Source organism: Dendronephthya gigantea, unplaced genomic scaffold (genome assembly GCF_004324835.1).
Source record: "Dendronephthya gigantea isolate DGI-Jeju-01 unplaced genomic scaffold, DenGig_1.0 000018F, whole genome shotgun sequence".
NCBI classification, from domain to species: domain Eukaryota; kingdom Metazoa; phylum Cnidaria; class Anthozoa; order Malacalcyonacea; family Nephtheidae; genus Dendronephthya; species Dendronephthya gigantea.
In genome coordinates this window covers 782,295-910,837 of record NW_021163028.1, presented here as the reverse complement: position 1 = coordinate 910,837, position 128,543 = coordinate 782,295, and the positions used below count along the sequence as shown (strand labels likewise).

The 128,543-nt window shown below is 35.6% G+C and overlaps 7 protein-coding genes and 1 long non-coding RNA gene across 14 annotated transcripts; 2 read left to right on the top strand and 6 right to left on the bottom strand.

Moving 5' to 3' along the window:
* Positions 1-3,960: 3,960 nt before the first annotated feature.
* LOC114520913 (dual specificity protein phosphatase 16-like) lies at positions 3,961-6,048 on the bottom strand. Its single transcript, XM_028541264.1, has one exon. It carries the CDS (start codon positions 5,825-5,827, stop codon positions 4,412-4,414), a length of 1,416 nt encoding a protein of 471 aa, XP_028397065.1. The 5' UTR covers positions 5,828-6,048; the 3' UTR covers positions 3,961-4,411.
* A 621-nt stretch (positions 6,049-6,669) lies between these two features.
* LOC114520914 (germ cell-less protein-like 1) lies at positions 6,670-18,103 on the top strand. Its single transcript, XM_028541265.1, has 9 exons — positions 6,670-6,910; positions 10,748-10,833; positions 11,883-11,920; positions 12,163-12,259; positions 12,986-13,083; positions 13,780-13,958; positions 14,547-14,851; positions 15,535-15,683; positions 17,042-18,103. The coding sequence occupies exons 1-9, from the start codon at positions 6,822-6,824 to the stop codon at positions 17,387-17,389; spliced, it is 1,389 nt and encodes a 462-aa protein (XP_028397066.1). The 5' UTR covers positions 6,670-6,821; the 3' UTR covers positions 17,390-18,103.
* Positions 18,104-42,842: 24,739 nt separating this feature from the next.
* LOC114520796 (octopamine receptor 1-like) lies at positions 42,843-46,108 on the top strand. The gene is made up of 3 exons (XM_028541129.1): positions 42,843-43,140; positions 44,660-44,906; positions 45,200-46,108. The coding sequence occupies exons 1-3, from the start codon at positions 43,023-43,025 to the stop codon at positions 45,891-45,893; spliced, it is 1,059 nt and encodes a 352-aa protein (XP_028396930.1). The 5' UTR covers positions 42,843-43,022; the 3' UTR covers positions 45,894-46,108.
* Positions 46,109-50,770: 4,662 nt separating this feature from the next.
* Positions 50,771-64,617, bottom strand: LOC114520847 (adhesion G-protein coupled receptor D1-like). The gene is made up of 19 exons (XM_028541191.1): positions 64,536-64,617; positions 60,078-60,555; positions 59,247-59,602; positions 58,816-58,880; positions 58,687-58,749; positions 58,069-58,183; positions 57,412-57,537; positions 56,668-56,828; positions 56,503-56,552; positions 55,933-56,062; positions 55,212-55,318; positions 54,864-54,966; positions 54,304-54,460; positions 53,420-53,486; positions 53,270-53,336; positions 52,965-53,044; positions 52,672-52,798; positions 52,368-52,409; positions 50,771-52,266 (listed from the first exon to the last, which is right to left on the bottom strand). Exons 1-19 carry the CDS (start codon positions 64,597-64,599, stop codon positions 51,937-51,939), a joined length of 2,688 nt encoding a protein of 895 aa, XP_028396992.1. The 5' UTR covers positions 64,600-64,617; the 3' UTR covers positions 50,771-51,936.
* Positions 64,618-64,797: 180 nt separating this feature from the next.
* On the bottom strand, positions 64,798-91,790 carry LOC114520843. Of its 7 annotated transcripts, none has more exons than XM_028541184.1 (26): positions 85,975-86,272; positions 82,745-82,808; positions 82,275-82,411; positions 81,736-81,784; positions 81,254-81,390; positions 79,415-79,886; positions 78,085-78,341; positions 76,430-76,940; positions 74,669-74,979; positions 73,208-73,272; positions 72,694-72,762; positions 72,518-72,632; positions 71,916-72,035; positions 71,381-71,541; positions 71,171-71,220; positions 70,948-71,077; positions 70,443-70,546; positions 70,209-70,311; positions 69,885-70,047; positions 69,444-69,510; positions 69,246-69,312; positions 69,070-69,149; positions 68,548-68,674; positions 67,947-67,988; positions 67,201-67,552; positions 64,798-64,824 (listed from the first exon to the last, which is right to left on the bottom strand). In XM_028541184.1, the coding sequence occupies exons 1-25, from the start codon at positions 86,063-86,065 to the stop codon at positions 67,202-67,204; spliced, it is 3,843 nt and encodes a 1,280-aa protein (XP_028396985.1). In that variant the 5' UTR covers positions 86,066-86,272; the 3' UTR covers positions 64,798-64,824; position 67,201. The 7 variants fall into 7 exon arrangements, with proteins under 7 accessions (XP_028396985.1, XP_028396984.1, XP_028396983.1 ...); XM_028541183.1 differs by lacking the exon at positions 64,798-64,824 and adding an exon at positions 65,117-65,610; XM_028541182.1 differs by lacking the exon at positions 64,798-64,824 and adding an exon at positions 66,439-66,993.
* Positions 91,791-93,143: 1,353 nt separating this feature from the next.
* On the bottom strand, positions 93,144-93,954 carry LOC114520850. Its single transcript, XR_003686729.1, has 3 exons — positions 93,888-93,954; positions 93,578-93,657; positions 93,144-93,206 (listed from the first exon to the last, which is right to left on the bottom strand). It is a non-coding gene; the product is annotated as an uncharacterized LOC114520850 (long non-coding RNA).
* Positions 93,955-96,051: 2,097 nt separating this feature from the next.
* On the bottom strand, positions 96,052-108,209 carry LOC114520795. The gene is made up of 8 exons (XM_028541128.1): positions 107,910-108,209; positions 103,369-103,432; positions 102,893-103,029; positions 100,446-100,917; positions 99,150-99,406; positions 97,880-98,351; positions 96,193-96,503; positions 96,052-96,077 (listed from the first exon to the last, which is right to left on the bottom strand). The coding sequence occupies exons 1-8, from the start codon at positions 107,998-108,000 to the stop codon at positions 96,052-96,054; spliced, it is 1,830 nt and encodes a 609-aa protein (XP_028396929.1). The 5' UTR covers positions 108,001-108,209.
* Positions 108,210-110,036: 1,827 nt separating this feature from the next.
* On the bottom strand, positions 110,037-127,607 carry LOC114520849 (adhesion G-protein coupled receptor D1-like). The gene is made up of 20 exons (XM_028541194.1): positions 127,176-127,607; positions 125,193-125,718; positions 124,791-125,047; positions 124,201-124,265; positions 123,307-123,369; positions 123,069-123,186; positions 122,548-122,670; positions 120,918-121,078; positions 120,436-120,485; positions 119,978-120,107; positions 119,681-119,787; positions 119,484-119,586; positions 119,258-119,387; positions 114,502-114,528; positions 113,523-113,589; positions 113,127-113,193; positions 112,820-112,899; positions 112,394-112,520; positions 112,130-112,171; positions 110,037-111,168 (listed from the first exon to the last, which is right to left on the bottom strand). The coding sequence occupies exons 1-20, from the start codon at positions 127,270-127,272 to the stop codon at positions 110,863-110,865; spliced, it is 2,646 nt and encodes an 881-aa protein (XP_028396995.1). The 5' UTR covers positions 127,273-127,607; the 3' UTR covers positions 110,037-110,862.
* Between the last annotated feature and the right edge of the window lie 936 nt (positions 127,608-128,543).

Genomic DNA, 128,543 nt, shown 5'->3' with positions numbered 1-128,543 from the left:
CCACTTCGTTTGTGTTGAACCGAAAATGGTTACAATTTCTGCATGCAATAAAAAAGTATACAAAATTTTTACATTTTGCAAGACTAAATTTTTCGCGTTTAAAAACAACCTGTAACAGGGTTTCCACTTGGATGGGAATTTCCATATTTTATTGAAATTTTGATATAAAGGCAAGTGAAATGGAATTTTTTATGAAAATGAAAAATTTCTGGAAATTCTATAAAACTTTCAACATCTTCTTTCTTCAATTAAAATCATAGATCTCAGTGATTATTATAAAATTCAATATTTCCAACGACATAAAGAGACTTTTTGTGGGATTGCGATGACAATTTACTTTTTTTAAGTTTGTTTATGAAATTCATCTTGGAGGTATCTGGTATGGATAACCACGCTGTTTTAATATGGTAAATTGTTTGCCCTATCAGTCTTAGTCCAGTGGTGAAGAAATTGTCTTGTAACTTTTAGGTCGGTGATTCGAATGCTGGGACGAATATATTTTCATTATGACTTTGAAAAGGTATTTAGGTAAAAATAAATTTAACGCTGATGCTCTAATCCTTTTATGCTAATTAGAAATTGTGCGCGGTACTATCTTTAACTATCTACGTCTGTGATGTGTGCACGTGGTTATTCTGCACTATGTGCACTATTGCATTAAATCAAGAATCAAGAATGTTCTTTATTCACATCATTTCTTAACTAAATCAACCTATTTTAGCTTATAGTAAATGTAGTGCCGGAGTGAAAAAGGACACTTTACGGTTATCAAACATACGTTTTTGGAAAACGATAAAAAGTCGAATTTAGAAGAAAGAAACCCAGCGCAGTCGCAGGGAACGAATAATAATCCCACATCATCACATAGAGCAATGTCATATATATACTAAGCCTTCCGCTTTTGGAGTCGCATCCACAGCGTGACACGCCCATCTATCTGTTCTCACTCTATTGTCCTGTTTAGAGGAACAAGGTTCCTCTTGCAAGTTTGACTATGGGACCGTAGTTGTTGCTTCTCGCATCTCTCAAGCGAAACGACTAAATTATGAAAGGAATTTGTTTTTCATTATGAATTTTAGAAAAAAAGTTTAAGTAAAATAAAAATACCGTCAATTATCCCAAGAGCAAATAGTCTATAGGGGCGACGACAATGGTTTAGATAAGATAGCTGTTGATTTCACGATCTGTTGGCCCAGTGGTGAATGTGATCGTCGTGTTATTACCTTGTAAAAGCCGTGATTTGGGATGTGATATATTGAAAGAGTATTCAGTCTTTCCAAAATATCTGAAACTACGTTACCATTTAGAGCAAACGTGACAATATTTTTTATGTTAACGGAGCTTAGGAGAATTTCAGCTGTGAAATTAGTTGCGAATGTGGAAACACTTGAATGAATCTGCAAAGTGAAATACCTTTTGGCTGAAATTTTAATACAGTTGTGACATGTGAAATCAGATTATCAGACTTGACTTCCTTGACGTAAACAATCGCACCGTGACCCTAGTGGCGAGGACAATGATCTCCCATCACTGTTTTTCATTATGAACTTCGTGAAAATGATAAAGTAAATTCAATAACCCTAGCCGTTCAGCTCAAGATCTTGTAGTATAGTGGCGAAGACAATGATATCCCAATTGGTAAATCGATGGTTCGAACTACCATAACCGTTTTTCCTTATGAACTTCGTGAAAAGGATAAAGTAAATTATATGACCATTCAGTGCAAAATCTTGTAATCTAGTGGCGAAGAAAACCTCTTTACCCCCATTTATCCTCCTATTTACTCCTATCTATCCCTACTTTCTCCTATTCTCAGATATCCCTAACTATCCCCTAACACAATTAAATGTTTGAAGAAAGCTTGCTTTGAAAGTTAGGAAAGTCGGGAAAAGACAACTCCCCTCAGACTGGCTACTCCTCCTCGCCAAGGCGAGGGCATATTCGCCCTCTCGCTCTACTCCTCTCACACTCACAAATTCTCACTTTATTACTTTTTCGGTTTATCCAGGGCTTGAACCATCGACTGTATACTTGACAGATCACTGTCTTCACCACTACACCACCAGTTCTTGTGGTGAAAACCTACAGTTTCTTATTTTACTTAATCTTTTTTGGAAGGATCTTTGACGAAACTTACTTTTTGGTAGGATCTCAAATGAAATAACAATTTAAGTTCACTTTAATGTTCCACATTTATTTTCTCAAATCTCACACACTGTATCTTTACTATCTTATTCGTAGCTTGTAACTTAATATTAGCCATTTGTGTTGTCGCTAAAGTATCACATACAGGTATGCGGCATCTTTCCATAAGTTGCTTATATGCGGCACAAGTGAAGCTAATGGTTACGGTGCGATTGATTTGTATTTTTTTTTTGTATTTAAGTCAAAGTAAAGTACAAGAATTTACAATGTATTTCAAAATAGGTTTAAAATGGAAAAAGTACAAGAATTAAGAATGTATTTCAATGTGTATAACACGTATAGTCATGATGCAACAAGCTTTAAGTATGCACCTCGTACTTTCGTAGATTACAACTGAAATCATAAGCTAGTTATATGCGGCCCTGGTTATGGTGCGATTTTTTTGTATTTTTAATGAGGTCAAGTCTGATTTCACAGATCACAAATTAAAATTTGAAGAAAATGGTAATTCAGATTCATTAGAATGTTTCAACATTTGCCACTTATTTTACAGCTGAAATTGTACTCCAAATCTCCAACATAACCCAAAAGATATTAAATAACTCTACTTCTCTTAAGCTGCGTTTATACACGGTACCATCCGCTGATTCCGCTCGTCTTCGTTTCCATTAAATTATAACGTAATTATAATCGTAACATCTTCGTTTCCATTAAATTATAATTTTGAATTTTTCATTGCTCCAAAACAAATATGCTCAAAACGAAATAGATTAGTAAATTAGCTTACATGGCTTTTAGGTACACCACGTAAGTATTTAATACTGCAAAGCTCTCTGTCGGTTAACCCGGACCTTTTCATTTTCGAAAGTCTTTAAAATTTTGTTTGAAATTTACGAATTTTTCAATCATTGAAAAAGAAATCAAATGCGTGAAAAAACGAAAAAAAAATCGTCTTAGTAAACATTTTAAGGCATTTTCAGCTTGTTAACGTCATTTTAGAAAATTTTAGAAAATCATCAATTTTGAAAGTGAATAAACAACTTAGTAATTGTTGGCATTATTATAGAACACTATTGACAATTTGATATTAGAAACTGAAAGAAAACAACTTTAATGCCTTAAAAATACTGCCTTTTCTTGATTCTTTTCGTGGGTATTTTTTCGCTAAAATGTCATCGCAAAATACACTTGATAGACATTGTTTGATATCATAAGTCTATGTTTATTTAATTCCAAGTGACTAGATGGCAAAAAAGTTGTATTAATTTTAGAGTAAAACAAATATTCCTGCATTGTCACGCTGGGCTACACGCTTTTTCTAGCAAAGAGCCGTCTTACTCCGCATTTCCAAAAATAGGACCATAAAATGCATTTTACTAACATCAAGAATGTCTCAGCCGGCAGGAAGTACTAACAAAATCAGTGATTTATCCCCCTAAAACATTTTTTGGGTTGTTTTTATTAGATTTACGAAATCACAACAAAGTACTTTTGTTTTGGCCGTGTTTGTTTTTGCGTGTAAAGCCCGGGGGTGGGGGGTGACTTAGTACCAACTTTCGGTCAGAAGGTAGCGTTCCAGTTATTTATTACAGTTCACTGGGGTAGGGTGAATAGGCAGAGGTTAATAAATTCCTTAATTCCTTGCTTTAATAAGTGGGACATCAATTTGCAAAGAGGGGCTATTGCATGGGAAGGAGGTTATAGAAAAGCATATAGAAACAACAAAAAAATTAGTGCAATGTCAATAGTTCTCTGTCATTTTAGATTATCTATTGTCATTACTCATTAGCATTACAACCATCTGGAATTGTGTGATTTTTCAGATTAGTATAATTGATATATCTATTTTTCATATATACAACCATTTTAATGTGTGAATCTTATAACCTTTTTGACTTGTACTGTACATAATTGCCATTTGTGATTTCAAAACTCTGTAATTACGAACATATTTTCAAACAGTCAGAACATTGCAGTATGTCCATTTCCTAGATGAGAAACCCTACCTTGTGCATTTTATATATTTATAAAAATTGGGTGAGATGTTTGTGACCACATTGCTGCAATAAAGGTAAAGCAGATTATAACCACATCCTCAATTCCGGAAAACTAATTTAAAAAACCATATTTACTAAATCTCAAGAGAGAGCTCTCCTGAGATGTAGCAGACAAATTATTTGACTCATTTAAGGCCAATTCATGTCATAGACATTGTGTTTAACTGAACAGTGTTTTTTAGTTTAATGTGAGTACAATGTGAACTGTCTTAAAACCATATGTCATCTGCATCTGTCACTTTCTTTCCTAATAGCTGTATTTCAAGTTCACACAGCTGTTTAAGGAATGATCGATTGGGTTTCACTGCTTGTCGTTTGGACTTCATGAAATCATATGCCTCCTTCAGGCTCCAATGACGAGACTTCATCAAATAGCACAGTGACATGGTAGAACTACGACTCATACCTAGGTTGCAATGAACCAACACACAACCATCTTCATCAAATGCATTCTTGATAAAGTTGGAACTCTTCTCAAAATATAATTTCAAGCAGGATGAATTCAAGTCTTCAACATTTATGTTGAGGTAAGTAATCTCCTCGGGAAATGCATTAGGGTGCTCGGTACAAACATTTACAATATGGGTGATTTTTAAGTTCCTTATAACTGTCTTATTTGTTGCTTGGTCACCACGGCCTTGGTACAGCTTACCTTCGACAATCTCAGATGGATATGTTTGTAAATATTTCTTTCGTTCTTCCTCATCAGTAATGTGAATGCTAGAGCACAAAAATGGGTACTTCTCTTTAAAGGACTCAAAGCCTCCCTTAAGAATACTTGGCTGAATCCCAAATCCTTGGAGTTCATGGTAAAGCTTAAGCTCTGGACATGAGGAGTCATCCAAATTACATGGTCCATTGCCATATATAACAACCATTGTGAAGTCCCGCAAGCTGGTCCTACCACCGATATATCCGTAGTTGAACAACAAAACCAGTTCCGTATAAATAACATCCGATGGTTGTGCAGTAACAATATGTGACACATCATACTCACTGCGATCTCGGATATCCAGTATAAGAATATAGAATGGATCCATTATGTAGGCGTTAACTGTTCCATCATTAAGGCAATTGTATAATTCATGGACGGTCATTAGGTCCAATTCTTCACCAGTCCGTAATGAGATGACTTCTGATGTGCTCAAGTGCTCTCGCCTATGTGAGGATACTGTTGCACTATCAGTCTGATCGGGCAAGTTCTGATTAAAATTATCTTCAATATTTTCCAAGTATACATGATTTTTGTCCTCCTCAGGAAACCTATTGAACTGCTTCTCGAAATACGCCGGAATTGTGGAATCTCGAGTGTAGTGACACAGTTTGTCCCCAACAGCAGAATCGCCTCCCAAATTGAAGTCGTTTTCACTATATTCACTCGAAGTGGGATCTTGTAATATTTCGATATTCTGTTGCGAATGCTTACTATTTCGACGAAGAGTGCAAGATACACTTTTACCCTCAGATTTTTCGACCGATAAGTGTCTGCTGTGGTTATTGAGGGAGTTTTTTTCGACTTGGGAAGAATCACTTGACAATTCTCGATCTACATACCGCTGTTGTGTCGATATGTCGCCAGCGCTTCGATCTTGAACTCGTTTTCTACTCGAGTATGTACTGCCCATGTTAAGCAAATAAACCCACAGATACTATTGGAATTTCTGCGTAGTGCTTACTCCATGGCGTTCCAATTATCGTTCTTACAATGTTTCCATCTCAATGTCGATACAACTTTGCGTATTTTAGTTTTGGCCAGACAAAATTGTTTAGTCGAAAATTAAGTCAGATTTACCCACCAGACCATGTCGACGACTCAACATATCTGATTATACTGACTATTCTTGTGTAGTTTCCGCTCGTAATTGTCATGCGCGGAAAGACTCTTGATTTCGAGAGGAACGTCTTAATCTTGAACAAACAAATATCAGTTGGTTTGCAAACATTTCGCAAATCATAGGTGTTGAACAGTCGATTCAATAATGATCCAAAAAGATGTTTATTTTGTTGTTTTTGAAACTTGAATTTAGTTGATCGTAAACTAATACCCTCATTGCGACATCCCGGTCAGTTTTGTAACTTTTCATTGTATTCTTCTTCCGTTCGATTTCGATTTGCGACATTCGTGTTTACATTTTATTTACATTTTAGAACTTTCAAATGTCAACAAATTTGTAACAATATGAAAGCCCGCGCTTTTGTGCCAAAATATTTTACTTGATAGCGTTCGTTAATATGTACGTTCAGTGACAGTTATAGTAGGGTCTAGAGTAGTTTCATTTTAATTGTCAATGATAATTGTCGGTTACTGAACACATATTATATCCAAATGGCATTCGCAAACACAATATATAAAACTTTGGAGTAAATTTCTGTGTTGTGTGGTTTTAATACCACGCGAAGGGGGACACAATACTTGTACTACATGACGTTTTCTCCTGTGTTTACATCTTGCAGATTCTTGCTCGCCATTTTATTATAAAACATTATACAAACGTTGGGGCATATTTTCACAATGTTAAGATAAATAAGTGCTTCATTTTCCGGTCTACAATGTAGAAACATGCCTAATCGTTTCTCAAACGATGAAATTTGATATCAAGCCTTAAACTATTCTATAAGATGGGGAATTATCCGGACACCAAGCGAAAACTCGAAGACTCAAATCTGGGTGAACAGCAAGAAGAGAGTGTAGTGGAACTGCCTAAAAAGTATGCCTAGTCATTGTTGTTTTTGCAAATAAATAGTGTCGTTTATCAAATTAGAGTAAGAATTCCCCATTTGGTCGATACTTCGTGAGTGGATTGGTTCTAAAAAAGTGGGGAATGTTTGAGTCATGGTCATATCTATGAGCCTGATCAATTTTTTAAATATCAATATCAGCGAATATACACCCCGGAAAAATATTTTGAATATCTAGCTGCAACATCCAACACAACCTTGTATGTGGGCGTACGAAGGTGTTCTGGTTAAGAATCATGAAAAATTAGTGAACACATAAAACCGTTTAATAAAACAGTGCCCAGGTTAATCTAAGGTTATTGTCTATTATAGTTATCTTTAATTTGTTTATTTATATTCTTATTTCCTTTGAAACATTACAACAAACCAAATTAGTGTCCAGAATATTTGATGACTGATATTATTATTTAAGAGCAAAGTCCTGTACACTTCCTATGAACAAGCAAAAGCCAGTTAGGATACCGTACTTTACTGTGCAAGATTATTCGGACTTCTACTATCTTTTATATCAAAATACACATTGGCTTCGAATATGCAAGTCATTCATATATACAGCCAACATTATTTTTAAGGCAATACTTGTGTTTTACAAGTGGAATGGGGTAGGAATTTAGCAAACTGCATTGAGATAACCAATCCTAATCTTCAAGATTGTCTCCATCTATCAATATAGGAATGGCATTTGCTTGAGATGCCTTATCACAAACTCTTTCTATGCCAACACTGTTTATTTGTGTTCACTGTTTTATTGTTTCTTTTTTATTTTAAATCAATGCATTTTTCTCTTACCTACTAATTGTTCCTAGTTCCTACTGCTTTACCTATTAAATAGTTCAGTAGTGTCTACTGTCTTCACTATCAATCTTACTTATCTTACTTCTCTATTATGCTTCATCTACATGGCATAATGCTGCTTAAATAACAAAACATTCTCTTTTCTTTTAATTAGATTAGCTTTAAATCTTCATTGTTTTGCTTGTGATTTGCAGTGCTTTTATTTGCTGAGAAAGATATTTCTCAATGAATAATTACAATGTTCACTCCACACTACAGTACCTCCAGCAATGATGTATACCGGTACTAGTGGTATTCTAGCTTTCAACCAACAGTCTCTCTCTGTTTCTCATAAATAGGCTATATACTTAGGTACAATGTAACTTATACTATAGCATTATTCCAAAATGATGATTGAAACATGGTGGCTGAAATATGCTAGTTTTGCCAAATATTGTGAGCCTTTCAAGTGCTTTGGTATTGATCCAATTCGGTGTTTGTTGTAGTTTCTGCTTGTCTCTCGAAGTGTTTTTGTTGCTAGAAAAATCAGGGAATTCAAAGTTTTTTCCATTTACGGGGGTGATCAATGTTCAATCTTTGTTCTCGTTCAGTGTGAAGCTTTCTGCGTAGAATTCTTCTCGTTTCGCCCTTTGCATTCGTTCGTTATCGATCGCCATTCTCGTTCCAAAACTAATCTGTAACTTGGCTTACTCCGGAAACGAGATTGACGTCTATTTTAGTGCGTGAAGCTAATATCTCCTTAGGCTTAGTATTGGCAACTAAAAGTCTAAGAAAGCATTTCTTTCTTGGTTGGCTAAGCTGGGACAAGTTAAGCTGCTGAACTCATCAATACGACTCGTGTAGAACCACTTCATGCTAAGTACAGTACAACAGTCACGCAATCCCTTCAAAACCTTAATACACAATGCAAAGAGTATGCAGCGCATCTGAATAAATTGCAAGCTGAGTGGATATGACTGCATACCTAAAGCTCTTTATACTGTACTGTATGCTGTATCCCAAAATCTCACTCATCCTCAAACTAATTGATTGTGATACAAAAATGACGTATATGCTGGTCCGTAAATGAAAATTTTCCCAATCAATTCAAGATTGAAGGTAAAATATTCAAAACTCAGCTATCAGTCAAGTAAGAAACCGTCATGCACAATTACAAGATGACTGAACTTCCACTCAATGACTTTGAGTATACACGAGCTTTTAGAATACGAGTTATAGTGTGTTTTCATAAGGATGGCGCTATAGCCGATTGAAACATGGGCTTTGGAAAGTTTCAGAAATTTCACACGGTCGACAGGTTTCAACTGATGCAGTCTAACAGACTCTTCGGTCATAGATCTACTTTCCTGCACTTGTGCACACTGTAAAAACAGTACCAATCTAAAATTTACGAATTTAAAATTTTGCAAAAGCATATTTCATGGCATTTTTTTATCTTTTGACATATTCTGTATAGAGAGGTTATGATAGCCCGGTTTCGGTATACGGGTAGCCATACTTTGTTCATTGGAATTTCTTGTTGTTTGCACGTTTCATGATACAAATCATGCTTCCCTCAAGAGGCCAAAGTCTACAGGAAAAGAATTGTCGATGTAATTTTTGAAAAAATTGAGAAATAATGATGGAAATTCAGCGAACATAATAAGGCTACCCTTACCCGTATACTACCGGAACCGGGGTATCTTAACCTAATGACGTCCTCCCGCCACGAGAGAGGTGATGTTCCAAAGAGTTGATCAGCTGAAAATCTTGGTGACCCATAAAATAATAGGAAAAAAGCTGAGAAATCCAGTTGCTTCGTTAACAGTGCAGTTGTACGCGTGAACAATTTTTTACTGAGTCCTTCGATTCACATTTTTATCTTTCCGTAGCGTGCTTTACATTAGCGAGGTTCAGATTTAACTACCACTACGACTACCATCATCCGTGTATCATCATACACGCACGTAAAAGTTTAAAACCGTTGTTGTTTAAGCAATTTTATACCAGAGAAAACTCGCGAAATCATCAACAAAATCCAACCTTGTGCATCTATTCAATCATTGATTTCATAAGTATCGTTTAAATTATTTTAAACTTTTACGTGCGTATACGTATACGTAGAAAAAACGCAAGAGTGGAAAACAGCCCTTGATGTCCTGCTTTTCTTTCGTACGCAGACCACAGGTGTGGAATAGGCTGACCTTTCATGACCTCTGTATCCTACTGTCACTACAGTATATCAATTAATGTCCGAAAACTTCTTTGACCTTCGATTTAACTGCATGTGCGAAAACATGAACATATTCGTGAGTTTCCTCTGACAATATGATCTTCATTTGCCTCACTATTTTCTTGGGTTTTCAACGCTGGGGTCTCCATCCCCAACTTAATCGTTTAATTCTGATGTGCGTGACAAACAACGTCAATACAATCACCTGTTTGGTACTGTTAAAAAACGTTACCGTACAGAATCCGTTCATTTTCACGGTATCATCACAAGTACTCTTCTTTTACGAACTGTGTCAGCTATACAGTTCTTATATTATACACCTTTCATTCACCAAGCAAAATCTCGAAGCCAATATATCCTGAAAAACCGTGTTCACTGATGTGATACAAGAAGTTGGAGTGAATTACTATTCTTGGACGCCACATGTGTGCATGCACTGTTTTATGCCTATGTTTCAACATTTCAAAAATATCAGGGTGTTGCGAAATTTAGTCGGCAAACCCATACATCAATTCTCGACAAAAGTTTGCATACACCGTCCCCTTTAACTAGTTAGGGCTAGTGCTGATCCTCTGAGTGTGTTTACGATTCAACACGAATTGCAACTTCTGACATGAGAGATAAGAGGAAGCAACTATACTTAGAGTGAATTTTAATGGAGCAAAGCAGCTATACATACATAAATACTTTTGAAACTTTCTTAAGAACGTTAAAAAAGGAAACTGTCTTAAAAACGTTAAAAAAGATTAGGGGGAATTGCAAGCTATTGATTGACATGCATGTTGTGTTTTCATTCCAGGAAGAAGCAACGAACAACGTCAGACTATATTTATCACACACTTTTTGTCAATGGGCAAGACAGCGATATTACACTCGTGGCACTCGGTAAGTCTTTTCATATAAGATATTCTATCTGCTTTGCTTCCGTCTTCTTGACCTACTTTTTTTAATGTAGATGTTTTAGTTTAATAAACTGATTGTGCATGTATTTTCATATTTGTTGAAAATAGAAATCTTAAGCTCATAATCTAGTTTATTTCTGTTAATATTACATCGGGTACAAAAAAGAAAAAAATATCGCATGTTTCTTCTTCGGATAGACTTGACTATAGCTCTCTGTATACATAAACTATCAAGGTAAAAAACGCTCGTGCAAATTTAGTGCATCTGGCCCAAATGAATTAAAATCATTGTACTATAATTATTGTACTACTGCATGCATGTGAGTTAACCGCGGTGACAATCGGACCGGCGACGTTTAGTTTGCTAGTCCAACTGAACTGCTAGGTCGAGACGGCTCAAATAGGCTATATAGATATTTCGAATCTCAATCTAGTCCCTTCCACTCCCGTGTGTCTTTACGTTCCAGTGATTGTGCATACGCATCAGGTGAAATAATGTTGCGATAGTGCTACTCTGGGTTTCTTGATTCCCATCGTGCATGGTCAAGCTAATTTTTCAGCTTTTCGTTTCCATCAAAATATATGGCAGCAGTATGACAATATTAACTCTTATTATTTATAATTTGGCTGCACCGTGCCTGGAAGTGATATGTAATAGATATGTATTTTCAAACCAGAGCATATAGAATTAAAACCATAGGCTTCTGGACCGTATTCCCCCCGCCCCATTATTTTTTTATTAAACAAACTGAAGAAGCTAAAATCGATAGGTATATTCGTGTACCCTGATGCTCTTAAAACAGAGACCTTTGCAACTATTTCTTCGCATGCGGGGATTTGATTAAAAAAAGGGGGAACAAAAGAAAACGGTGAAGGCATTATACAATTCATGCTAAAACATTGACCGCAGTCATAATTTGTAAACACGAATGATGATGTAGAAATGCACACAAAACATGCAGAATCTAGAAATTTATTATACATGGTTAGTGCTAGCTGATTATGGAAATATATTTTATAATTCTTTTTTAGATATTGAATGGAAACTTCATAAGCTATACCTTTGTCAGGTACGAGATACATGATTCATGCATGATGTACAAATACATAGCATATAGAATTGAACTTTGCGTTGTTTTAAGGAAAATTATATGTGCAACAATTAAATGTTGCTGATTTCGACTCTTTAAATTGCATTTAAACTAAATTTTTGGTCAACATAAATACTGTACCCTTAAAACCTGGACGTGATATAATTGTAATCCTCCTTGATTGCCAGTGCTTTATATCGGCGATGTGGTATATTTTTTAGTCCAATTATTTCAAGAGTATGTTCACTGGAACATGGAAGGAATCACAAGAGAGTCTTATCAAGCTAGAAATTCCTGATGAAAATATTGACGAGGAAGGTACACGGTGTTTGAATAATCTATATATGGTTTATAAGGGCCTGTTCATATGAGACGGGCCAGCCCGGTTTAGCCGGGCTAGCACGGCAGTGGCGGGATCTCGCCTCACATGTTATTTTACTTTATTTGTAAAATTGCATTCATATGGAACCAGGCCAGCCCGGCTTTGGCGAGATCTCGCCTGAACAAAGCGAGATCTCGCCTTTAACGGGCTCATATGAAAACAGCAAAAGCGAGCTAGCCCGGCTCAACCGGGCTGGCCCGGCTCATATGAACAGGCCCTAAGTCAAGTGAATATAGGTTTGTAATCACCGAGCCTGCATGAGGCGACTAATTGTTTTAGTATAAATTTCGAGCTGTTTACAAATAAGAATCAACACAATTTCATAAAAAATTATAATTACTTCAAATTTCTTATTTGAAAAAGGCGTCAAAAAGCTATAGTCACGTATCACTTCAGAGACGGTGAATCTTGCATGACCGATCAAAATGCAGGAAAATCAATAGTCACCTCAATATTTATACTAAACGATACATAGACACTACGCATGGAAACATTTTATTGCAGCATATTTAACAATTATATCTCGGGTTCGAGTCGTATATGGGAGAATAGAATTCGTAGTGCATGGTTACAAAGAGCGGTGAAACCATGCATTATTACAATAGCTATTATTGCACGACTGTATGTCTGCTATATAATTTTTAATGTTTATTCTCACATAGCATTGCACATTGCTTTTGGATCATTCTATTGTGACGAAGTGGAAATCTCATCCCGTAATGTGGTTGCATTGATGGCTGTCGCCTGTATGTTTCAATTGGTAAGTATAACTTTCAAAGTCTAGTGCATCATGATATTGAAATACTCGAGCCTACATTTGTATAATCCCGGCGAGAATTTTGGTGTTATATCTTTGCTTGTTGTATTCTTCTCACTTGTGTACTTTTTCTGGCACTCACAAGAACCGAAAAACCAAATAAAAATAACATAATATTTATTAAGCAAAACGGTCTTAGCGATTGAACCCTAGAAACTGCTTTTCCGATCTCCAAAGACCATTTATAATGCACCATGCATATTGGGGTAGCAAATTATTGTGCCCGCATCGAATTTTTCACTCGGCGTTTACATTAATTTACAGAAACACATAACAGCGCTAGTCCCTACTCCAACAAATGCTTGTCTACAAATTCAATATTTCAAATTTCCCTTGAAATATTATTTTTGTCATGAAAATATTTACAACGAGAACACAAAACACAAAACACAATAGTTTTCGTTACAAATTATATTACTTGCATTCGTTTTACATGCAGTACCATAATATATTGTGATTATCCTAACATTTTCCTCGGTCGATATGCGTTTCCATTTTAGTCACATCGATATTCGATTTCAAAGCGCCTCGGCTTGGGAGTATGATCCGTAATGTGTTTCCCATAAGACAGTCTGTAGAAAAAATAAATATAATAACAATGAAACCTGCGACTATTCCCTAATCAAATTTCTTGTGTAGGACGGTTTACTGGCCAACTGTGCCGAAATGATGATGGAAAATCTGGAAAGTGAGACAGTATGCCGATATTATGCAGCTGCGACACAATACGGTCAGCAGTCTGTTGAAACCAAATGCCTTGAATGGTTGGAAAGAAGACTTACATCAAGTGCCTCCGTCGAATTGCTCAAAAATATCGGGTATGTCAGAGTTTTTTCTAATATCATAGATCCATATATCATAGATAGTTATATAGTTTAATGTTTCTATTTCAATGCTTTAGGGACATTCACGAAAAGAAAGCTCACTATTTCTCTGAGAGACAGACATTAATACCATGTTTGCCTCTGTTTTAAATTTCATGCATAACTGTTGAGTTTTGTACAACATGCATATGATTAGCCATGATTCACGGTCCCTAATATATAGTCACTATGCAGATGCCAGCTATATTCATAGGTTTTTCCTTTTATTTTAAAAATAACTGTGAATTACAGTGAACTGTGAAACTGCTTATAGTAATTATTGCGATTAATCAAAGGTTATCTTCACCAATCAATACCCCCAGTTTTCGATGGTCACTTTTGCAGTGGCGTAGCCAGAACGATAATTGGGGGGGGGCATATTCATATATTCGTGATACGCAGGTTTAATTTCTTTTCAAATCAATTGTTTTTACAGTCTGTTAACATGAATATATGAATATGAGCCCCCCCCCAATTATCGATGCTGGCTACGCCACTGCACTTTTGTGATTGTATTAAAATTAAATATTGACTTTTTTTCAGCATTGACCTGATGGAAAAATTGATCAAATCCCCAAACCTCTTTGTAATGCAGATAGAAGTGGATACGTACAACCTGGCTAAGATGTGGATGTTCTTGAAACTGAATACCTCGTGGAAAGGGAACAAAAAAGACTTGCTCTCGGATTCGACGACCTACTTTCAGTTGCGGCCTGGTGACAGAGCGTTCCTGGAGACCGAAGAGGGATCGAAGTATACGTGTGTGTTTCAGGCGGTCAGACTGCATCACGTGATATGTGACGTAAAAGCCGTCCGACAGCTTGATCAGGACAAGATTGTACCAAGTGGTATATGAACTTGAACTTTTTGTGTAGTTAACAATCTAACAATCTAACGGTTTATTCAATAACGTTTATAGCCGTTTTCAACAGTAAACTCAAAACATTGAATCTTAGACAATAAGTACGTTTAGCGTATAGTAGAGGCACAATGTAAAACTTATTTATATCGACCCCCTTCATATAGACATGGCGAATATCTTCAAATGAAAATATTTAAAGCACGTATACTAATAGCTGCAGTATTCAACCTGTGCCTGGCTGCCTGCATGGTAGTACATATATGTTATTGACTGAGCGAGAGGTCCGTACAGGAGGATACTGGTCGAGTTCTTTCTTCGCTTGTATGTACCGAGCCTTTAGGCGAAGTCCATACAAGCGAAAAGAGAACGAGACCAGTATCCTCCTGTACGGACCGAACAAGCTCAGTCAATAAACTATTTATTATTATATGACTAAAAACGATTAAAATTCCCAACTAAAAAATTCCCGCCGAACCTGGCCGGTCCGTACTGTTGGTTACCGACCGCTCAGGAACCAATCAGAATGCTTGATTTTAGTTGATGGACCGATGAACTATTCTAGTCATATAATAAACCATTATACTTCGCACGCTTTTACTTCACCGTTCAAAGTTAAGCGTTCAGTTTGCTTTTAAGGCCTTTCTGAGCTTATTAATCTTTGTGCTTTAGATTGGTTGTCAAGTCTTTATAAACAACAATGGGAAAGGATGTTGTTAGCGTATCAAGGAATTGATGTCGGTCCAAGTGAGGATATGCCCGAGGAAAAATTTAATTCACTCGCCTTCCGCTGTGGTAGGATATTAGAAGGAGATATGCAGGTGAGTAAGAAATTTTTCTCACTTTTTTCGCTATATATATATACAGCTAGATATTTGATATATGCGTGAGGATAATCGTCAATGCTTTAAATGTAAAACGTACCGTACCTTGCGTAAATTTTGAGATACACCAGCTTTTACTAGGTGTTCAGTTTGCATGATTGCTGAGAAATTACAAAATTGCTGGGAAGGTACAAAACATTTGCTGTATAGTTATTCACTTCAGTTTTCTAGGCCTATAGGCTGAAGGCCAGGGTCGACGAGTGCGCTCTTCTCATGCGCTAATCGCGGACAAGGGTGAAAATACTGGTCTATATTTGCGACTTCGTCTCGGTTTAACATCCATAGCAGTCGATGACAAAATCGCAGCGAAATGAACTGAAACTTTACACTTCGCTATGTTCGCACCTTACGTCGCCATCATATAGCCGAAAACATTTATTAACAATATTTTTTATTAACAAATAACATTTAAAAATTTCAATTTTAATTTCTTAAAATGACAGAACTTGTCTACAAAATGCTTGTATTTTTAAATGAAAAGTATAGCCTCCAATGTCAGGGCATATATACTTTCATTTATATTAACTTTATTATATTAATTTTGAAACATGAAACGTTTTTAGTAGCTTTACCACCGTTCTTCAGGCATTTCACTACTTTGTTTCAGAAAAAAACAAACTAAGAACAACAACAATTTTTAAATACAGATAAACAACATTTTTGTAGTCAAAGATCTCACATTTAATACAATTGAAGTAAATTAAGCAGTATTCATCTTTGCATCGAAAAGTGAATGTGCATGTAAATGGTGTTATCGCCAGCTCTTGTAATTATTATGTAATTACTCCTTAAACGAAGCTTTTTAGATATTTGCATGAGATATCACGCTAAAAACCGTCGTTTTGCATTGGAATTAGACAAATTTGCAGCTTGTTGAAATTATTAGTTTCTGAGACTATTTGTCGGAATGTCTTGGTTAGCTTTTCAAAGGCTATATTAGAGTAGAACTCTATATAGAAGTTCATCCTAACACTATCACATCCTATAACATTATGACACTATACCAGGGTTTCCTCATAGGGGGATGGTAATGACAAAAGAGAGAAACAAAGAACTTTTGAAAACAGTACATAAAAAGTTCTATTAAAACAGATCCCTCCCTCCCTCGTGGTTGTCAATTGCAAGGGAATTTCCTTGCATTGTGGAAACCCTGCACTATATACCCACCTTTTCGTAAATCTTTATTCTCATGATGGATGTCATGAAAAGCCTTCGAAAAGTCTTTGAAATGAATTTGTACGATTGTGTCTTTCCCGTTTTTGGATTGAAATGTTCTATATTTTTCTTATATGTAGTACTGTTGGCGTTGGACGGGCTTTACCTACGGTGTGGATATTATCGTAACATACGACAGTCGAAAGAAATATCTAAATTTCAAACGTAACATGTATACCCAGCCATGTTCCACGGCTATATGTATGCAACTGAGACGAGATATTATGTGTAAGGTGCAAGTTGCCGTTTTTGACACGGAGGGTCGCGAAAGGTTCTACAGATGTTCCGGTCTTTTGCATACTAGTCTCGGACCGGACGAAGAGTTGTGTGCGTTGCATATTAACGAGGATATCGACTATCCGTTGCATGTTAGTGCGCATATAGCCTTATTGGGCAACGATGGCGGGCAATTGGAACAACTGGAATAAATAATGAATATAGAATTATTGTGTACAGAAAAGGCCTTAATGTTGGTGTAATTCATTTTCATGCTAAGAATTTAAAGTCAGAAGAGGGTGTCAAATAATGCGCAACGCGTAGCTACAATCCTGGTCAAAACATTGAAGACACTCAGTGTTAATTGACACTACAGTCAGCAGTCGCGGGATTTATTTCAAAATTATCCCCCTTTCCCCACAAATCAATGTTGAGTGATGTGTCATAACTCATTCAAGCATTTAGCATAGATTCAACATTGATTGGGGTGAGGGCGAGGGGGAAAATCGACAATGTTGATGTTTTGCGTTTAAAACTACATATCATTCAGAGTGTAGTTGATGGTTTTGGCCAGGATTAATAGCCGTTTGAGTTTTACTCATATTTGAATATATTTCAATATTCTTACTTTGATCAAATGCAAGGTTTCATAGGCCACCAAAGGCGGATCCAGGGTAAGTCAGTAAACAATAACTTAATCGTTTCCGTGTTTGGATGATCCAGACACGTGGATATGTTGCGAGAGTTAAAAAAAGCTCGCTGGACACGAGCCGAAGGTACGCCGATGGCGAGTGGTTTTGCGAGCTTTTCTAACTTAAACAGCATTGCCAAGTGTTAGGATCAAGCCATCTAAACGCGAGAAACCATTAAGTAATTGTTTTATAAAATAACAACAACAAGGTAGTGTTCCAAGTTTTTTATTTCCATGAGCGAATTAAATTTTCGTGTTTGGATGGCCTGATCAAAAACCGGGCTTTGACCAATCAGAACACACGTTACGTACATGTTATTTTATAAAATAAATTACTGCAGCTCTAACGTGCAATCATATTGGTAGATTTTTATGTAAAAATGTACTTTAGAAATGAATAACCAATAGCGTTGCTATTAAGATATTTCGTAATTGAATTTAGGCCGTGTAATTTATTCTGACTTACCCTAAATCCGCCGCTGTGGACCACATAAGTAAAAAATCAATTCGTGTAGCTGGAAAACTTCGACCCCTATTTTTTTTTCGCCCATGATATCTTACCTGGAAAAAACAAAATGTTTAGAGAAATGCAAAATGTCGCTTTCCTTCATAATTTTTGGTGTTTGGTGTTTTTTAGTAGTGTTCATGCAAAGTTTGAACATAGGTCACCAGCAAAACATATAGATATACATAGTGCATTATTCTTTTTTTTAAATGGAAAATTCCGAAACTCGCAGTAGCATAGCCACTGACAATTCGTTTCGCTATGCTAATAATTTTGTGTTTTATGTTAGAGAAGTTTATACATTTAGATTTACTTGCAAAAGAATTCCGCCTTCGCTTTCAATTCCGGCGCCTTCTGCATAATTACGAAGCCCAAATATAGGAAATTTATATAAATTATGCATCAAGATGTGGAGAGAAATATATATATAGGGTATTACACGTTTACGAGTAAATATATGGATTTTATGTTTGAGTGGCAAAAACAATTCGTGGCGAAACGTTCTTCGAGCGAACCTTGTAATTTTCTGCTTATTATATGGACTAAAATAAGAGTGACAAAAATACACATAATACGCCTCGAAAGACCATTATAAAAGCGGATATTTTTTTAATTTTAGCCTAAACTTTAAACTGTAGAATAAATTTTACTTATCTAAACATCTCTTTTAAGTATTTTAATTTGTACTTCCAACGTTAATTCCGTTGATAACAACAACAATGAAAATGGGGGAAAATTTTTTGAGACTCATTATGTCACCCCTAAACGTGACATACGGAAAACATCTGCACTGTACCCCGGATGTAGTGGCGTATGAGTTCTAAGATTGTTTTAGTCACCCCCATCCATTGTAGCGAACTGGGCTATATTGACGAGTTTGTACGAGGATTTAACGAACTCTGACTTCATCTTCTTAAGAACAATATAAGAACGAGATTCTTGACGGCGAAGTGAGAAAAGGGAGCAATTTGTGACAAGATACAAGTATTTTTATTAAAATTCTTTATTCCTTCAATGTTTTTGGTGATTTGCCCTGAATATGTCCTGGGAGGCGGTAATTCTGGACACCATATAATAAAGCTAGATTGCTTCATGGCTGGCGAGTGCGTACGATTTTTATGTAGCTACGAGTTGTTGAACGAGTGCAAAATGAAAAAACAACAACAAGCCAATCGTGTAGCGCTTTTTAATACAAAATATACAGCGAGCAACAAAAATCGAAATTTTCATCCAACGAATTAGTTTCCTTGTAATTTTGTTCAATGGACTGTTATATTATATTCATTCCGCGATAGAATTTATTATATGTATCGAAAATAAAAATGTACATGTCCCAAAATTTGAGAATTATGTTTTGAATCTCACTTCTATATTCGTCGCGATGTTGAAAAGAATTATAAACAAACTGCCGCCAAAATTCCATACTACAATTTTTCATGAGCGCGTCTGAAAATCGTACGTCGAAACAGAAACTGTGTACGACACATGGTGCATCTTTCTTTTCAAATCTAAAGTCTTTATATATCGTCGAGGTATAACGGCTATAGCAAAGATCAATATCCCGCTAACCACACAACCAGAAAATTGGTGTCAATCATGCATGCCTTGTCGGATTCATATCAAGGACTAGCATACGAAAAGCAATGATTTCACATTTATTACGACAGAAATTTCTAAGTACATAAATTGACATTCAATGTGTCTATATAGACTATTGCTAATGTTGTTTTATAATATATCATTGTTCCGGTTTAATCTTAGGAAAGTAGATCGACAAGATCGCCCCCCTCGTTGCCCGCTTTGTCCGACTTTTTTATTCGAATGCACTTGTTTTCATCGACATCGCACTCCAGTTTACCAGTCAGGCAATTATCGCATCCAGTGTCACACGACTTTTCATAATCTTTACAGAAAAGACCACCCTGAAAATGAATAGTTCGATATGTCACATTCCACCAAAGATCGGCAAAAAAATCTTTCTTCACATGCTGGCGAATTAAGCTATTGGATAAAAAGAACAATCGTGTGCTGACACCTTAATTTGTAACTGTATTTTGGTTTCGGGCCGGTAGAAATGCACTCCTAAGCACGATTTCTGTTTTATATTTTGAAGGACTTCGTTCCTATAATCACACGCACAAAATGTGAAATTCCAGTCCCCGCATAATCCAAATCCAATACATTGCATATCATTGCCTAGCAATCCAAGTTCCTTTTTGGTCCCATAAAGACACTTACTGTAGGAACATTTTTGAAACGAACCCTTATAATCGCGAAGAGTTGAATGCACATCAGGCAAGCGATTGACGTTTTAGGGGCGAACATATTCTATACTTACCCAACCACCGTGTGTTGGCACCAGAAGCAACGTGATATAAAATACGGCAAGCAATACAACCTTCATTTTTCAAGTGTCCCAACTGAAGCGCTGAACGATTATCTCAGAAAAAAATTGAGGTCCTTTAATATATTGCAGGCGAAAACCAATTTCGTTCAATCTATTCACAGTAAATTGGTCGAAATTGACGTTTAGAATGATAACAAATTAAAATATTACGCGGATATAAAATGATTGAAATTTAATTAAAATATATATTCAAACAGAAAATTCTATGCCTAAATCAGCGGTGGCTAAAGTTAGAGTTCGCTAAAGAAATATTTGCATATTTTTGGCGGAATAAATGAATTAGTTCAGCTTTATTGTTCTCATTTCAAACGAAAATGCACCATTTCAGGTTTTTAAGCTTGGATGCAAATTAACCCATTTCAGATGTTGTGATCATGGAATGGCCAATAAAACTTATGAATAACCATTTCAGACTATGTGTGCATGATTCAAATGGTTAATTTGCATACAAGCTGAAAGGTCTATTGGAAAGTGAACCTAAGGGAAATATCGGACGAACGTGAAGCTCGTAGTTCTTTTGTTAGTTTAGTCATTGTTGATGCCTGCACACGAGTTTGCCCAATCCAAGCACGTGATCAAGTTAAATTACATCACTAAGAACAGGATGGTCGCGAGGGGCTATGAGGGAGAATTAATTTTACACAATTGATAAAAAAGTTTACACATGCATATAGCGGCTATAAAGAGGTAAATGACATTGCAAAGTTGCATTGCATTAAAAAGCAGAATAAAATCAAATTAACCTAGATAAAATCTCCTCAGGTAAAATATTTTATTCATCAGGCTTACTTAAGTGAAAATAAATATAGTATTTCATCAAAATTCTGTTTAGGTGTAAAACTATAGTGTAAATAATTTTATTTTGGTGAAATTTTAATATTCGAATAAAAGATAACTGCGTAAAATTGGATTTTACAAATAAATTAAAAACATTAGTTTTGTTATATAAATATGAATCGCTTTTTGAGTTTAATAAAATCGTAATTACACTGTACTGTTTTTAATAAAATATTTTTTTTAATTAAAATATTGGTTTTTAATTGATTATAGATGGATTGTTGAGTTAAAAAAAAATCGTATATACGCTTTAAGTGCAAATTGTTGCCTGTTTCAGCATCCTAACTGAATTTCTGCAAAGATTTAGTTCAAATATTTACGGTCTTTAATGGTTTGTTGGTTTAAAATATGCCTTACTGTTAAAACTTACACGTATTCTACTCCTTTTAATTTGGAAGGATCTAAAAGCCTAACTATGTATATAGTTATTAATTTTAGGTTAAATTTATTCTTTAAATGGTCTTTTGATTCTTAAAAATTGATTTGCAAGCATATTGTTATAATTTAAACCCATTTAATAAAGGCTCTGTCAGGACAGGACATGTCTTTCACTTCATATACCGGTTTCGTTTAAGAAAGGTCCTTTTTAGGTTCAAATAAACGTCAATTTCTAATGTATATAATATATACTGTTATAGCTTTAAGAAGTTGCAGGTATCGTGTGAGAAAAAATTGTCTCTGTCCAATGACTCCAATCAGCAATAAAGTTTCAAATCAGGTTGTATAAACAACGATATACAACAAGTTGTTGACAACAACGCACAACGTTGTATTATTAATAGCGATAACACAAACTTCTCCTATATAACACAAACAGTAGACAAAGCCACACAGGATTTGAAATCGTATCAGAATGTTTTGTTACTTTCGAAAATCAGGGGATGAATGCGGCTGGATGAAATTTATGGTAAACAATAATTTCAAGTGACAGGCAGAAGAAAAACAGGAGTTTTATAGACTAGGTGGGGTCGAAATAGCGAAAAATGACGCCTGTTCTGGCGTTAACTCCGGCGTGCCCCGAACATGCCAGTTCTCAATATAAAATTTCTGAACATTAAAAATATACAGTTCATACTCATTTAGATGCCTTGCCAACTTCGCGAAATTTAAAAGCACATCGTACTAAGTATAGAAGTTCAATTGTTCAAAAATGTAAATAAACCGCATACGTTAACTTTGTTGTTCACTTTGCCTTTGGAATTCGCGCTTATATAGTTATATTAAATTTTCAATCCTGTGCAAACTGCGACGTGTTAACGCGCCCATACACAACCACATCTTGTTAAACGGCGAAATAGCAGCGATAATATTAAAATATAGGGCCAGAATTTATATGTATTAAATATATTCTTACCCCAATTAAATCTAAAGCATCAAAAGAACGGTTTATTTGTTCTTCTTGGGGGAATTGCCGTATCATGCGAGCGAAATCAAATCGCGCATCGGAAAATTAGCCAAAGCTGTGCACCACAACTCTTGGGAGACAAAACTGTGACGTAGACAAATACGGTCACATACATTTTTCAAATACTAGTATGTTTCGCGCCAAAACACACTTGCGACGACAAAAAATAATAAGAAAAAAAAAGCAAAAAAAAATGTTTGTATGTTTATTGTCATCAGATTATTCATATAACGTGGAGTGGTAGCGTAAAGTTTATGCCGTACACTGTTTAAAGAAGGCTTGTAGACAAAACTTCATATGCACAAGTCCCAGTATATGAGTACAATGTACGGCTGCGTTGTATCTCTCCTCCATCGTCACGGCCGGAAGTAGTCCAGATACGCTTAATGGACTCTTTTTTAAACACCGATAGCCAACAACATGATTGATGAATATACACGACAGTCGTTGGCTTTCGCATGCACATCTCCAAGCGTTGTGAGGTAAGCATGGTTGGTTGTATGGGCAAGTTTGAGCCGCACCAGGAATATTAAATCGTTTCTAAGAAATAGCAAATTATAACAAAAACCCGGTCAATGGAAACTCTGTGAAGGTACTCGTGGCAGTATTAGCCATGTTTTGCATGTATGCATGGATACCCTACAATGTCAACGTGCAATCTATATATAGGTACTTTCGTTGATATATAACGTCCCCAAAGCACGCATGCATCGAACATATTCGTGACAAAGAATGAATCGTATCTTGTAATTGTGAAAAATATAGTGAAAAGGGCAAAATATTTATATAATTCAAACATTGCAAACATACCGTACCGCTTTCCAGTTCGTGCATTACCCAGATAATTACCGACCGAATGGGTCCGGCTCCGCCTTAAAAACTATACCTTTCGCTGCCAAATCACGCACTTCTCACAATTCGCGAAAGTCTGCTATAGCTTCGCGATGAACATTTTTAGATAGCGTTTATTTACCTTTCATATATGTAAAGTCGCGTTTCCAGCTTATATACCGGCATAGTAAAGTTAAATTACGTTGCAACCGAATCAACGATCACCGTGAAAAATGGACATGTAATATTGATGTGCTCTATAAAAAGCCTACATAAGAGGGAGGCCATGCATTATTGGGTGAAACACAAAGAGAGTGCTTGCCAAGGTCTGCGTATCTTTAGATTTAAAATACGTATGCATATAGCCTATGTGATATATTGCATTATGTTTTTACATGCTCTATTTGTATTTACACAGAAAGGATGTAATTAAAACTAACCTCAATTGCTCCAACAAAAACGACCAAGAAAAGCATGGAAAAGACAGCGAGTTTTATCATCTTTATGCGAATCTTGAATAGATTAAAGAACAACATGCGGCGCATTTATACCTGAGTCTTTAGGAATTTTATGTGATTGGCTTAAAATTCCAGAAGAACTATTTGCTTTGAAATGTTTGCATTATTATATATTCTTTGTTTCCCTTTGCATTTCGATGGGAATGTAACAGAATGTTTGCATAGTGAGTTTATAAACCTGTTAAACCCGGGCTTATCGCAAACTTTATTGTTACATCGAATAAGTGTTTTGGATAATATCATATTAATCGTTTTCTCTACGCATAGCGCGTTTAATTGATACACCCATATTGCACAGTCTAGTGAACGCATTTCCAAAACCCATCTTGAAAAATTTCGAAAAATGACCTGAAATGAAGTTACTCTGTGGCTCGGTGTGTTCCCGCTGTCAACTGCATGTCAACTGTTTTTGCATGCAGTGTGTTTAACCAATTAAGCATGAAAAGTTATTAAATATGATACCACATTGCAATTCCTGCCTCTTTTTGCTCAGCCCGAGATGAAAAATGTCGATAGCATGCCGATATTATAGCCAAACGTTGAAGACATGCCGTCAATTTGAGTTCTATCATTATATATGCAGAACATGATAGAATATAGAACAATAATTTGAAATGCTTAACTACTGTACTTTAAAACAGGCGAAAAAATTGTTATGCCTTATCTCCAAGAATTATTTCTTCCGACGGTATCCAATTGTTAGTCAAGCATGTCAGCATTACTTTATAATGAAAATATAATAAAAAAGTGGCATTACTTTATAAATAAAATTCAGTGTATTCAGCTTATATGAACATTTGGTTAGCCTTAGCTGCTTTTATATATTTAGTGGAAAAGCTCATTTTGGCTTTCATAACTAAGCATATGTTGGCAGGGCTTCTACCTCTCCGCAAAGTTTATTAGTTTATTACTCCAGCAAGAAATGGCACTAGTGTTTTCGAAAGATTTGTGAACAAGTACATTTATTAATTTAAATGATCTTATTGCTCTGCAATTGCATGCAAAGAAGATATTGTGAGGGAAAAAGTCCGTTATTTCATGTAGTATAATAGCTAGGGGGACTAATTATTTTTTTATGAATAATTTCAAGTGACAATTGTACACTCGCATGGTCACCATGGAACCTGCATGGCAGAAAATTTATTTTAATATGTAAACATCCAAATGAATGATACAACATAATTCTATCACGTGAAATAACTCAGGTGACAAATAAGGTATAGGTTGTATTCAACCGTTGTTCACGCAGTTGTTTTCGAAGGTCTTCTAGCTCTCTTGGCCACACTTCAATTTATCGGTAGACACTCGATCTCTTGTCAAGTTTCGAGGGAAGATTTTTCTATATATAGGTTCTCCCTGTTCTTGCAACCTCGGCCGGCTCGCTGTGGCTTTTTGTCTTCTCGCATGTCTAGTTATATAAGCTGATGGTTCGTCTGGAGGTGGCGACAATGGCCTCGTAACTGCATGACTAGTTGATGGTCCGAATCCAGCCTGGGGAAAATCTCTTCATCATGCACGACCCCGCAGAAAAGATATCTTAGTCTAGCGGTGAGGAGAATGGCAAGCTCCCAAACTTTAAATCGGTTGTTCGAATCTTGGGATGAATTTTTTTTCAATATGACCGTAAGCAGGGATTTAAATAAAATAAATGAATGTAGCCCTTCACATCATAACTAAATCAACCAGTCTTAGCTTTTAGTATAAGTAAGTGATTGAAAAAGGACATTTACGTTTATTAAAGAAACGTTTTAACAATTCTCAATATTATCGTTTTCAACCTCATTCAATAGTAGTTAGCCACAACTTTATGTATATAGGTTTTCAAAAGATCTGAAAAATAAGGAGGAAAAGCTGTTTTTGAATATGAACAGCATCCGTTTTGTACGTATCACAAGGCTTCTTGTCACTTTTTTTTCTGGTTGATAATTTCTGGCTCAAATGGCTTTTTTATGGATGAGTAAATCCCGAAAGTTGCATATATATGCAACTATCTTTTAAAAAAGTAAGAAACTAAGAAGCTTTATCAAAAGAGTATCTGGCGTACAGGCTGTATAATAGGAAGGTAATTCAATTCAATGGTGCATGTTATTTTCTCAGTCGGTTTGACCTAAAATTACGTTCAGGAGTCGCATGCATGATTTTTTTTATTATCCTCAACTTAAACATGTCATTTGAAATAAAAATAATTTTCTTCACATTAGGAAACGTCTGACGTAGTTATCCATTATCTCTAGTCAGGACTCTTGCAACTTAAGTAAATGTTATAAAAAATTCTTAAAAAAAATTTAAGCCATTATAAGAGGCATCATGCACAGACAAGCTGTTTTGTTGTCGATTGCTATTTGTTGTAGTCGTCGACACGTACTAAAAAGTTGTTGCACGCGAAATTGTTTGCACGTACGTGCATGGCATTTCAAATTATGCAGCGTAATTTATGATAGTTATAGCTATACTTTATATATAAGCAACATCAAGCTATAATTTGAGATTTTATCTCATCTTACTCCTTTTATAGTGCTCTGCACATAAGGCCTCACTAAAGCTCGCCCTGGTTGAGTTGAGTGAAAAAATAAATTCGGTTTGCCTCATTGCATAATCACGTGTCTAAAAGCTAGTGCAATAAATATAGCACTCGACCATTTCGATTTGTTAGTAAGTAATTGGCTTTTTGGAGCTCTCTTTATTATACATATCGATTAGCGCGTGCCAGTTTGATTGGAGATGGGGTAATATGACCCATGAGGCTAGGAAAGTAAGAAATTTTTTATACGCAAATATTTTTTATATAGAGATTTATGTTTTCAAATGAATACTAAAATTTTTTACAATTAACATATTAAACATGCATGTGCAAGGAATTTCCTAACATTTTTATATCGGATTACATGAAATGGTCTCAGTTAATCTAAGTATTTTTTTCAGCATGCATGCATTCAAAGTCACTAAGTACGTTTTCTCCCTGACTTGCGTAATTTCAAATGTCCCTTTTTAGGTCTTGGTTTCTCTTTCAATTTCGTAGTAGGATTCATGACCGTAGGGGTGGTGCTTGTTCGATTTCTCAATGGTGAGCTGTAATCTTGTGTTATACATGTTCCTTCTGGTAAAGTGCATATCATATTCATGGGGAAACAATGGCAGTCTTTATTATGGTTGCATTCGGCGTACATGTTACATTTTTCTCCCTTAGAAGAGTGAACAGTAACACTAATATATACGAATTTAGAAGTCACTTGTCTCTAGATAAACATAGACATCTTGGGCCCTTGAGTATAACGGCATGTGTGTCCAATTGCTGTTAATTATATATATGTTCTATAAAAGTCTATTTGGAATAGATTTATATTAGATAAACATGAATATCTTGGGCCCTTGAGTATAACGGCATGTGAGTCCAATTACTGTTAATTATATATATGTTCTATAAAAGTCTATTTGGAATAGGTTTATATATATATATATATATATATATATATACACATATATATATATATATAATATATATATATATATAATATATATATATATATATCGTTATCAAAAAGGTTGTCCTTATCAATATATATATATACAAATATATGAATATCAATCACGTGAGCATTAAACATTGTTTATTTCGCTCATTTTTGTCTTGTTTCTTTATTATTATCAATATTGTTAACCTTACTAATATATTTATGAAATTTCTAATAAAGATTTTCACTGATTTTCCATAAATTTTATATATAACACCCTTTTTGATAAAGACTGTATATATATATATATATATATATATATATATATATATATATATATATATATATATTATATCACATACTTGTGCCTTTATCAGGGCGATAACAGGGTGACATAAAAACGATATCGTCACTGATATCGCTTTTTGTCACTGATATCGCTTTTTGTCCCGCTGCATTTGCCGCTGTCAAAACAAAGATGGCTGACTCGAGCAATTCGAGGTTTGTTTCAGTCAATGTCGATTGCTTTATAGATCAAAAAGAAGTATGTGATAAACAGGTTATCACAATCGAGACGAGGTGATATCAGTTTTATCGCTTTCAGGACGATATCATAAATGTCCCTCGTTCGCTGCGCTCACTCGTGACATTTATGATATCGTCCCTCAAGCGATAAAACTGATATCACCTCGCCCCTCATGTGATAACCTATACATATATATATATATATATATATATATTATATATATATATATATATATATTATATATATATATATTATATAATATTATATATATATATATATAATATATATATATATAATATATATATATATACTGTCGTTGTCAAAAAGGTTGTCCTGAGCAAGTATATGTATATATCGATCACGTGACATTATTATGCATCAACACGCGTGGGATTGTACAAGCGTGTTAATTGCGAGTTCGAGTATAGCAAGGTGAACAATTAAAAAATGCCAAGACCATATTCGGATGATTTAAGGTGGAGAATGGTTTATCGATGACTGTTCTACGAAAGAATCATCGACGAAATTGCAGCACAGCTATTTGTTTGTTCAAAAATCGTCTATCGTACTCTCAGCACCTTTTGGAACACGGGTGATGTGAAGCCTTGCCGTATGGGTCGCCCAACAGCGAGCGTATCTTTATTCCCACACGAAGAATATATTATCATGGACTGTTTACTGCGAACGCCGCAAATATAGTTGAATGAGATAGCAAGCTATATGTAAACCTCTTCAATAGGATTCAAATCAGGACTGTCGTACACTCGTTCTACAACTTCTTGTACATGATGTGTTGGGTGGTTATCTGTTAACAAATATGCATATTACTAGTTTTAGCAGTTGCATCTTTGTGCATCAACAAGTTTTGTTTAAACAGATATTAATAGATCAAAACATGATCACAAATTCAGTCATCCCTTGAGACATACGTTAGAACAGCGAATTTGCATTAATTATATTCAAATCTCAACCATAACGAGAACGGATCGCGGGTTTTCCCCATCAAATCGATTCATAGCTGGTAAAAGCTGTTCATCAAGAAAATGGATAAAGGAGCGTGTTTCAAATCTTTCTTCAGGACTCTTTAACAAACAGTTCGCAAGAAGTCCATCACACGATATTGCCGAAATAATGGAATAGCGAGGTGTCCACCGTGCATAGCTATAGTCGCTCACAACAGGCGGTATCCCACGAGCACTATATCCATATTGCCGAGCAATTCGTTTATCCTTAAAACGTAGAACCAAATAAATAAGAGATCTACTAGTTTGTGCAATCCAGTTACACTAAGGTATCATTTAGTACATACAATGCCTGTTTCATCGAGGAAAACGAGCAGGTTTGGGTCAAAAAGGCTGATTTTGGCCATGAATTGTAGCCCAATATCGTTTCTTCGCTGAAGGGCAATTCTCTGTATCTGAAAAAGAAAATCTGGCTTGAAGAGTTGATAAAGAACAACTAGAATCTTGTAATAAATTGGAAAAAGGTGGAATGGCTTGCGTCATATTAATATAGTTATATGATTTCCAGCGTGCGGTACGATTAAATACATATTCACACTTAAATAATGTCATAATGTTCGTCCCTTTTTCGTGTTATTCCAAACCTACAGAGAGCTCGGCACAGTGTCTCCGGGCCAAATGCAGAGCCAGTAACATTAATGATATAGCTTGCTATCTCATTCAACTGTATTTGCGGTGTTCGCAGTAAACAGTCCATGATAATATATTCTTCGTGTGGGAATAAAGATACACTCGCTGTTGGGCGACCCATACGGCAAGGCTTCACATCACCCGTTTTCCAAAAGGTGCTGAGATTACGATAGACGGTTTTTGAACAAACAAATAGCGGTGCTGCAATAAACCATTGGAATGGTTGATAAACCATTCTCCACCTTAAATCATCCAAATATGGTCTCGGCATTTTTTAATTGTTCACCTTGCTATACTCGAACTCGCAATTAACACGCTTGTACAATCCCACGCGTGTTGATGCATAATAATGTCACGTGATCGATATATACATATACTTGCTCAGGACAACCTTTTTGACAACGACAGTATATATAAATATATATAATATGTATTAAATTCTTTAATCTGAAAATAAAGCCGTCGCTACACGGTGTTTTATGCACACTAAGCTAAAAAAGCAAAGCGATCATCAGGCGACTAAACAATCAGGTCGGTTAAACAATCAATTTTCAACAAGCAAAATTGTAATTATAATAAATTCCATTTTACGTAATGGAATTAAACAGTGTTTCTTTCACCTTTCTTTGACCTAATATGTATTCCAGCAACAGTGCATGCAGGTTGCATTAAGCGGTTTTCTCAAAATTGGAAGCGATTTTCTTTTGTCAAAGTGAAATATATAATTTTCAAGAAAATGCTGCACCTATATCTATATAAAGACGAAGGGATCGAGAAGGCTAGCTGACTTGAAATTCTTTTAAGATAACTAAACGAATATACACATGAATCAATTAATAGAACTGTCCATGCGTATATATACCCGGGCTTTATCCCAACACATATTTCAATCTCATTTACTCGACTGACAGCTTTTGCATGGGTAATATAATAAAATGTAAAATATAATTCTATTAAATAGAAAAATATTAAAAAATATAGAAATTAAGATAGTAAGGTGAGAAATTTATGGTTCCAATCCATGGTGAAAGTGTTTTATCATGACGTAAAGCAGAAGATTAAGGTAAGTTAGAAAAACATAGCTGTTGTTTTCAAGATCTGTTGAACACAATAGTCGTGTTATTACGTCGCGAGCCCATAAATATCGTGGTAAATGTTGATTTTTCACCTTGATTTGGTGATTTGCGTGATTTTGGATGTGATCTTTTTGGATGAAAAAATATGGAATAACTACGTTAACATTTACGTTAACATTTAACATTTAACGTAGTTAACATTTAACTACGTTAGAGCAAACGTGACAATATTTTTTATGTTAACGGCGCTGATATTTGAGTACAATTTCAGCTGTGAAATTAGTTGGGAATGTTCAAACATTCTAATGAATCTGCCAAATGAAATACCATTTTCCTGAAATTTTAATTTTTGGCCAGTGAAATCAGACTTAACTTTATTGACCGTAAACAATCGCACCGTAACCAATAGTTTCATCTTGGCCACATATAACTGGCTTATGGTAAGGTAATACAGCTTTGCTTAAGGGATTCAAAACCTGTGATATTTTAGCCTCAACACAAATGGTTGATATTAGCTTAAAACTACGAATATAAGATACAGTTATGTGCGTTTTTGACAAGAACATATACTTAACTTATGGAAAGATAGTGCTCAAAGGCACAGGCATGCTTTAAGGTTGTGTGTGTTTTAGACGAGAAAATCAATCATGAAGATTAAATTGTTATTTCATTTGAGACCCTACCAAAAAGGTATTAAGTAATATAAAAAAGTGCAGCCTTTCACCGCAGGTTCGTGTGCTCTACTGGTTAAAACAAATTTAAAATTCTTCGAAAAGGGTTAGGTCAAATAAAGAACAATAGGCTTTCGACAAATGACGCGGTAGTCTAGTGGTTAAGACCTTGGTCCCCCAATTCCAGGACAGATGTTTCAAGTCCTAGCAAAGCAAAAAAAAATTTCCTTAAATATTTCGGTATGATTTGTAAGCTTAAAAAAGTTAAGACCCTCAGCCTTCAAGGGGAACGCAAATTTGAAAAAAATTGGAAGTAAAAAAAATTGCGAAACATTTGAACAATTTTCGCTTCAAAAAAGTACTTGAAAATTGACAAAAAAACCCAAGTCAAAAAAAATTTAAAAACATTTGTCTCCTAAAAAGACTAAAAATTCAAATATGTCCGACAAATAACTTCAAAAAAAGTTTAAAAATTTCCCGCTTTTAATGCTAATGTTTACTTACCTTAATAATTTTTTTTCACGAAAATTTGACAGGGTGATTTTCTCGAGACTGAAAAAATTCACTTTTTTTCACTTTTTTAAAATTCTCTTAGATTTTTTTTGAGGAAGAGTATTTTGTCTTGGGCCACCTGTGTCGGTCTTGACACAGGTAGCCCAAGACAGACACAGGTAGCCCAAGACAAAATACTTTTTCGTCAAAAAAACATCTAAGAGAATTTCAAAAAAGTGAAAAAAAGTAAATTTTTTCAGTCTCGAGAAAATCACCCTGTCAAATTTTCGTGAAAAAAAATTGTTAAGGTAAGTAAACATTAGCATTAAAGGCGGGAAATTTTTAAACTTTTTTTAAAGTTTCAGTCGGATATTTTTTAATTTTCAGTGTTTTTAGGAACCACATGTTTTTAATTTTTTTTTGACTTGCGTTTTTTTGTCAATTTTCACGTACTTTTATGAAGCGAAAATTGTTCAAATGTTTCTCAATTTTTTTTTTACTTCCAAATTCCTTCAAATTTACAGCCTTCCTGAAAGCTGAGAATCTTCACTTTTCAAGCTTACAAATCTTACCGAAATTTTCAAGGCTAATTTTTTTGCATTGCCAGGACTTGAACCCTTGTCCTGGGATTGATAGACGAGGGTCTTAACCACTAGACCACGGCGTCATTTGCCGAAAGCCTATTGTTCTTCATTTGACCTAACCCTTGTCGAAAAGTTTTCCGCCTTTAAACTCGAGGAGCACTGCAGTGGTAGGATCTCAAACGAAATAACAATTTCAATAATTTATTTTAATGTTCATGATTGATTTTCTCGTCTAAAACGCACACAACTTTAAAGCATGCCTGTGCTTTAGAGCACTATCTTTCCATAAGTTAGTTATATGCGGCGCAAGTGAAGCTAATGGTTACGGTGCGATTGTTTTGTATTTTTAAGGAAGAGAGGTAAAAGTAAAGTATTTTGGTCAATTTTGACGACTTTTTGAACTGTTCAAAAACTGTCTTAAAATGCTAAAAATGGCTTCCTAAGACTAATATCTGTTATTTTTGAGCATATTTGGTTGGTTTTTGTAACATTGAAAAATCGTCAAAATTGACCAAAATGGTAAGGCTTACCCCTTACCATTTTGGTCAATTTTGACCATTTTTCAATGTTTCAAAAACCAACCAAATCATGCTATAAAATGAAAAATATTGGTCTTTTGAAGCCATTTTTAGCATTTTAAGACAGTTTTTGAAGAGTTCAAAAAGTCGTCAAAATTGACTAAAATACTTTACTTTTACCTCTCTTCATTAAAAATACAAAACAATCGCACCGTAACTATTAGCTTCACTTGCGCCGCATATAACTAACAGATGGAAAGATAGTGCTCTAGAGCGCAGGCATGCTTTAAGGTTGTGTGCGTTTTAGACGAGAAAATCAATCATGAACATTAAAATAACTTGCTGAAATTGTTATTTCGTTTTAGGTCCTATCAAAAAGGTATTAAGTAATACAAAAAAGTGTAGCCTTTCACCGCAGGTTGTGGTCTTCTGGTTAAAGCAGTGCTCCCGAGTTTAAAGGCGGAAAACTTTTCGACAAGGGTTAGGTCAAATAAAGAACAATAGGCTTTCGACAAATGACGCGGTGGTCTAGTGGTTAAGACCCTGGTCTTTCAATCCCAGGACAAGGGTTTAAGTCCTGGCAATGCAAAAAAATTAGCCTCGAAAATTTCGGTTAGATTTGTAAGCTTGAAAAAGTGAAGATTCTCAGCTTTCAGGAAGGCTGTAAATTTGAAAGAATTTGGAAGTAAAAAAAAATTGAGAAACATTTGAACAATTTCGCTTCATAAAAGTACGTGAAAATTGACAAAAAAAACGAAAGTAAAAAAAAATTTAAAAACATGTGGCTCCTAAAAACACTGAAAATTAAAAAATTGTCCGACTAAAACATTAAAAAAAGTTTAAAAATTTCCCGCCTTTAATGCTAATGTTTATTTACCTTAATAATTTTTTTCACGAAAATTTGACAGGGTGATTTTCTCGAGACTGCAAAAATTTACTTTTTTTCACTTTTTTAAAATTCTCTTAGATTTTTTTTTTACTAAGAAGTACTTTGTCTTGGGCTACTGTGTCGGTCTTGACACAGTAGCCCAAGACAGACACAGGTAGCGCTTATAGTCTTGTGGTAAAAACAATGGTGAAAAAGGGCACTTTAACGCTACTCTAAAACTTTGAAATTGAGAAATTCATATTTCCTTTATCAATTTCAAAGTCTCCAAAAAAATGATTAAATGAAATAAAAACTTTCTTCGTCTTTCACAACCGTGAAATAAAAATCTTTCGTTTTTCAGCAGCGGTGGCCGAGTTGGTTAGGACAGTGCTTAGTTCATAGACGGTGGCTCAAGCCCTTTCAGTGTCAAAAAAGTTGCAAATTCTTATCTAATTTCAAAGTCTCAAAGAAAAGGTTAAATTAAAGAAAAAACATTTACCTTTCACCACCAGCAACGGTGGCCGAGTGGGTTAGGATAGTGTCCGTATACATTGGTGGCTCAAGCCTTTGCAGTGTCAAGAAAATCAACTGCAAATTCTTATTTAATATCAAAGTCTTCAAAGAAAGGATTAAATAAAATAAAAAACTTTCGCCATCCACCACCAGCAGCGGTGGCCGAGTAAGTTAGGGCAGTGGTTAATCCATAAGCGGTGGTGGTTCAAGCCTTTCCAGTGTAAAAATTAAGTTGAAAATTCTTATTTAATTTCAAAGTCTTGAAAGGACAAGGGCTTAAACCACAGCCGCTTAAGGTCTAACCACTGTCCTAAGCCACTCGGCCACCGCTGCTGGTGGTGAAGTTGAAAGTTTCTTATTTCATTTACTCATTTCCTTGGAGACTTTAAATTAAACAAGACGCCTGTTCTGGCGTTAACTCCGGCGCACGTGCCAGTCTTTAATATAGAGCTTCTGAACATAAACAATACAGTTCATATTCGCATTTAGATGCCTTGCGAACCTAAATGTTCGATCGCGAAATTCAGAAGCACATCGTACTTTAAAAAGTATAAGAAGTTCAATTATCATTACCACCCGAAAGAATAGATTTAGGTAAGACAAAAAAAACGAACCTGTGAATCATAAGGTCTCTTTTGGTCTAGTGTTGAAGGCAATGGTCTCGCAACATTCAAGTTGGTATTTTGAATCCTCGGAAGAATGATTTTCATTATTCACCCAAAAAAAAGGATTGAGATAAAGGTAGCCTTGAACGTCAAGCGCTGGTGGTCTAGTGGTGAAGACAACGTTCTCGCAATCTAGATGACCATGGTTCGAACCGTTATCTGGGCCTTTTTTTATTATGCTAATTGCAACTTACAGACATGCGTCGTGCATGTAAAGTGTACTGTCTTTAATTCTCTACGCATATGATGTATGCACGTGGTCATTCGTGCACTGTGTGGACTATTGCATGATGTCAAGAAAATTTTAAATGTCCTTAATTCACTCCATTTGTTGAAAAATTGACCGGTTTTAGGTTGCAGTAAATGCAGTGAGTGAAAACGGACACTTTACGTTTATTAAACGTACTTGCAAAGCGAGAAAAAGTGAAATTAAGTATTTATAAACCCCGCGCAGTCGCAGTGAACGAGTAATAATCCCACAATAACCACATTGAGCAATATCGTATAAACTAAGCCGACAACTATTGAACTCTTACACCACAGGCACACACCGATTATCGTTATCTACTCTTTTGGCAGGATTCTGTGGAAGAACTTTTGTTCTGGCATGTGTTTAGAGTATAATAATAGTTCGAATCCTATTATAACCGTTTTTCATTATGAACTTCGTGAAAAGGATAAAGTAAATTGAATAACCAGCGCCCTTCAGCACAAGATCGTGTAGTCTAGTGGTGAAGGCAATGGTCTCTCAAGTGGTAAATCCATGGTTCGAATCCTACCATAACCGTTTTTCATTATGAACTCCGTGAAAAGGATAAAGTAAATTAGATAACCATTGTCGCTCAGCACAAGATCGTGTAGTCTAGTGGTGAAGACAATGGTCTCTCAAGTGGTAAATCGATGGTTCGAATCCTACCATAACCGTTTTTCATTATGAACTTCGTGAAAAGGATAAAGTAAATTAAATAACCATAGCCTCTCAGCAAAAGATCTTGTAGTCTAGAGGTCATGATGTTGGTCTCATGTGTCGGCTGTCGAAGGTACGAATCTCGTTTTAGATGGAAATTTTCGTTATTAATATTACATGGTAAGGTTATGGAGAATAAGTTGGTGTAGGCTTCCAACAATCACCAGTTAGCCTTGTGGTAAAGTCGTGGACTATCAAGTACAAGATCGAGGTATCAAGAACAGTATGGTACATTCCTCATGGCGGTGGAAAGAAAATGGAAAACAAATAGTAGGAATGTTGCTCGGGGGAGGTTGTATTCGATTAACCTTTGCAAATCAAAGTTAATCTTTAGGGAAATTTAGGGAAATCAGGGGATAGATAGGGTGAATGAGGGGCATATGAGTACAAAAAGACTTAGTAATTGGGCGGGCGGCCTCGGCTCCCGGGGCAGGGGGAGGGTATAGGTGAGACAACAGTATATAAAATGTTTAAGTCTTTTTGTACTCATTTAAACCTCTTTACCCCTATTTATCCTCCTATTTACTCCCATCTATCCCTACTTTTACCTATCCTCATATATCCCTAACTACCCCCTAACACAATTAAATGTTTGAAGAAAGCTTGCTTTGAAAGTCAGGAAAGCCGGGGGAAAGAGAACCCCCCTCAGTCTACTCCTCGCCCAAGGCGAGGGCATATTCGCCCTCTCGCTCTACTCCTCTCACACTCACAAATTCTCACTTTATTACCTTTTTGTTTTTCGGTTTATCCAGGGCTTGAACCATCGACTGTATACTTGGCAGATGATCATCTTCACCACTACACCACCAGTTCTTGTGGTGAAAGCCTAGAGTTTTTTATTTTACTTAATCCTTTTTGGAAGGATCTTTGATGAAATAGAAGAAAAAAATCATTCCCATGTGGGACTCGAACCATCGCCATCAAACTCGGAGAGCACTGCCTTTTCAAGTAGACCGCACGATCTTGCGATGAAACGCTGTATTTTTTTATATTACTGAATACCTTATGGGTAGAGGATCTCAAATGAATAACAATTCACTTTATTATGTCTTTAACGTTCATGATTTATTTTCTCGTCGAAAACGCACACAATATTAGCCATTTGTGTTGTCGTTAAAATAAATTACAGTTGTGCAGTGCTCTAAAACACTACCTTCCCAATTCCCGTAAGTTAGTTATATGCGTCCCAGATGAAGCTAATGGTTAAGGTGCGATTTTTTTGTATTTTTAATGAAGTGAAGTCAAGTAAAGTACCAAAATTAACAATGCATTTTAAAAGAAAAAAGTACAAGAATTAAGAATAGCCGAATTCATATTAGGGCGGGAAACTCATCTTAGACGGGAAAGTTTATAGTAAAAACTCGTCTGAATATGAATTGGCATATGGATAAGTTTATACGTATGATGGGTCGGGCAATGCGTAATCATTACGATAATAATTGTGTTTATTTTTCGTAGTCTTGTTCCGTCCTTGACCGTGCTGATATTTCTCAAACTCGTCTGATTTACTGATCCTTCTAAATGCGAATTTAAGACGAGTTTCTCTTCCAGACGGGATTCCCGTCTAACTTACCCGTCTCTTAATTTAGTCAGGAAAGTTGGACGGAAAAATTCGGACGAGAAACCCGTCTGTGGGGTTCACATCAGACGAGTTTCCCGTCTTCGACGAGTTTCCCGTCTTTGATGAGTTTCCCGTGTACATGAATTCGGCTAAATGTATATAACTCGTATAGTCATGAGACAAAAAGAAAAATTAAAAGAAGTTCAGTTCAAAAGCGTAATTTTCGCAGTTAACCGCGCTAACAAACAAACAGACAGCAGCTCTACAATATTACAGCAACGATTCATAAGTATTAATTTAAAAGTTTTTCGAAGAAACGATTAAGTCAAATAGAGAACAATAGCTTATCGACAAACAATGTGGTCGTCAAGCAGTTGTTAAGACGTTCTTTACTGCAAAGGTTCAAATATTAGATTAGCGTATTTTATATTCGACGAACCGGCTGGACGAAGCGGCGAGGAACAGTCTTGAAATAAATACTTAATGTTCGTTTAACTGGATATTTACTTATTTGCAATTTCAGATGAAATGTTTGTTGTCTCATGACTATATATACGAGTTATATACATTTAGCCGAATTCATATACACGGGAAACTCATCAAAGACGAGAAACTCATCGAAGACGGGAAACTCGTCTGATGTGAACCGCACAGAAGGGTTTTTCGTCCTAATTTTTCCGTCCAACTTTCCAGTCTAAATTAAGAGACGGGTAAGTTAGACGGGAATCCCGTGTGGAAGAGAAACTCGTCGTAAATTCGCATTTAGACGGATCAGTAAATCAGAATAGATTAGAAATATCATCAGAATCGAGGACGGAACAAGGCTACGGAAAATAAACACAATTGTTATCGTAATGGTTACGTATTACCCGAACCATGCATCACACGTATAAATTTTCCATATTCCAATTCACATTCAGATGGGTTTTTACGGCTATTAACTTTCCAGTCTCAATAAGATGAGTATTCGGCTATTTATAATTCTTGTACTTTACTTCGACTTCACTAGTTCACTTCATTAAAAATACAAAACAATCGCACCGTAACCATTAGCTTCACTTGGGCCACATATAACTAACTTATAGAAGATAGTGCTTCAAGTCACTGCATTCCTGTATGTGATATGTTACAAGCTACGAATACGATAGTAAAGCCTGTAAAGATACAGTGTGTGAGATTGGAGAAAATAAATCATGAACATTAAAATGAACTCATTTAAATTGTATTTCATTTGAGATCCTACCAAAAGGTATTTACGTTTCGTCACAGATCCTTCTAAAAAGGATTAAGTAAAATAAAAAATTCGAGGCTTACACCACAAGAACTGGTGGTGTAGTGGTGAAGACGATGAACTGCCAAGTATACAGTCGATGGTTCAAGCCCTGGATAAACCGAAAAAGAAACAGGTAACAAAGTGAGAATTTGTGAGTGTGAGAGGAGTAGAGCGAGAGGGCGAATATGCCCTCGCCTTGGGCGAGGAGTAGACTGAGGGGGGTTCTCTTTCCCCCGGCTTTCCTGACTTTCAAAGCAAGCTTTCTTCAAACATTTAATTGTGTTAGGGGATAGTTAGGGATATATGAGGATAGGTAAAAGTAGAGATAGATAGGAGTAAATAGGAGGATAAATAGGGGTAAAGAGGTTTAAATGAGTACAAAAAGACTTAAACATTTTATATACTGTTTTCTCACCTATACCCTCCCCCTGCCCCGGAAGCCGAGGTCGCCCGCACAATTACTAAGTCTTTTTGTACTCATATACCCCTCATTCACCCTATCTATCCCCTGATTTCCCTAAAGATTAACTTTGATTTGCAAAGATTAATGGAGTACAAACCTCCCCCGAGTAACAAGCCTACCATACCTTTTTTTTTTTACTTTTCTTTCCACCGGCATGAGGAACGTACCATACTGTTCTTGATACCACGGTTTTGTACTTGATACACGACTTTACCACAAGGCTAACTGGTGATTGTTGGAAGCCTACACCAATTTATTCTCCATAACCTTACCACGTTTTATTAATAACGAAAATTTTCATCCAAAACGAGATTCGAACCTTTGACTCTCAACACATTAGACTAACATTTTGACCACAACACTAGAAGATCTTGTGCTGAATTGCGATGGTTATTTAATTTACTTGATCCTTTTCACGAAGTTCATAATGAAAAACGGTTATGGTAGGATTCGAACCATCGATTTACCACTTGGGACACAATTGTCTTCGCCACAACACTACACGATCTTGTGCTGAATGGCTAAGGTTATTTAATTTACTTCATCCTTTTCCCGAAGTCAATATTTTGAAAAACGGTTAAGGTAGGATTCGAACCATCGATGTACCACTTGGGAGACCATTGTCTTCACCACTAGACTACGAGATCTTGTGCTGAATGGCTACGGTTCTTTGATTTGCTTTATTTTTTTCACGAAGTTTATAATGAAAAACTGATATGGTAGGAAACCATTGTCCTCACCACTGGACTACAAGTTCTGTTGCTGAACGGTTGTGGTTATTAATTTTTTTGATTTACGTTATCCTTTTTACGAAATTCATAATGAAAAACGTTCATGGTAGGATTCGAACCATCGATTTACCACCTGGGAGGCCATTGTCATAGCCACTAGGTTACAAGATATTGCGCAACGGCTGTGGTTATTTAATTTACTATATCTTTTTCACCAAGTTGATAATGAAAAACGGTTATGGCAGGAATCGAACGTAACCATCGATTAACCACTTGGGAGACCATTGTCTTCACCAGTAGACTACGAGATCTTGTACTCAGTAGCTACCGTTCTTTGATTTACTTTATTTTTTTCACGAAGTTCATAATGAAAAACCACTTGGGAGACCATTGTCCTCGCCACTAGACTACAAGTTCTGTTGCTGAACGGCTGTGGCTGTTTGATTTACTTTATCCTTTTCACGAAATTCATAATGAAAAACGGTCATGGTGGGATTCGAACCATCGATTTACCACTTGGGAGACCATTGTCTTCACCACTAGACTACGAGATCTTGTGCTGAATGACTATAAGGTTGTTTGATTTACTTTATTTTTTTCTCGAAAGACATAATGAAAAACGGATATGCTTGGACTCGAACATCCAGTTTGAAACATGGGAGAGCATTGCCTTCACCACCAGACCAGCAGAACTTCTGGCGAATTACCACACTATTTTATTTTAGTTCCGAGGATTTTACATAAATTTATATAAGTTTTCTTTGATGATGATGATTTATTTTCTTGTCTAAAACGCACAAAACTGAATCTTATATTCGTGGCTTTAACCTAATAATAGGGACCTTAAGCATGTAGGACGGGAACACGTACGACGACGGCAGCTATCAATACAATAGTTCATTGAAAACAAATGAATTATTAAATACCTATGGGAGTTTTAGACGTGATCTACGTTCTATCTACAACGGCAAAACGTCGTTTATACGTCCTATGTGGAACGTCTGATTTCAGGACCCGGTGAGCGCTACCTCGAATTAGGCTCTATAGAATTGTCCCTAAACGTAAACACAATGTTTTCAACGTCTTATATCTCATTAAATTGGTACAGTTGATAATATACAACAACGTTTTACCATAACATTTATTTAAAGGAGTATTCAAACCACGTCGTCAACGTGTTGCCGTCCTACATGCATAAGGTTCCTTAATATCAACATTTGTGTTGACGATAAAATATCACAGATATGGAGTCCCTTGAGCAAAGGAGCAACATTACCTTACCATAAGCTAGTTATTTGTGGCCCAGGTGAATCTAATGGTTACGGTGCGATTGTTTTGTAATTTTAATGAAGTCAATGAAGTCTGATTTAACAGGTCACAAAATAAAATTTGAGGAAAATGGTAATTCAGGCTCATTAGAATGTTTCAACATCTGCCATTTATTTCACAGCTGAAATTTCACTCCATATCTGCAACAGTTAAGACACACGAGAAGATCAACCCACAGCGAGCCGGTTGCGGTTTCAAGAGGAGTAAGATCCTAGAAAAATCTTTCTCCGAAACTGGGGTGTGACCAGCACAGAAGGGTCTTGGAAAATAAATGAGTGAACAATACGAAAACCGAAGAACGCAGCGGGCATAACTCTGAGAGTCTAAGACCTAGTATATTTGACATGGCCTAATTTTGTGATTGTAGGATCATTACTCGTTTACTGCAACTGAACGAGGTTTCCTAATACTCGAAATAAATGTATTATTCTCTATGTATTCGTCACCCGGCCTCGTCAGGAAGTGATATATTACTTTATATTACTAGTGCCCAGGCTTCTACGGGGTGGAACTCAATATGGCGACAAATTTGAAACTCCACTTTACTTTTTTGCGATCGTTAATGTTGAAACTGTAACATCATAACTCATCCCCAGACTTGACACGTGATTCAAGATGGCGTCGGGCAAATGTGCCGTCCTCGATTTAGCCGCTAGTGTGAAGCCTCTGACAGTTCTCTCTTTAATTTAGTCGTTTAATAATTATATAGTCGTTGTACTAGATTAAATAATGGACATTTTGTCCCACAATAATAATTGTACTTAGTCTACTTAGTTCAAAATTTTTGCTGTAAAATGAAATACTGCTGAAAATTTTTACACAGAAAACACTAGTAGCATTTCTTGCATGCTGCATTAATAGAACCTTCTGCGGAGAGGTAGAAGCCATTATAAACGGTTAACCGGTATAATTAATTTTTATATAATTATATTTAACACTCTTCAACCACGATAAGTTTTGACACATAAGCCTTGTTCATTATGCCATGACTGGCCAATATATCCTTCTTTAATTATACTACATTCTACTTGTAATTTGCGTCACGCGAAAGGACCACCAAACGTCCGGTGGCATGCAACAGTACAATAGTATTTAAGAATTAAGATGAGATATGCTTGGCTATAATTCAAATGTGCCTCCATGTCGATCAACCTCATGCAGTTAAGCTCATTTTGTGCAGAGCTTGCAGGTGTCTTAGATAAAAAAGGTAGGCTGTGATAAAGATAATTATATAATCCACCACGAAAGCGAAGCTGTACTTTAAAGGTTCGGCTCAATATAAAATAATTTGCCGAACATTCGACATCAAGATGAACAACACCAGCAGTAGCGCGAATGAAACGATGATTTTCGAACTATACCAGAGTACGGCTGCAATCATCGGGTATGCGCTAGCGTATGGAATTCTTGGCCTCCTCGGATTGGTTGGTGAGTAGAAACATTCAATCATTTTAATGTAACTATAACCATTACATTGCACTTGCTTTCTTTTCTCGTCGAGCTGATGAATAGAAATGACTATAATGGCTCTGGCTATAATGTAGACCAACCTATGACGATTTATATAGGGAGCTTTGTATATTTCACTGTATAGCTATACTGTGGATGTGTGTTGGCTATATTGGATCAACATTGGAAATTGGAAAATTGCTTGAAGACGCCTATATATATATAGCTAGTTCGTTATTGTTAGTGTTTCCAATATTAAGTTCTTTTTTATCTCAACATAATAGTGTCACGAAGCTTCAAGATTATACCTTTATTGAGAAGCATATATATAGTTGACAAATATATCAGATATAAGGAGGAATCTGAAATGAAATAAGCTTAAGCTGGTTTTCACAAATAATCTATTCGGGAAAAATTTTCCCATGCATGCAGGAACTCTACATTTAGTCAAATTAAATACTGCATGGGCGTAGGATGAAATAATACCCGTGGGACGTACGGCTATAGAAAGTTGCAGTTGTTTGTGGCTTTGGGACTAACAGATGCCCGATTGAAAGCTATACCTATAAAACGTTATTATCATGCATATTTATGTCTATCAACAATTACGTACAGTTTAACCTCTATAGGCCCGTTTACACCTGCGATTTTATGTGCGATTTTATTCTTTTGCATGCATGATAGACGTGAACGATTAAAAAGTTACGAATGCTCTGATGTGTACTAGCTCTTATTTGAACATACGCGTAACTAATTCACTCATTCAAAAGAAGAAAAGCGCAGCAAAAATTGCAGGTTTATAAACTTATGACCTTAGACTATTTCTACCAACACCCTATACCTTAAAATTCTTCTTTGTGACAAAAGTTACGCAGAATGTTTCTTTAGCTCTCAGGATTTTTCTTTGCTCTCGCGAGTACAAAAGAATCTTTAAATTTCCTTTTGCTTATATAGAGGTTTAATTATGTCTATGAAAATGGTACCAGTGAGAAAATGTGTGAATAGAGCAAAATATAACCTTCAACGGGAGATTGTACTAAATCACGCATGTAGCCTGGTGGAAAAATGTTCCAAATTAAGTTGAAGTAAAATAAAGTTTAAAATATAAATTCCTTGCGAAATGAGAAGGCGGGCAGATATATACTTGTACTCAAGTATGTTTCTTTTAAAAAACAACGGAAACGTCTAGTGGGTCATAGAAGGAAAATCGTGAACAACTACCTCACGAATACACAAACAAAATGTAAACAAAAAAATATGAATACGTAATTCGGTAATTGTGATCTGGCCCTACAATCAACTCTGGCCCTACAATCAAAAGTTTTCTTTGCGCATCACAGCTTTAGCTATTGTTAATCATTCCCCATAACGCCTTCATCTCGTTTAATCAAGTTATTTGACAGCGTTTCTCTCATCATTTTCCCTCACAAAATATGTCATTTACGGTGTCAAGATGAATAACTGGCCCTCACTCTATGTACCTTTCGCTTTTTCACAGGGAACATCATGGTACTCATGGTTGTATTCATGAACAAATCCATGCGAACAACAACTAATATCCTGTTGGTCAACCTATCGTCCTCCGATATCGTTTACACTCTCCTTGGCATGCCAGGGTATATGATAACTGATATTTGTAATCAACGCTGGATACTTGGTCGGGCAATGATTATGATTTGTCATGGAGTAAGCATGCTTTCTATAGCTGCATCTGCGTTAACGTTAATAGCTATCGCATTTGAAAGGTAAGTAGATGAGTACTATTCCCTTCAAGTAAATAGATGAATTCTATTAGCCTCTAAATGAAAGTATGTATACTCCAAGTTTAGAGGCGCTAGACGTTATCTTCTAGCAGAAATTGCCATAATTTCCTGGAAGTTAACCAATAAGAAGCCACCTAGCGACTATGTGTATCTTCCATGGTTAACTTCACTGCATGACCTGCAATAGTCCTGCATGGAGCTATTCTAATCGTCTAACTTTAGTTGCAACCATTTTCTGGTGGCTCGGTGCATGATTGTGGATTTTATTTTTGTAGATATTTAGCGATTGTCTACCCGTTAAAAGACAGAGTGAGGAACAAGAACAAGGCCAGATTTTGGATGCTATTTACTATTTGGGTCTTCTCCGTCGCTATTGCCTCGCCGTATTTCATCACATCAACAACAAAAACCGTGCCGCTGCATGTTAGAGAAAACGGCAAAATAACACTTCGAAACATTAAATTTGTTGACGTTGAAATGAATGTACTCGAGTGGCGAGTCTATTACATGATAATGTTCGTTTGTTTACATGTTTTTCCGTTTGTATCGCTTGGAATTTTGTATAGTGGAATAGCTCGCAGCATACGGAAACCCGATAAGCGACTGAACGAGACTGAACCTGTTGGCGAAGCCAGAAACCAGACCGTGTCGGGGATGTCAGAACGAAATCGCCGTAAGACAACATTAATGGTGATCGCCATCCTTGTTGGGTTTTTCATATGCTATTTCCCGTTCCATTTGTTATATATTATTAACATGCTCTTTAAGGATGTGGAAAATCATAGAGTTATTATAGTGTCATCTCTAAGGATAGTGATATCCTTAAACACAGCTTTGAACCCCATCATATACAGCCTATTGAGCAAACGATTTCGTGACAAATTTCGTGCCATTCTGTCGTGTTGTCAGCACAAGAAACATAATGGACGTGGTATCAGTACGACGCGTGCGCGTATTATTCCAGTGTGATTATGCTGTTGATAAAGTTTGTCTGTCTTAAAGTTTGTTTGCATGTCTTTATCTTGAACTCAATCTCTTGGAGTTTGTTTCGAAATCATTATCCGCGTCAGTCTCAGGAAGTACTACATGCAGAAGCGACATGAAGACCCGCGAGGGCAAAAATATTGAACTGTCTTTTTAAGTATTCCAAACATTAACCTATATAGTCGTGATACTATAACAATAACCAGATATTAACAAACACCAATAACGAACTCGAGCTAATAATTAAGTAACAAAATAACTTCTGTAAATAAAACGTTAATATAGGGAAATAAAAAAGTTATTTGACTTCTCATAATCTCTCATAATATTTTAATAACATGGCTGTTGTATAGTGGTATATCATTCGATGATGACTGACTCGTTCGCGGAACCTGAGAAAAACTAACATTTTATTGAATCTAGTGCATGCGCATCTTCCTATTTTTCTACCGATATTCAAACTGAATTAGCTACCATGCAGTGCATCGCCTCATTCTATGAGTATTTTTCGCCTTGTTAGGTCAAATTCACACATGTAGACTTGATGTGATTATAGCTGAATTTATACACGGTTAAAACTGAAAGTACTTTACGCGGTTACGTTTTGCTCAAAGTTGAAGCAATAAGTCAATTTTTCCAGGGGCACCGGAGCATGTTTTTTTGGCATCGGGCCGGGCGGATCTTTTAAAAGAATTCCACCACTCGGGCAGGAAGCGCTGGCGCCACTGGATTTTTTGCTAAGGCAAATAACTAATTTATTATCAATATGACACTGCAATTGAACAATAGGAAGAATCTTTCGTCCGTTTTTTTACCAATTCTCACCGAAACAAGACAAAGACGGTTTAGAAGTTCAATTTATTCGAGCGGCATCATCGTCGTATTACTCATGCAGCAAGAGCGTGAAAATTGAATTGACCAGAAATGTATTTTAATGCATTTATTGGGTGTGAGCTACACGACTTTATAGCACTTTGGCATGTTGGAATACATATTTTCAGCTATTTAATACCCCACAAACATTTTCGACCAAACACCAAGTCCGTAATTACAAGTTGTCAATATACTGTACCTGCATGCGAAACACGATGACATGAGAAATTCGACTGCATGACTAAAACAGAGAGACAATAGAAACCATTTTGGAACAGGGTTGCCAGGATTACTGAAAAAAGAAGCTTAACATTATTATAGTCGGCCCTTTGATTTCTTTGTTTCAAACAAAGAAAACAACGATTATGGCAATAATATTTGGCTAATTTATTTAGTAATCTGGCAACCCTGTTTTGGAAACCAATTTACCCACGAATTCAATATCGAATTAAACGTCTCGCTTCGTTGATTTTAGTTCCTCACTCTTAACAATTAAAATTTTATGTATAGTTCTCTTAAAGATCATTTCAACTCACAGCATGCTGTAGACAATCACTTTATACTGTCTTCTCGTTTATTAATCGTTTTATGTTTGCAATGCCTAAAATATATAAGCTATATGTAGTCCCTGTTCATTCATTTATCATGACTGACCAATGTAGCTATCTATATACAAATTATACAGAAAGCTGCATCTTCAAAAAATTCGCATCATATGTGGTAGGTTATATGAACTGCATAAAAAAGGCTAAGTTTCTGGACGTTTCGACCTAAGGGTCTTCGTTAGGAGATGTAGTACTGTTATTTTTGTGACTAGGTTCCGGATGTTATAAGTGTTTTTTGTTGTTTTTTTTAATTACAACCGAGTACGACATGCAGAGCCTAAAATGAAGTCTAATGAGTATAAGCATATACCATGCATATAGTTAGTTAGATCCATATTGAAGATTTTTCCCACTAGTCATTAAGTGATGTTTACTTTGTGATCAATGCATCGGATAGAGTAATAGGGACGAACATCGAACCTAAAAGGTCGAGTTAATGCGATGAAAGTTTATGTATAATAATTATGTTCCACATCAATGACTGCTCTTTCTGCTCTGTCCGAAAATGTTTCGAAAATTCAAAAGGGAATTCTCAGCTCAAAAAATAATTCCGATTTTTTTCGTCTAAAGATTCTTACATTAGTGATTATCCGTTGCTGCATGGCCGTATGGAGGAATTTCCTCCAAGGGGGCACACGGGCTGGGCGGTGGCCCACTACTAAATTTAATTAGGTAAAGTCAGTATACTGAAAGACTCGCCATATATAACGTTTTCATCCCACGGACATATACAAGCTTAGACAGACTAAGACGGGCTTAGTCCCGCTATATAGGAGAGTCAATTGGCACTGGAATTTGGGAACACTTTAACCAACAGGAACTCGAGGATTCGACTAATAATGATTCAGAAATAATGCTCGCAAAATAGGTCAAATGGAATAACGCAATGACATGACTTTCCCCGCTCGTATACCCATTTTGTTTTCTAGATTTGGTCAACCTGCGCTACTTGCTTTATTACCTTCACATGCAGGTATTTCTTATGTGTTTTGGACTCTCGACAGTTATAATAACATGGCATTACTCTGATGGTTCTTGGCAAGCCCTTCCTGTTTATATTTTATTGTAAGACAAATTTAAATTCAGACGTAAGTGCTAACGCTTATTCGTAAATTTAGGGGACGATACTAACGTTACGCGATAATTGAGAGATACGTTACGATTGTGGTGTTTTATTGTTTTGTAATTCATATCAGAGTCATTTTGACCACAGATATATGTGTTACTACAGATTACATTCAATTTAACTGACTTAAAAGGTCTATAGGTATGATCCTCCTATATCAACTATCGCTCTATCAGTTATGATATATATCCTTTATTAACAACTATCGCTCTACCCAATTTGTGTACACCCAATAGTTTACCGGATTATTGAGGATATCGCCTTGAAATAATTTTACCATTTGGGAAGTTGTAATATGGCATTGCAGCGCCTCTAATCGTCGGTGACACTAACATTACTAACTTTTAGTGATCGAAATATATCCTTTCTTCTTTTATACTCTTCGTTAATTGCATCTAAAATCCGACCTCGCATCGTGTTAACAATATATATCAATTTTATTTTGGAATGCATGGCAACTGCTTAAAGATATCCTCAGAAAGATATCTTAAGATCCTCACTGTATACAATTTCTATAAAAATTAATTCCAGATTTTTAAGACTTTCAAAACCTCGTGCCATTTGAGAAAATAGGTGTAAAAGGAAAGCAAAATGCAAGGAATAATGTATTTCAATGTATAGCTATAGGTATATGTAGTCATGAGCAACATTCAAAAAGCACATTTCAACATTCAACAAGCACATCGCAGATCACATCTGAATGACGCAAATATTCAGTAACTGGATAGCATCCAGCCCCACCTATAAGAGGATGTTCATGCATGCATGTTATAACTGCAGATACACAGAGCCGCCTTTCCAAGGTGGGGTCAAAACTTTCATAAGGGCCGGTTACGGCTGACAAATATATGAATGATTTGTAGGTGTAAAATGCCTCTTCACGATATGCCTATTCCCCTTGAGAGAATGTTTCATTTATATTTATTATACGAGTATGAGTACAATACCTCACTGATATTTTCTGTATTCGTCATTCGTTAAAATATGACACTTTTATACTCACTCGCTCGCAAGCTTGTTTAAAAATCGTAAAATATCGAGTGCCCTAGTCCAATATTTTAAATAATAAATGCACATGTGAGAATGTTTCATTTATAATTATTATACGAGTATAAGTAAAATACGTCACTGATATTTTCCGTATTCATCATTAGTTAAAATTTGACACTTTTTTACTCACTCGCTCGCAAGCTTGTTTGAAAATCGTAAAATATCGAGTGCCCTAGTCCAATATTTTAAATGATAAATGCACATGTGAGCTGCGAATGTATTCAAATTTCAAATAAATTTTGTTGTTTGAGCCAACAGGTTAATTATTTAATTTATTTGATCATCATGCATGCACGTTGATTAAACCTTAGAAAGTTCGAAGGAAACGACCATGCAACTATTTCACTTCTGCTTGATCGTTTAATATTTTAAAAGATATTTCACTTTTAAAATTTCACCATGTTTATGTTTATGTTTACTAAACTGTATTATTATTTTATATAACGTTGTCTTGAAAAACGTTCACTTGACAGTTCGTATCTCAGATTCAAAACTTCTTTGAATAACAGGCCACGCCAGGCGAGGGTACAAAAGACTATATATACGGTTGCCTGCGTCGCTATATACAGTGCTTGAGAAAATACAATTGCCTTCGGCACGGTACAGTTACCGGGGGGGGGCACATTATCATCAACTATTTTGGTCAATGAGTCCGCGGTACGTTGATGTTCATTAGCGGATGCACCAATGAACACATACAAACTTGCAATATAAACTTATAGATTAAAAATGGTAAAATTCATAAAATCAGCGTTTCTATTTACGTTTGCCACAATCGGATCGTGTTGCTGTCTTGGAGATCTATGGCCTGTTAAAAAATTAGGTGAAAATGAATTTAATTTACCTTTCTTTGAGGACATGGTTCTTCCAGCATAGGCCTTGTAGACGCGTGTACTATAAACACTGCCGGAAATCCACACTGAGAATCCTTCATTTTTATCTTACATTGATAGAAAATCTACTAACGATCAGTCCTTAATTTGCCAAGTACAAAGTTATAAATACTTCTCGAAATATACCCAAAATATGAAGAGAAATTCGATGAATAAACCTTTCTTTCAAGCAAGTAAAATCTGTTCATTTTCATCTCATTTACCATAGTGACGTTAGAAGCTGGTAATTTTCAAGCTAATTTCCATATTATGTAAATTGGCTGTAATTCCGCTGCCATAGCACGACAGACATAACTACGACCGAAATAGTTAGCAATGATTTCTGACTTATATTTTTTCAAATAAAATGACTACAGCTATCTGTTTCGCTATATACAATACTTGAGAAAATAAATATGCCTTCGGCATGCTACAGCCAGAGACGCACATTATAAGGGATGTAGGGGACGGGGTGAGACCACCCTCGAGCTCTTGTGAAATTAGTATTTTAAAATAGTCAGTCCAAAGACTCTTATAGGAGCAAGATAGTCGGTCCGAAAATCCGTCAGATATTACTATTTTGAGTCCATCTAGCTTTTGACTTGAATAATGCACTATGGAAAGGGGGGGGGGAATTTTTAGTTTAGGACGCCACCACCCCCCAGATATTTTTGTGTTATACGCTCCTGGGTACAGCATTTTATTTCGACATGTTCCACATGATGGCTTAAATTTTCCTCTTAGTCTCGGATCACTTCACCATCGTGCAAATTTCTACATTTGAAATCGTACCTTAAGTTTCCATACTGAAAGTCTGGCTTCCAGAAGCATGCGACTTCAACGTTTATAGTTACAATGATTCTATCACTAACCTGAAATAGCATAAAATCTACTAGAAAGTATTTGAAGTAGAAATAGGTTCATGATATTTGGCTTTTCATGGCTATAGATATACAGGGTGTCCCAAAAAAACGTAATTAACATTTTCAAGCCTAATTGCTAAATGAAAATGCTATCAAATCAATCGAAAATTGTCTCATTTCAAAGCCTGCTCATTTGTCTTTTCAACTATACGTTTCTTAAGTATTTCAGGCAATAATTCTATTTACAAGATAGATTCCCGCACAACCGGTGATTTTAAGATGCACCGTAATACTACAAATACTACCACCAAACTGTTTGGCAAAATATCAATCATATAACAGCATGCATGGCACTGTTATAACTGTAGCCGAAAGAGCTTTCCTTGTAGAGATCTAGCTACTTCAAAACACAAAGTTTGAATTTGCCAATTGTGTTTTTTTTTGGGATACCCTGTACGCCTGAGGAATATCATATATTTCAGGAATATACTTTATTCTTTAAAAACGAGGTTACATGTGTGATGGGAACCGACTGTTAAGCTATGCTTATTGCTATTTTTCGTAATTTTTTTGTCAAGTTCCACATTTCAAACTAATCCTAAGTGTTTAAAAAGGAGATAATTCACAACTGCGCATAAATCACACATATCCTATAGTGGCAAACGAATTGTCTAAAATGGTATTACCAGTGTCCTTCTTTTCACCTTTTCCTTTGCGACTTTTTGCATCGTCGACGTTATTTTTCGCCGATTCTTTTGTCGCCCCTGGAGGAATGCCGGCCTCGAACAGCAAGCCTTGTTTCAGCGACTGCTTTTTCTTCAATTCCTGTGAGCGGTCTTGAGTTGAATATCGCAGGGTCCCCTTTCCGCTCTGCGTTGATTTCAAGATGTTTCGACGATCGCTCGAGGATGACGTCAGCTCACGGCGAGCCCGCCATCTCAGAATGCGCCGACGTATTTCATTTCTGACCTAATAAAAAATTAAGATGAAATTTTCAGACCGTTATTTCAGGCTATATGCCGACACATTAGAAAAATTTCTCAAATCGCCCAAAGAGCTAGATTACCTACCTCTTGATTTACCAAACAGTAAAGGACAAATATCAAAGCACCCTACAATCATGAAAATAAAAAAAGAACCTAAGAACACAGCATAATATGATTAATATCCTTCATTCCTTCTTCAACAGCTGCATACCTTTAAATATTGAAAAGTCTGCCTATAATTACATTTTATTTTTTGCAGTTATATTTGAAGATTCCCCTACTTGTAGCCTATCCATTTCAGTAGATCGACAATTACAGGTAATCAAAGACCTATAGGTGACTAAGAATGCAATGTATTTACTCAAAACTCAATGAAGCATGCAAGTACCTGTAAAGAATTAGTGATAGCAAATATATACTGGAAGACAACAGAAGATTCATTGAATGCCATGACACCAAATACCCAGGTTATTCCTAAAATAGGAATGACTGCGCCGAACGTTTTGGAGGCGGACCTGGAATGCAGGATACAATTCGTAAATATTCAACTTTTTAAACAATTACAGATAATACCACAGTATATTGAGAAAGAACACAAGAGAATCTGAGTAAACAGGAGTCACTCCAAAATTTTATCGGCTTTCCCAAATGAAATTCTAAATAAAACAAGTGTCTACTTACTTTAAGCCACTATAGTCTGTTTTATCAGAAAATGTCGTCCAGGTTGTTTTAATGACAGCCAATAAAATTATACAATTCACCTTAAAAAGAACACAGTTCAAAGCCCTTTTTAAAAACTTGAAAACGTTTGCCATTCTTAAAAACTTGAAATTGTAACCAGAATATCTGGGCTCAATTGAAACAAACAAAAGTTATAATATTGGTTTTGGAAGCTTTTGAGTTTAATAGTGAGAAACTTCAAAATGTTTATTTAAAGAATTGGCATGGTGATATAAAAGAACTATGAAAAAAATTATTCTACTGACCAGGATTATGATCAACCCAGGAGCAACAAATGCCCAGATAGCTCCTGTTTCGACTGATAACCAACAACTTTAAAAGGAAAGATTTTTTCGTAAGTGATCAAGAAATCAAGAAGAGATTTTGCGTATAAACATGCATGACGCGGTACTTACTAATATTTTGATACGATGTCATTCCGTAGAACAGCCCAGGTAGTGATCGCAATAACGAGGGGAAAGCCTAAAAGCGAGAACACCACAGAGATTTCAAAAGAGAAGCAAAATAAAAGCGCGTCCCCGTGTTCTTCGCGGCGCTAAGAATCCCCCTAAGCTTACAAAAGAAATAAAGCGCTATTTTATTTAATCAGTAATTGGCCTCACTACTTTGCACTCCAAAATTTCAGGTGTAATTATAATAGTCCTATAGGTATATATAATGTTTGCTAATAGATCAGTATCCAATCAACAAGCATTTTTCTCCAAAATCTTCTGGTCAAATTGAGCTATTCCAAATGGGATTATGCAACATGCATTCTGAGTACACTTACAGGAAATAAAGTTTGGTGCATAACAAAGATTTTAATAGTAAATTTTGTGAAATCACAACTAATCTGGGAGTCATTCAGCTGTTCATGGATGCTTCTGTTTCCTTTGTAGCGGGAAACTATCTTTCGGAATTCAACATTTTCTATCCAAAACTCAACTTTTAGAACCGCCCATTTTAGGTTTTAGAGTTACCCATTTTCCAATAAGAACAGACTTAAGATGACCCCTGCAGGATCCCTGTTTCGCATGGTAATTTGGTGCCACTTTCAGTCTCCTCGCATTATGATCATGGGCGTTAAATCCACGAGTATCGCGTGTAGAATGAAAAACAATCGTGGCTCAAAAATCCAACAAATGCCTTTCAACGATTGATATGCAGATTTATCAACAAAGCTGTTAAATCTGTGTAAAAACTTATAGCTTGTTCCAGGGCTGGGTTCCTTCATCGCGCATGAACGAAAACGTAACTAATCTGCCCTGTCGCAATCGCCTATGTGAAAGAGGGTACTCACCCCAACCTATGAGGTATCCCAGCTTGCGTTCTCTTGCAACGTTGCCACGAAAGACTTTGGTGACCATCAAATAAATGTAAACGCCTTCGACCAACATCCAGAAAAATACAGCAAGGTAGAAATAGAATACCAACATAGAGACCGCCAGACATGCATTCTATAAAGTTCGAAAATAAAAGATGCAATGATCGTTTCATATTACTGACAAATTAATTCGGTATATAGCTTCAAATCTTTCGCTTCAGATTACAGATAAAATTAACAGATAAGATAAACTTTTATAATTCGAATTGTCAACTTGGCGGATAGGTCATTTTAGATGAACAGTGAATATTGTCTTTTCATCAACGTGTGTGACAGGAAACGAATATGCCAAAGTATGAATATACTGCAAGTGCATTTTACGGGCACATGTCATATTCATTGTTATACGTATACACTAGGGTAAAGTATAGCAACCATTGTAATCTTTTACGAAAGCGTGCATATATATGCAATTCAACAGGAGAAGGTAATACATATAATTATGGCTATATTATATAATACAGTTTTTTAATTACCTCAACTGGTTTAGCAGCAATTCCAATTAAGAAAATTAAGTCAGCAATCCCAAGTGCCAAGACCAAGTTCGTGTGGATTACAGCTCTTTCAGATTTTATGTTTCTGTTAAATTAATGTTTAAAACTCAATTATCAGTTCTTTCAGAATCAGATGTTTGAATCAGAATGAATCAGAATGAATCAGAATTTGGCGTGAATCAGTGGAAAGGCATAAAATATTGCGATTTGTAATGTCATTGATGAACACCAATTAATTAAGTTAATTAGCTAACAGTCAAGACTATTTTCAACAGACAATTTACATCCACAATTTGCTGCAGGTCATGACAGTATAAACATGATACTTACTTTAAAGAAACATAAATAACAAAAGTCAAGAAACATCCCACAATAGATAAAATCAAACCAATGTAACTAATAATGACCAGACGATATGTGTGTTCCTCTGAAAGATCCTATACAAAAGAGAAACTCTGTTAGTTTTTGGACTATACTTTAACTGAATTATACAGCTTGCCTATAAGTATCCACCTATATTTATGCAAGACAATCCGTTAGAGTGAATCATTTCTCCATGCATAAAATCTTCCATTCCAATTTTCGGAACACTTAATCATAACGCAATTTGCTTCTTCTAATTACGTCTTCGTAATAATTTATTAACCGCTTTTGATCGCACGATATCCCAACAACTATTGGAACTGAAAATAAAGTCCTTGGTTTCTTAACGGAACCGTGGATCTCCAAACAATTGTGTCTCGAGGCTAACCATGCGTGCCTGTGTCACGTGCATACTAAAAACTATAAGTATTCTCTATAACCAGTTTTCAATTTTTCAGCGGCCTGAAGCCCTTTGACACGCACACACATTTTCATGCATTAACCAAAAACCAGTCATTTAAATTTTCGAGATTTGATGGAGTCAACGTACAATACTGTATGCTCTAGGAGTCAATTTCTAAATGGCTGCCGCGCGCATACCAAAAATTGTTACTGATAATCATACTGATAATGCGCTTTTTAATTATACAAATGTAACAAAAATATACAAACTATCAGTCTTGCAAACCTGATTATTGGTTACTTTGAACAAAACGGCAAAATTCGTAAAGTGATAACATTCGCATCCGATGTGACTTTGATTTTCAAAAGATCTGAAACATTGTTTCTTTGACCATCTACCATGTTCACCTGAAAGACTGGAATTAAAGTAAAAAGATTTTACAAGGGGATGATTTTACGAATGCGGATAGCGTTCCAGTTTATATAGTGAACCTGTGTAACCACTAAACCTTTTAAGGTTTAAAAACCTTTGAATATCAGTCCTTATATATTTTGACTACATAATCATCATTGTGACCGAGGCTTTAAGAAGAACAAATTGTTAATTAACTGCGCTATTTGAACATTTTGAACTGCTCAACTCGTTTCAAATATTCAGTAATCTAATCTGGATCTCTAATTTCGATCTGTTCTGACTGAAATGTTATATAGCATATAGTTTGAATCAAGAAAATGGAGACTAAGTTTAGCTACCTTATCCCCACGCACAACGTTAACCAAAAATGTGAAAAAATATTATTTCTTGACCTGGAGTGCTATTTATACTTCTGCAACATAAATTGACTTGTATACTCACGAGTCATCTTCTATCCAAAATGAACAGCTGCTAGAGATACTTTTCTCAGCCTAAATTTTTGGAAAGATAAGTGAAAAATCATCAAAAATTATCTGTACGACTGTCAGTTTTAAATTCTAACTGTATCATGTAGCCAAATATTTCTAATAATACTAATAAACTTACAATATCTTTCTCGAACATCATTGCGACGGGGTCATTGAAAACATGCCGTGGAGGAGGTGTAAGAGCAGCATTTATTACTTTAGTTCCTATTTTAAGACCTCCCGTATTTCTTCTCATCTCACGATATGCTTTGTAAATTATACCAACAAAATATGCTTTGCCTATATAGAAAAATTGATCATTTATTTTTAAATTGCGTTCAACGAAAGTAAAGCGATCTTTTTTCAGTATCATCCCGTTAATTCTATTTACCGAATAGATTTAACTTATGTATTTATACAGAATATCGGGTGGCATTCACTGAAAATGCCCATGCAACTATAATTGACGATTTTTATTATAAGTATAGCAGAAATTGACCTGGATTTCAAGAATACAAAACACTAAGATATAGTAAAACTGCTTCCAGGATAATTTGTTCAAAATTAACCATCACAACACCAAGCAATTGTTGTTTATAATTATCAATGGTTGTCTAATTATTTACATCTCAGAGAATAAAGGGGACATGTTTAACAAGCATGCACAAACGGCCAGGGCGGTAGCTAGAAGCTTAATGGTGGGGGGGGGTGTATATTCATATATTCATCTTATGCCCGACTGATTTCTTTTTATCAGTCGGGCATATTGTTCTAACGGTGTATAAACATGAATAATATATGAATTTACACCCCCCAAATTAAGCGGTCTAGCTACGGCCCTGCAAACGGCCATGCAAGCCGAACAAATACATGTCCACTGTACCTTCGCTGTTTGGGTTAAAAACGGAATTAGGAATGACAATTTTTTCATCTCCTACTACGTTTTCTTGTTTAGAAGGAAATGAATATTCCTTTGATGAGGTCACGTTTATGACAGCTGCACCAAAAACTGAAACGAAAGAATGTGATTGAGTGGGATTAAACTGTGTAAATGAAAAAAAAAAGTGAGAATCATGCATCCCTATAGTCCAATTTTCCCATACCCATCGCACTCTCGCATATTTCATTTTTCCCAAAAGCAATGTCCATTAACACTTCGAGTGTTGAGTTCCTGCATTCCATTATATTTGCAAAAATTCGCCGGAGGAAAAGTGAAACCTGCATAGCACGAAGCAGTCGAAGCTGCATGAGCCTTACATGCAGAATTTAAATCTAACTGATTTCTTACCAAGTTTTCTTGCTTCTTTTGTGCTTCACGGTAGATATATATGGCATTATATTATTTTTTTATCTTTCGATCACTTCAAAACATCCACTTAGGTGATTATCGCGTAATGATACGAGGTGACTTGACCTATTACATGTAGACTAATTACACTACGATGATAATTTTTTGATCCCTCTGTATAAAACACGCGAGATACACCCTGTACACTTTCTTCTTTAAAAAACAGTTATTTATCGTTTACATGACACTTACCCAGCTCCTTAGTAACTTCCTGGAACGTTACAGCGCTTTCGTTTGCAAGATCAAGTTGTTGAGAAATAGAATTTCCAAGATCTTCTAGCACTTCGACTGCTTGCATTCCAGCATCCTGCATTGGAATAACGCAGAATGAATTTTATGAAATTAAAACCTTTTTATGCTCAGTGCCAGTGCCAGTTATACGTTCAAACTTCAAATTGACATGTAAAGCTGTCAAAACTGTTGTTAAAAACATGCACCAACTGTTAAAATGTGCATCAAATCTGTATTTACGTTTGTAGTTCGAAATATCTTGTGTTAATGCTTGCCAATGGATAGATTTAGTTCGGGTTGCTGTTTGTTTAAAATCTGTACACAGTATACTGTCCAGAAATAACCTAAAACTGCGGTTGCGGTTCAGCTCAACCTCAATCAGACGTGGACAGTACTGAACCAGAAATAGGACATTCGTGGTAAAGGCAGCGTTGAAAAGCAATAAAATTAAAATTGTATTTCCATTTACCTAAATCACATTCCTTTTTAGAATGACTTAATGTACACAGTCATAGTGATTAGTGTCTATGTCCTTAGGGCCACCGTGAACAGGGCACAATGCTTGTAAAAAAGACTCACCTGATTCTGATCAGTATTTGTCTGATTGCTTGTAATTAGATTTGCGGCCGCGTCCAACACACGCTGAAAAAAAGACGAGTTGATTACGGAGTCCGTTACGTTGTGCATTTTTCTTTCAACAAGGCTTACCTTTATTGTCTTTTTATCGTTAATGTCGACGTCGGAAGTATTAAAATTCTTGATAAAATTAACGTCTGAATGAAGACAAAAATTCTGAATCAAAATCTTTCCCACGCATATCAAATTATCTACCATTATATGCTAAGGCGAAAGCCTAAGTGCTGCACACATTCATGCAATTGGAAGTGATATGCCCTGCAAGTGACGCCATGAAAAATGGGCGTTACTAAAGTAACGTCAAACAAAATGTTTCATGAACAAAATTAGATATCATGAGATAAAACAAGTCCAGTCACGGCAGAGCTAGGTTAAATTAATGCAGCAAAATTTTAAATTCACATGCCAATATGCCCCAATGTGAGGAGTGTATGCACGTAATTCATTCATGAACTTGACCACTGTCTCTGAAAACATTGGAGATATGATATATGTATTAATACCTTCTTTAAATTTCTTCTGTTGTTCTGTCATCATCACTGTGGTTGTGGTTGGTAAAATATTGGCCTTGGTCGGTGAAGCCTTGATAACAGCTGTGTTGTAAGACCCAGTGTCTTTGTTTTTAAACCCAATTGTTACAACCAAGCTGGAAGTATGTAACACTGGATTGATGGTGGTAGGCGCTAGGATGTTGCTATTCGATTGAGCCTGTAGTGCGGGAGTTTGTCTAATGGGTTTGGAACGATATTGAACCGGAAGAACCGGAGAATGATTTATGAATTGGGAAGGTGTTTTCATCGGTGGTATAACTTCAGATTTCCTCCTTGAACTTGTTGTTAAATGTTGATTAGTAAGGGAGCTGTATAAATTAAAGAGAAACACATGTCGACACGACCAAAAAATCTCACAAAAATTTATTTAGGTAAAAAATATATATACTGAGCTGGTGAGTACTATATTGGCGACGAAAAGGTGGGAACCTGAAAGATGAGATAATATCATGATGAAAAATAACATTATCCAACCCGAACAGGCTCTGGACTTCCTTCCCCACCGGCCTGCTCGTGTTTGTACTTTTCCAAGCAATGGATGAAAACGTTTTAATTTATTGTATACATCCAGGCGATAAAAGAGGCAAGAAAATTTTTAGTGTGCATGTGTTTTTGTAAACGCACGAACACAAGACAAGTACAGATATTTCAAGTTTTAAAGTTAGAAAAATGGCAATTCTTTCTATTGGCATGCATGCTTAATACGAACTTTGATTGCAAATTTCTTCTCTATATATATACCGAAATTCCTTGGCACGTTCAACAAGTGATGATTAAACTGACCTCGTTATCGGGCGTGGTTCCATAATAGATTTCTTTGTTGCCAGTGATTTACAAGGTAATTTTGCAGAACCGCCATGGCCACAAGAGCGTGGATTCACTGAACTCGACTCTAATTGTGTTGGTGTTAAAAGGATGTATATTGGCTCAAAATCACCGTCTGATGACGGCACGAAGTGCAGCAAAACATCACATGTATCCCTAAATCCATTCTTTATCGAATTCGCCGATGCATTTATAATAATATCCAGTGTTGATAATTTCTCATGACACTTTTTATGCTCACGCACCATTTCTTCACGTATAGACCCACAAGTACAAAGCGATCCATTCGAATAACGAATTTGAAAAGCCACATTAGACGCCGTGCACATAATTGATATTTTAACTAGTGGTTTTCCCGATCCCTTTTTCACAGTTGGTTTTGAACGAAACCTTCGCTGCTCTTCGCATTTATAACTCTTTGCTTCACTTCGCATTCCTACAAATTAAAACAGCTAGGAGGTTCAACATTTGTATGGAAAATCACATATAATGATATGAAACCATCAAATAAAGTGGATCGCATACATGATAAAGATTGATACCGCAGGTATGCTATCAGTATCACAGTATCCATGTTAATCTCGCTACAAAAATATCTCAAAGTGAAAACAATTGCGATTCCGGAAACAGATTAAGGCCTTATTAATTGGAGAAAGCAGCGTTTTTGAAAAGATCACGTAAATTTGGGAGGAAGTTAAGTTTACTCAGGGAGTAAAGCGTTTTAAAATAAAATTGTAAACCGCAAAAAAAAATTAGAAAAAAGGCGGGAAAATTAGGGAAGATTGCAATTTTGTCAATCTTCTATTTTTAAGTTCGCTTAGCTATAATTTTTCGTCCCAAAGGCAAAGCTGAAATTTTATTGCCTCTCAAGCATTTTTAGAAGGGTTGATTTTAAAATCACTATCCGGTGGATAGCGCTATCCAGCTTTCGTATACAACCGGCCCAGGCGCACATTACTATGCGTTATATCATGAAAAGCTATGTAAGCCTTCCGACATATACGACATGTGTTAACTGTTTTTGAACTTCGAAAAACAATGACTGTGAAACATTATAATGATGCGAACACGAAGGTCCGGAATAATGCCATACATGTATGCAAATCCTCGTCAAAGGCGATCCGTTTCGAAGCTCATAAAAAACCCTAAACATTGTGCCAGCACACCCTAGGGTATTTATAAACATTTTTCCAGAACAACCTATCAATATTGTTTCAGAACAATGTGTCCACTGACTCCTTTACAAACATTTCAAGAACAGCTAGTATAAAGAAGCCGACTACAATACAAGGAGAGTTAAGATCTAGAACCGTATTAAAATGGCCTTTGGCATTTGGATAATTAGAAAGTGTGGATGGGGTAGATCTTAATCATCTAATCACTTCTATAATTGTTTTTTTTATGCCTCAATCTATTTTTTCCATTATTACCTCAGAAACGCCAAAATAAGCCGCTAAGCTGATCATGAACTCAAGAACATTTTAACATTTCAAGAACAATGGCATACAATCAGTCAGTCAGACTGTCTCGGCTCAAAAGTCCCTACAGGATACACCCTAGTTAAGAGTATAGGGTATGAATATAAAAGACACGGTTCCTAGCTGGTTTTCGAAATTTACATAAATGCAACTTAATATGTTTATAATTTGCCGTAAATTGCTTTTCTAGAAAGCCTTTTATTCCATGATTTAAATCAGAATGTCCTGGAAAAATGTTTTGGAATTCGTGATACCTAGTAAACTATGCTTATGGAAAAAGCGATGAAGGAAATACGAAATTTAAGTATACTTGTACCTTAGTAGTTTTTTTTGCAGTGCGATTTCTTAATCTGGTGTTACCACGGGCACGATTATTTTTTTGTATCATATTAGTTTAAGTTATAAATACATATATAATCAGCAATTGCATGTTTAAGAGGATAAATACACGGGTTTTACAACGAAAGTCGACAGCATACCCGACTCGGTTTAAATTCGACTTATGCATGCAGCAATACCATCTTTTACCCGAGTCAATTTGCTGTTGCGGATCAAATTTTCCTGAATTAATAGAGGCGTCAAACCTTGCAATTGCATGGTAACGGTTAATATTAAATTGAAAATGCGGGTCTTTTATATACGATCTACAGGGTGCCTCAAAAGAGTGAAACATTAGAAATTCGACATTGTTCTAATTTGAAAGGCTGTCTTGTTAAAGCCATAGACACGAGAAAATATTGACGGGACGCGTACATAATAGTTGAAGTTGTTGGGAATTAAATTACGTTGTCAAGCGAAATTTAATCTATATATAGGGAATTTATTAAAAGAGTTTGGGCTTGCATACTATAATATTTTTAGATGGTAAAGATAAGATACCCAAAATTGCTCAATTAAAAATATAGTCCCCCGTAAATGGATCAACTGCACGCAGAGAAAGGGTATTTATACTATTCAACGATGACGATGTCTCAAGTACAAAATTCCATTCAAATGTGCTCACCCATCAGTTCAAGAGAGCACTCAAGATCTCATATCAAAACAATAGCACATCTCTAGACACCATGTATTTGGTATAAATAGAGATGAGTGTATCATTCCGTCTTTCAAGACATAAATTTTACTTAAAAAGTTTTCCCTTTCATCCTTTCCTCTTCATGTGTAGTCATTTTATTGCTACACCGAGCACTCTATATTATATACAAAAGCGAATGTCCTTCAAAGCCCATGAGCCAAATTCAAATTACCAGACAAAAGGGAGTTTGCTAGAAACGTCTATGGCTATGTTCTTAACAATCTTGTATAGTGCAATTCCAATGGCATTGTTATCGGATTCACTACAGACGTGGGTCAAATGTTATCATTGACATTATATCAGCATATCTTAAGTGTATATAGCCATGCATATAAGCCAAAGTCGAACCATACGCATAAAATAACTCCGATTTCAGTTGTCTGATACGTAACCATTTTAGATTTCTGATTAACAAATTATCTGACAGAGAAATGTCCGGCCTATTATGTTACTTAGTTTCTCAATTGGATGCGGAATCGATGCATGGACAATACAAGCCAAGGCCCTTCCCTCCATAAACCAACATAAATTCTCATATAAAGGCACTTTGTTTTTAAATATTAATTATCGTCGATTTCAGTTTACGATTTCTTTCCGCGGTTTTTAAAACGAGTTTTCCATTGACAATTCGAAGTACAAAGGAAATACGCCTTTTTTCAATAAGGCATGCAATGCAGGCAATTGATCTGCCCAGCACAGTTAACCAGCGGATTTAATTAAAACACGACCGCGATAATGTTCCTTTTCATGGATACAAACACGATTTAGATTTCAATCAACTCAACGGAAGGTAACTATAGAACTGAACTCTTTTCACCTTCACTCCATGAGAGCAGTGAAGCGAGAGTTAATTAAAGTCGTAAGCCAATCCTATGTTACCAACGTCGTTGGACTTAAAATCCAGAGGACTCGGATTTGACACTGATGGCGCTGGAAACAGCGCTGAGCTCGGTAACTCGACGAGAGAGGGAGAACTTCGCAGCTAAACGTTGTCCATTCTTGTAACAGACAGGGGGCAGAAGGCGTTTGTTTGTATATATAAAAGACCGATTAGCGTTAACCCTGACTGAACATATCTATTTTGTTTGATAACAGATGTACTTCTGCATTGCAGTTCATTCAAGTTTGTTTATTAAACATGCTGAGAAATAAACACTCTATTAAAGCGAAAACGTTTTGTGGAACATTACGCATAACTTTCTAAACAGCTAAGTACATAAATTTCAATTTGAAGATTTGTGATACCCCATGCACGCAGGGTAGGCGGACTGGCTTTTAAGCAACCAGCCCAAGTCTATAGACGCATATCCCACACTAGGCAAAGTATGATATGGCACTACTGGCTATACTCAAGATGAACTCGATCCATATTAGACATATATCACATTTGAGTTGGTCGAGAAGCTGATGGTAATCGATTGGCTTACAAAAACCGTAAATCCAATAGCATTTTACTATTTTCCTATTTTGTTACACTATTTACTAAATAATCATAGTTGACTTCAAACAGGTTTTTATATCAATTCTATACAACCAGCCCGGATAATAAACAAGGCAATTCGAACATACATGTATATATAGCTACATATATAGTACATTAGCCAGCGCGACAATTACAAGCAACATTCAAGTACCTCACTGACACTGAGACAACGACACGCTATGACATGCAATATCAATAATACATCAACAATGCTCGCACGTAAACACTGAAATTGGTGCTTTGAAATACAATTCGCATAACTAAGCTATCAGCAGATATGCTGTCGCGAACATGAACATTATTTGGCGATCAAAATGCGGTTATTAACACATACCGAAATAATTTAATTAGTTACAAATCGTGCCAAAATATGTACTAACCTTTGCTAAATTCTATTAAGGAATTCGCCAGACACAGGCCACATATAATCAGCTTGAAATACATCTTCGTTCCTCCCCACACAGGCAATACACACTTGTAAATGCGGCCTTCTCGTACTTAATACTGCAACTTAGCCAATATTATTCGACTCTTAGGGTATCCTTGTTTACTCACGAATCGCTGAAATTACAGAAATGCCGACTTTCGATTCGTAACCGAAATTACCGAATGCACGGTACAGCGCAGCAACTCGAATCGTTCCAAGACGTTTCTCAAGAAATTTGTGCCCTAAAGTTTTAAATCATTGTTAGGACTGACATCACATTTATCAATATTTATATCTTTATGCCTGGTTTGGTCCGTCACATGCATGCCACGCGTGCGTGTTATAATGTATTGCCATTTGTATGCGTAATTTTCTTTTAAATTTCTGTTGAGCAGGAAAGCCGTCTAGCAATTAACATAAACAGGAAATACAGCATGCATCTCTAAATTGCAAGGAACAATGAGAACATAATCTTTATTGAATGATGCAGCGGCCGAAATTCGATATTATGACTTATAGACTATCACTGCCTTTTTAACCGCTAGGGGGAGATTAAAATAATATTGAAACTTTAAAGTTACAAATCTTTCCATTTTGAGATCAGGTCCAGCGTCAGTAGCGTGTTTATACAAACTGTCAATGACTGTTGTGTTGAAGGGTTATTTAAAACCGCTTTCGACAACTCGCAAGATTGTACATCGATGTGATATTAAGTGAGAAATACTGACATAATATGTCATCGATAATTTCGATGACTAAACACAGTATTTACAGTACAATATAATGCAGGAGGGTGCGTTTCTGCCGGTGTGAAATAGCCTGGAGCCCAATATTTGTCTTTTACGTTTTGTATTTTAATCAGCCTTTTGAAATTGATCGCCGCCAAACTAGACCGATTCAAAAATTTCGGTGGTATAGGAGGAGTTTTATGTTTTGGGCACTGCCATTGGTGACAAAAGTCGTTGATTCAGTTCTGAATATTCACCGGGATACTGTAACATTTTGGCATATTTTGCCCCCACGGATTTCTGCAAAAAAAAATGTGTTCGTAGACGCTCATATTTACTTTGAAATTCTCCAAATTCATGTCGCTTTGACAAAGTGCGTTCGTCTGCATGCATGGGCGTGAATCATGCACTCAAAGCTTGTTTATTCGCGATAGGATTAGTCGTATCCGATTTTAATACGCGGTAAGTGGCCCGGACAAAAGACGCCTACCAACATCATACTTCAAAGTTTCTAGCAGCGCATGAGCAAAGATGTGGCATCATTATCTACACGTTTGATTTGTTAAGAATGACAACCGTGTAACAATTGTACGGTGTAAAGCATTCATTAGCCCCAGTTCATAAAAAAGCCACGTTTTTGTTGATTATAAGAGTTACCGTGAGTGCCGATCAGATCGGGTTTTTTACTCAGTATAACTCATTTATTGCCAGATAAGAAAAGTAAAACAATAAGAAGGAAAGGAATAAAATTCTAATTGCTGATCAGAGGGCGGAGAGGCGAAAAATGCGCTTTAAAAAACGTACGTACTGAACACCGAAGAGTGAGAAATTTAGTTCATATCATAGTAAAGTATAAGCGAAAATTGCTTGTTTTATCAAAGGTTTAAATCTAAAAGACCAATTTTATATTTCCTTGTTTTGACAAAACTTTACCACTTGACCAGGAAGAAAGCTTAGATATATATGATTCGATACTGAGCTGTGAAACTTTTTTTAAGTATGTTATTTTATTTGAGCTTTCTTTCATTGTGAAATCATTTCTTGGACTGTCTCCAAACGTTAAAGATTAATAATTATTATTCTTAAAGCTGGGTATAAGTCTTCTTCATTGTTTTCAATAACGGCCAGTAACGGAATTTCAAATTTGCTTCAATTTTAATATCGTAGCCAAGTTAACGTTCATGCAGGTCAGTATAGGTGGCGATTTTCCAGTTCACGCCAAGTGTGACCTAAATACTTCAAATAATGAAAAGAGCTTACATCCTGTACTAGGTTTTTTTAATTCTACAACAACTTCGCATGGGTGCGAATCCAATGAAACCGAATCGTACCATATTTATACCGCTGAATATTTGTTTTGATTTGTTTTGTTTTTCATCTGTTGCGTACGATTCTTTTGTTGATTTTTATCGGCAGCTTGTAAAATGTAATATAATCGCCGGCAACAGTTACTGGGAGGAGTATATAAAGAAGAAAGAGAAGATAAAGAGCTGAAACGTTGAATGTATGGCCGGAAATCAAAAGTATCCAACATATTTCCTGTTCCTACTAAGGTCTGGTTTTATAGTTTATAGTACATCCAAGGTGACCGATTGTGCCAATAATGATCGAAACGTTGTTGTATTATGCGAAGTTATATAATAGGAGCTAGCAAACTAAAATCACATTTTAATGACTCCAGATCTAAAATAAAATGCATGCATAAAAGTACGTTAGAAAGATCTAGTTTAGAACTTATATATCTCTATCAAATTAATTACTTCAGTTAGCTAAACTTATTTTATCAGGCACGAAAACTCGCCTGGTCGTAAAAAACTTCATATTTGCAATATTTTGCACTACCAATTGCATGAAGATCCTATACTAGGTCCTATGCTGTTCCATGCGTACCTTAAAGTCCATGGAAGTCCCCAGCTGTACTACTTTCATCATATGCTTTGTTATTAACCGCAACTACATCTTTGCCCTCTTGCCCTTCACTGCACCGCACACCGTTCCTGCCATCTTTGCCATTCCACTCATCGTTCTTCTCTTTCACCGTGATTTCTTTTTCAGACGTGTTAATCGGATCTTTAAACGTGTACCTTCGTCCTGTTTCTTCTGCACCTGGTTTCACCTTCACTTCCCCTAACGGATATTCGTAGCCGAAATCATGGGTCCGACGCCGACCGCCAGCTGACGATGAAGACATCTCACGACGAGTTTGCCAGTTCGCGAGCTTCCGACGCAGCTCATTCCGTACCTATAAAGATATAGAGAAGAAATATATTTTCAAAGGCTTTTAACGATAGACAAAAATTGACAGCGAGTGGTTTGAGGTAATATTTAACAGTAGCTTTCCATCGGCGGAATTGAATTACCATATATAATCATAATTCAAAAGTCAGTCGCAAACAGACACGTATATGTATACTTTACAGTTTATATTTGTTTAGAACCATAACAAAGTAATTGGCTATTATGGTATTTATAGTTTCTCGTATTTTGTTGGAAATATTGCAGTTAAAGCGTTTATTCATGATCATGGCTGGACATGCAGCACCTTTAAAGACTGCATGGGTGGCCCCATTCACATATCAAATAATTCTGTTAAACTGTCTGATGAACATCCGTAAGTTTATGTTAAACAAACTGACCTCTCTATTGACAATGCAGTAGAGCAAAAATATTAGAGCTCCCTGAAACAGAAATAAAGTTGTCAATTAGTTACGGCAAATGTTAAGTAGCGAACTGCAAACTTTCAGAACACTGCAATGGAATGAGGTTGAGGAAAAAATATCATTAATTTGTCGGTAACGCGGGCAGGTATTTGGTATTTGGCGAGAACCGAGTTCACTAATCTTTTTATCATTGCGTTAAAAAAAGGTTTGCGTTATTTCTAAGACAACAAGGAAGTAGGAACATAGCACATATTATACAACAAACTTTTCTAAAACGTTTATTTTGCAAAGCCGGAAAAATACATGAACGCTACAATTCATCCTCATTTATTGCTTTTTCTATTAAAACTATTGAAATTAATACGTTGACGGCAGCCCCTTGTCTCTTTTTTGTGTTTGCGGTATATTTTCCTTTTAGTAAATCAGACAACTCAGCTTCACTCGACTGAACATGCTCAGAGTATTATCTGCAGCTGGGCAACGCTTTCGCCTCGTTCAATTGCCACGGACATGCAGACTTCGATTTGAAACACTTAATGTTCTTTAGCAACTATATTCGAGACGGAGATATGCTTACCTGTATGGAGTTAGTGATAGCGAATACATACTGAAATACAACCGAAGATTCGTTGAACGCCAAGATACCAAAAACCCAGGTTATTCCTAAGACAGGAATGACAACAGCGAAAGTTTTCGTCGCCGACCTGTAAACAGAATAATTTTAAAAACTAGATGACATTAGGTACATGCTCGCTTTCCCAACCCACATATATCTCTCATATTGAATAGCAGAAAGCAGTCTGAAATTTTTCAGGAGTCTTTTTCAATGCGCTCATGCTGACCAAATTAAAATTCTTGTTATCGCATGCATGCGGAATTCCATAAGACAATTATATCCCTGGTAAAAATTGCCCAGAGATTTTTACTTCATTTCCTCAACCAATAAAATGTAATTCTGATTTCACATAAAACGCTTGATTTTTTTACCATGATCTTTTTTCAGGTGTACCTCAGATACACATCGTAGAAGTTTAGACATATTCATCCTCTTTCTAATAAAAATATTTTTTATTGATGCATTCAAAAATCAAACTCTTACTTCAAACCCCGAAATTCTTTGTCGTTAACAAATGTTTTCCAAGTTGTTTTCATTGCAACCCCAAGAATAAAGCAATTGATCTAGAAAGAACGATTTGACAAAAAACGGATGAGAAACAAAGAAATAAGAAACGTGGAAAGAGACAATAGGTGAAAGAACAGACACGTTTCTCTTACCAAAATAATCAGCAATCCCGGACCAACAAACGCCCAAATTGCTCCGGACTCCACTGATAACCAACAACTAAAATATCATTAATAAAAAACCTTTGCGTTATCTCCGAGCTGAAGAGTACAAATCAAAAGGGAATCAACGGAGCTGGCAACTTCAAAAATACGTTCTTGTCTGCGTCAAAGGATGTAGAAAATACTCACTGATATTTGGAGACAATGCGGTCTCTTAAAACAGCCCATGTTACAACAACGATAATGATTGGACTACCTAAAGACAGTAAAGAATTGAATTGAAAAGTCGTAGTAGTAACGGTCCGCCTGTATCCATAGGACCGATTGCAGCTTGATTTGTCTGCACCCAATTGTTATTCGTATGGTTTATATGTTTATTTAACATGGTTATATCTATCAAAGTATAGTATGTATGCGAGAAAAAGGATATTCTCAGTATACACCACTTAATTTGGGAGGTACATGCATGCACTCCGCCTTGAATAAAAACTTTATTGATGACCCAAATTTTTTTGTCAGTTTATATGTAGTGTAAATCAAGCCTGTTTTCATTAACTTTCTGCTGACATTCCTTTGGAATAAAGTAAGAAAATTAATGAAATTGTGTCAAGAATACAGTGTTATACTCACCCCACCCTACAAAATAGGCCATTCTTCGCATTAGGACAGGGTTGCCACGAAAGACTTTCATGACGTCGATCATCAAGTAAATGTAACCACCTTCCACCAACATCCAAAAAAACACAGCAAGGTAGAAGAAGAAAGCAAGTGTAGACAGGGCCAAACAAGGATTCTGAAAATACAAAAGTAATGCAATGTAACGAGAAATGGATCTCTATACACATTTAATAAACAAATTACTTCATGGTTGGCTTATTTGTACGATTTGTATTATGCATAAAAATCGTATGCACTCGCCAACCATGAAGTAACCTCTATGTATGTTATATATACCCCACTCGGTTTAACAGCCACGGTGACTAAGAATATAACATCAGCAATGCCAAGCGCCGCAACCAAGTTCGTGTGAATTGTTGATCTGTCTGATTTTATATTTCTACAAATATTAAAAACGTCTTGCATGTAGTTGATAAAAAGTTCCTGTTATAATGATAAATATAATAATTAGGAGTTTGTGCCGATTAGTGCACTAATGCAACTAGAATTTTATATCTTAATTACACTTACGATAAACTGACATAAATTATGAAAGTAAAGAGGCATCCCAAAATGGATAAACCTAAACCAATGTAGGTTATGATAACCAGACGAAAAGTATCTTCATCTGAGATCTGGAAAAAATATTACAAAGGGTATCAGTAAGAGTTAAATTTTTACCCCTGTCTTGCATCAATTGTGTTGTAAAATTACAGAAAGGAAACTAAGGGGAGGGGTAAGAAAAATTTCAATAATATATCATCCAGCATTTCACCCATGGAAAAGCTACATAAAAGTTAATAAAATATTCGAAATCGACCAGTTTTCGGCCTGTTGAAATACTAAACTTAATTAATCCACTGGCGAAAAGCAGCTCCATATTGATCAAAGGGTCAGTAAACAATGCTCAAGGCTCCAAAATTTTTAAGTTCCATTTTCCCAATTTATATCAGTATTTAAAAGTGAACAATAATGTGTTCAAGGAAGGGAACAAGGATCGTGCTGAAACAAATAGTATGTGTATGGAGTTTCTAACCTTTTCATCGGAGATTCTAAACAAGACAGCGAAGTTTGTGAAATGAGAGCATTTGCACTGGATATGGCTTTTATTTTCAAACTTAACGGAACACTCCCTCGTCGACCATCTACCATAATCACCGGAAAGTCTGAAATTTGAACAATGCAAATCAATTGTATTGCCTTCGATTGGCGCCAAAAATGGGAAAAGGTACGTCATGCGAAATTGCTGTTGTACTCACGAGTTGTTTTCTAACAAGAATGAGCATTTTGGTTCAATCGTTTGACCAATCTGTGCAGAAAAATTTTATAATACGTGAAATATACAACACAAATACATGACATAAATTATAGCTGAAAAAGAAAAGATGATGCCCGCTAAAGTTACATCCCTGCGGCTGCAGTATAAGTTATTCTGTCCGAAGAACAGCAAAATATAGGACATTACTTACATTACTTTTCTCAAAAGTCATCTCGACAGGATCTATGAGAACATCATTTGGAGAAGGTGACACAGCTGCATTTATAACCTTTGTGCCAATCATAAAATCTCCTGTATTGTTTCTCATCGCACGATATGCTTTGAAGATTATACCAACAAAATATGATTTACCTGCAAACGAAAAGTTATTATTAAACTTAAAATTATCAACTTACTTACGCTGACTAAAAGTTGACAATACTACATTTCAAGTTAGACTTAATTCAAGCAAATAGAAGAGCTTACCAGGGATATTTTAAAGCTACCCAAATATTGACCATTCCCCTATTAGACTAAATTTAAACTATACGGTTATTATAACCAGCACAGTTGGAAAGAGCATCGCACTTTTTCGAACATTAGCAATGCGTTTTTTCTATCGTAATATTTGCATTGTCTGCGATATTCTCAGCAGTTGATTTGCAAACAAACTTTCCAATTTAATAATTTGCGGACGAATTGTACCCATGAATTTTTCCAGTTCCTCATTTAGTTTAAGTAGCTACCTGATTCGGGAACAAATACAGAATTTGGAATGTCTATCTTCTCGTCTGAAATATTACTTCCACCAGAAGGAAAAGAAAATGCAGGAGTTGTCGTTGCGTTAATAACTGCTACACCGAAAACTGTAATAATTGAAAAAATTGAAAAAATTTCCTTCAAATATAAATTAAAACAGCAACAAAATGGAAAATAGCATTGATTAGTCAAGGTAAGATTGTCCATTAAAGTGAGGTCTTACAACTTCGTCAATCTATTCAGTATTGCAGCAATTATATTAGACATTTTAAATATGTGTCTTTATAATGTGTTTTATGCAACGTTCCCAAAACATTCCTGAAAGACAACATCTGAATCCAAATGTGTATAAATGGTTTAAAAGAAATGGAGTTAGCTGTGACAGTTTTTCATAATTTCCAAGCATATATCCGCCTAAAAACCGCCATCTTGAATTCTTATGGAGAGTGCCATGCACAAATGCATTTTATTCTCTCAATCTAGAGTGCATGTATGTCAAAATTTTGTGGTTCCAATAAAACCTGAATGCTTTTTGAAATTTGAAAATATGTTAAAACAAAAATCCATGCATTTATGTTAACTATCCTACCCAGATCTTTAGTGACTTTCTGGTAGGTGACGGAGGTTTTATTTCCAAGATCAAGCTGTCGAGAAATTGTACTCCCAAGATCTTGCAACGTTTTGACTGCTTGCATTCCAGGATCCTAAAAGGATGATAATGAATTGAAGCTTCCACACAATACTGAAACCGTTTTAACTACTTACTTTCTTTGGATCATCTGTTAGACCCGTTAGATTAGTGTTGATCAAATTAGCTGCAGCGTCCAACGCTCTCTGGAAATAGAGTAAGCGAATATATTTAGGTCATGAAAATGTAATTTATATAGGCATATAGTGAACAACTAGGATGGAATATGAACTTATCCGTTAAAAACTGTTAGAGAATTATCTTGTTTCTATGCTCTCTTCTATTCCAGAAAAATCCGAACACAAAGAATTCGTATGTATACACAAGCTAGATTGATGGAAAAGATTTAGGCAGCCTTGTTGATAGCCTATATCTATGTATAAAGCATTTTCATAAAAAATATGTCTAGTCTAATTTTTCCTATTCAGTCTTATCGCTGAGGGGTATGTGGTGAAATAACTTTTTCGATTTCTTCGTACTTAGGGCCATTTATACCCATTTATGGATGCAACCTTGCATGGCGAGTGTATATCTAAATTCTGTAGAAATGCATTTAGTACATGTAGTTGATACACATTTTTAGTTTTATACCTCAATGGTCTTTTCGTCGCTGATATTCACTGTTGACGTATTTAAGCGCTCTAGAAATTCAACATCTGTAAGAGAAAACCCATATATCACAGGCTGCCATCCAGTTTTCATCCCATTCATCCAGTTCATTAAATAAAAATGGGTGTGCTGCACACGCTATCAAACTTTGAAGAAACTTTGTGCACGATTTTGCAAACGCACTCGAGATCTTTAAAGCCCGTATTTTCTATCGTTTTTGTAGGACGAACAGGTTTCTTTAATTTGCAGCATTTATAATTTTACGCATGCTTGGATGTAACGTGGAAACTGATGTGTGACTAAAGTAGTTACACATTCCCATACGCAATACAAAAATATACAAAATTAGCATGGCTATATTTTCCACATTTTAGAAAATTTTGCAGTCATAGCTAATATAATCTTAGTATGGTCTTCCTAGATATAGGATAATATATAGTCTATAGCGTATAAGGCCCATACCTTAAAAGGGTATCCTATAGGGCGTTTTCCTTTATACGGAAAAAACGGCCAGACATGTCCTGTTGTATTTCGGTACAGACAGATTACTGCATGGTATTTTAAGCCCCGTCTACATTAGACTCGATTTATCGGCACGGCACGGCTAAAATGAGTACCCGTGCCCATTTCATTCGTGCCCGGCCTTTGTTTTGGTAGCCTGAACACTATTAAAATTGAACACGGGTACCTATTTTAGCCGTGCCGTGCCGATAAATTGAGTGTAGTGTAAACGGGGCTTTAGAGTGTTTCAAGTGTTCAGGTATATCGTTATTTACATCTGGGAGACACAGTTTCACCGCTATATTTTTAACGAAATACTCTATTTCGATTTAAAATATGACCGGTCTGCCGGAAAGCGCACCTAGCTATATATATAGTCGCCATCAGCGAATGAAACTGCAAAATCATATTACCATAAGCTTATTTACGCCAGTTGATTGAAAAATATGTTAGACGGAAAAAGGTTAAACTAAAACGTTTTAGGCATTTTTTTATTCTTCTACGCACATTGAGAGTGCTCTTATAGTGCAGGCCATCACGCCCAAATTTTGGGGATTGAACGCCTGGCACCCCAAAATTTACCATGCAAAATATTTTAGTGTCTTATTTGTTGAGGGAAGTTTTGGATATGAAGTTTGAATTAATTTTGGTCTAAACTGTCAACACACATGCAGATGAGGCCTAATCGAATTTAGGTAAGATTGATACGGTGTTCTTATAAGACTAAAGTGAACGTCAAGTCCGCACGTAAACAAATGCTTTGTTCATATTTTGAGCTTCAATACTTTTGAGCTTCAGAAATTCGAAATATGAGAGATTTGAGCAATTGTCGGATCAGAGGACCTCGCATTGTTATGATCAGAACTGATTCACTGAACGGACTTGCATGAACCCACTTTAAGCTTTGAAGTATTTAAATTTGAAATACGAAATAAGAGTTACCTTCTTCCAGTTTTTTCTCCTTTTTTTCATCAGGAGACAATGTGGTTGTAGAAACCACGGTAGATGTACTTGGCGTAGCTTGTATAAAGGAACTTGAGGCGGTTTCTTGAATCGAGCTGTTTTTCATTGACGATGGCGAGATGCCAAGACTAACTGTAACTAAGTTTGAATCCTGGGTTACCGAAATAATTGGACTCGCTTCAATAGGACGTGAAGTCTTTAGTAGCGGTGTGGAAGTTGCTGACGTGATTACTATTCCAGTGTTTGACGGGATTAATCTTTGCGACAATATTGATTTTGGCGAGGTGAATCTATAAATTTAAAAATTTATTGGAGCGAAATTGAAAATCTTGCACAAAAAAGTGTAGATTTTGCATGCATATGCAGCAACCCCTCGCCATTTGAAACGGAGCAAATAATATACTGAGCTAACAAGACCTAAGTCTATCTATAGACATGTTCAAAATGACAGGAATAAAAAGAATTATGACTATATTTGTGTACTCTAATTTCAGGAAATATCAACAAATAATTATAATCATAAGAGTGAAGTGATCACATACACCCGTTTTTCCGCTGCTATATGATTTTAAACAGACAATTTATATGGCACTCTCAGTTACACTCGCAGCTTAATTAAGGTTAAAACTACAAGCTTCAAAACATGAAAACTGTATAGCTAGCTATACACAAAATACTCAAGGACGAAACGTCGGATGTTTTTTTGACTATATATTTGCAGTAATTGTAGTCGAATCTAAAAGCTTTAAAGTTATATTTGTTCCATCAAAACTCCAAAAACATTATTTCAACTCTTTTTTGAAGTTGAAGCGATGGTGTTATAGTCTTGCATATAGTCGTTATGTCTTTGCAATATAACGATATGATAATTAAGTTCGTAGCCTATATAAACAAATACGTTAAGCTGCATGCTTAGAATTATGACCGTGTCTTTTCCCTTTCAATTTTAATTAAAACTTACAAAACATTCTATAAAGTAGTTTGGAAAAGATGAAGTTAAATTGCTAACGCTATCTTTGAGATCATGACGAACTTTTGTCTTCGTTATGACATAGAATTTGGATATAACGTTGAATTTGGCGTTATGTTCTGTCAAATTACCCATGCAGGTGTAATATGTTTCTACCAGGAATTAGTACCCTTCCATGGTGCTCGCTTCACTTTCTCGCGCCTCCCTTGTTGCCATGTAATGCTTGACAAGGTAAATTATATACATCTATACATTCGTAGTAATTTGCATAATTATAGCAATTATTAGCTTTTTTAACAGTTGTAAACTACATTACGGTAATTTTTAAATCCCATCATTGATAAATTTAGGTCGCTTGCATGTTGATAGCTGCATGCAATGGTTAGTTCCAAGACAACATCTGCCAAAAGATTTGCTGTAACAGTTGATATACTAAGGTTATTATTCACCCAGCCTAGTTTTTCTATAACTTATAATCTATACTTTCTATACTTATAACTCTATACTATTAATATTTGTATATCTTATATATACTAATACACCATAGCATTAACCAAACTATACCTTTCTGTCATGAGTATAATTTATGCATGAAATTTGTAATAACAATATTTTTAGTACCCGCTATTAGCCCCATAACATTGGCCAAACAGGTGTTGCTTTTTTGGTGCACTCCCGTGGCAGCATAATGTAAATTTAATTTTCAAACAGGCGGGGCACTCCCTCCAGACCCCCTCCGCTTTGAGACTGTTGCCAAAGCTTTTACCAACCTTACTGGATTCAACACTTTTGACAAATCTTTATGTGCAACCACGCTTGAAGACCTGATAAACAGCTGATCCACAGAATCATACGCTGCACTTATCACAGAATCTGTACTTGTGATGCGCGGTTGAGTTGAGTTAGGTTTAGACTTAGCTGCGGGTACACTCGACCCCGTGTTATTTTTAGCTGGCAAGGTTATTCCGGGATATGTTTTTAGAGGACTCTCAAAAACAAGATAAAAATTGCAACGATTTCGAAACTTTCGAGAACCGGTACCAGTCTGTTTGCTCATGAAAATAGTTATATTCATGGGAAGAGGCAATTTTTTCTGGCAACCGAAGAACTTTAAGCTGGATTGATCACACGCACACAATGTTCCATTCAAATATACTTCGAAAACTGCTTCCCCTCTGCAGTTTAAGAAAAAACCAAGAAACAATTCTCTTTTCCTTTCCTTTTTGATAAATTTATTGACTGTATAGAATTCTTCCTCATCGTTGCATTTATCTTTTTTGCCTGTTTGTGAGAGAAAGAAGATAAATGTTAGCAAAGTTGACAACCGTCCTGGAAAACAATCCTGGTAATTTTGAATTTTTCACTAGCCGTTCGTACGTGTTCTTAAAAATGCAGTGAACCAGAAAAATTTTTTTTCAGGTGAGACATACGTCGCGCTTTGCTGACATTAGAAATAAGTTTTAAAATGCCACATCATTTATTCTGTTTTAATGCATTCAACGTATGGGAAGTACGACGTTTGAAGGGTTTACCTAAACCCTATTTTTTAATAAGATTAGCTACAAGATGGATTGACCAGGTATCGGTTGTACGAAGGCTAAATAGCGCTATACCCATGCACTGGATAGTGATTTTTTCAATCCTTGTGAACATGCATGCCTAAAAAGCAATGAAGAACTAAAGATTTGGAGCTAACGGTTATGAAAAAATATCGACCTCACATTACAAATACAAAGGTTTATTTAAAGCACAGTTATTAGAATATATATAGTTTGGAGACTAGATGGAAGTACAATACAACTCATTATCTATGTTATTGTCTAGGGGCCGGTTTGTATCAAGCCCGTTTTGCTTAAACGGTGGTTAAGTTTAAAATAGAAAGCAAGTCTATCGTTTTATTCAAGAAGCAAACTAAATGTTTTTAACCTTAACACAAAGATACTTTTTACAAGTACATATTCAGTGCACAATAATCAAGTTGATTCATTTAAGAGAGATATAAGCGTGTTATTTAAATTTGACTTATCCACCGTTTAAGCTAAATGGGCTTGATATAACCGGCCCCTGGTTTTTGTAAAAAATGGTTCCTTATCCGTCACATACGTCTATTGTATTTTTGCCCAACTAACCAATAGCAATGGCTTGGCTTAGCTCCTCAACCATGACTTAAACAACATGTTAATTCACACCTTAATTACTATTGGTTTATTTAATCAAAATACAATAGACACGTGACGAATAAGGAACTATTTTTTGCATAAATGTTCCCCGACATAGTTTTATTGAATTTTTATGTAGTCTCGATCTAAACCATATATATTCTATTAACTGTGTTTATATAAAGCCATACCTAACAACGATAAGTTATACTAGAGTGATTGAAAAAAATCAATATCCGCCGCGCGATTTGGACGATAAAGCTTACCCTCATTTGGGGACGTTGACTGGTTGGAATAATTTTGACGCCAAGTTGGTGAGCTTGTCATAAATATGGACGTTTTTACAGCTTGCGTTTTTTTTTCCAGAGAAGGTGTAACAGTAACTGAACTCGGGAGCATAGAAAGGTTGACAGACAATCGCCGGGTAAGTGAACCCGAAGTCCGAATAAGAGAAATGTTAAGTGCTGCATTTTCAGTATCAGAGAGAATTGAACTTCGATAACTTGCGTCCAACGAGACATTTCTGAAATCAGAACAACAATATTAGGCATTCATTGGGTGAAAAAATACGACAAAGTTCAAATAAATAAAAAAAGAATGACGTTTGTAAATGATTTTTCATTTTGAGTTTTAGTCTCTGATGCGTCAATGCAAGGTTATGTCGATTTCGCTAAAATGAATTCAAGGCCTGCCCATTTTCATAGAACAACGCACAGTGTACTTAGCATAAACCAATATGACCAAGGTCCAGGGAGAAGCGTGGCAGCGTCTTCAATCAACTTAGCATCAAATGTGTAAAACAGCTGCCTAAAATAGACAAAAACACGTCTCGACGTCTCGACCTGAGGGCCTTCGTCAGGAGAGTTACTATGAACTAACGAAGGTCCTCCCGACGAAGGCCCTCAGGTCCGGCGAAATGTCGAGAAGTGTTTTTGTCTATTTTAGGCAGTTGTTTTACACATCTGACCAACTTAGAAAAAAATTTGCGATTCCAGCCAGCCGAAAAAAATTTAAAATTTCCATTTGCTTCATCATACACGATTCCAAAATACCCTAGTCCCTAAACTTTTAAAACTATGATTTAATCAATTGTGCAGTAACGGATCGAGGGTTGTCGCGGAACCATGTATGTAGGGTGAAGATGAATAAATTGTTACATACAGCTCCAACTTGAAATCACATTAGTTTTCAAAATCATATTCTGATTTAGATCAGTTTTTATCGAATGCTTTTGTGCTAAATTAAGCTGTGATTTAAATACTGAGCCTTAGGCGATGTTGCTTCAAGATTAACTTGAATTGTAGAGAACACCAGAATATCAAGACATTGATTACCATGCATACGCAGTCAAAGATGGCTGCCTGTTATAATGGAATTATATAAAGCACGAGACAAAATTTGGGATTAAAGCAACTTCTATCTTAGATATTGCAGTTGCCGAGTTCAATTTAACCCTTCCTTAAACAAGTTTAAAAAGAATGTGGTTGTCTTTAAGTAGACACTTATCTAAAATCTAAAATGCTTTTTAGTATATCAGTCATCTTCCTTCCATATCGTATACCATCTTCTTATAAACAAATACGTTCATTTACCCACCTTGCTTTAATAGAAATCGTCGTATTTGTCAGTAACGAACCAATCAGAGACGTATTAGAAATGGTGGAAATTGATTTTGTGATGCTTGAAACTTCCATATGAAAGGCGGAGTAATTAACAGGTGTTGCAGTAAAAGAAGTTAACTCATCGCAATAGGGTCTTGAAGTATTTTCTCCATTGATTTTGAAATATTCTCTCGGCGACCAGATGTTGTCTTTGTAAACAAAGCGAAAAAGGCAATCTGTTCTCTGATTGGGATTGTTTTTAACAGATATGTGGACGGTGAAATTCAAAGGTAATTTTTCCTTGCAGTGAACAAACGTTATGTTAGCCTCCCCGCAGGCACATACTGAAGTTGTATTTCTGTAGCGTACTTCAAAGGCTGTTTTTGTCGAACAGAACACAAAAAACCCGATAAGGTTTCTTTTGTTTGAGTTGTTTATAGTTTTTTTGCTGCCATATTCACCCGTTCCTATAAAATTGAGAGTTATTTGTTTACATATAATACTGACGTATGTACACCTATTTTCGACTGAAATAGTTAGGTGCGTAAGATTATGTAGTTTTGTGCACGATCGTGTTCGTATTCGTGATATATATTCGCGGTGAAGTCTTAAGAGTCTCTTCAAATGAACAGTTGAACACATTACCAGTTGGCGTCTTGCAAAAATAACGAATGTGAAGAAATTAAAAAGCGGAAACGTTTTGCTGCTTCGTTGAACAAGAGGTGGGTGCAGCCCCAGGGCGACGATTTTACTTTGTTTTCAGCGAGTCTACTGGTCGCTATACTATTTGTCCCATAATCAATTAACATGCTCTAACTGATAAAAATGCTGAGTGGTTGCTGACAGTGGCGTAGCCAGCCTGACGATTTTGTCCCGCTATGTAAATTTCGATTTATTATAATTATTCATGTCTTTAGAAATCTATTGTTTTCACAGTCAGTGAACACTAAAATATTAGCATAGCGGGACAAATCGACAGGCTGGCTACGCTACTGGTTGCTGATACAAAGTAATATAAGATCTTTGCTGCAAACAGTGTAAGATTTCAACCTCTGCAGGTATAGTTGCTTATAATTAATTTTTTAGCTTCTTGCACCTTGTAAATCAATCTACATTTAGTTTACCCTAATTGTCAATAGTATATAGAGTGCAGAAAAACTAGATGAGATCTCCATTTTTATTTTTCAGGACGAAGATGCTATGAAATAAATGTTATGTCTTGAAAATACATGTCATGCAAATTGCTGGAACATTGAACTGAGATACTGAAATACAGCACGTTGTTATAAATGTGCATTGTTATTCTTAATTACCATGTTAACTGATTTTATTTTGTTGTCTGGTGTTTTTATAACAATTGTCATATTTATAAAAGAAATAAATATAAACATGCATGCATTGACTGAGCAATGTGTCTTCAATTTGAAGCCACTTTTATAATTTTCTGTTTCTGGTATCAACCTCGGAAAGGGCTATAATCATTAGACGAATCAGGAATAATGCAGCTTATGAGGGGTGAATATTATTCATTATTATATACAACTTGTCAAATTTTTATGTCCGCAGCGTTTCATTGTTCGAGAGCGAAACACGCGAGAGTGACGAAATTTTGATGTCGCCCGCGCGGCCTCCCGCAGAGGGAGACTGATGTGTTATTTCCCATGGGAAATAAAAACTTTAATGGCGTCTGAAATTATGCCTTTTATGAATAGATCTTTCGTTGTTTACCTTGTAGTTTGTATTTTCTTTGACAAGTGGTATAGTTTTAATAAGGATTGCATGTGCAAATATGTTCAATATGAAGGCGATTACTTAAGGAAGAAACTTATCCTACCTCGTGTTGAGTGATTTGTTGATGAATTGGTGAACGTAACCGACGTTGACAACAACGCGGAAGACTGAAATGTTGCTAAATTAGGCGTTGCTGTTACGTTTTCAGTATTAAAGAAGATCGAACCCTGCATGGCGGACCTAAAATAGACATAATAATTTCTACACATCACCTCATGTTGCATTATGATAATTTTTTTTAAAATCGAGTTTTGAAATTGTATGTTTAGTTTATACAGAACGCTGCACTTCAGGTAGACTTGTGCGGGTTTTTATGTATGCTATTGCCTCCACGCTAATGTGACATGCTCTCTGTCCACCTAAGTGTTAATTGGCTGCACGCATGATCCAATTTTCAACACTTGACAAGGAGAACGCGCACTCAGTTTCATTTTGATTTTTGATCTATTCTCATGCAGAGATATAATATCCACGATTTTCGGTGAAGTCAACACTTTGTTACATCGTAAAGTACCGCGTACCTACCTCAATCGACTTGAATTGGTCTTAGAAATCTGAGGCACGGATGTCGTAGCTGTAGGAGGTGTGAGAAAAATATTATTATTTACTTATTTATTAACTAAACTAAGTGTGTCTTCCATCTGCACCCACTTTTATAATTTTCTGTTGCTGGTATCAACCTCCGAGAGGGCTATAATCATTACTCATTAGACTAATCAGGAATAATGGAGACTATGAAGGGATGAATATTATTCTATTCATTATTATATAAACTTGTCAAAGTTTGGTGTTCGTAGCGTTTCATTGTTCGAGAGCGAATCACGCGAGAGTGACGAAATTTTGATGTCTCCCGCGCGGCCTCCTGCAGAGGGAGACTGACGCGTTATTTCCCATGGGAAATAACAACTTTAATGACGTCTGAAATTATGTCTTTTATGAATAGATATTTCGTTGTTTACCTTGTAGTTTAGTTTTCTTTGACAAGTGGTATAGTTTTAATCAGGATTGCATGTGCTAATATGTTCAATATGAAGGCGATTACTTAAAGAGGAAACTTATCGTACCTCGTGTTGAGCAATTTGTTGATGAGTTGATGAACGTAACCGACGTTGACAACAACGCGGAAGACTGAAATGTTGGTAAATTAGGCGTTGCTGTTACGTTTTCAGTATTAAGGGAGATCGAACCTTGCATGGCGAACCTAGAACAGACATAATAATTTCTACACATCACCTCATGTTGCATTATGATTATTTTTTTTTAAATCGAGTTTTGAAATTGTATGTTTAGTTTAAAGAACGCTACACTTCAGGTAGACTTGTGTGGGTTTTATGTATGCTATTGCCTCCACGCTAATGTGGCATGTTCTCTTTCCACCTAAGTGTTAATTGACTGCGCGCATGATCCAACACTTGCCAAGGAGGATGCGCACTCAGTTTCATTTTGATTTTGGATCTATTCTCATGCAGAGATATAATATCCACGATGTGCGGTAAAGTCAACGCTTTGTTACATCATAAAGTACCGTACTCACCTCGGTCGACTTGAATTGGTCTTCTCAGAAATCTCAGAATTTAACTTCAGTGTTTTTGTTCTATCTGTAGAAGGTGTGAGAAAAAAAGATAATTATTATTTACTTAATTGTTATTTACTAAAATTTATTTATTTACTCATACAACCGCTGGTGCACTGCGCGGGATTGTCGAAAACAATTTGGCGTCAGTGAAAAGGTTTACAAAACTCTTTTTTATTGCCAGGACAAAAAAAGGGAGAATTTTGGGCAAATTACAAAATAATTACTCCACAACATGATGTATATTATAAAAACCTGGACATAAGAATAGCGTGCACCAAAAAATGTTTAAATACGTTTTCATAAACAGTTTAATAGCTATCGGCTAGACGTTTAATCACGGTTTAATGACCGGACAGTTTTTTTTCGATTGTTTAATTCTATTCTATAAAACTCAAAATTTAGTAATCCTAGCTTTATTTTGAACCGAGTAACTGAATAAATTCACAATATCAGCTATATATATATATAACATAGAACATCTTAACAAAGTCAAAACTTGGGAACATCTTAACAAAGTCAAAACTTGGGCTGAGAAATGGTTCGATGAAGGCGAGATAAGTCAAGAGATCGCTGTATGGGCCACCAACCTTGAACCCAAACCTGATGTTTTTGATTTATGGACTCAGGGAGAGGCAAGGCTTTTTGAATTTACGGAATATATAAATTCTCTATATCCTACCATTAAATTTGAGTTAGTTTATTCTAAGGAATTTCTTAATGTTTTGGATCTTACGCTACACCTCCAAAATGGGTATATTGTCACTGACATTTATTCCAAACCTACCGATAGTCATAGATATTTACCTTTTAACAGCTCGCACCCATATCATTGCAAAAAAGCTATACCTTATGGGGTTGCGTTGAGGGTGAAACGTAATTGTTCCACTAAGGAATTCACAGAGAAGGCATGCTCGCAATGTAAAACTTATCTTAAACAGCAAAAATATGATCCTAAGCTGGTTGACGAGCAATTTGATAAAGCCATGAAGAGAGATAGATTGGAAGTTCTTAAGCCGACCAAATGTAAAATTAAGAAGAAAACGTTCCCTTTGGTGCTGGAATATAACCCCAGGTTGCCCAACGTTGGCAATATTATTCGGACTCATTCACATCTTATTTACTTGTCTGATAAAGTAAAAGATCTATTTCCTGAGGGCTCAATTCTTCCAGCATTTAAGAGAACGAAGAATTTGAAGGATATGCTAGCTCCATCTAGACTTAAAGGTGGTTCTAATGCTGCTGAGGCCTTGCATAATAACGTGGGTTGCTATAAATGTAACAGGAGGTGTGATCTATGTGCTAATTTTCTTGCAGAAGGAAATAGATTTCGCAGCTTTGCCGCAGGGCGATTTTATAGAATTAAGCAAGCCCTGAGTTGTACCTCTACTATCTATCTATCTATCTATCTATATAGTTGTTATCTATCTAGCTTCTTGCAAGAAATGCCAACTTCAGTACGTAGGTTCCACTTCAACGGAATTTAAAGTTAGATTTCGGAATCACAAGTCAGCCATGAAAACCGGCAAAAACACGTGCGAGGTTGCCATACATTTTAACAATGCACCTCATAACGTAAGTGATTTCGAATTTATTATTATTGAACAAGTTAGGAACAGTAATGAGGATACGCTTTTAATTAGGGAGGCTTATTGGGCCGCTCAGCTTTGCACTTTGATACCTAATGGACTTAATAAAAGGTGTGAATACCGCTCTAAACGGCGGATTAGATATAATAAGTAATTATGCATGTTTGTTATTATTTAAATTTATTAGGATTCCTATCTATAAATAGTGGCCTCTCTTGTAGATATAGTTGTCACTCCTATAATTTTACTGAAGAAGGATGAAGTCCGAAACGTCTTAAATAAATAAATGGAGCAGTGAGAAGTTGTCTGCTTTTTATTATACCTATATTCCTATCTTCTAATAAGTTAAGAAGCGGAAATTGTATCCTGATGGTGGATCCTTCTACTGGGGGCTGCATCGTTTTGTTTGGTGCCTATATACTTTTCCTATATATATATATATATATATATTATTATATTATATATTATATTATTATATATATATATTATATATATATAATATATATATATATATATATATATATATATATATATATATATATATATATATATATATATGTCATTAAGGTTGTCCATGTCAATATATATATACAAATATATAAATATCAATCACGCGGGTTATGGGTTATTTCGTTCATTTTTCTCTCTATACAGTATTATACAGTATATGATGTAGAATATAATGTTAAAAAGCCCCGAAACAGTTTTATTTTTGGTGACAGATCCGCTTTAATTTAACTTTCTTCACTGCCGCTATCTTGTTTTCGACAATCAAGCGCATGCGCAGTCTTATTGCACCTGTGTTCTGAAAGTCCGCGCCCTATAATATCCTGCTGTTTTCATTTCCTCATAGTTTACCTAATAATATGCACAGACGCACGCCTACTCGTCTGTCTTGTGCTAGGCCGTTTCCATTCACGCAACACATTTTCAACCCTTGAAGGCGTAATCATGAATGTGACGAGTGCCGTTAATTTCCTTTTTAACCCAATAGTAGAAAACATGATTTTATGCTCCAAAAATCCGGTTAGGGTCACTATTTTCCGAAACAATCGGTAAATTCCCATAGGATAATTCCTCGACCTTATCTGTATATTTCAACAATTTACATTAATTTTAAAAGTGGTCTATAACGTGCATACCTTCAAATCAATCACTCAGACCTATGCTGTAATAACTTATTAGGGTCATTTATAGGAGTAAAAATAACTCGCTGCATAAATAAAGAATAACAGCATGAATTTATCGGGCATTAAAACCGCCGTGGGTATATAATACTAATTATAATTACAACTTCCTTATGATAATATACCGCTACCATCAAGTAACTTATGATCCTTAATATAGTTTATATTTTGCGAGGTCCTAATACTGCTCTATAAATATATCGTCTTTTATAGGCATCTACAATAGCCGGTCCTATAGACTATAGAGCATCAGTCGACTCACGTGCATAATCCATTGCAAATTAAGTACTTCTTCAGTCATGCACAAATATAATAATAATAAATAAAATGTTCAATAATTGAACTTCATTTTGCAATAATCCAGTGATCAGATATTTAGTTGCCGATCAGGCTTGAAACAACGTTTATTACATACCTTGATTGCCTGCCCTAGTGAAATCGACAGAAATTTGGAGTGAAGCAATGATTAGGAATATAGTGGCAATGTCACGTCCATTCAAACACATCTTTGAACAACTGAGAAACTTGTTGTAACGTTAAAGGCTCCTTGACATTTTCAGTCTTTGATGTGTATCGCACCGGTCGATGAATTCGCTCAGACTGATCTATCCAATACGAATGTGAACGACATTATATACAACTTCTTGCCCTTTCGAAACGGAAATTTCGTCTTTATCCCGAATACCAAGGCATTATTTAAAATGCAAATTACAATTGTATTCGGATTACGACTGTAAAACAGTACCGGTGCCGGTGGGTGTTACTTTCGAATTTTAACGCTATAAATAAATTAGTTCAACTTGACCGCTCATAAACTCAAAAGAAAACATCCCTTGTTTATCTTTTTGTTAAATGTTCTGGTTTAAAATTAGTTTATTATGAAATGACGAAACATAAGTTTCTTTTACCATAGTATATAGAATGCCTTCTTCCGCGTCTTTTATAAAATTAATTTGTTTGAATAGTGAATAATAAATTATCGAGCCCTTGCTCCGCTTTTATTTAGGCTTGATAATTCTGCACTAACATTGTGCCCAACTTCATAATCATTGCATAGGGCATGAAGCATTCATCACTGAACTATTGAAGCTGCCCGTTACACTGTGCGATTTTCCTTGCAACTTTGAGGGATGTCAATTTGTATAAAAAGTGTTCGAGATGCTAAGAAAACGTTTGCAGATCGCAAGAAATTTTCGTATTTAACAACTTTAGATGCCTCGGGAATGCCTGTAAAATTGCATTGCGGGTTGCAAGAAACGTTGTGGCATAGTTTATAGTGCATGTAAAACCGCCTTAAATGAATAATTGAGAAATGCTTCATGCAATGCAATAATCAGTAAGTACATTTCTTAAAGAATATGACAAAGGGAAAGACACTTTAAAAGTAAAATAATGTAACATCTACAATATCATCTGCATGCTTCACAGACATTGTTAAATTTTTTTCACAATAGATAATTTTACAATCCAATCTCATTAGAGAACGGTGTCCGTGTTCATCCACAGTTATGATTACGTACCTTCAGCGAGAGACTCAGCGCTAGTAAAATTGACAGAAAACTGAAGTGAAATGATTATTAAGGACACGGCAAAAACATCGCATTTATACAGATGCATCTTTGAATAAGGATTAGAAAACTTCACTGTGAAGGTTCCTCAATACTCTTTATCTACTTGCTTTGAACTTCAATTAAGTGATATTGAATTTCCATTTCGCAACAAAATATTCCCAATCCAATTCAATTGGTGATGAACACCTAGCACTGCATGCTTACTTTCGCTTTAACTTTTCGCATCAATTATGCCGACCAATGTGAATGCAAAAACGATCACCATCTGTGAGAGTCAATGGTCGCGCAGCGCTTCTATATTCATTTGCAATATAATGCAGTAAAAAAATATAGTGGTTGCTTTTCTGCGACTTCCGATTGGGTAACTGCCAACTTCCAATATTCACCACCTGCGTGTAACTAGGTGGCTGAATTTATTTTTAACGGATACCTGTGCTTTATCACGTGGACGATAAAAGGCATTTCACTGATAATCAACGAAATCAATTAATATAAAAGGCGTCCTTTGGTATAACCTAGACGGTGCCTAGACGGTTGGAAAGATTAACGAGAAACGATCCTGGATATGTTAAAATGAAGTTACGTTGTTTAGAGTTTTGTGTATTTGCAGAAGTTTGAGTCAATGAACTTGCTAACCTGTGATTGTATATATGCAGAAAGTCACTAGCCTGACCACCCTCACCATCAAGAGATAGGCCACGTACACCCGTGATCAATTTTGTATGCGAACATTTACCTTTACATTTACATATAAGGGAGAATTAAAATTTAGAAAACAAAATTTCTGGATAATCTGTCTTTTGCAAATTAAAATAGTCTATTCGCGGCCAATCGCTATGCACAGAACCAATAATAAAGTTTTTAAGGACCTTGTACATCTTTACAGACGTCACGTAGCATGTTTTACTCTTTGCCAGTTTTTTGCGGGTATATAAGGTTCCTGCATGGCAGGTAGGTAGATAGGCAGGTAGGTAGGTATATCTGTAGTACTTTATTTAAAACCAATTTATTACTTCCATGGGAGAGGTTAAATGTTAAAAACAATTAAGATTACAATACTAGACAGTTTACACACATATACAAATTACATAGATGTAGGTATATAGGAAGCGTGTCATTATTCAACCAAATTCAAAAATTGCTTTGGAAACGAAACGACTAATTTTTCTTCGTTAATTTGGGATAGCGCCGCTATATCTACCTTTTAAGATATTCGCGTTTCGGCCTAGGAAGATTACTATAATGTTGTCTTAGGTATTATAACAAAGAGCTGTGTATGTTTTATAACGCCAAACCTTCACTTGCCTTCTTACATATCATCTCGATATGACTATCCCAGTTATGATTTTCATCTAGTTTAATTCCTAAACACATTTGTGTAGCAATTGGTCATATTAGTTTTTAGCTCGCCTGCACTTTAGTGCAAGAGAGCTATTGCTATAGTCTTGGCGTCCGCGTCCCCGTCCCCGTCACCGTCCCCGTCCGCGTCCACACTACATGATAAGTAGAATGTTAAGAAGCCACTTTTATTTTCCAATTATTTTCAACTTATCTACTTAAGGAGTCTATTTGTTGCAAAAGAACCATTTACCAGGGGGGAGTGAAAATTATACAACAAAATATAATGATAAGGTCAATGTTAAAATGCTATATTTTTTCTATACTTTGGCTTTACATCAGAGGAATCATTATCAATATAAGTCATCAATATGCATTGTGACTATTTAGTGCCATTTGATACACATTTATACAATAATAAAGAGAGTTTTGCTCAAAATTATCAAATGATAAGGTGAATGTTACGCTAATTACCATAATGATAAGGTCAATGTTAAGATGCTATATTTTTTAAATATTATGGCTTTGCATCAGAAGATTCATCATAAATATAGCTCATCGATATGTCTTGTGACTATATGGTGACATTTAGTACACATTTACACAAAAATAATGGGAATTTTGTTCAAAATTATCAAATGATAAGGTGAATGTTAAGCTAATTAGCATAATGATAAGGTCAATGTTAAGATGCTATATTTTTTAAATATTATGGCTTTACATCAGAGGAATCATCATAAATATAAGTCATCGATATGCATTGTGACTATTCAGTGCCATTTGGTACACATTTATACAATAATAAAGAGAGCTTTGCTCAAAATTATCAAATGATAAGGCAAATGTTAAGCTTATTAGCATCATGATAAGGTTAATGTTAGAGTTATCCAGAGTTATCACGCTCATTACAATTTTCAGGGCTATTGTGTAGCCCTGTTTTTTTTTTTAGTTCAAAGTTGTAGCTGAATCATATTTAACGAAAGTATTTGTACAACCCTAAGCCAAATGAGAAACTTTCAAATATTTTCACCTGTATGCTACCATTTGTTTGTATTGTACATGTACAATTATAAATTATGAGATTGTGTTGTGACATGCCGTATCAAAATTCAATCGCTTATTAAATATAGAAATCATTCGGGAGTGAATATATATAAAACATAGTCCAACGTTAAAGTTTAAAGAAAATTGTCAGATAATTCGCAATTACAAGCTTTAGCACATAAGTATTAAAAGTAGAAAGCCAATAGGCTCGGAATGCAAAGGCAAATGGCAACGCATGTGACATATATTTGCATATTATTTATGTAGATACACATGCAAATATATTATTAAAGCCAGTTAAATTGTAGACAGGACCCTTTGAACTACCTATAAGATTTATGTACATACTTTTTCGTTGTTTGATGCATAATCCTTTTTTGTGTAGATATAAAAATCCAATCTTGTTTATTTCATAAAGCTAGGCGCACACACGAAGATTTTAGTCTGCCGATTCCTGTCTAGATTGTCTAGATGGATGTTTTCATCAAAATGTGGCGACTGGCGATCTATACACGCGCGAGGCGCGAGCGCCGCGAGAAGGAAAACATGTCTGGGCAAGGGCTGCCTATATGTCTAAACCTGAATGGACCAACTATGAACTACCGTAAAATCGTTGTGTGTGCGCCCGGCTTAAAGCAGGGACTTTTGCCTGGTCCGTTAACTTACCAGTTGATATCGCGTGCGCGGATTGCGAGAAACGGAAGAAATATTGGTCACAAATAAAACTAATGTAATTCCGCGGCCAGTTTTGGCCAGTAATTCTGAGGTCACAACTAATATCTGAAACTTCCAACGCGGATTTTAGCCTTGTAATTTGTAATGAAAAGATCGGTAATTTGTGCTTCATACAGATACCTTTCATACAGAGTTTAGCCTTATTCTAGACAAACAGTGCAGGCGAGCGTTAGGTGATTTCAGCACCTCTCTGGTTTGTATTATAGTCACAACGGGTACCTCGCACATTAAATTATTATTATACGTGCATTAACTATATATGCATGTGATGCATTTGCAACCTATCTTCTTTGAGTCAGTTACATACATTGGTAAGATCCGAATATATCCTAATAACAAGTTCATTTGCATCGTAAAAAGATGAAAAGATTTTGGTATCATCCGCATACATGGCTGCATGGAGATTTCCAACATTCAGGCAAATCATTAATATATAAAAGAAAAAGAGGGGCTCCTGTATATAATCCTTGGGCACTCCGCATGCATGTAATAATTTATAATTAAAAAATTCCTATTTCCCCATTGCGTTGCTGTACTCTGATAGGCAAATATGACTCAAACCACTTTATTTATATGCCAAAAACTCCAAATATCTTATTCCTTTTACTTAGCAAAAGACGATAGTTTATAGTTTATATAGCTAGTTTATATGAGTGCTTAGGATGAAAACCAGATTAGAATTACTTTGTCAATAGAGAGACAATTAATTAACTATATACATGACAGAAACTTAACAAAAACCTGACTTATTGTGTACCTCTACTTGTCGACCAATCTATGGGCAAGTAACGTTAACGCTGATTATCCCACCGCCATGCAAGTCCTTTTTTTCAATTCGATAAAATGCTTAGCCCCGGTTCCTGGTTTAACTTTCACCTTTCTCGCCAACACTCCATTCTTCCCTACCTAATTCAAATTCTTTCTCTTTTGTTTTATCGTCATCTTCAGAAGAATATCCGAGATCTACCTTCAGTGGCGTAGCCAGGGTAGAAAATTTGGGGGGGCGACCAGTGAGTGGGGAAGCCACAAACTATCAGGGGGGCTCCCCCGGGAAAATTTGGGATTTCTAATGCTTGGAAACGCCAATTCCGCATTCTGATACAAGCTTTTAAAAGTAATCGTAAGGTCACAAATCACAAAATCAGTCTGTCATTATTACATTAGATCAACGAACAATACACGTGAAAATCTCTTTAGATTTACTGATTACTCGTTGCTTACCTAACTTGATCCCCCTTCCTCATATTCCACTGGATTTAAACATTTCATGAGAACGGTTTTAAAAACCATTGGGGGGGGCGACCGCCCCCCTTTGCCCCCCTTCGCTACGCCCCTGTCTACCCTCCCCTGGGGTGGTACGTCTTCAATTACTTCCATGGGACGCCGGTAAAGGTCCGCCGTGGCCTGCATCGAAGCTGTAGTGAGATTATAAACGTCGTGTTTTTTTCCGAAAAGATCACATGCGTACGGCGACTGCCTCCCGAGGATGAAGAGAACTCACGACGAGTCTGCCATACCGTTAGCTTTCGTCGAAGCTCTTGCCGCACCTAACACGGTAAAATTTCCATTGCATGAATGATTGATTGATTTCAAAAGTACATAAGTCAGGGTGGTACATTCCTAATAAAAAATTTCGGAGTATATTGGTTATATATGTACGCATGCATTTATAAAATGAGGGTTCTACGTCGAGATAAAGTACAACTACAGGGGGTGGTCAAAAAAAGTGGCCCCCAAAGAAATATGGCACACATGTATCTTTGCATTATAAATGAAAGTACGCCAGTAAATATTATGTGTGTTTGAGCATATTTATTTAGTATTAGGAGCCAGCTTATAAAAATTGTGATTATAAACTTCAGATTAAGAGGATAAAATAGATTTGCAGAACTTTTCGTAAAAATTCAAGATGACGGTTTTCAATCAGATGTGCATGGAAATTATGTAATTGCTTGTCAAAACAACTGTCTGATTCATAGCAAATTGTTCGTAAATTAAACGCTACCTACAATTTGAACAATTAAATAACTAAGTAATAGAATTTGACTCGTGTATAAAATTATCCCCTCTGAACTCTGGGTGTTTGTATGGTAATGAAAATCAGAAAATGGTACTCAAAACCCACCTAATGAAGAGTTGTACCTACAAGTCTAAACCAAACACATTTGGATGCAAATACTGTGTCCCTTAAGCTGACTGGGTTTGGAGAACATTCGTTGCATCTCGTATTGTCAAAAATTAGTTAGAGTATTTTAGGCCAGTTTGTATTGAATTATATGAATTATCTTTATGAATATTATTACACAATGTTCAACATTGGGCGCTAAATATATATACAGCAAAGTTATTATTTCAATGAATCTTTGCTACAAAGCACCAATCTTGGCTTTTAGTGTCGTGTAATTTTTCGCACATCCTATTTCTCGAAATCCCAATTTTTCAATAAAAAGATATTAAACCGATTGAATATACACAATCAGACATGATTTGTTAGAGACTTCTTCCTATATTATGACTAACAACTGAAGATGTTACTATTTATGGGGGGCCACTATTTTTTGACCACCTACTGTAAATTTTAATAGTATTTTAGGATTTTAGTCGTATCGCGCACGTAGGTTAAAACTATCCTTATAATTATTATCACATCTCTCGTTTAATTTTAACATCAATTAAATTTTAATATAGTATTTTAGGATAAAGGTACGAAAACGTTGTCTCCTTCCTCGGTGACTTAAGTCCTTCTTTTGGGACGTTAAATTATTAGGTTTACCGAGGACGGAAATGCCAATATTTTAGAAAAAACACATTCATTTACAAGATTCATACCTGTAAAGAATTGGTGATAGCGAATAAATATCGAATACAATAGAGGATTCATTGAATGCCATGACACCAAAAATCCAGGTTATTCGATCCCAAAATAGGAATGACTGCGCCAAATGTCTTTGTTGCCGACCTAAATTTTGTAAACAAGGCAGATTTACCAAGCAGAAAATGTTTTGACCCTTTAAATGCAAATCATGATACTTTTTATTCAGGTCGACATTTTTCGAAATCGTATTTCTGGACACGAAAAAACAAACTGGAAGATTTTTTGATAAATAACCATCTCAGTGACAAATCGTGAACGATTTGACATGATTTACTGACTCCTCTTGTACCGAATGATGTGGATATTGGCTATAGAAACTTGTGTCATTTCAGAATATATATATATATATAAGCTTGTATAGCTCTAGCTTCCTAAGGAAATTATTTGAAATGGCTAGAAGATTCGATGTGCATGCATGAATGTATTTCTATTAATGCATTATTTATATTTCTTACGTTAATTTGCCGTATTCTTTGTCATCACCAAATCTTACCCAGGTCGTTCTCATGACAACAACAAGAATAATAAAGTTAATCTGAAAAAGTGGAACAAAACAAACGCCGTTAAAAAGTTAAATGATTAATTTAAACGACAAAAAAGAAAGGACGGGCGTTGGAAGAAGAAAAAAATATAATGAAAAATTAAGGATCTAAGCCGTGAAACAAATCTATTAGGATAAACATATAGATAGTGTGCAATGAAGTGAAATAAACAGAAAATGAATAATACAATCTCGTTCTAGAATAATTGACACAGGATTCTTACCAAAATAATCAGCAATCCGGGACCCACAAATGCCCATATAGCTCCCGACTTAACCGATAACCAGCAACTACATAAAGTTAATATACAGGGTGTATCAAAAAAAAGTAGACAATTTTGAAATGTTTAGAAAAATATAAATTTATCAAAATATCTCATAGATTTGTGCTAGTATGGGTACTTTACCATCTTCAGGTCATTCTAACACTAAAAACAAACAGAAAAATTAACCTCGAAAAATGGAAGAGCGGTTTGTGGAAGCATCATTTTGAATGGCTTGTGCAAACATGAATGAGAAGTTTAAAATCCAATTTGAATTCAAGGGCTGAACGTTTGGGTATTTGTTTACAAAGAATCGAAATTTCAGAAATTTTGATGTAAATTAAGTCAGCCGCGCAACTGCGTAAACGTGGGCTTTTTTCCGTTTAACTCGCAGCTTGAGTAACTTTTTTCACAACACCATTGTTAGTTTAATCACCCGAGCAATCACTCATGCATGAAATCATTAGTGCATGAAAAAAGTCTCTTGTCATCAGATCTTCATTGGAATTTACATATTGAATATATCGTGGCCAAGGTATCAAAGAGACTTTACTTTCTCCGCGTACTTAAACGAAGCGGAGTGAGCGAGTCCTCCTTAATTCAAGTGTTTTTTACATGCATAAGACCCGTTCTTGAATACTCGTGTCAGGTGAGGAATTTTGGGGAACCAGATTACTTAAAAGAGGAGATAGAAAAACGTGCATTCAGACTAATATTTCCAAAAATCTAACTAGTAAAAATCTGGCAACATATAGATTTATTGAAATTTAGGCCATAATCATATAGTTTGTCTAATACCATGCAACGGGAGAAAAAGTATTTGTTTCATAATGCATTAAAAATCAAGGTAAAATAAAAAATAATTAAAGTTTTAGTCAACATTACAATGGTAAAAAACATGCAACTTTAAAATAGTCTTACGTTTTTTTTTCCATTTTCAGGAAATACAGGACATCTTTGAGCGATCATAGCATAAAGCCTGCATGTGGATCTTCATCTTTCACAATGCCAGTTGCTATAAAAAATTGAAATATTACCAGGGTGTACCACTTTTCAATTGCAATATGTGGGGGGGAGAGGAATCTAAATACCAGACCCCAGGTCACAGAGCACAAATATTGGATAATAAACATTAACATGTAACAGCATCCGAGTATAAAAACGCAAATAACAACATACTATTATACTAAAATACGATTAAGCTAATTATAAGTCAGTCTTAAGCGTGCGATGTTTACTATTCGTAAAATGGGACTTAGAATTATTTTACCAGTAGCAGAATTTTGAGTTTAGTTCGTAACAAATTTAGAGTATGTTCCGTTTACTACTAAATTGTATCAATACTCAACAAAATTAATACCTTCCAATATCTGCTCGCATTCTATTCAAGTTTGAATGAATGAATGAATTCTTTGACCACGCTAGCGATTTGTTTGAGCAAACTTGTCGTTTCTTGATCCATATTAAAACGTATGAATTAAAAAAAATCGATAAAATATCAGCATCAGTGAAGACGCGTTAGTCGTTACACAACAGCGAAGAAAATTTGAAAAGGACACGCTTCTTACCCACAACGCCTTTAGCACTCTTTCGTGGAACCGCGTGATCACGCGCGATATGTCCACTGAGTGGATATGTCGCGCACACAACGTTATGTTGTGTTGCAATCAATGCTCCTTTCCATGATAATCAAAATTCAAAATATCAATCTTTGACTTTTGCATTGTAAATCTTACTTTTAGTATAACAGCTTCTATATTGTTATATTGCAAGATATATTATTTATGAAGGGAGGCGGAAATATTTGTTCATTGTAAATAATAATAACCTATTTTACAGTATTTTTTACTACGTATACCCCATTTAGCTCTTGTTTTATTATCTTTTTATTCCAAAAAATTATTCTCTTGAAACGAGAATGAAATAAGGCAAGCTTTCCTATTTTAAGAAATATTTGGGATATTGCTCAAGATTAATTTTCTCATATTGAGAAGTTAATTAAGATAATCTTTCTTATATCAAGAAATTCTTTTCTCAGTTTGAGAAAAAAAATTCTAATTCATAAGAATATAATTTCTTGTGTTAAAATCTGTAAATCTGTGGGCAGACTACTTATTTTAATAAATTATTTTCTAAACGAGATTTCATATCCTAGAGTTAGAAAAAAAATTCTCAGTTTAAGAAAAATTTTCATTGCATAAGAAAAAAATTCTTAAGATAAGATATATTTTCTCGATAAGAAAATTATTTTTTGCTGTGTATATACCTTTTTTCAGTTTTTTCTCCTCTTCTTTATCAGGAGACAATGTGGTTGTAGAAACTACGCTAGATATACTTGGCGTAGCTTGTATTAAAGGACTTGAGGTGGTGTCTTGAATCGCGCTGTTTTTCATTAACGATGGCGAGATGCCAAGACTAACCGTAACTGAGTTTGAATCCTGGGTTACCAAAATAATTGGACTCGCTTCAATAGGACGTGAAGTTTTTAGTAGCGGTGTGGAAGTTGCTGACGTGAGCACTCTTCCAGTGTTTGACTGGATAAATCTTTCCGACAATATTGGTTTTGGCGAGGTGAATCTAAAATTTAAAAATTTATTGGAGTGAAATTAGAAATCTTGCATAAAAAGTGTAGATTTTGCATGCATATGCAGCAACCCCTCGCCATTTGAAACGGAGCAAATAATATACTGAGCTAACAAGACCTAAGTTTATCTATATACATGTTCAAAATGACTGGAATAACAAGAATTATGACTATATTTGTATAGTATATAATTTCAGGAAATATCAACAAATAATTATAATCATAACAGTGAAGTGATCACACGCACCCGTTTTTCCACTGCTATATAATTTTAAGCAGACAATTTATGGCACTCTCAGTTACACTCGCAGCTTAATGAAGGATTAAAACTCAGTTCAACCTTCAAAACATGAAAACTCTAGTTACACAAAATCGTCAAGGACGAAAGCGTCGAATGTTTTTTTGAATATATTTGCAGTAATTGTAGTCGAATCTAAAAGCTTTAAATTTATATTTGTTGCATCAAAACTCCAATTACATTATTTCAACTCTTTTTTTGAAATTGAAGCGATGGAAGCGATGGTGTTATAGTCTTTCTTAGTCGTTAATGTCTTTGCAAAACGATATACCAAGTTCGTATGCAAGTAAATTAAGCTGTATGCTTAAAATCATGATCGCGTGTTGTTTCCATTTCGACTAAAACTTACAAAAAATTCCTGTTAAGTGGTTTGAAAAAGATGGAAGTTAAATTGCTAACGTTATTTTTGAAATACGCACTTTTTGGCTTGGTTGTATGGCATAGAGTTTGGATAGATATAACTTGAATTTGGCTATATGTTCTGTCAAATTACCCAGGTGTAATAAGTCTCTAAAAGGAATTAGTACCCTTGTATGGTGTCCGTTCACTTTTCGCGTTGCCATGTAATGCTTGACAAGGGAAATTAGGTACATCTATACTTTCTTAGTAATTTGCATAATATATGCAAATTGCATATACTTTCTTAGTAATTTGCAAGTGGTTTCCATGTTGATACATGAAATGGTTACTTCTAAGACAACGCCTGCCAAAATATTTGCTGTAACAGTTAATATACTAAAGTTATTATCCACCAAGCCTAGTTTTTTTAGACTCATTAATATTTGTATATCTTATATATATACTAATACACTATAGCATTAACCAAACTATACCTTTCCGTCATGAGTATATGAATGAAATTCGTAATAACAATATTTTACGCGCCGTCAAATTAGCCCCGTAAAATTTTCCTAACAGACCCGTAGCTGGGTCTCCACTTCTAGGGGGGGGGGGTTGCCAAGGTGTTGCTTTTTTGGTGCACTGCGGTAGAGGCATAATGAGTAAATTATATTTTTAAACAGGGGGGTAGGCCCTCTGAGCTATAAGCCTGTTGCCAAAGCTTTTACCAACCTTACTGGAATCGACTCTTCTGACGAATTTTTAAATGCAACCACGCTTGAAGACATGATAGACAGCTGATCAACAGAAGACGCTACATCTATCACAGAATCTGTACTTGTAATGCGCGGTTGTATAGAGTTAGAAATAGGCTTAGCAGCGGGTACACTCCACTCTGGCAAAGTTATTACGGAAGATATTAAAGGATCCTCGAAAACAAGATAAAAATTACAAAAACGCTTTCGAGGCCATCTCTGTTCTCCTGTGCAAACAGTTATATTCATGTTAAAAGGCAATTTTTTTTGGCAAGCGAAGAACTTTAAGCTGGATCGATCACGCACACACGATGTTCCATTCGCATACACTTCGAAAACTGCTGTTTGTCTGCAGTTTAAGAAGAAACCAAGAAACAATTCTCTTTTATTACTCTTTTCGATAAATTTACTGACTGTGTAGAATGTATTGTTGCATTTATCTTTTTTGCCTGTGAGAGAAAGAAGATAAATGTTAGAAAAGTTGACGGCCGTCGTAGAAAACAATCCTTTAATTTCGAATTTTTCACTAGTCGTTCGTACGTGTTCTTAAAAATGCAGTGAACCACAAAAAGAATATTTTTTCAAGTGAGACGTCGCACTTTGCAGACAATAGAAATAAGTTTAAAAATGCCGCATCATTTATTCTGTTTTAATGCATTCAGCGCATGGGAAGTGCGCTGCCTAGTCCTAGGCCTCTTTGAAGGGTTTACCTAAACCGAGGTCTGATAAATTTCCAGTACGGACCGAACGTATTCGGTTAATAAGGGATTTATTATATGGCATACAGTATTTAGTTTATTTATTTATACAATGCGCTGCAGCATTTATGCCGGCCAGTCGCCAAGCAAGCACTGAAGTGGCTTCCAAAACTTTTGATTTTTACTCGTTAAATAAGAATGATACAGTAATATAAACAAAAATCAAAGATGAATAAATATAATATTCACATGTACCAAATAATGCTCTTCTTCGTTCATTCTCCGTCGATATTTTTCGTGTCAAAAATAAAAGTGCAAACTTGTTTTTGTTAAAAAATATGAGAGTTGGACCGTTACTACGGCAACGGTCTAATACTGGGGGATTCCAGACCGGCAAAGAACCAATCAGCGCGCGCCATATAATAAAAAGGTTTATTTAAGGCTATGCCGAACAACGATAAGTTATAGAGTGATTGAAAAAATTAATATCCGCCGATGGATAGCACTATCCAGCTTTTGTAAAACCGGCCCTTGGACTATAGACTTTACCTTCGTCGGGGGAAGTTGAGCGGTTGGAATAATTTTGACGAGAAGTTGGTGAGCTTTTCACAAATATGGACGTTTTTAGAGTTTGCGGGGTTTTTTCCAGAGAAGGGGTAACAGTAACTGAACTCAGGAGCATAGAAGGGTTGACAGACAATCGCCGGGTAAGTGAACCCGAAGTCCGAATAAGAGAAAGTTTAAGTGCTGCATTTTTAGTACCAAAGAGAATTGAACTTCGATAACTTGCATCCAACGAGACATTTCTAAAATCAGAAAAACAATATTAGGCATTCATTGGATGGAAAAAAATTCAAATCAATAAAAAAGAATGACGTTTGTAAACGATTTTTCATTTTGAATTTGATTCTTTGATGCGTCAATGCAAGGTTACTGTCGATTTCGCTAAAATGAATTCAAGGCCTGCCCATTTTATAAAACAACGGCCAGTGTACTTAGCATAAACTAATAAACCAAGGTCCAGGGAGCAGCCTGGCAGGGTCTTCAAACAACTTAGCATCAAATGCGCTAAAACAACTAACTAAAATAGACAAAAACACCTCTCAACGTCTCGACCTGAGGGCCTTCGTCAGGAGACTGAGTTAGTATGAATTAACGAGGACCCTAGCTCTTGATGAAAGCCCTCAGGTCCGGCGAAATGTCTAGAAGTGTTTTTGTCTATTTTAGGCAGTTGTTTTACCACATCTGACCAACCTAGAAAAAAATTTCGCGATTCCAGCCAGCCGAAAAAAAAATTTAAATTTCCATTTGCTTCGTCATACACGATCCCAAAATACCCTTCTCCCTAAACTTTTAAAACTGTGATTTAATCAATTGTGCAGTAACGGATCGAGGGTAGTCGCGGAACCATGTAGGGTGAAGATGAATAATTTGTTACATACAGCTCCAACTTGAAATCACATTAGTTTTCAAAAACATATTCTGATTTAGATCAGTTTTTATCGAATGCTTTTGTGCTAAATTAAGCTGTGATTTAAATACTGAGCCTTAGGCGATGTTGCTTCAAGATTAACTTGAATTGTTTAGAACACCAGAAATTCAAGACATTGATTACCATGCATACGCAGTGAAAGATGGCTGCCCTGTTATAATGGAATTATATAAAGCACGAAACAAAATTTGAAATTAAAGCAACTTCTATCTATTAAACAAATCTAAAAAGAATGCGGTTGTCTTTAAGTAGACACTTATCTAAAATCTAAAATGCTTTTTAGTATATCAGTCATCTTCCTTCCATATCGTATACCATCTGCTTCTTATAAACAAATACGTTTATTTACCCACCTTGCTTTAATAAAAATCGTCGTATTTGTCAGTAACGAACCAATCAGAGACGTATTAGAAATGGTGAAAATTGATTTTGTGATGCTTGAAACTTCCATATGAAAGGCGGAGTAATGAACAGGTGTTGCAATAAAAGAAGTTAACTCATCGATATAGGGTCTTGAAGTATTTTCTCCATTAATTTTGAAATATTCTCTCGGCGACCGGATGTCGTCTTTGTAAACAAAGCGAAAAAGGCAATCTGTTCTATGATTTGAATGTTTTTTAACAGATATGTGGACGGTGAAATTCAAATTTAATTTTTCCTTGCAGCGAACAAACGTTATGTTGGCCTCCCCGCAGGCACATACTGAAGTTGTATTTGTGTAGCGTACTTCAAAGGCTGTTTTTGTCGAACAGAACACAAAAAACCCGATAAGGTTTCTCTTGTTTGAGTTGTTTATAGTTTTTTTGCTGCCATATTCACCCGTTCCTGTAAAATTGAGAGTTATTTGTTTACATATAATACTGACGTATATGTACACCTATTTTCGACTGAAATAGTCAGGTGTGTAAAATTATGTAGCTTTGTGCACGATCGTGTTCGTATTCGTGATATATATTCGCGGTGAAGTCTTAAGAGTCTCTTCAAATGAACAGTTGAACACATTACCAGTTGGCCTCTTGCAAAAATAACGAATGTGAAGAAATTAAAAAGCGGAAACGTTTTGCTGCTTCGTTGAACAAGAGGTGGGTGCAGCCCCAGGGCGACGATTTTACTTTGTTTTCAGTGAGTCTACTGGTCACTATACTATTTGTCCCATAATCAATTAACATGCTCTAACTGATAAAAATGCTGAGTGGGTGCTGATACAAAGTAATATAAGATCTTTGCTGCAAACAGTGTAAGATTTCAACCTCTGCAGGTAAGTGGCTTATAATCGTTTTCTAGCTTCTTGCACCTTGTAAATCAATCTACATTTAATCATATGTAGCCCAACACTCGTGGTCCGCGCGCGTACACGCTACTCAGTGATTAGCATATATAAATTTATCCTAAGGTTGGCAACTTTATCACCAATTATCAATAATATATCACATACATACATGTCAAACTTCGATAAAAACTGAAAAACTACCACAAAATACTGCAAAAGTAATAAATATAAATGAACTTGGATATATTAAATTCCGACATAGTTTTTAGCTTCAAAATGTATTGGGAAATACGAAAATTTGTTCATTTAAAATAAAGTTTTTGAAAATACATTGTCGAAATTTTTTGTCGATAGGCGGGATCCAATTTACTCTACATTACGTCACCTTCGGAGACGATCCCGAGTCAATCCTATTTATCCTATTGGCTGCTGAAAAGTCGGAAAATTTCCGAAGATTTCTCCATGAGAGAGCAGCTAATAGGATTGACTCCGGATATCTCCAAAGGTGACGTAATGTAGAGTAAATTGGATCCCGCCTATATCGACCAGAAAATTTCGACAATGTATTTTCAAAAACTTTATTTTAAATGAACAAATTTTCGTATTTCCCAATACATTTTTAAGCTAAAAATTATGTCGGAATTTAGAAAATATATCCAAGTTCATTTATATTTATTAGTTTTGCAGTATTTTGTGGTAGTTTTTCAGTTTTTATCGAAGTTTGACATGTATGTATGTGATATATTATTGATAATTGTGATAAAGTTGCCAACCTTAGGATAAATTAATATATGCTAATCACTGAGTAGCGTGTACGCGCCCGGACACCGAGTGTTGGGCTACCTATGATTTAATTTGCCCAAATTGTCAATAGTATATAGAGTACAGAAAAACTTGATGAGATCTCCATTTTTATTTTTCAGGATGAAGATGCTATGAAATGAAGCAAGAGATGGCTTGCGTGTCATGCAAATTGCTGGAACATTGAACTGAAATACTGAAATACAGCACGTTGTTATAAATGTGCATTGTTATTGTTAATTTCCATGTTAACTGATTTTGTTTTGTTGTCTGGTGGTTTCATAACAATTGTCATATTTATAAAAGAAATAAACATGAACATGCATTGACTGAGCAATGTGTCTTCAATCTGCAGCAACTTTTATAATTTTCTGTTTCTGGTATCAACCGCCGAAAGGGCTATAATCATTAGACTAATCAGGAATAATGGAGCCTATGGAGAGAAATAGCGAGTTTTGTTTTCCCAAGGTAGAGTACAAAAAACACTTTGTTATATGACAATATGCGGGCAACAATTTTTCACTTGTGGGAAACATTGCATTTATTTAAAGTCATGCGACTACGAATGAACCAATTACATTTAAAATACACAGCACCCACATAACAATATTCATTATTACATGGTGTATCAAAAAAACGTTTTTATTTGACAAGTGGTATAGTTTTAATCAGGATTGTGCAAATATGTTCAATATGAAGGCGATTACTTAAGGAGGAAAATTATCCTACCTCGTGTTGAGCAATTTGTTGATGAATTGGTGAACGTAACCGATGTTGACAATAACGCGGAAGACTGAAATGTTGGTAAATTAGGCGTTGCTGTTACTTTTTCAGTATTAAAGGAGATCGAACCCTGCATGGCGAACCTAAAACGGACATAATAATTTCTACACATCACCTCATATTGTATTATGATTATTTTTTTTTAAATCGAGTTTTGAAATGGTATGTTTAGTTTAAAGAACGCTACACTTCAGGTAGACTTGTGTGGGTATATGTATGCCATTGCCTCCACGCTAATGTGACATGCTCTGTTTCCACCTAAGTATTAATTGGCTGCACGCATGATCCAATTTTCAACACTTGCCAAGGAGGACGCGCACTCAGTTTCATTTTGATTTTGGATCTATTCTCATGCAGAGATATATTATCCACGATGTGCGGTAAAGTCAACGCTTTGTTACATCATAAAGTACCGTACTCACCTCAGTCGACTTGAATTGGTCCTCTCGGATATCTGAAAATTGCCATTCGCTGTTTTTGTTCTATCTGTAGGAGGGGTGAGAAAAAAAGATAATTATTATTTACTTATTTATTAACTAAACTTTATTTATTTACTCATACTGTACAACCGCTGGTGAAGAACCGCACTGCGCGAGATTATCGAAAACAATATGGCGTCAGTGAAAGGTTTACAGAACTCTTTTTTATTGTCAGGACAAAAAAAAGAAAATTTCGGGCAAATTATAAAAGAATTACTCCACAACATGATGTATATTATAAAAACCTGGACATAAGAATAGCGTCCACCAAAAAATGTTTAAATACGTTTTCATAAACAGTTTAATAGCTATCGGCTAGACGTTTAATCACGGTTTAATGACCGGACAGTTTCCCAGTTTTTTCGATTGTTTAATTCTACTCTACAAAACTCTAAATTTAGTAATCTTAGCTTTATTTTGAACTGAGTAACTGAATAAATTCACAATAACAGCTTATATTGCCGCATTCACAATGTTAGAAACGAACGCTATACTACATATATAGTGTGTATATATAGGTTGTCATTAAGATTGTCCATGTCAATATATATACAAATATATAAATATCAACCACGTGACCATTAAACATGGGTTATTTCGTTCATTTTTCTCTTTACACAGTATTATACAGTATAAAAAATTATGATGTAGAATATAATGTTAAAAATCCCCGCAAGAGTTTTATTTTTGGTGACAGATCCGCCTTAATTTAATTTCCTCACTGCCGCTACCTTGTTTTCGACAATCAAGCGCATATGCAGTCTTATTGCTCCTATGTTCTGAAAGTCCGCGCCCTATGATATCCTGCTGTTTTCATTTCCTCATAGTTTTCCTAATAATATGCACAGACGCACGCCTACTCGTCTTGTGCTAGGCCGTTTCCATCCACGCAACACATTTTCAACCCTTGAAGGCGTAATCATGAATGTGACGAGTACCGTTAATTTTCTTTTTAACCCAATAGTTGAAAACATGATTTTATGCTCCAGAAATCCGGTTAGGATCACTATTTTCCGAAACAGTCGGTAAATTCCCATAGGATAATTCCTCGACCTTATCTGTATATTTAAACAATTTACATTAATTTTAAAAGTGGTCTATAACGTGCATACCTTTAAATTAACCACTCAGACCTATGCTGTAATAACTTATAAGGGCCATTTATACGAGTAAAAATAACTCGCTGCATACATAAAGAATGAATTTATCGGGGATTAAAATCGCCGTGGGTATATAATACTAATTATAATTACAACTTCCTTATGATAATATACCGCTACCATCAAGTAACTTATTATCCTTAATATAGTTTATATTTTGCGAAAGAGATATAATTAAGGTCCTAATACTGCTCTATTTATTACCGCTACCATCAAGTAACTTATAATTAAGGTCCTAATACTGCTCTATAAATATATCGTCTTTTAGACCCCGTTTACACTAGAGCGAAAGTTTCCGGATTCATCACGAAAGCGGAATGTTTTAGTACCGGATTCATGTTGCTGTTTATACACACGCAGCAACGAATCCGGTAGAAAATGTACTCGGTTTTAAGCCGTATCCGGAAACTTTGAATCCGTAAAAGTTTGTGGAAACTTTGTATCCAGAAACATTTGAATCCGGAAAATTTTCTTGTGTAAACGCTTTGCACGACGAATCCGAAGAAATTCAAACGTGACGACCAAACAATTCTCCAAGAACAAGTATAATGTGAGTGTAAACGGACAAATCCGCATACAGAAACAACTAAAGTGTAGTGTAAACACCTGACGAATCCGATACATGTGTGTAACAATGAATCGGGATAATTTTACAAATCCGGAAACTTTCGCTCTAGTGTAAACGGGGTCTTATAGGCATCTACAATAGCCGGTCCTATATAGACTATAGAGCATCAGTCGACGACTCACGTGCATAATCCATTGCAAATTAAGTACTCAGTTCTTTAAGGCTAGTTTCCACTCAGGAAAAATCTCCTTTGGATCGGACAGGAAGATTTCCTTTGTCGGTGAGTTCTCAGGCGGCGTTTACACAAAGGAAACTTTCCTGTCCTGTCCGATCCAAAGGAGAATTTTCCTGAGTGGAAACTAGCCTTTCGTCATGCACAAATATAATAATAAATAAAATGTTCAATGATTGAACTTCATTTTGCAATAATCCCGTGATCAGGTATTTAGTTGCCGATCAGGCTTGAAACAACAGAAATTTGTGAAATCGACAGAAATTTGAAGTGAAGCAATGATTAGTATTTGGATCACGACTGTAAAACAGTACCGGTGGGTGTTACTTTCGAATTTTAACGCTATAAGTAAATTAGTTGACCGCTCAAAAATTCAAAAGAAAACATACCTTGTTTATCTTTTCGTTAAATGTTCTGGCTTAAAATTATTTTATTATGAAATGACGAAACATAAGATTTTTTTGCCATAGTATAATAAATTACAAATGTCTTATTCCGCGTCTTCTTTAAAATTAATTTGTTTGAATAGTGAATAATAAATTATCGAGCCCTCCGCTTTTATTTAAGCTTGATAATTCTTTATTACCATTGTGCCCAACTTCATAATCATTGCATAGGGCATGAAGCATTCATCACTGAACTATTGAAGGCGCTGGCTGTTACACTATGCGATCTTCCTTGCAACTTTGAGGGATGTCAATTTGTACAAAAAGTGTTCGAGATGCTAAGAAAACGTTTGCAGATCGTAAGAGATGTTCGTATTTAACAACTTTAGATGCCCCAGGAATGCCTGTAGAATTGCATTGCGGGTTGCAAAAAAAACGTTGTGGCATAGTGTATAGTGCATGTAACGCTGCCTTAAATGAATAACTGAAAAATGCTTCATGCAATGCAATAATCAGTAAGTACATTTTTAAACAGTATGACAAAAGGAAAGACACTTTAAAAGTAAAATAATGTAACATCTACAATATCATCTGCATGCTTCTAAAGGTTCCTCGATACTCTTTATCTACAGTATGACGAATTGACGAATTTGCTTTGAACTTCAATTAAGTGATATTGAATTTCCATTTCGCAACAGAAAATATTCCTATTCCAATTCAATTGGTGATGAACACCTAGCACTGCATGCTTACTTTCGCTTTAATTTTTCGTATCAATTATGCCGACCAATGTGAGTGCAAAAACGATCAGCATCTGTGGGAGTCAATGGTTGCGCAGCGCTTCTATTCATTTGTAATATAATGCAGTAAAAAAAGTGGTTGCTTTTCCTGCGACGTTCGATAGGACACCTGCCAACTCCTAATATTCACCACCTGCGCGTGTATAACTAGGTCGCTGAATTTATGTTTAACCGATAACTGTGCGAGGACGTTAAAAAATGTTAAAAGCAATTAAAACGATTGTTTAATTCTATGGCTAAAAATCTCAAAATCTAGTAATCCCTTTATTTTGAACTGAGTAACGGAGTGAATTCGCACTAACAGCTTATATTGCTGTAAATTCACAATGTTAAAATGAACGCTATACTATATAGCTATATACAGGTCGTCATTAAGGTTGTCCATGTCAATATATATATATATATATAAACAGTCGGTAAATTCCCATAGGATAATTCCTCGACCTTATCTGTATATTTCAACAATTTACATTATTCATTACCAGAAATTTGCGACATGATAATTTGCATTTATACTAATTTGCATTTAACTTTCAGCATAATGGCCTTCAACTTTTACTATAAAATACATATAGTAAATATACAAAACCTAAAAATGCCGTTGTCCTAGACCTTGCCTACTGTTTGCCGACCTCTGGGTCAATAGAACAGCCGTTTCCCAACGTTTTCATGATCGAATTACTTACCTTAGGTATTTCTACGTTCGGCCAACTGATTTTGAACAAATGTGTATATAGCCTTCGTAATGTTCAAGTTCCTGATAAGACTAATAATATTTTTCAAAGTGATTGCAGTGAAAATCCGAGCCGTACAGAAAAGTTTATACGCAAATACGAAAGACAATATTTTTAACAATTTTTTTTGGTATATTACACGTCAATTCATCAACTACCTGAATCGAGATATTCGAATCAATGTGAGCGATTTTATAAGTTCGTTGACAGAACACGGATGAAACTTTGAGCAATATATTTTTAAATTTGGCAGATTGCAGAAATGCCCAAGCTAAAAAATTTGGTCACCAAAACGTTTCTAAACAGTTGCTCTATCGATCTAGAGGTCGGCAAACAGTAGGCAAGGTCTAAGACAACGGTATTTTTAAGTTTTTTATATTTACTCTATGTATTTTATAGTAAAAGTTGAAGGCCATTATGCTGAAAGTTAAATGCAAATTAGTATACATGCAAATTATCATGTCGCAAATTTCTGGTAATGTATAAAAGTGGTCTATAACGTGCATAATAAATAAAATGTTCAATGATTGAACTTCATTTTGCAATAATCCTGTGATCAGGTATTTAGTTGCCGATCAGGCTTAAAACAACATTTATTACATACCTTCATAGCTTGCCCTAGTGAAATCGACAGAAATTTGAAGTGAAGCAATGATTAGGAATATAGTGGCTATGTCACATCTATTCAAACACATCTTTGAACAACTGAGAAACTTGTTGTAACATTAAATGCTCCTTGATATCTTTCAGTCTGTCTTTGATGTATATCGCACCGGTCGATGAATTCGCTCTGGTTGATCTATCCAATACGAATACGAACGACATTACAACTTCTTCCCGTTTCGAAACGGAAATCTCGTCTTACCGAATACCAAGGCATTATTTAAAATGCAAATTACAATTGTACAGGGTCTCAAAAAAAACGCAACCACTTAGATATGCAAGAACATTAAGACAGCTTTAAAGCGCAATAGATAAGCACCTCTGGGAATTGAAAATGGCTCTTAATCCTTCATTTAAAATGCTAAAAGTCATTTTAGCTGAACTATGGTACAAACCCGAACAATATTAATATTCTTGCATATTTAAGTGGTTGCGTTTTTTTTGAGACACCCTGTATTTTGATTACGACTGTAAAACTAACAATATATACTGGTGGGTGTTACTTTCGAATTTCAACGCCATAAATAAATTAGTTTAACTTGACCGCTCATAAATTCAAAAGAAAACATGGGGCATGTCGCAGTGTTCGGAAGCTTTCGCCCAATTGGATAATGCTTTTCTATGCTTTCTAAAGAACGAAGCTATGCTATTGGTTGAAACAGAAATGTATTGTAAAGTTCAGCCAATGAAAATCATTCTTGCGAGGAGCTGCGACACTACCCGGGGGAAAACATGCCTTGTTTTTCTTTTCGTTAAATGTTCTGGCTTAAAATTACTCTGTTATGAAATGACGAAACATAAGATTTTTTTACCATAGTATAATAAATTACAAATATCTTCTTCCTCATCTTCTTTAAAATTAATTCGTTTGAATAGTGAATAATAAATTATCGAGCCCTCCTTTTTTTTAGGCTTGATAATTCTTCAATAACATTGTGCCCGAACTCATCACTGAACTATTGAAGGCGCTGGCTGTTACATTATGCAATCTTCCTTGCAACTTTGAGGGATGTCAATTTGTATAAGAGATGTAATTTGTTTGAGATGTTAAGAAAAGGTTAGCAGATCGGAAGAAATGTTCGTATTTAACAACTTTAGATGCCTCGGGAATGCCTGTAGAATTGCATTGCGGGTTGCAAGAAAAAACGTTGTGGCATAGTGTATAGTGCATGTAACACCGCCTTTATTAAATGAATAACTGAAAAAAGCTTCATGCAATGCAATAATCAGTAGGAAAGACACTTTAAAAGTAAAATAATGTAACACCTACAATATCATTTGCATGCTTCACAGACAATGTTAAAATTTTTTTTCACAATAGATAATTTTATAATCCAATCTCATTAGAGAACGGTGTCCGTGTTCATCCACAGTTATGATTACGTACCTTCAGCCGGAAACTCAGCGCTAGTGAAATTGACAGAAAACTGAAGTGAAATGATTATTAAGGACACAGCAAAAACATCGCATTTATACAGATGCATCTTTGAATAAGGATTAGAAAACTTCACTGTGAATGTTCCTCAATACTCTTTATCTACAGTATGACGAATTGACGAATTTGCTTTGAATTTCAATTAAGTGATATTGAATTTCCATTTCGCAACAGAAAATATTCCCATTCCAATTCAATTGGTGATGAACACCTAGCACTGCATGCTTACTTTCGCTTTAATTTTTTGTATCATTTATGCCGACCAATGTGAATGCAAAAACGATCAGCATCTGTGGGAGACAATGGTCGCCCGGCGCTTCTTTTCATTTGTAATACAATGCAGTAAAAAATATAGTGGTTGCTTTTCTGCGACTTCCGATTGGACAACTGTCAACTCCTAATATTCACCACGTGCGTGTAACTAGGTGGCTGAATTTATGTTTAACGGATACCTGTGCTTTATCACGTGGACGATAAAAGGCATTTCACTGATAATCAACGAAATCAATTAACAGGCGTCCTTTGGTATAATCTTGGCGGTGCCTAGACACTTGGACGGGGGATTAAGATTTAGAAAATAAAATTTCTGGATAATCTGTCTTTTGCAAAATAAAATAGTCTATTGGCGGACAATCGCTATGCACAGAACCTAAAAAAAAGTTTCAAGGACCTTGAACATCTTTACAGACGTCACGTAGCATGTTTTAGTCTTTGCCAGTTTTTTGCCGATAAGGTTCCTGCATGGTAGGTAGGTAGGTAGATAGGCAGGTAGGTAGGTATATCTGTAGTACTTTATTTAAAACCAATATATTACCTCCATGGGGGAGGTTTAAATGTTAAAAACAATTAAAACTACAATACTAGACAGTTTACACATGCACATACACAAATTACATAGATGTAGGTATAGGAAACGTGTCATTATTCAACAAAATTCAAACGAAGCTTTGGAAACGAAGTGACTAATTTTTCTTCGTTAATTTGGAAGCTGATTTCAGAGCATAGCGCCGCTATATCTACCTTTTGAGATATTCGCGTTTCGGCCTAGGAAGATTATTATAACGTTGTTTTAGGTATTATAAGGTATAGAACAAAGAGCTGTGTACGTTTTATAACGCCAAACCTTCACTTGGCAATGCCTTCTTACATATCATCTCAATATAACTATCCTAGTTACCATTTTCATCTAGTTTAATTCCTAAACACATTTGTGTAGCAATTGGTCATATTAGTTTTGCATTAGTCACAACGGGTACCTTAGGATGAAAACCTGATAAAAACTTTGTCAATGGAGAGACAATTAATTAACTATATACCTGACAGAAAACTTGACAGAAAACCTTATTGTGTACCTCTACATGTCGACCAATCTATCGGTAACGCAAGTAACGCTGACTATCCCATCGCCATGCAAGTCCTTTTTTTCAATTCGATAAAATGCTTAGCCCCGGTGCCTGATTCAACTTTTGCCTTTCTTGCCACCACTCCATTCTTCCCCACCCAATTCGAATTCTTTCTCTTTTGTTTTATTGTCATCTTCAGAGGTATACCCGAGATCTACCTTCCCCTGGGGTGGTACGCCTTCAATTACCTCCATGGGACGCCGGTAAAGGTCCGGGGTGGCCTGCATCGAAGCTGTAGTGAGATTGAACGTCGTGTTTTTTTCCGAAGAGATCACATAGGTACGGCGAGTGTTCGCCGAGGATGAAGAGAACTCACGACGAGTCTGCCATACCGTTAGCTTCCGTCGAAGCTCGTTTCGCACCTAACACGGTAAAATTTCCATTGCATAAATTATTGATTGATTTCAAAAGTACATAATCAGCGTGGTACATTCCTAATAAACAATTTCGGAGTATATTATTAATTGGTTGTATATGTGCGCATGCATTTATAAAATGAGGGTTCTGCGTCGAGATAAAGTACAACTATATATACTGGAAAAATAAAAAAGTTAACTTATTCATTTTTCTTTGCAATGCATCGCGATAATCGCATATATACTTTTCCATAATATTACTGTTATTCATAACATTAATTCTTCTCTTAAAAAAAATCAGGAAACGTCATACACGCCTAAAAACGCTCAGGTTGATGCAAGTTGATACAAACAGGATGGAGCAATGTTGTGCTGCCAACATTGTTTAGAGTTGTTATCAACATTGAACAATATTGTTGAAACTGAATCGGGTGTAACGATATTGTTCAATACTGATAACAACTCTGAACAATGTGGGCAGCACAACATTACTGCATCCTGTTTATTTCAACTTGCATCAACCTGATCGTTTTTAGCCGTGTAGACAAAGAGTGGTGTACTTGCCCGAATGAAATTTCTTAAAAAAAGGCTAATCAGTGGGAAACGGTTTTCAATATTTTTTCAAATGATTTTGCATATCTAAATATGATGTACATTGAAAAAAAAGAGCTCTTGCAGTCCTTTTTTCAGAGAATATCTCAATCAATGAAAGCCGTAGCGACTTTGTTGGTGCGGTTATTGACAAAAAAATAGAACTTTCCACAGCTACAAGTGATTATTGAACTAACATCACCGAATTTAACGGTTTAAGCGAGCGAAACAGTAGACACAACTATGTCAGTTACCACACATTCTTCGCTCTATATACTTCGCTAAAAAAGGCATCAATTTTCCTCATCTACAAGAGCTTTTAAATCTTGGGAAATTAAAAATAGATCAAGCTTATTATTCGTAAATGCTTACGTACCTCTTTGTTAACCAAGCAGTAAAGAATGAATATTAAAGCCCCCTATACAAATGGTAAGAAGAAAAATATGTCGTATCGCGCACGTATTTTAAAACTATCCTTATAATTAATATCACTTCGTTCGTTTAATTTTTTTCGACTACGTCCTCCTCTTGGGACGTTAAATTATTAGGTTGACCGAGGACGGAAATGCCAATATTTTAGAAAAAACACATGCAAAGTATTCCTTTTACGAAACAATGAAATATGGGAAAAGATTCATACCTGCAAAGAATTGGTGATAGCAAATAAATATTGAAATACAATGGAAGATTCATTGAATGCCATGACACCAAAAATCCAGGTTATTCCCAAGATAGGAATGACTGCGCCAAATGTCTTCGTTGCCGACCTAAATTTTGTAAACAAGGCAGATTTACCAAGCAGAAAATATTTTGAAAATGTTTTTGATAAATAACCATCTCAGTGACAAATCGTGAATGATTTCACATGATTTACAGACTCTTCTTGTACCGAATGATAGATATTGGCTGTAGACACTTGTTTCATTTCAGAATATATATATATATATATGAATTATCAGTGTTGCTTAATAGCTCTAGCTTGTTAAGGAAATTATTTGAAATGTCTAGAAGATTCGATGTGCATGCATGAATGTATTTCTATTGACGCATTATTTGTATTTCTTACTTTAATCTGCCGTATTCTTTGTCATCACCAAATCTTACCCAGGTCGTTCTCATGACAACAACAAGAATAATAAAGTTAATCTGAAAAAGTGGAACAAAACAAACGACGTTAAAAAGTGAAATAGTTAATTTAAACGACAAAAAGGAAAGGACGGGCGTTAGAGGAAGAGAAAAATATAATGAAAAATTAAGGATCTAAATGAAACAAATCTATTAGGATAAACATATAGGTAATGTGCAATGAAGTGAAATAAACGGAAATGGAATAATACAACCTCGATCTGGAATAATAGACACAGGATTCTTACCAAAATAATCAGCAATCCGGGACCCACAAATGCCCATATAGCTCCCGACTTAACCGATAACCAGCAACTGCAAAAAGTTAATATAATACAATGTTCATCACAATGTAGCTTGATATATTATTTATGTTTGCAAAAGTAAGTGTTTCTATTTTGCGTAAAACTGATTAAAAAATAGACATTTGGCGGTTTTATCATGCAGTATTCAAGATAAGTCATACAAGAGTATAAAGACACTGCATGTGTGAAACAAAACTTGCCCTGATATACACTCCTGTTTTATCTTGACCATCAAGAACGAGAGATGTCTATTTTCGGAATCGGTTTTATTTTGCATGCATGTTTTGAAATTGTTTGCTTGCCGTGGCTATATTCTGTAATGAATAAACTCTAACTTACTGGTATTTTGAAACGACTTCATCTCTTAAAAGAACCCAGGTGATAATCGCGATGATTGTTGGACACACTATATAAGACACGATTAGCTATATGTAATAAATTAAATGCATGATATCCATGTATAAATATACTGTGCCTGTATCTGGGCCTGCTTCGTTATACTTCCTGCTAAGTCTTCTGAAAGATTTTAGAGAAACTTAGCAAATACTACGTGAGACCAGTGGCGTAGCTAGCACGATAATTGGGGGGGGGGCATATTCATATATTCGTGATACGTAGGATTAATTTCTCTTCAAATCAATCGTCTTTACAGTCTGTTAAGATGAATATATGAATATAGGCCCCGCAGTAGCTACGCCACTGCCTGACGCCGTGAAAATGGCGTGGATGTGGCGGAATCACGACCATAGGTGGACATAATCACGTCATATGCACGCCATTTTCACGATTTCCAAGGCATTATGTTGCGTTTGCTAAATTTCCCTAGTTACAACCGAGCTTTATGGGCTTAATGGCAGCTATTTTAGCTTAATTCGCTTACTTTATATTCTTCAAAAAAAATATGGTATAACTGTATCATTGTGTGAGGGTGTTTATCCTTCTAATGGTAGGAGCAGAACCCATGCATGACTGAAGCAACTGTAACCCCAATTTTAAGCCAGTAAATTACAACGAATGCAATCCTCGCAAAGCGTTGTAAATCCTCGCAAAGCATTGTATATCCTGAGTATATCCTCGCAAAGCGTTGTATGATACAACCATATTAAACGTTTCTCGTTGTAAATCCCTCCAAAAATATTCGGCAATTAACCACATGCTCCTACTTCATTCGGGATAGCCCTTATTTTTAAAAATAAGTAATATTAGTGATTTAATATTATAAAAATACCATGATATGTCGAGACGAAGAGAACAACTCAACACTAAAAACCCTGAACACTTGGCTATGGGTCTCAACTATAGTTAAAAAAATACTTACCCCATCCCACAAGGTAAGCCATCCTTCACTGCAAAAAATCCTGAGTAAATTGTACTCAAATTATTGAGTAAAATGTTGCTTCCACAGTGACACATTATACTGAGTAAAACATACTCAAAATATTTGAGTAAAAATTACTCGCTTGTTTTGAGTAAATATTACTCAAATAAAAGAGTACAAAGTACTCAAAAGCTATGTACACTTATTTACTCATTAAATGAGTAAACCCAGTTAAATACTCGCAATTTTGAGTAATTCGCTCGTTTACTCAAAATAAGGAGTCACTGTGGAAGCAATTTGTTTGAGTAACTAGAACTCATTTTTTGAGTAGAAACTACTCATTATTTTGGTAAATTTACTCGAGTATAAGAGTAGTTTCTACTCAAAAAACGAGTACCAGTTACTCGGACAAATTGCTTCCACAGTGACTCCTTATTTTGAGTAAACGCGGGAATTACTCAAAAGACGAGTAAAGCTACTCGAACGTTTGCGTAATTTGACTTCCAATTGGATTTCCAAATTGCTCAGCTACTGTGATGACAGCTACTTGCAATTCTGAGTAAAAAAAAAGTGAAAACTTGAAACAAGGAGAATAACAAGAATACACCGCACTACATAATAATGTAGATCGAGACAAAAAATGCACACAAACAACTTGTTCAATGAAATTGTCTATTTTAAAAATTAATTTACAACAGGCCTGCTATTTTGCAGCACACGAATCGCAGTTACACAATCAGAATATACAATCAATCACAGCCTTAAGTTTCGTTAAAGTGGTATATACATTGTCAATAATATAGTAAAATGACATGCAGTCATTAATGCAAAACTCATGATGTCACAGTTGGCATCTGGAGGACAAATTTTATTTTGCAAATAACGTACATTTCGGTAAAAATGAAGAAAGATAACCTAGAGACTTTGCTATGTATAATGTATAATTGTTCTTGTTTGCAAAATGAAGCTTTACCGCTTGCATAACATTCTTTTGCTGCATTCTCGAAACTTCCGTCCTATAAAAAAGATAGATAAAACATCGTTCAGATAGACTTATATTGACAGAAGACTTGAGCGTTAAGCAACCTTTCACCCAACGCTCTGGTGTTTGTCTCAAATGGGTACTGTACTCGGTAAGGCAAATAAAGACCTCGTAATTGCTTTGTTACTTAGCAGCCAGGATCAAGCCTGGCCTATAATGTTAATGACACAAGTAAAAAGAAACTCGCCTCAAAAAACAGTACCAATTAAGTCACTTTTTTCTTCGTTCTTTTTCTTGTTTTCTTTGTCTTCTTCCTGTCTTTTTTCTCTCTTTTGATTCGGAGAAGACATGTATTTGATCTTACTTAGTGAACTCGCCATTTCTTTATCATTCATCGCCGATGTCTCTGTCCAACTTATATTGAGTAACACAACTTTTAGTTAAATCATTTAGCATGGTACGTAACCTATTTAGTCATAAATAATAAAACAAGTTATAGTTTTCATTTTGCCACATGTTTATTTTTGCGATGGTGCAGCTTGTGTTCTCTCAAACACATTAGACCATATCACATATCAAAGAGTAAGTGTCATGTAAAAAAGATAAATATATTACTTAAATGTAATCTTGTATTTTATAAGATGTTTAGTACTGTTGAGTGTTAGTTGCTGAATTTTTTGTGCAATTAAATACAAATTTGATAAAAATATGTATAAGCCCCATATAAAACTGTCATTTCACCTTAGTCTAAAAGAAAACCTTGTATTAAATTACATTACAGAGTGTATTCATTTATATATCTCCTCTTTCATGAGCGGACAAGCCACTCAAAAGAGGTACTGGTAAAAGGCGGAATCCACCTTACACAGCAGCAGAACTGCATCAACATAAATGTATACATGTCTTGAATATTGTCTTTGCAATTCTCACTGATGGGCAATACAAAATGTGCTGCCCAAGTGAGCTGATGGTTAAAGGCGGTCTAAGCCACCTTACACAAAAGCTGTAAAACAGCAATGCCAGGGCCAATATTCAAAACAATAAACTGCAATGTCACTTTAATTCCTAATTTGCCAAACACAATTTTTAGTTAAATTATTAATTAAATACAAATTTGATAAAAAATATGTATAAGCCCCATATAAAACTGTCATTTCACCTCAGTCTAAAAGAAAACCTTGTATTAAATTACATTACAGAGTGTATTCATTTATATATCTCCTCTTTCATGAGCGGACAAGCCACTCAAAAGAGGTACTGGTAAAAGGCGGAATCCACCTTACACAGCAGCAGAACTGCATCAACATAAATATATACATGTCTTGAATATTGTCTTTGCAATTCTCACTGATGGGCAATACAAGATGTGCTGCCCAAGTGAGCTGATGGTTAAAGGCGGTCTAAGCCACCTTACACAAAAGCTGTAAAACAGCAATGCCAGGGCCAATATTCAAAACAATAAACTGCAATGTCACTTTAATTCCTAATTTGCCAAACACAATTTTTAGTTAAATTATTAATTAAATACAAATTTGATAAAAAATATGTATAAGCCCCATATAAAACTGTCATTTCACCTCAGTCTAAAAGAAAACCTTGTATTAAATTACATTACAGAGTGTATTCATTTATATATCTCCTCTTTCATGAGCGGACAAGCCACTCAAAAGAGGTACTGGTAAAAGGCGGAATCCACCTTACACAGCAGCAGAACTGCATCAACATAAATGTATACATGTCTTGAATATTGTCTTTGCAATTCTCACTGATGGGCAATACAAGATGTGCTGCCCAAGTGAGCTGATGGTTAAAGGCGGTCTAAGCCACCTTACACAAAAGCTGTTAAACAGCAATGCCAGGGCCAATATTCAAAACAATAAACTGCAATTTCACTTAATTCATAATTTGCCAAACACAATTTTTAGTAAAATTATTTTTACCTTTAAATGTGACAGTAATTTGACTCTAATGTTTGATGCTCTTTTTATATACCTTTATTGCTTATGTTGTCCAATGAAAATGAAAGACCAAAGCTATTACATATCTAAGAGCATGTGTGCTCAAAAAATCAATATATTATACTTGCTGTGAGACCTTTGTTCTGAGGTCATTAAGTAAATAAAGTAATAGGTTCTATGTATAAGACCTTTCATGAAGCCAATATATATAAACTGACACTTTATGTGCAACCTGATTACTTGAATGATCTATTGGTCAAAGGTATAAATAATCTTTTGTGAATTGGTGTTTTGAAAACCATAAGTAAATTACTATTAGTGCTCCAAAATACATAATTTTATATTATTAACTGAACACAATTTTTAGTGGCCTCTCAATTGAAATTGAATTTTTGATATGAATTATTCAATACAAATTCATGCAAGATCAAACAAGGAGACTGCTTACAATCAAAATATCATTTTTACAGTATATAAACAGTATATAAGCTGCCTAAGTTTCATATAAGCATAAGGGCCATTTATACGAGCGAAAATAAGACAAGGCTCCAGAGTTTGCCCCAAATAAGCCGCACTCGAAATTCTCATATAAACCATTAAACAATGGTGTCCAACATCGACGTTCTGCCGTATCTATATGCAATGCCCCTAAAGGCTAAATCCCGCCAATGTCACGGCGATTTTTCGGGGATTTACAATTAAAGGTAGTGTATGCATATGCTATCTTTTATATAGTGATGAAATTTGAAATATCTACATTTTGTGCGCGATTGTACTTTGGATTGACACAAGAGTAAATTACAGAGTATTTGCGCGCCACATCTCCCGCTAACAACAAGCTCAAAAACATACCTTAAACGTCTGGCAATACTCGCCAAAGCCAACTGCAATAAGCCATGAGTGAACGTCCTCCACTGTGAACATTTTTTCTCAGTTCAGCGGAATTATAGAGCAAAGAAATATTTGAATATACCAAGACACAAAGACAAGCTTTTACCGCACGTTGAAGCTCACGGTGATTTGAAACTGACAATGAAATTGGAGTCATTTGAATCGTCGCGCCAAAGGAAACGCAAAACATGATTGGCTCATTATAATTAATTATATCCGTCCGCTTGTATTAGCATTTACCTCCAAAGAAAACGCAAAACATGATTGGCGCATTATAATTAATTATATCCGTACGCTTGTATTAGCATACCGAAGGAAACGCAAAACATGATTGGCTCATTATAATATATATATTGTATATATTTAATTTGTGGTATTATGTGATATTAATATATGAACCAATAATGTTCTTGGCCTTGTTAATAACTTAGCCGTCAAAATAAGCCCCAAATACTGGAAAGATATATGTGGCCGGCATAGTTTTGTAGTAAAAGTAAAGTTTACTCTTTTTTTGAATACGTGTTTTTTTTAGTAACTGATACACGTTGTATTTACTCAAAATTTTGAGTAAATTTTACACATTGTACATAACTCATGATTTGAGTAAATGCTGCGTTTACTCAGGAAAAGAGTAAAACTTTACATTTACTCAAATTTGTGAGTATTTAAATCTCCTGCGTTAGCTTGAGTAAATTTTACTCATCAATTTACTCATAGTTGAGTAAAGAGTGCGCAAAAATTGGAGTAAAAATTACTCTAACACTTTACTCAACATTTTGAGTTTTCGTTTACTCGCAAGAGAGAGTAAAGTTTCTCTTTACCGAATGAGGAGTAAAATTTACTCAAATTATTGAGTAATCGGTACAATTACTCAAAAATTGAGTAACATTTACTCAAATGAGAAAATGCATTTTTTGCAGTGTTCGTCTCATAGCATCGTTGCCACGAAAAACTTTAATAACCATCAAATAAATGTAAACACCTTCGTCCAACATCCAGAAAAACACAGCAAGATAAAAGAAAAACGCCAACATCGCCAAAGCTAAACATGAATCCTGGAAAAGCAAAATCAAATGTAACAATTTTAATTTCCATAAATATCATCACACAGTGGTAAAAGACTAGAAACAACTTCAATACAAAAGTATTACCCCAACTGGTTTGACAATCACAGTTACCAAAAATATCACGTCAGCAATCCCAAGTGCCAGAACTAAGTTCGTGTGGATCACTGCTCTATCGGTTTTGACGTTTCTGAAATTTCCAAGCAGTTTATAAGTAAAAGTTTAATCACGACTGAAAATGCAAAGAAGTAAGAAATTTTATTATCCAATTTATCTTTACTTACGATAAAGTGACATAAACAACGAAGGTGAGAAAACAACCCAAGATAGATAGACCCAAGCCAATGTGAGTTATGATAACGAGACGGAACGTGTCTTCGTTTGACACATCCTAGAAACAAAAGTTGGTGGTTTACATGCATAAAATACTGATACTTCTTATCAAAGATAAGCAACTCTCGAGGTGGATTAAATATGACATGAAGCTACTCGATTAAAAGTAAATTCTAAATGCAAGAAACTATTTAGAGAAGAGTTCAGATACTTGAACGATGCGCATTCTAATACGTTTTCAAATTAACCTGGTTATCCGAGACTTTGAACAAAACAGCAAAGTTAGTGAAATGATAGCATTGACATTGAATATGACTGCGATTTTCAAATGTTCTTTGACATTGTTTCGTTGACCATCCACCATGTTCACCTGGATGCCTATATTAATATATATTATACAATATATCGTCCACTACAGTCTGATCCATTCACATTTTGTTAACATTAACTGATTTAAATTTATTTATGCAATTAATGAAACATTCATGGCAATATTCTCCGACAGACAGGGCCGTGGCTAGAGGCTTAATTGGGGGGGGGGGGATATTCATATATTCGTCTTATGCCTGACTGATTTCTTTTGTTTTCTATTGTTTCTACGGTTGTGCGAACATGAATATATGAATATACACCCCCAATTAAGCTTCTAGCGACGGCCCTGTTGACGGACTATTTTTCAGCAAGTAGAAGTCCACTATGAACTTACGTGGCGTTTTCTATCCAAAACGAACAATCTGAAGCAACCGTTTCACTAATCTTTAAAACATAGACATGAATATTAAAATGCAATTTGACGTCTGTACCTTTCTGAATGGAAGTTATTTTTTCTTGTTTAACATTTCTCATTCTTGTAAAATGTGCATGCAGCCAACTCTCCCGTTTTAGTATAAATTTGACTCCGTTTTGGTATAAATTGATTTTTCTGCATTCTGATTGGTCAAAATTCGCTGCCTCTGTACTGATAGTCACTGGTCAGTGTTTTTTATGCTTTTTTTAAAATAGGAAATTTGAAGTATTTATAATTTTTTATGAAATTGTTTTGATTCTTATTTGTAAACACCTCGAAATTTATACTAAAACAATTCGGTGATTGCCTCATGCAGGTTCGATAATTACAAGCCTACATTCACCTCGCCTTCGGCGACTAATTGTTAAATAGTCAATAATCATAAACATATAGCAACTCACAATATTTTTCTTGAATGTCATTTCAACGGGGTCGGCAAGTGTTTTGCGTAGCGGAGGCGAAACTGCTGCATTTATAACTTTAGTTCCCATGGTGAAATTCCCAGTTTTGTTTCTCATTTCGCGATACGCCTTGAAAATTATACCAACAAAATATGCTTTGCCTAAGAATAAAGAAAAGAAGTGATATCATCCACGTCAATTCAGTAAAACTGTATACTGCGGCTACCTAAGTGAAGTTTACCAGTATATATACGTAAATTTCTAAACAATACTATACGTTAAAGTTGCATGCATGTCATTTTAGTAGATTTGACAATGAAGGTAAACGATGCAAACCAAAGGTTCCTCAATAATTGTTGAACTTAAAATTCCAATTTCAAGAGATATAACTCATGAAAAATAGATACTCCGTAAAAAGAAAACCGTGAAAATTTAATTTCTACGTTTCGACTAAACTATATAATACAGTTCCGCTCAGAAAAATGCGTTCGAATGCATTCCACACCGTTCCGAACGCGTTCCAAAGAAGAACGCGTCCCACAGGAACACATTGTTCACCTCCATTAAAACCATGTCGATCCTCCCATCAGAAAATTCCGACATAAGCCTAAATCTAGGAATCCAAGTTCATCTGGATTCATACTGATAGGTTCGTGCCGGCTTGTCTTAGTAAACAAATTCTTAATGTGCCTATATTCAACACAGGGATATCCCAACACAGGAATTATTGCATGTCACGACAGCCCATTAGCAAAGTTTTTAGAACTAACAATGACTGCATAAAACGTGATCAAATAATACTATAATAAACAACTACAAATTTGTTGGGTATTTAAAAGTAGAAACTAATTACAAATTAATTCACACAAGATGTTACAAAGTATTTCTTCGGAAAAAAATTGCAATAAACTATTCAACACGGGATTAACGGGATCAACGGCATGTAATTATAAGTCCATTAGCAATATTTTATTTACGGAATGGATCACGGCGGTTATTTTGATTCGCGTGACTCATAACATGACACGAGTATAAAATGTATTAGCCTTACACATTACATCATTCAGTGATCTGCACTTTCCGCGACTGTTTAGAGTTTGTGGCTTGTATCCGAAACTCAACTTATGCGACTTTCGCGTGGTAAATAGAAACATGCAAGTGTGACATGTCACGCGGTTAATTAACGTTCTCAGCCAGTGTCGGGAAAACCAAGAATATACGACGTCAATTTATTACGAGTAATGCTGGAACGCGTTCTACAGTGGATTTGGAACGCGTTAATGGAACGGAAATTGGAACTAACTGGAACGCAATTGGAACACATTTATGAACGCGTTTATCGAACGCGTTCGGAACGCGTCTTCTAGCTGTTAGCGGTACTGTAGACATAATCAGGAGACAATGATGATGAAATAACATAGTTATGAAAGTCGTTTAGGAAATGATTAGGTAATGCTTTCATCAAATTTCTATAAATGTGAACGGAAATATAAAGCAGACTCCTTTCTAAGGCTTTCAGTAGATATACTCTTATCCATATTCATCGAATTATTGCTCTGACCATGTACGACTGTTGTCTTCGCTAATTGCGGACTATATGAGAATAAATAAATTAACCGTTTCTCTTTACCTGAGTCTGAAACAAAAACAGAGCTTGGAATATTGATCTTTTCACTTCCCGTTGCTTTACTTTCATCGGAAGGAAATGAAAAGTCTGGTGTTGTCGTTGCATTCACCAAAGCCACGCCGAACACTAAAGAATAATTGGAAAAATATTTCAAAAACCCATGAAAGATCGCTCATGACTATAGTGTCATATGGGCGTAAATTAGTTAAGGAGCTTGTTTTGTTTATCATGCAAATATTATGTCGATTGATGCGATAGTCTCTATATACTGAAATTTAACTATGTAATATTTTTCACCTCAGAGAAAGGAAGGTTTGTTTTGAATGTTTTCTTAAAGCAACGTATAGCCGCAAGCCCAACGAATTAAGCCCCAAGCATTCCTCTTCAAATGATACCATCATAAGAAATGCTCGAAGGAAAATTTGCCAGATGGATTTTCTGGTATACACAATAGATTCATTGCTGGGGAAGAGGATATACCTCATACAAGCATATACAGATATATGTAAAATCTATTTTCTTACCAAGATCGTCTGTTACTTTTTGAAAAGTAACAGAACTCTCGTTTTTGGGTAGAGCAAGTTGTCGAGAAATGGACTTTCCAAGATCTTCCAACACCTTAACTGCTTGCATTCCTGGGTCCTAGAACCGTTCGGGAAAAATGAGTTCATACCCTTGGTGGTAAAATTTCTTGCAAGCACAACATTCTATATCCAATTTTAATTATTTCTACTTTTTTCACAAATGTTCAATAATATTTACCTCGTTTTGGTCTTCAGCTGTTAGGTTTGTGTTTATCAAATTCGCAGCAGCATCCAACACTCGCTGTGTGAAAAAGGAATATCGTTTAGCGATTCATTTTTACTGGTTTTCTCCGTATTTTTTCAGGTAGGCTAGCTAGCTTAGCACAAAAACGTAAACGTCACATACGACGTGAAAATGACGAACAAACAGCGAGGCGTTTCCATGTATAGGTGCATCGAACCATTCATTCTCTATTTTCACGTCCTTTTCGATTTGACATTAGGCAGGTTTGGCTTGAGAACGTGAACGTCAAAGTGGACATGTAAATGGCAAAAAAATGGCGTGATGCGCCCCCATATATGGGCATGCCAAGCCATTTATTCGCCATTTTCACGTCGTCTATATTAACTTCACATGCTAAATCGTCCTATTGCATGAGGCACATGCATGCGCTTAAAGCATTACTACGTATGCAAACTCATAAAATCCGATTATTAGTATTGCAAGCACAATCTCGGTTGTTCACGGTGACGTTTTATGTTTTGTTTTTGTAAGTTATTGCATCTTCTCAGGTAAATTTAATTATATTTTCGTTAAACTTTCTTTCGTTTCTTTACTCAAGAATGCCGGCAACCATGCAACATTTCCACGAATGATATCATTTTTTATTTTTTAGCTATGCAATCTGATTGGCTGCATGAGAAGCGTTTCACTCTTCAACCGGTCCCGCTGTATAATGCAACCAGCCTGCTATAAAAGATAAGACGTTAAGACTGTTTTTGTGTTCATCACTTCCCTTATACTTTATAAAATTTGGCCTGCATGCATGCGAGAGACTTCGGGCACAGTTTTTTGAATCCGGACCTCGCAACAATGCAGCCTATAAATAACATGTACTATATCTTTAGCTACCTTAATTGTCTTTTCATCATTGATATTCACATTGGATGTGTTTAAATTGTTGACGAACTCGATATCTGGGCATAGAGAACATAATAATTGTCTTTGTACCACAACCTTAGACAAAAAACCCTTCAATTTGAACATTTTAAAAGTATAGCTAAACGTTTCAGTGCACTTTTCTCTCAATCTTTCTCTCATTGAAAATTAATTATCATCAATTGAAAATTTGAGGGGGCACGTCAGTCACACCAGTGACTTTCCCGTACGTCTTACTCCAGTGTAGTATATTTATAACCACAAAAACATGAGCGGAAAACGGGTATATGTAGTATACAGAGGAATAAAAATTAGTGTCATGATACCAATAGAGCACGACTGTCATCTTGCATGCAAATTAAACAATTTTTGATGTTGTGACCATGGAATAGCCAATAAAACTTAACCATTTCAGACCATGTGATTTGAAATAGGTTAGCTTGCATACAAGCTGAAAAGGTCCATTTAGGTAAGATTGAGGCGATTCAAACTTGGTTTAGGAGTAGATAAAGAGGTTCAAAAATCATTTTGAAATATATAAAGATAATATATTGAAGCCCTGCCTTCTTTCAGTTTTTTCTTCTCTTCTTCATCCGGAGACAATATGCTGGTGGAAAATACGTTGGTTTTACTTGGCGTAACTCGTATAAAGGAACTTCTTTGAATATCCTTCATTGAGGGTGTTATCAGCAGCACTGGCGAGATGGAAAGACTAATCGTAACTACGCTTGAATCCAGGGGTGTCGGCTCGATGGTTGGAGTTGAAGACTTAGGCATTGATGAGGAAATTTCAGAGGTGAATGTTATGGACGGAAATAAACTAAAATAGGAAAAAATGTTTTTGGGCACGAATGACCAAAGTCACCGGAAAAGTGGCTTACGCCAATGGCCACGAATGACTTTTTAGCTCTAGTGTGCGCCGGCCTTTACCTCATCAGTTTTAACTAATTTGTTTAGCTACATACCTTATTTGACTTGAATACGTCGCAGAATTTCCAAGTACATTTTGACTAGTTATCTGTGAAGATCCACCACATAAATGACCAATTACAGACGTAGAAAGCCGAGTGGTAAAATTTGCTTTTGTGAGCCATGTTGGATGAGCAGGCATTCCAGCTATTGAACTTGGTTCATTAGGAACATTTTTTTGACCAATTGTGAGTTCAACTTGAGAAAAATACTCGTTACCTTGCTCATAAAATTTAAAGTGGCACCTCCACGTCCTCTTAAGTTCTTTTTCGGCAAATATGTAGGTGGTGAAATTCAAAGTCAATTTTTTCGTACATTGGACAAATCTCCCTTTGATGGCTTCATATCGCCCACAGCTACATAGTTTTCCATTTGTGTATCGTACTTCAAATGCTAGTTCAAATGGTGGCGCAGAACAGAGAAGCCTAAAACGTTTCAATTCATTTTTTTCTGGGTTGATCATAGTTTTGTTCGCGTTGTTAAATCTATCGTGTCTCACGCACTGGCCGCCTTTGGAATTTCCTGTACCCAAAAGAATGGAAAGTATTAAATTTATTGATTTGCCAGTTTATATATGTCTCCGGCGGTTACTAAAGAGGGAATTCCGGGTAAGGTCTCAAATATCGCTTTGGTCATGCATATTATCGTTTGTAATTGTCTATTGCTTTGCGAGTGCTCAGTATGAAGTTTCTCGCTGTGTATTAAAAAATCCATATTTTAAAACATAGTGTCGTCGACAGATACTACCGTTTTAAAATACGGAATTTTTAAGTCCAGGACATGTTTCTACAGCAACCACATGGCAACTTTCAACCTGTCGAAGCTTCAGTTGGTGGGTATTCATCCTAATCCTGGCCCTTCTCAACACGACACTATATATAAGCCTCTTACAGACGAACACGGTGACAGGTTTTAATTGTTCGTCTGTACGCCCAACTTTGACATTTTTTCCTATGACAACTACACTTATTCAAAATCAAGTATACTTGATTTTGAACAAGTGTACTTGTCATAGAAAAAATTGTCAAAGTACAAATTTTCCTCGTCTGTATGAGTCAAACTAGCAAATAAAACAGTTGTCGAAGAAAAACTTGGTCATGGAAATTTTGTTGTACATACACACGTGCAATGGCCAATTAAAACTTGTCATATAGAAACTTGGCAATATAAAGCTCAATAATATTCCACCGAATGCCAATAATAACATTTTTCAAACAAAATGAAAACTCTTATATATATATATATATATATATATATATATATATATATATATATATATATATATATATATATATATATATATATATATATATATATATATATATATATATATATATATATATGGTCATTGCATGGTTGTCATTACCACTTTCATTTTATCTCTCTGACACAAATGAACTTTGCCCTCGAACTTTGAATATTGGCGCGATTATTTCTTGGCTTAGATGTTCGTGATCCTATAGCTTGCACTTTTTATTTCTCCAAGTTTCCCACATTAAATATGCAAAGAGCAACTCGCTCGACTTGAAAGTTTCAAGATCATCGTTTCCAGTCATGAAACAAATTTTTAATTATAATTATTGTTGAAATTAAATTATGTATCTATTAAAACGAGATATCTTACTTTGTCGAGGGGCTCTTTTGCCTTATGTTACTAGCTATTTTAGTTATTTAAATATAAACCCCGGTGAACACAAACAAGACTTTATGCTTCATGCTTCATTCCGGAACTATAGATGAGATAAAATTTCCAAGGTTTAATTTCTCAACGGCCTTATCTTAATGTCTCAAAAACATATATCATATCATATCATATATAATTGTACATATATCATATAACAAACCATTTAGTTAAATTGGTATTGCTTTTTCCCTTGCGACAACACCAACTTTACTCAGTCATATCGCAATTATTTACCAATTTATTTTTCACAATATAGCCGTGTTCTGTGTTTGAACAATCTACATTAATGACATACCTTTATGGTTACCTTTGACGCCAGTGAAACTCACAGTAATTTGGAGCAAACTGATGATTAACAATACAGCGACAATATCGCATTTATCCACAGACATGTTTGACCAATTACGAAATTTGATTTCCCTGGCTCTTCAGTATCCTTTCGTCCTTTGCAAACACTACTCGTCATTCAATTCACTCGATCCGGTCTCAACAATCAAATACGAATGTTAATAATACATCTGCCATTGCAACTGGCGTCTTACCCTCTCGACAAAGAAAAATATGACTGATTTCTCTTTCATCCGGTAACCAATACCAAGGATTATTTAGAATGCAAATTACCATACTTTAAATCTATGTCTTTTAGTCACGATTACCAATGTCTTATTTTTAAAAGCGCAACCGGCTTATTCACTGATTAGTAAATTCAGGTATGAAACTATTCTGCAAAACCTAAAAGTGAATTTTCACATGCATAAAAAAAGTTGCACAGCAAACGGCATATTTTAAATCTTTTAAATTTAACAGCGAAAATAAATTAGTTCAACTTGACTGCTCACAGTTCAAAACAGAACCAACGCAAATGCAAATATTTCGCAACTGAACTTTAAATCTGTAACTTAAGGCCGACACAGACCGGACGCGATGCGGCAACGCGACGCGAATTTTCAGTTTTCAGAAGCATATAAATTAAATTCTGGAAGTAAAATTTGGAAATTATGGACGCTAGAGCAGTCAAAATGTTTTATTGTTATGTAATCTACAAGAATATTATGATAGTTTAAAATTTATTTGATTTTGAAAAATTAAAAACGTTGAAAATTCGCGCCGCGTTGCCAATTCGCGTCCGGTCTGTGTCGACCTTAAAGTGGAAACCCAGTCCCAATGGTCATGTAAGTTTATACGAAATGTTTACATTCAATTGCAAGGCGCAAGTTGATGGAGGTTGCAGAACGCGCTTGCGCTGAGTCGACGAAAGTCTTGGCTTGTTTGTCTTGACAGTTTTAATAGAGTTTGTCTTGACAGTTTTAAAAGACGTTGACAAATTTCGAATGACTTGATTTTTATCGGTGCGGGAAAAGGAGAAGAGAGGGAAAATAACGTCAATGGTGATATGTATTATGAATTGTGGAACTATTTACAAAGCGACAAATGAGGCCTATCGAAAAGACACGAATTATAGTTAAGGGCTTTTAATCCCACTGTTAGCGCCAGCTGTGTCCTTTTGCAATAGGAAATATAGGACACCTTCATATTTTAATGCGAATCACGACGAACTTCACAGGCTCAGCTAAGCGGTTACACCAGGTTGATTTTGGTCATGCCGGCATTTTTGGTCAAATCCAATAGACTCACATGCAACTTGTTCTCGTTTAACAGAGCA

What these genes read in the sequence shown, in the direction of transcription:
- LOC114520913 (XM_028541264.1), bottom strand. Translation starts at nt 5,827, where the DNA reads ATGGGCAGTACATACTCGAGTAGAAAACGAGTTCAAGATCGAAGCGCT.
- LOC114520914 (XM_028541265.1), top strand. Translation starts at nt 6,822, where the DNA reads ATGGGGAATTATCCGGACACCAAGCGAAAACTCGAAGACTCAAATCTG. An exon ending in TATTACACTCGTGGCACTCG is followed by an intron (nt 10,834 to 11,882) that starts GTAAGTCTTTTC and finishes ATTCTTTTTTAG; the next exon opens with ATATTGAATGGAAACTTCAT. An exon ending in GGACAAGATTGTACCAAGTG is followed by an intron (nt 14,852 to 15,534) that starts GTATATGAACTT and finishes TTTGTGCTTTAG; the next exon opens with ATTGGTTGTCAAGTCTTTAT.
- LOC114520796 (XM_028541129.1), top strand. Translation starts at nt 43,023, where the DNA reads ATGAACAACACCAGCAGTAGCGCGAATGAAACGATGATTTTCGAACTA. An exon ending in TGGCCTCCTCGGATTGGTTG is followed by an intron (nt 43,141 to 44,659) that starts GTGAGTAGAAAC and finishes GCTTTTTCACAG; the next exon opens with GGAACATCATGGTACTCATG. An exon ending in ATAGCTATCGCATTTGAAAG is followed by an intron (nt 44,907 to 45,199) that starts GTAAGTAGATGA and finishes TTATTTTTGTAG; the next exon opens with ATATTTAGCGATTGTCTACC.
- LOC114520847 (XM_028541191.1), bottom strand. Translation starts at nt 64,599, where the DNA reads ATGTATTTCAAGCTGATTATATGTGGCCTGTGTCTGGCGAATTCCTTA. An exon ending in ACGATAAAAAGACAATAAAG is followed by an intron (nt 58,750 to 58,815) that starts GTAAGCCTTGTT and finishes TCTTTTTTTCAG; the next exon opens with CGTGTGTTGGACGCGGCCGC. An exon ending in ACAGACTATAGTGGCTTAAA is followed by an intron (nt 52,799 to 52,964) that starts GTAAGTAGACAC and finishes CCTGCATTCCAG; the next exon opens with GTCCGCCTCCAAAACGTTCG.
- LOC114520843 (XM_028541184.1), bottom strand. Translation starts at nt 86,065, where the DNA reads ATGTGTTTGAATGGACGTGACATTGCCACTATATTCCTAATCATTGCT. An exon ending in ACCAATTCAAGTCGATTGAG is followed by an intron (nt 81,391 to 81,735) that starts GTAGGTACGCGG and finishes TGTCTATTTTAG; the next exon opens with GTCCGCCATGCAGGGTTCGA. An exon ending in TTCTTGTTAGAAAACAACTC is followed by an intron (nt 71,078 to 71,170) that starts GTGAGTACAACA and finishes TTCAAATTTCAG; the next exon opens with ACTTTCCGGTGATTATGGTA.
- LOC114520795 (XM_028541128.1), bottom strand. Translation starts at nt 108,000, where the DNA reads ATGTGTTTGAATAGATGTGACATAGCCACTATATTCCTAATCATTGCT. An exon ending in ACCAATTCAAGTCGACTGAG is followed by an intron (nt 103,030 to 103,368) that starts GTGAGTACGGTA and finishes TGTCCGTTTTAG; the next exon opens with GTTCGCCATGCAGGGTTCGA. An exon ending in CTCAACTTCCCCCGACGAAG is followed by an intron (nt 98,352 to 99,149) that starts GTAAAGTCTATA and finishes TTTCTCTCACAG; the next exon opens with GCAAAAAAGATAAATGCAAC.
- LOC114520849 (XM_028541194.1), bottom strand. Translation starts at nt 127,272, where the DNA reads ATGTCTGTGGATAAATGCGATATTGTCGCTGTATTGTTAATCATCAGT. An exon ending in CGTCAAAGGTAACCATAAAG is followed by an intron (nt 125,719 to 127,175) that starts GTATGTCATTAA and finishes TTTTGGGTACAG; the next exon opens with GAAATTCCAAAGGCGGCCAG. An exon ending in TGGCAACGATGCTATGAGAC is followed by an intron (nt 114,529 to 119,257) that starts GAACACTGCAAA and finishes ATTTTTTGCAGT; the next exon opens with GAAGGATGGCTTACCTTGTG.